Source organism: Choloepus didactylus, chromosome 5 (assembly GCF_015220235.1).
Source record: "Choloepus didactylus isolate mChoDid1 chromosome 5, mChoDid1.pri, whole genome shotgun sequence".
Lineage (NCBI taxonomy): Eukaryota > Metazoa > Chordata > Mammalia > Pilosa > Megalonychidae > Choloepus > Choloepus didactylus.
Genome location: NC_051311.1, coordinates 111,812,621 through 111,938,777, shown reverse-complemented (window position 1 = coordinate 111,938,777; position 126,157 = coordinate 111,812,621). Strand labels below are relative to the sequence as shown.

Below are 126,157 nucleotides of genomic sequence, written 5' to 3'. Positions count from 1 at the left end.
TGTCAGCCATGTCTACAATCTCATATGATGTTCGGGATCTTCCAAACTTATTGGTTGTTGGCACAATTCAGTTCCTTGTGGTTGTAGGACTGAAGTCCCTATTTTTGTGCAGGCTATAGATTGCTCTCAGCTCCTAGAGGGTGCTCTCAGGTCCTAGTCATGTAGCCCCCTACAGAGGCAGTCCACAACTTGGCTGTTGGCTTCTTCAAGGACAGCAGGAGAATCTCTCTCACTTTGAATCTCTCCCTTCAATAGGCCCATCTGAGTAGGTCAGGCCCACCCACAATAATTTTCCTTTTAATTAACTCATAGTCAACTGATTGGTAACCCAATCTCACCATATTAACTAGTCCTGTCCACACTCACAGGGAGAGGATTATACAGGGTATATACACCAGGGGCAGGAGTATTAGGGGCCATCTTAGAATTCTGTGCAATTCTAATTCTGTAACAATTCCGATATCCCCCAAAGTGAACACTGCTATTCCTCCCCACTGTAGGGGTAAAGCACTTCCTTGAGTATGGCTCACCAGTCCACTGCTCTCCACAGCCACTGGGTCTGTTGGAAAGGCCTTTCTTTAACATCACCCTCTTTGCCCACTTCTGAAGAGGAAATTGGAAAATCTGCCCATTGAGACAATATTCTTAGACTGCTTTCTGACCATAGAAATTGAGAAGCCCAAAGGTCTTTTTGCATTTTGAACAGTTTCCGACCTTTAGTCCATACAGTGGCACATTTGCCAATATAATTCTCTCACAAATTCTGTCAGTTTTTTATGAATACTATTTCTTTCAACCCCATTTGTTATTTCCAAGACAGGCTTCTCTCTCTAGACTTAATCACTGACACTTTACCTTCCCAATCAAGCCGACAAGTTCTACTAGACACTAACTTAGTTCTTTCAGATGTCTTTACAAAGGACTTCATGACCACACTCTTCGTTTGATCTTTACACTGAGGCCATTTCTAACTTTGAGAATCTTTTACTGGCTTGAGAGATTGGGCTACTTTTTAATATAACACTTTGACCCCTTTCCATTCCCCTAAATTCTGCTTGCAAACTTGAAAGTCTTTTTCTGACTTATGTCTTTTTTATAGTTCCTTGTTATACGCAGCCAATAAAATCTAGCCAGTACACTCAATATTTTGCCTGGAAATCTTGTTATTCAAATCCAGGAGTTTATTAAATACATTTCCATTATCCAAGTTATCACAGGTATTTTTCAACTGTATAACACAGTTGAAAGTCATTTTCCTAGCCTCCTATAGCACTCTCCTCACCATTTTTCCAGCCTCTACTAATTTTTCATCACTTTTCTAACCTTCATCATCTAATCTCAAAACTAATGCTACATACTTAGGTTTTTGTTATGGCAGCACAACCTTCCAAGTACCATTTTAAAATATGTTATCCATTGCCACAATAGTGTTGTATAAAAAAAAATCACAAAACCTGACTTAAAAAAATAAGTATTTATTTAACATTCTGTGGGCCAGTGGTTTAGACTGGACTCAGCTGGGAAGTTCTTCAAATGTAGGTTACCTCCTTACTATGATGTACCTAGTCAGCCAAGGGGAAGCAATAGAGATATCCTGACTAAGTCAGGAATATTTTATTTGAAGCATCACAACAAGACAAAATAAAGATAACAAGGAACATCACAGTAAGATACTATAAAGGAATTAGAGGTATGAAATAATAAAGGGGGAGGTTAAACTCTCAATATTTGAAGATGCTATGATTGTATATCTGAAAACACAAGAGAATCAACTGGAAAACTTTTACAAACATTTAAAAAAATTTTCCATAACATAGGAGGTGTTGCTTTAATATAGAGACACATCTGTATACAAACAATAACTAGTTAGAAGATATAATGATAGAAAAGACCTCATTTAAAATAGCAATCAAAAAGAAAAAAACGTCTACAAACAAACTTATCTGGGAAAGTGGAAATCTTATATGAATAGAAATTTTACCACTTTTTTGTCACTAACGAATGACATGAAAGACAACTTGTACAAATGGAAAGACATGCTATGTTTTTGGACTTATTAACCAGAGGAAATCACTTATCCTGAATTAATTTATAAGGTTAATGTGACTCCAACATAGGCACTAATAGGTATTTTAGAAGTAGACAAGTTTATTCTACAGTTCATTTGGAAAAACAAACAAGAATAGCTAGAAAACCTCTGATTAATAAAATAAAAGAGTAATGGGGGTGGGTACCTTTACCAAATACAAAAAAAATATTATTTTAAACATATTACAATATAATATAATGTATTACAAGCCTCTATAAATGACAACTGTAGGGTTGTTGTATGAATAGCTGTAGTAATACAAAAATAAAGAGTACAGAAATGGTCCCATATACATCTGTGATTCTAGTGGTAGAAAAGATGGGAGTATTAATTAATAGTATTGGGCTAGTTAATAGTCATCTGAAAAAAATTAAATTGGATTCCTACTTCATAAAGTTCTAGGAAAAACACAAGTGATTTATTTTATTACTTTGCAGTGGGGAAATCCTCTTGAACTATCATTCAAAATCCAGAAGCCATAAAGGAAAAGAGTAACAAAATCAGCTATATTCTACTTTGTAGATGCACAGCTTCTACAAAGTAAAAACACCATAAGCAAAGCAAAAGATAGACTGAGAAAAAAGTATTTACATCTTATATCATAGACAAAAAGTCTAACCTAAATATATAAAGACTTCTTAGGACTTGGTAAGAAAAGGACCAACAACAGATAAATGAGCAAACAATAAAAAGAGACTGTTCACAAAACTGGAAATATTCATGACTTTTGAATATACAATAAGATGCAAATTGATAACACTCTGTGTTGGGAGGCCTATGGGACACAAGTGCTCATACTTTGCTGGCTGGGAGCACAAACTGCCTCTGTCCCTAAGGAAGGAAATCTGGCTGCAGATATCAAAATTGAAAATGCATATACCCTATGACCCAGTACCACATCATGGAACTTATCTTACACAAATACATACTTTGGTGCAAAATGATAAATAAATATGGCTATTCATAGCAGTATTATTTGTAATAGTAAACAGGTAGAAATAGCACTCTCAATAGGGCAATAGTGAATCTGTGAAGGGACATCCAGACCATGCAACACTAGGTAATGGTAACAAAGAATGCGGAAGCTAAAGAGTGATGGGGAAAGATCGCTATGGAATATTGCTAAGTGAAAAGAAAAAAAAGTGCAGAAACCTGGGTAGTATGGTATATTTTGTTAAAGTGTGGAGAATTAGAGATATTTATTCATATTTCTTCTATCACATAAAGACATTTCATGAGAATATATTAAAAAGCTAGTAAAAGTGGTTACCTGCACTGGAGGAGGAGTGGTCATGAGAACTAGGCAGATGAAGGACTGTGGAGGAAAGGTAAAAATTTTCTTTATGTGCCCTTAATATATTTTTTTAAGTTTCTGAACCATTTACATATATTCCTTATTCAAAAATAAGAATATAAAAAAAAGAAAGAATGAAAGAACTTGTCTGAACGGGCCATGGGCTGGCACCAGTATACAGTCCTATTTCTGTTATCTCTACATAGTGCCCTCGGTATTTTAAAGATGACCAGAATGCTGAAAGAGAGGCTTACCAAGCCTCTGGTGTCTTCTTTCTGATCTCCCCTTATAACTCCATTGGTATTTTCAAGGCTACTACCTTGCCAAAAATGCAGTGTACACATGCTTCATGAGGGAAGTGATGGGCTCCTCGCAAGTTTAAGTTTTGTTCCGATAATATGCCTGTTCCTTTTAGGTGGCCCTGTACAGATGAAATTAGAACTCTGAGAAAAGAATTAAAGATAATCACTGGTGTGGGAGAAGCAGAGCATGAAAGTTTCAAATCGAGAGAAAAGAAATAAAAACTGGACCATTCCAACATGTTAGAAGAGAGCAAAATAAATCACAACATTAAAAGTAATAAACAAAATATATAAAATAGGATGGAAGTAGAAAGTTAAAAACTGCAGCTAGATTAAATGTAAAAGTATAAAACCCCTCTGGAAAACATCGGGAGTACAGTTGTTCTGTGTAGTTGACTGAAAGTGCAAATTTAGGCATTAACTGACCAGCGATCTAGAGTTAGGAGAAACATTTTCCCTGCAGATTGAAATGCATAACTGGAGTAGCCGTCACCCTGCCGCATGATGAGCTGAGGGAGGAGTTAAGATCTGGCCAAGATGCTCCTTAGGAAAAACAACTTGAATTTGCTCTTAATCACAGACAGATGGGCCACTGAAGGCCCAAATTTCTGCTCCATGTAGCACAGACTCAATAATTTTCTTCCGTGAAATGTTTAAAGAAGGTGTAACCAAAAGCTGACTGCAGCATATTAAAAGAAAAGAAAAAAGAAAGAAAAAAAAAACTCAATAAAACTTCCATAGAATGACTTGCTTTGAGCAACATTGTTTCCTGAGGTACCCTCCAAATTAAACTATTTATGTAATATAAACCAAAGTAATGAAATGAAGTGATGTATTATATGGAATCATAAACTATTAAACCAGCCATAAGTTGGAGAAAACTTTGTGTTTATTTTTAAATATAATTGTAAGAGTTGTATATATAAGGATATTAAAAGTACGTCTATTAGTTTTTAAAATATTTTTTATTTTGCCTTTTAGTTTTGTTTATGGCATTTCTTCTGACCAAGAGAAGTATTTCTTTTTTTTATAAGCAAATATTAAAACCAGATACATTTTATTTTCTTCTTTCGCTTATATGCATAAGGCATTCTTTCTATATCAGAGATCAGATAAAAATTAAAATTTATTTTCTTTCCCTCCTTTTCTTGCTTGTTTGAAAGTCTGTGTTCACTATATTATGAATTTTCACATATATAAGCACTATTTCCAGCGTTTTCTTTTGGTCCATTGATGTAGCACCCCCAGATTTAATAAGTTTCTGGGTCTCATAATTATTATTATCAATTAAAAATGCTCCCCTCATTATTTTTTGTGGTGGCCATGGAGGTGTGCTGCTCAGACCTCCCTTGGAGAGAAGTCACTATGACGAAGGAAGGAGCAGGTGGCCTCCAGCTGTTGCACCTCTGGAGCTGCCTCAGTGCTCAAATCAAGCCATGACTGGGCATGGCTGGGATACCAGAGCCAGTCTATTCCTGCTCAAAACTTGATGCCTCTGATAGGTAATCTTTGTTCAGAGGTTCCCCACCATCCTAGCCAAGACTTTTCTTGGCGTTGCACTGTAGTCTGAGGCTCTTCTCACCCCTTGCCTTCCTTACCTTTCTCTTATCACAAACATCAAACCTGCATCAATGGTGTAAAGGCTTTCTTGGACTACCCAGGCTCCTTTTCCTCTGTATCCTTGACAACCATTTTCCCTCGTAAATCTCTTGCACATCTAATTCTGTCTTGGTGTCTGCTTCTAGGGGACCTAAAGTGACACAGTTCATACCCAGCATGGTCCAAGAACAGAGATGGTTAAGATGGAGTTAAGGGACAGGTTCGCTCACCAATAAGCTGGCAACAAGTGGAATGTAGGTCATGGAGTCCATGGCACAAGTTGGAGGCCTTATTGTTGAAGTTTACATTGGTGGTGACATGGGAAAGTGTACTGGTGAAGGGAATACCCTTGCAAGTGATGATCAAGGCTTTTGAAGGGTTTGGTTAGGACAATGTTTACAGGGGCAGTGGAACTGGTGGATTATTCTCAGTTGTATTAATGCCCTGCAGATGGATGATGAGAAACTGAGGGCAGTTAACAAACATAGGCTCAATTTGCTAGCTAGGAGGGCCTTTCAGTAGCTTGCAAAGAAAGCCTTATAACTTACAATGGAAGCAAAGACACAGCTGAGGAGAGATGTCAGGATTGCATAGAGTAACAGAACTCCAGAGATGTTTAAAGGCTCAGCCAAGGCAGGTATGCTACACTAAGGTCAAGATCCCTAGGTGAAACCTGGGATCCTGAAACATGGATTGAGATATCTAATTGCATGCTCCCAAGGATTATGGCTTTGCTTACTCCTCTGAACACTCAGAGCCTGCAGAGGTGGTTCACTTCTCTCTATAGAGAGATAGGCTTCCCCCATGTAAGAACACGGCAGAACTCTCTCCCTTGCAAAGCAACACGTGCCCCCTCAGAAGTTGCCCTCATATCCCCTGGCTGTCAGGCTGATAACTAAGGTTAAAACTTAGTATAATCCAGCTGAGGATGTGCTGGGAGTGATAAGGGAGAAGAGGTTATACCTGGATCCTAGCATGTTGGCAGGATCCAGGGGAATATGTCTGGGATTAGATTTTGAGGGTTTTTGATAAAGGGGGCTGGAATGTAAGACTGGGTAAGCCAGATTGTATTGACTTGGTGATGCTTTCTTGAGACACAGGATTTAATATTCTGGAAAGTTCACTGCTTGGGTGGCTTTTAGAAACCTGGAGAAAGCAATGGCCCACACTGAGCAAAGTACAAATGCCTGGCAGATGGTAGGAAAAGAGATATAAGGCTCAAGGTGGTAAGGTAAGCATGTTGGAAAGGAAACATTATTGAGGCCAGAAGATCCATCAGAGGATTATGTTTGATGAGTGGGACCAGAGGACAAACAATTCTTTACTGGAGCTATCAGGAATGTCCTGGTGAGAGGGGTGCCACATCACTAAGAAGTTCAGTGGCAGATCTGCTTTATGGGCCAGGGAAGATAACAGGAGAGGAAGCCTCTGAGCCACACTTGTTAATCATGATGGGGTTTATGGGGCTCTAAAATAGAGGCCAGGAGGCAGCACATGACTTTCATCTTACTATAACCTTCAAATCCAGAGTCGTAACCAAGGGGTCTTAACCTGCAAGGAGTTGCAGAAATAGTAAATGGGATACAGTGAACTTAAGAGGAAAACAGATGAGCAGGAAACTACTGGGCTACTTAACATCAACAATCAGAAGGTGGCAGGAATGGAGGAGCAGGAGGTTGAGAGCAATAGCCCAATAAAATACCACAATCCCTTGCTTGGGTCCCAGACATGAGACAATTTTTAGATCTGGAACCTATTGACTGGAGGGTTGGGTGAGTCCCCAAGAGGGAGGACCCTCAATATTATGGCAAATATTTATCATAAAGATTTCTTCAGTCCTTCCCCATAGAAATTTATGGACATTTACTCAGGTGACTGTATGCTGGGAAAAGGGGAATACCCATATTTCAAAGATTATTGGATGCAGGGCCTAAGTTGATATAGATACCCAGAGGCCTAAAGCATCATCATGCTCTTCCCCCTTTTAGAGTGCGGCCACACGGGAGCTTATTTTTAAGTGGGGTCTTGGACAAAATCCATCTTACAGTGGACTCGCTGGGTCCACAGATGTACCCAGTGATCATTTCCCTGGTTTGTGAGTGTACATCTGAATTCACATACTTGGAATTTGGAGTCATCCCAATTGGGTCCGTTGCCTGTGAGATAAGAGCTATCATATGGGATAAGGCCAAGTGGAAGCCTTTGAAATTGGCTCCTTCCACTGACTAAGACAGTAAATCACAAACAATTTCTCACCCAGGTGTGATGGCAGATTTAGGGCAACCATTAAAGAGTCAAAGGATTCAGGGATGATGATCCCTATCCTATCTCTGTTTAATTTACCAGTCTGGCCCTGCAGAATCCAGATGAAGTGCAGGGAGTAACTGTAGATTACCAACAGCTCAACCAAGGAGCAGTCTGGATAACTTCTCTTGTGCCAGGTATGATTTCTTTGCTAGGGCAGATAGTAAGGCCTCAGGTACTTGTCCACCAAGATCTAGCAAATGTGTTCTTCTTATTTCAACTGGAAAAGGGGATCAGAAACAGTTCACATTCACATGGAACAGAGAACAGCATTCCTTTGATTCAGGTAACTCTTTAAGTAGCCCTCTGTCATTAGATAAAACAAAGAGATCTGGACTACCTGGACATCCCTCAGAATGTCACACTGATCCATTACATGAGGACATCATGCTGATAAAGCAAAATAAAGACGAGGTGGTTACCATGCTGGAGTTCTTGATAAGACACATGGGTGTGGGAGATAAACCAGCTAAACTTAAGTAAAGCATTTAGGGGTTCTGTGGTCAGGACTGTGCCCAGACATGCCCACCTAAACAAAAGGCACATTGCTGCACCTAGGATCCCTTACTTCAAGAAAAGAAGCCCCAGGTGCCTAGTAGGCTTCTTTGGGTTCTGGAGCAGACACATTCTATACCTGCTCTGCTCTGGCCATACACCAAGTGACAAAGAAGGCTACAAAGTAGGAATAGGCTTTCCATGGGGCAAGTAGTCCCCCACTTGGGCCTTATGATCTGACAGAAGGTCCATCAAGTGATTAATGGATGCAGTGGAATATAATTCAGCCCTAAAAAGGAAGTACTGTTACAAGTTACAACATGGGTGAACCTTGAAAACATTATGCTAAGTGAAAGAAACCAGACACAAAAGGCTGCATATCATATGATTCCACTTACATGAAATGTCCAGAATAGGTACGTTTGTAGAGAAATAAAGTAGATTAGTAATTGCCATGGGATGGGGATAGGGTGGGGAGGCTGAATTGGGACTAACTGCTAAGAGGTATGAAATTATCTTAGGGGGAATGGAAATGTTCTGGGAATAGATTGTGGTGACGGATGTACAACACAGTGAATATACCAAAAAACACTTAAGTGTATAATTTAAAATGGTGAATTTATGTTAGGTAAAAAAGTCTCAGTTTTAAAAATAAGTTAAAAAAATACAAAAGAGCAACTATGATGGCTACTTTAAATTTGTTCGACATAGAAGTCCTTGCTAAGGAAGTGAAAACTGAGCAAATTATAGGAAGTTTGGGGGTGGGACTGAGAAAATCAGTTCAAGCAGGGAAAGAAGAGCAGAGACAAGAGCTCAAAGAAATAGAAAAAGATCAGTGCATCTGGCACATAAGAAGAAAGAGGGAGTGTGCTGGTTTGGATATATTATGTCCCCCCCAAAGCCAGGTTCTTTATTGCAATCTTGTGGGGACAGATTTGATTAGTCTTTTGATTAGAATGGAACCTTCTGACTGAGTGTTTCCATGGAGATATGTCTCACCCAACTGTGGGTGATACTTTTGATTAGGTTATTTCCATGGAGGTGTGGCCCCATCCATTCAAGGTTGGTCTCGATTAGTTCACTGGATTATTTAAGAGAGAAGCTAAGAGCCAACACAGACCCAGATGCTTGCTGACACTTAGAGATAGTTGAAGATGTGGACAGAAGGATGTTTGGAAATACTAAGCTAAGCAATGAAGCTCGGTGTTTGCCCCAGAGAAGCTAAGAGAGACCCAGGGACATTTTGGAGAACACCATTTTGAAATGCAACCTGGGAGTAAAGGGTCTGCAGACACCAGCCACGTGCCTTCCCAGCTGACAGAGGTGTTCTGGACACCATCGGCCTTTCTTCAGTGAAGGTATCCTCTTATTGATGCCTTAGTTTGGACACTTCTACAGTCCTAGAACTTTATAACCTAAGAAATCCCTTTTATAGAGCCAATCTGTTTCTGGTATTTTGCATAACATCAGCTCTAGCAAACCTGAACAGGGGGTGTCGTAAGAGAGGGTTAGGAGTGGAGGCAAAGGCCAGAGGATATAGGACCTTTAAGCCATGGTAAAGAGCTTGATTTTATTTTAAGCATGATGAGAAATTATTGGAGGATTTTAAGCTGAGAAACAACATGATCTGATTTACGTTTTTAAAAGGTTAATTCTGGCTGGTGAATAGAGCATAAGTAGGGGGCTAAAAAAGGAACAAGGAGATTAGTTCGAATATTCCAGCCATCCATTTGAGAGATGATATGGCTTGGGCTATGGTGGTGGCTATGATGATACTTGGATGGATTTGGAATACATTTTGAAGCTGTGATTGATGGACTGTGAATATGGGAACTGAGGGAAAGAGTAATCAAAATGAACAAACTGTTGGTAATTGAGGACTGGAGGAGAGGAATGTTTGGGATGTGTAGTGAATCAAGAGTCCTGTTATGGATATGTCAGGGTTGAAATAAGTCTTCCAAATGAAGATGTCATTTGGGCAGTAGAATAAGTCTTCCAAATGAAGATGTCATTTGGGCAGTAGAATAAATGAATCTGAAGTTAAGAGAACAAGTTGGGGGTACAGATATAAATTTTGGAGTCCTTGTTAAATATATAGTATTGAAAGTAAAAGGAATGGAGGAATTGCATTGGTAATATAGAAAAGAGAACACAGCCCAAGAATGAGACCTGGGGTAAAGCATTATTTAGGCATAATGTAGAGGGGGAAGAAACATCAAAAGATACAACCAGGAAAATGTGGTGTCACAGGAATCGAGAGAATGTTTCATGAAATGAGTATCAGAGCAGCTGAGAGGTCAAGATGAGAACAGAAAAGTGAACACTGGATCTGGTAGTAGGACTGGCACTGTTTATCCTTCCAGGGCACATTTCCATAGACTGGTAGGAACAGTAGCTCAATTCAAGTGGTTAAGAAGTGAATAAAAGATGGGAATGTGGAGACAGCAAATACGGGCACCTTTTCAGAAAAGTCTTGCTGTTAGGAGAGCAGATAAATGGGGGCAGTAGATGAAGGGATACCTAGTTTCAGGGAAGTAATTTTTTAAAAGAAAACACTGAAAAACTAGAGGATGTTTTATGATAGTAGTAATAATTTAGGAGAAAGAGAAAATGATGATGCAGGAGAAAGAATAATTGTTGAACCAAAGTTTTTGAGAAGAAGTTCTTAAGGGGAATGAGATCCAGGGTCAAGTGGAAGTGTTGGACCTCAAAGAGGTCCAACTGACTGTTATATGTGGAAAGGCAGACAGTATGGATTCAATTGTTAGTAGATTTGTAGACTAGGCTTTTATTGATTCTATTTTGATAATGTGGTATGAGGCAAAGTCATCAGACTTCATGAAAGGGAAAGAACTTTCTTAAGCTACCACTGGCTCTGCCACCTTAAACAGCCATTTAAAAAGAAGGATGTAAATATGTATTCTTATATATACAGATGTACTGTTATGGAGGAATATTGACAATATATTGTGGAAAAAAGATGTTGCCAAACAGTATGTAATATATGATTCCATGTAGTAACTGTTTGCATGTGTGTATGTGTGTGTGTAAAATAAGGCCTAGAATAATGTTAGGATACATATTGAACTATTAAAAATGGTTATCCCTGGAGAATGAGAATACAGTTTGGAAGGATAATGGAAGTAATACTGTCACTTCTTACATTATGTACTGTTCTATTTTTAATGACTCTTTTACAGGGAATTTGTATTATTTCTCTTATTAAAATATACAAGAATGCATTAAACTACAGAACAGAAAAAATAATGATCATGAAAACATATCAAAATCTGTGGATAGCAGACAAAGCTGTATTTGGAATCAAATTCATAGTTTTAAGTGGCTCCATTATTCAATAGAAAAAAAGTTAAAAATTCTTTAAGCCTGCAATTACAAAAATTAGAGAAAGGAAAAAACATAAAGAAAGGATAAAGAAAGGAACTAAAATAATATCCAAAGTTAATAAGCTGATAAACAGATATGACTTAATTGAAAGATAAAACCATTTAAGTGGTGTTTATTCTTGGAAAAAAAATATAAGCACAACTAAATTTTAAACGATTGCAATCAAGAAAAACAGCAGAAACATGGAAGATTAGAACTACACAACGGGCAAAAAGTACATATATAAAGTTTATATTTTTAAAGAGAATACCATGTATAATTCTATGCTAATAAATTTATAAAATGTCAATGAAAATGGATGCTCTCCCTATAAAGTACCAAATGGACCAAAGAAATAAAGAACCCAAATAAACACTTTCCAAGATTTGATAGACAAATTAATGTAACTGAGTAGAAAGCTGTAAAACTGCCCCTATAACATGGAAGAACTTTCCGTATGCTAAGAAAAAGCATATGAAACCAGTAAGAAATGACAGATTATTCAGCAAATAGTAATAAAATTACTTAATTATTCATAAAAATTAAATATAGATCAGTACCTCATCTTAAACAAAAAATTAATTTGGTCTAGTAAAGGATTATATATTGAAGCCACAACAAAACAATAAGAAAATATACATAGATGTTCATATAATTTTGATGTAAAGAAGGTCTTTCTAAGTATAACACTGCAGGCTTCCTATAATATAACCAAGTAATAGAAAAAACTGAAGGATTTTTATAAGATAAAAAATTAAAATGTAAAAATTATAGTTAGTCAAAATAGAAGATGAGTGACAACTGGGAAAAGTATTTGCAAACTTGCCCAAAGTATTATCATTCTTATTACACAAAGAACATTTATAGATTACTAAGAAAAAAGACAAGCTTTAAATTACACACAAATAAAGGAAATGAGCAGAAATTTCATCAAGTAAAACTTGAAAACTATAAATAACTAATTTGGGTTTGGCTCTCCCACTGGCCCAACTATTAAACAATGATCTTCCCTCAAAGAATCTCTTAGTGATGTATGAGAGTTTCTGAGAGCTTAGAGAGGAGGCCTTTTTTGACCTTGGCAAGGAAAAAGGCCTCTTCAACATTGCCTTCTTCAGGGAGAGGCGGTAGGGAGAACAGTCTAACCTATCTCGTGTGGCCGCTCAACACCGCCTCCCAGTTCCAAGTTTCTCCTTACGACTCTCTTCTCTGCCGTGAGTCCCTGCTCACTTTGCCTTAGACCATGGATTGGGAGTTCATGGATTAGAGCCCCTCTAAAGGTGAGACTGCTGTTTCTCCGAAGGCCTCTGTGTAGAGAGTAGGAGGTGAGCATGGAGCAGACTGAACCGTCCTCCCGAACGCTATCACACCAAGTTGTTACAGAGTTTCATATATATATATATATAAATTTTTTTTTTTTTTCCAAAAGGCAAGAAAGACTAAAACCACAAGAAGTGGAGGAATTTTCTCAAATACTCCAGCCTTCTCTAGATATGGGAAAAGGGGAGAACTGAGATTACATTCCAATGGGGAGAGAGCATCTGACTGATGGTATAAAATGAAGTCACTCCCCAGATCAGATGCTCTCAGAGCAGTACCATGATAATGTGGCAGCAAGAAGCAAGTAGCCAGAGAAGAGGTCACTGCTCTGTCCTGAGGCCACGGCCTGACATCTGGTTCTTAGAGCAGCATGCTGAAAAATGAAAACAACACTGACAGGGAAGGAACCAGTATTAATACCTCTGGAATCTTTGGCAATCTAAAAAAAATAAATAAATAAAAAAGGAAAGAGCATTGGCTGAGAGGGAAGGAACCATGTGAAGGGAACAGGAGATGGAGAACTTTTTTTTTATTAAAGAAGTTATAGGTTTACAGGAAAAAAAATCATGCATAATGTACCTAAAATACAGAGTAGGAGATGGAGAGCTTTGGGTCTTGATTTTGTGAAGAGCATCAGGGAGAATTGTGAACATTCTCAACCATTTTATGAACTATTCAGGGATCACAATGGTGACTGAATGGACTTGGAAGACTGTATTCCTAATATGGGCACTAGGGAGAGTGTAGTACTGTTTGCATATTATGACCTTATTGCTCATCCTTTCTGGTGTGGTCTGAAGAAATGCTTATGACAACTACACTGCTTTGTTTGAAAAAAGGATGTAAGGCAGCTTACAGTGCCATGCAAAATATAGCAAGCTAGCACCATCTAAAGCAAATGAGAAGGAAAAAGGGACCAAGAATCAAGTCCATATAAATAATGAATACCAAAGTACCCTGGCCTCTGGGATGGAGCACAAATTTAACATAGCTTTTTATCCACAAATGTGAAAAGTCTACTCACAGTGTCCATAGATAGTAGCAAATGAACTGTTCAGGAGAAGCACAAACATTTCAACACAAAGGCCAGAATGAAATAACTCTTGACAATCCACATAAAGAGACCATTGTCTAATGGAATCAACAACATTCTTACATCTGACATGATGAATTTCATAGAACTGTTTCGTAGGGGGGTCTGCAATGCTAACCAAAAAGAAATTCTAGGGATAAATCAGGAAATTATTGTCCAGGTGGTCTTTATTAGGTGTCTGACTTAATTTGAGGGAACAATTTAAAAGATCTGAGGAACTGATGAAAAGCAAATGCTTCATGCTCCTTTATAAATACTGTTTGCCACAGCCAAACCCAGAGCTGATAGAGATTAACTGGCTGTCAGTTCAATACTGGATAATTTATACCTAGAGTTTTAACAGTTCTAGGGTTTTAGGGAAAAGGTGAGAATTTTGGACTTAAAAGGCCACTGAGCTGATGTAGGACTGACACCTTTTGGGGAAAACTGAAGAGCCAAAAAAATCAGTAGTTTCTGAGGGAATATTCTTGAACTTGGCCATGATTCTCTTTAGGAAAAAAAAAAAAAAGAGTGAATCTGCACTCTCACACTGATGGACCATTTAGGTTTGAAATTTCTGCTTAATAAAACCTAGTCTTAATTAATTTTATTCTGGAAAATGTTTAAGGAAGGCATAACTAAACACCCATAGTGGCCATTTAAAAAAACCTCCCTCCCCCAAAAGAAAGGATCCATAGAAAGTCTATCTTTGAGTGCTGTGGTTTTCTGATGTTCTTCCAATTTAAATTATTTATGGAATGTACATCAACGTATCTGAATGAAGTGACCTTCTATATAGAATTAACAGAAACCAGTTGAAATTTGGAAAATGCCTTTGTTTTCTAAGCTATCAGAGCTTTTTCTATACTGGGGATATTAAATTTTTGTCAAATATTCAGGTTCTAAAGTTTTCCAGCTTGTATTTTTTCTATTTATGTCTTCTAACATATTAAAGTTTTAAATTTTTATGTAATAGAATGTGGCAATTCTGGTTTTACCTTTTGCTTTTATGTCTTTAAACCCATTAATCATTTTGAATTTCTATTAGTATATAGAGTAAGAAAGGGAATTTAGTGTCTCCACCCATATAATTAAGCAATTGTCCCAGAACTATTTAAAATATATTTCTACCTTTTCCGGTAATGTAACTGAGAAGTTATGATTTAACAAATGATTATGATCACTGAATCATTATATAGACATTTCTTTTTTACTTTCTAGTATATTAGAATACCCAGAAGGAAATACCTGCAATTATTGACCTGCAATTCAGCTGTCTTGATACTTGATAATGATTATATAACTATAGCCTTTATCTTGTGATTGTAAAACCCTTGTGATTGACCCCCATTTATACCACCTTATCCTGTTTTTCAACTTTAGAATCTTATGATTCCCAAATACAGCCCCTCATGCTGATTAATGAAGAGCCTTGAGTCAGCCCAGCACTAACTCACCCCAATTCCAAAACTATTTTGCTAGATGGAGCTGGATCTAACCAAAATTGGTCCACCTGACATGAGCAGTAGCTTAAATTTTAACCTATAAGTGATCTATACCTCATTATAACACTAAAAATCACACCCATCAACGTATTAAGGCCACCATTTTCTTATATATGTTCTGTGACTAAGCCTGCAATTAATCTGTGCATGCTCAATAATTACATCACCTCTAATTACATCATCTAGAGCCATTGTGCACATTATCATAAAACCTGCCCATCTTTTGATACTAAAAACTATCAGAATTACTGCAGTTCAGGAAGATGGGTTTTGGGGCTGAGAGGCCATCTGGATCTCCTACTTCATGTGCAGCAATAAACTCTCCCTTTTAAAACGCATTGCCATAGATTGGCTGTTATGCACATTGGGCGGAGAACCACTGCTTTTGATGTGTAATGGGAAATCAAACTGTTTCCTTACACTAATATATTAACATCTTATTCTTATCTGTGTCTGTGCATCCTATTCTGTCCATTAATTTCTATATATTCTTACATCCATTCCACACTAATATAACTGTAATTTAATGATGTTTCTAAATATCCAATTGCACAAATCCTACACATCTCCTTTCTCTATTTAAAAATTTTTTGGATATTCTTACTGTGTATTACCTTTTTATAGTAGCCATTTAAAATTGTGTAACCTCTGAGAAAGTTCTCCAATTCCATGTCACTTTGTGATGTGTGTTTTGAAAGTGCTGGACCCCTCAGACTTAAACTAAATGTTTATGCATCATGTTTTCACTCCCAGGGACAGTGTCTTGAAGTGGGGATAAAACAGAAGGAGGCAAGTAAAGATAATGGTGGGTCCTTAGTTCCAATTTGTGTTTTCTTTCTTTTTTGGCTCTCTCTGTATATACATAACAGTGGCTATTTCCTCCTGAAAAGCAAAGAGAAGCACACCTTGTCACTCCAAACATTATCTTCCAAATGGATCTAGTCTAGTCTCATGAGGACAGTCTATTTCTTCTATCAGTAGGGGTTTGAACCTATGAATTGTCAAACAAAACAAAACCTAAACTACATACTGGCCTGTGTATGAAAAGCTAGATCAAAAAATTTTATACCTACTGGTACTAGATAGAAAATAGAATGAGGAGGGTTAAGAATTAAAAAAAAAAAAAAAAAAAAAAAATAAGAACCTGCCAGAAATAGAAATGAACTTACTAACTACATTTTAGTGGTGACATAAGCCTTTGATATAAGCATGAATGATACTGTAGATATTTTAAATTTTAAAGTGAAAAAATAAATGTAAAACACATTATGATATTTTCTTTCTTGATTTGTTTTATTTCGAATTTGGAACAAGAATCTTGATAACATTTTGTATTAAGATGTAAAATGTCAGATTTTCCATTGTGAAGCTCAGTACAATTTTACCTTTGAATCTGTTAAAGACAAATGATATTTGATTTTATTCAGTCACAAAGTCCCCCGAATTCTTCATAAATGTTACTTTTGCACATGGATAAAATACCTGCATAATAGTTTTTTTTTTTATTTTAAGTCAACTAGCCCTAATGTATATGAAGAATTCAGTTATTCCAATATTGTCACATCTAAGTTTTGTTACCATACCAAATGACAGCTAAATAACTTCCACTTGTGTCTTATTTACACTATCACTATTTATATGGAAATGTAAAACAAATAGTGCTATTAATTTTTCATTAAATTTTTAAAACCCAGCCACTTTTCTGGAATACAGTTTTCTACCCCACAATTTTGGGAATGTAGTTTAGGCCACCCACCAATTACCCTTCAGAAACCAATTTTAGCATAAGAAAATGAGCCCAAATACATCTTGCAAGATAAGTTCCCCCAAATTACAATTATCCCAGGAATGAACAAATTAAGTCATACATTTATGTAATCACTTTGGAATGTCTTTACAGAGAAATATTCAAAGATGGGTTTGACTGCCAACCAAAATAGGCCTCTGGAGAGTGAAGAAAAGCAGGCAGGTTTTGGAGGATAGTTTAAATGTAAAGGAATCAATTAGCTTTTGCAGTTTGCCCTGAGGGTAGCCACATCTGTAATGTGGGGCAGCAAAAAACTTACAGAAAGCTCAAAATCTTTCTGATCAGAAGAACCAGGGGAAGAAGCCTGGGGCAGTGAGGGAACAATTCCAGGAAGGAGACAGAGGTGAGGAAGCCGAAATTCTGAGTATAAACTCTCTCAAAGTATCTGGCTGATTCCTGAACTATGCATGTACAGGGCAGACTAAACAGCTGAAATGATATTTGAGCTGCCATCCAATGCAGACAACACAGAGTTTACAGCTTGACTCTAACCAAGTCAATTGCCTGTTAAAATAAAAACATCAGCATTATTGAAGAATATAACAGAATCCAGTATCTACATGCTATAGCTTTCACAATGTCCAGGATTCAGTCCAAATTACTCAACATACAATGAACCAGGAATATATGATCCTTTCTTATGGGAAAAGAAAATAAACAAAGCCCGACAATGAGATGATCCAAATGTTGGAATTATCAGACAAGGACTTTAAATAAACTATTTTGGCCATGTTCATAGGAAAATATGCTCATAAAGAATAAAAAAGATAGGAAATCTCAGTAAAAAATAGAAACAAGAGAGAGAGAAATGGAAATTTTAGAATTGAAAAAAAAAAATCCTGAAAAAATTCACTGGGTGGGCTTAATAGCAGAATGGAATTGAAAAGGAGAGAGTCAGTAAACTTCAAAAGGATCAATATAAATTATTCAATATGAAGAAGAGAGATTTAAAAAAAAGTAGAAAAAGAAACAGAGTCTCAGGGACCTGTGAGACATTATCAAAATATCTAAGATGGGGTAATTGGGGTTTCAGAAGGAGAGGACAGAATGGAGAATAAAAATATTTGAACAAATAATGGCTAAAAATATCCCAAATTTGGTGAAAGATACAAATATAAGAAACTTAGATAACCTCAAAGAGGAAAAATATAATGTGTCGATATACATCATACTCAAGCTACTGTAAACCAAATGTACAGAGAAACTCATGAAAGCATTTAGAGAAAAATGACACATTACACACACGAAGAACAATTTGAGTGTTTCTGACTTCTCTTTAGGGACTATGGAGGTCACAATTCATTGGAACAACAACTTTAGGTAGTGAGGGGGAAAAATCATCAAACCAGAGCATTGTATCCAGTGAAAATATCAAATGATGACGAAGTAGACATTTTCAGATTATGGAAACCAGGAGAAATCATTTGCCACCACACTGTAAGAAATGCTAAAACAAGTTCAAACTGAAGGGAAATGATACCAGAGGGAAATTCAGATCTTCAAGAACTAGTAAAGAGCATCAAAAATAGTTTATGAGCTTAGACTCATAAAGAGAGAGAGAGAAAGGGAGGGAGAGAGTGAATGAGCAGGTGAGTGAGTGCAAGAGCAAGCAACCAAGCTAGGTCCTTGAGGATGAAAATTTTTTGCTAATTTATTATTACATATTTTATTGTTGTTGTAAAATATTGGCTGGGAGGCATGAAATTCATCCTTAAATAATAGACTGGGAGGAGACTGCATGATGGTAAAAGAACCAGATGCCTAGACATTTAACTAGCTAATGTGAAAAGGTGATTCAGAGGGACTTACCTAGAGCTTGGCTGTGAGTCTGAGAAATGTTCCACATACTTGTTCCTCCTGAGGTTAAAAGTTTTGGGGGATGGGGATCGTTACAAATCCCAAATAAGCTTATGGGTTCCAGAACAGAAAAAAATCTTATGGCCAGGCATCCTAGAATATAGCCCAAGACATTACAGCTCTCATGAAGCCTTATGTCCATGAGCCACAGTGTGAGCAGTAAGTAGTTGTAGCTTAGTAAGATGGGTAGACCTGAGTGTAGCCTCAGAGAGCCTTACAAACCAATGTAGTTTTCAAAAACATCCAAAAATTTTGTTTCCAGTTTCACCCCAAGAGGGGCTTAGACGTGAGTTGAGACAAGGAGGATGCTGAGTATAAGGACCTCACAATCTGAGGCCATATTGGGCCCACATCAGCAGATGGCAGCCTACTCAGCAGGCTTGAAAAATAGGGAGAACATAGAGTAAACACTTCTATGTCAAAGACAGTTCATTATTAGGTCTTCTGGGAATTCTGATTAACCCAAGGGAGAAGGGAGAAGGAAAAGGGAATGGAAGCAAATCTTGAAACATAATTCACATCTGAAAAGAATGTTACCTTGAATTGTCTGGTGAAAATGGAGGCTCCAGAGCTAAGTTAATTTCAGTTACAAACAAGAAAATTATAGCCTGACCACCCGACTAAGACATCCAAACCCACTTTGTTTCCTTTCCATCATTTTGTTTCTTCTCCTTTAAAATGTGAACTAGTTGGGCTGAAAATAAGAGAAATGAACCATTTCTGAACCAAAGGTATGTTAAAATTCTCTTAGTTATCTAAAAACCTGATAGAAACAGCAAAATCTCATGACATTGTTAGACAAGGCCCCACACTCTTCCCTAGTTTCTGATGGGCTGAGGGTGTGAGGGGAGTTTTATTTTTCTATTTCTGATAAATATCTTATACTATGATTGCTGGGCTTGGGACACTGATTCTCTCCGTATTTATGGTGATTTTCCATTACTTACATTAATAAATGAAAGTCTGGATTGATTAGTATCATTAGTGGTATAGGCTCCCTCAGCAATTGCGTATTGAATTTCTGCCCCTTCTCTGACAGACCTTCCTTCAGCATGACTAAAGACTTCTGTTGGTGGCCTTCTAATAGCAGTTAGGACATGTTATAAGTGGGAGCAAACTTCTCTTCCGGGTAATAGGCCAAGAGTTTGCCATCAAGTAGGTGTACCCTCTAAATTAAGTGATAACTGGAGCTCTCTCCAGACAGTGGAACTTAAGGTCATTTGGGACCCCATCTCCACCAACTTGCCCACTGCTTTGGCCTCATTGATAGTATCTAAGAAGTGTCTGTGTCCCATTAGAAGTAGAGATATTAAAGAAAGAAATACTAAGGAAACCAGACAGAAGAGGTAGTCTATTCTTTCAGTTATGTCTCTTTCCCAGTGAAACGTGAATTCTCCTTTCCTGTTGTTCCTATATTTCTTTTTTTTATAAGAAATTTTATTTTGAGATACATTCAAACTTACAGGAACTGTTGCAAAAACAGTACAAACCCCATACATAGAACTCCAGCATACCCCAACCACCCTCCCCCGCTACCCCGATCCACCACCTTTAACATCCTGTCACACCACCATTTCTTTCTTTCTTTCCCTTCCTTCCTCCCTCCCTCTCTCCCTATCATCCATCATCCTTCGCTCTGTCTTCTGAACATATGAGAGCAAGCTGCACACATCCTTGAAAAAACAATATAATTCACATATACATTTCCCATGAACAAGAACATTCTTTTATGCAATCCCATTAAATGCAGCTAAGAAGTTCAAGAAATTCAACATTGATACAAAGCTTACATTCTATATTTCCTTTTTTTTTTTTTCCTTATGTCCCATCTGTGTCCCTTTGAGCCTCCTCTCCTCCATCCTTAGATCCCATCCAGGATCATCCTTGGCATTTAATTGTCATCTATTTAGACTGTCTTTTTTTTTTTTTTCAATTGTGGAAACATATATACAGCCTAAATCTTCCCATTCCACCCCCTCCCTAGCATTCCATTAGTGGGATCAATCACATTTAGAATGTTGCAATGCTATCACCTTCCCACCATCCAGTTCTAGAAGTTTCCCTTCACCCCAAACAGAAACCCTACACTCATTTCTTAACTCCCCATTGCCCCTTCCCCCACTTCATCTCTATGGTCATATTCTCTGATACTTTCTTTGTGTTTACTGTGGGGCTTAAATTTAACATCTTAAATCTATAACAATCTTGTTTTTCTTTGATACCAACTTAACTTCAATATGACACATAAACTATGTTCCTATACTCCCTCATTCCCCCACTTTTATGTAGTTCTTGTCAAAAATTACATATTTTACATTGAGTCCAAAACCACTGATTCATCATTACAGTTTATGTATTTTAGATCCTGTAGGAAGTAAATAGTGGAGTTACAAATCAAAAATACAGTAGTATTGGTATTTATATTTACCATGTGATCTTTAGTGGTACCCTTTATTTCTTCATGTAGTTTCAGTCAATTGTTTAGTGTCCCTTCCTTTCAGCCTGCAGAACTAACTCCCTTTAGCATTTCTTATAGGACTGATCTACTGGTGGTGAAGTCCCTCAGTTTTTTTCTCTGTTGGTAGGGCTCCCTTTAGCATCTGAAGTAGGGCAGGTCTTTTCTTAGCAAAATCTCTCAGCATTTGTCTGTGAAAAACTTAAGCTCTCCCTCAAATTTGAAGGAGAGCTTTGCTGGATAAAGTATTCTTGGTTGGAAATTTTTCTCTCTCAGAGTTTTAAATATGTCATGCCACCGCCTTCTCACCTCCATGGTGGCTGTTGAGTAGTCACTAGTTAGTCTTACGTTGTTTTCTTTGTATGTAGTGAATTGCTTTTCTCTTGCTGCTTTCAGAACTTGCTCCTTCTCTTCAGTATTTGAGAGTCTGATCAGAATATGTCTTGGAGTGGATTTATTTGGATTTATTCTATCTGGAGTTTGCTGGGCATTTATGCTTTGTGTATTTATATTGTGTAGAAGGTTTGGGAAGTTTTCTCCAACAATTTCTTTGAATACTCTTTCTAGACCTTTACCCTTCTCTTCTTCTTCTGGGACACCAGTGAGTCTTAAATTTGGATGTTTTATTTTATCTATCATACCCCTGAAATCCATTTCAATTTTTTCGATTTTTTCCCCCATTCTTTTGTTTGTTCTTTCATTTTCTGTTCTGTGGTCCTCGAGGAGGCTGAGTTGTTGTTCAGCTTCCTCTAATCTTGTATGATGAGTATCCAAAGTCTTTTTAATTTGGCCAACAGTTCCTTTTATTTCCGTAAGATCTTCTGTTTTTTAATTTACTCCTGCAATTTCTTCTTTATGCTCTTCTAGGGTCTTCTTTATGTCCTTTATATCCTGTGCCAAGCTCTTCTTCATGTCCTTTATATCCTGAGCCATGCTCTTGTTGCCTGTCTGTAATTCTTTGATTAATTGTGCCAAATACTGTGTGTCTTCTGAGCTTTTGATCTGGGTGTTTTGGTTTGGGTTCTCCATATCGTCTGATTTTATCATATGCTTTAAGATTTTCTGGTGTTTTTGGCCTCTTGGCATTTGCTTTACTTGATCCCTAATTTGACAGAACTGCAGCTTGGTGGCATACACTTTCGCTAACTAACCAGCAGATGGCGTCCGCGAGTCACCTATTCCCCTCAAGTCAGTTCTCCCCCACTTTGTCTTTGTGGTGTGTGTGGGTCTGATTCTTTTGGGGTCCAATTGATGCACCAAGTTTGGGTGTGTTGCTGGTGCTGTCTGCCCTGAATGTGGGGCATGTGTCTGGGTGGTTAGGCAGGCAGGGCAGCTTTAATAATCAGGCCTCCCAGGTGTTCCCAGAGATTTAAGGCTGTTGCTGCAGCCTAAGCCTTCATTTCAGTCTTTCCACTGATTGTCTCTGACACTGACCCACAAGTTCTTGGTATTTGCGTAGGGTCCCTGGGATTTCCAAGTGGTTCCCCCTTCCCAGCTGTGCTCTGCTGAGGGAGGGCCATGCCACGTCACTAGTGTGCGCCTGCCCGCCAGGGAAGCCCTGGGTCGCTGGGCTGTGCAGGGGCGCTCCCAGCCCACGTCAAAGATGGTTGAATGGGACGCGTTAACTTCCCCCTTTTTGCATAGCTCCACCCTCCCAGCCCCGGGACAATCAGCCGTGGGTGTATTTAAGGCCACTGTCCACAGCCGATATTGTGGCTTGTGTGCAGTGCTGTAGGAAAGATTCCCCGTCACACTGGGTTTCTTGGTGCAGCTCTGGGCTGTGGGTCTGGCCCTGGGCAGGAGCATCCCCCGCCCGCTGTGGAGATGGCTGCAAGGAATGCAGTTTTTTTTCTCCTTTTGGCTCCCCTCTGCTCCTCTGGTCTTGAGACAATCAGCAGCGGGTGTGGGAAGAGGTATCCTCCATGCCAGACACCGAGGTGTTAGCCCAGCCCGCTCCCGCCATGCTTCACTGCGCGGCTCTCCCCATTGTATCTGCAGCTGCTTCCGGGCTTTTTCTTTTTAAAGAACTAGTCCGTCTCCAAACGCCAGCCCACCGTTTCCCCACACCGCAGCGCAGCCACGGGACTTTCAGCCGACTCACTCACTCGTTTCAGAATGCAGGCTCCTGGTTTCACCAAATGCAAGTTCCCTGTGGATTTAGCAGACCTTGTCCAGCTGGCATTGCTGGCAGTGGTGTTCTTGATCACTTCCTGGTTTTTATCTAGTATTTTTCACAGAGATGTTTTTTTGCCCTGTCTCACCTAGCTGCCATCTTAGGTTCTCCTCTGTTCCTATATTTCTTATTACTGGAAATTGACCCTAAGTTTTGAGAGCAAACACCCAAGATTAAGAGGTCCAGGCAAGCTAGAGCTTGGCAGCTATCAATGTCAGTATTACCCCATATGGCAACTGTTGAAAGAGCTGAAAAGGAGTTCAGACTTCAATTAGAGATATGAATGAAGTGGATCTGGTTAGGACTAAGGCAAATCAGGCCAAAGGGTAAGGGACAATACTGACTGGGTTTTAAAACTACAACTTTGTGTGGATGTTTATTTGGTGCAGGATCTATGTTTTCTGTAGCACACTAGATAATTTAACTTGTATGATCAGTCTGTTTGAACACTACAGGTGCATGGAACATGGGAAGTGGAATTTGGTGTTTGTACAGGCTGGGGAAATCCTGATACCTCCCAGAGCGATATGGGCAGAGAGTAAAAGTGTATCTGCGGGGCCCCCCGAGCAACTGGGGAGAAATGTGGAAATTAGTTAGACTTCCCCACCCGGGTTATTGTTGATTTTCTTGCAAAAAGTGAGGACTGCCAATTTGGTGGGTCAAGCCCTCGATCTGAGAGCTTTCCCTTGTGAGGCTTGTTGCTGCAAAGGAGAGGCTAAGCCCACTTATAATTGTGCCCAAAAGTCTTCCCCAGAGAGCCTCTTTGTTGCTCAGCTGTGGGCCCCTCTCTCTCTAAGCCCACTCGGCAGGTGAACTCACAACCCTCCCCACCTACGTGGGACATAACTCCCAGGGGTGTGAATCCCCCTGGCAATGTGGGAAATGACTCCTGGGGATGAGCCTGGACCCAGCACTCTGGGATTGAGAAACTCTTCTTGACCAAAAGGGGGAAGAGAGATGAAACAAAATAGGGTTTCAGTGGCTGAGAGATTTCAAATGGAGTAGAGAGGTCATCTGGAGGGTATTCTTATGCACTATATAGACACCACTTTTTAGTTTTTAGTGTGTTGGAATGGCTAGAGGGAAATACCTGAAGCTGTTGAACTGCAACCCAGTGACCTTGATTCTTACGATTGTGTAAGTATGCAGCTTGCACGGTGTGACTGGGTCATTGTGAAAACCTTATGGCTCACACTCCCTTTATTCAGTGTATGGACAGGTAAGTGGAAAAATTGGGACAAAAATTAGATGAAGAATAGGGTGGGATGGAGGGGATGGAAACTTTTGGGTGTTCTTTTTTGCTTTTGTTTTTATTTTGGAGTAAGGAAAAGGTTCAAAAATTGATTCTGGTGATGAATGCACAATTGCATGATGGTGCTGTGAATAACTGATTGCACACTGTGGATAGGGTGTGTGAATATATCTCAATAAAACTATATTTAAAAAAAGTAAATGAATGATGGGGGGAGGAGAGAATGAGATATTTTGGATGTTCTTTTTTATTTTAAGTTTTATTTTTTTTTTTGGAGTAAAGAAAATGTTCAGATTGATTGTGGTGATGAATGCACAACTATATGATGATACTGTGAACTGACTGTACACTTTAGATGATTGTATGTCATGTGAATATATCTCAATAACATTGCATTAAAAAAAAAAAGAGGTACAGGCAATAGTTCATTAATATTCCCATCTGGATGTGGGTGGGATTTCATTGCACCCTCTGCTACCAAAATACTAGAACCAATTCTACATACCTCAATTCTCCTACTGAAGTTTATCCCCAGCAACCCTACCTTAGCCACCTTTCTTTTTTAGTAAGGAGTTTTTAATGGGAAAAAATAAAACAGATATAACAGAGATAGTTCAAATAATGAAAGTTTATTGTGAGGGTATAAAGCAATAAGACAGATGGGATCCTAAGAAAATCTAGAATGAGGAATCATAGTATGCGCACACTTCATAAAGACTAGAACCAGAAGGATGTTCTGTTTCAGAGCTCCAGGGATCTCAGCAAAGGGAGTTCATCTTGAAACTAGTAATCATCCATTTCATGACTTACACTCAGCTACCCTCCATAGGTCTACTTCTCTTTCACCTGACAACTAGCTATTTATATTGCTCTTTCCCAATTTCAATTCTTGTTAGTGGGAATTTGATGACCAGCATGCCTGCTTGAGTAGAGCTTTGCAGATAAGGCTCACTCTTTTTTTTTTTTTCAGGTTCTCACCCCTGGTTCAAAAAGCTTCAGCCACAAAATGTATCATAGGGTAGCAAACATGACCTCTTAGCATCTTTTGCAGAGATGGTGGGAGGGGCAATTACACTACTGTGGAGATGTATTTTGACTAACCTGGTCTCTGCATCTATTTTGTACAAAGCACCTTACTACATCCATAAGAGAATATAAGACAAAATAACGGAACCAGATATTAATAATAGAGTTTAAAAGAAATTAAAGTTCACAGAAAAGGTGGAACTTAAATTCTACTTTAAAAAATAAGTTACTTTATGTAGACGAAAAAAGTGAGAACAAAGAAGCAAAGGGAAAGAATAACATGGTGTTTGGGGAACAGTAAGTTAGCCTGGTTGGAATTCATACAAAGAGGTAGGTGATAAAGTGGAGTGCCCTGACCGTTAGCTAGGAATTTCCGACTTTATTATTTTGGCAATGGAGAGTCAATGAAAGTTTGTGAATAAAAGAATCATCTGTGATAGCTTTAATAAAAAAGTCTTAGTAGTTTTGTGAGAAAAAATTTCTTTTTAACAATTTCTGTTATTAGAAAATTCTCTTCAATGTTTTCTAAATAAGGATCACTAGGTAACACTTGAAGTAAAAGCTAATACAACTAGCTGAATTAAAATATATATTTTGATGAATATAATTACTTTTAAGCAGGCAGATTTGCCTACACATGATAGAAACACTTCTACAAAACAGCTTTCCTTCTAAAATGTTGATCTAGTCCATTGTTATGCTCTGGGATGGTATTTTTTAAAGTGTGTTATAAATAAGAATTGAGATGTAAGTAAATTATTTTTCATTTATTAGGTATTTTATAGCTAATAATATTCCAAATCTACCTTTGGAAAACAGTTTCATATTAGTTCTTTATGGATATAACGTATAAGAAAAGCTTATATTTCTAAGTCAAATCATACAAGGAACTAGAGGGGATTTCATTAAAAGGAAAATCAGATATGGGTTTAAAGGTGCCTTTCAACTATGAGTATCTTAAGGAGTTTTCTCTAAACGTCAAAACTACCCTAAATATAAGCAAGCAATATTTAGAATTAATATTGCTAACATGAATATACTGCCTGACTTACTTTTTCTTTCAATAGGGAAGTTATAAGGTTGAATCAGATGAAACTATAGGTCAAAACTTTTTTGTAAGTCAAAAGTAGTAACATATTAGTGATTTAATGTTGTTCAACATAAAAGTTCCAACTTGGTTCTCTCAAGATTTGCTAGGGAAAAGGGTATTCTCCAAGAAATTGCAGACATTCTTTGATACATTGGTTTTTACTGAATACCTATATGATGTTGCTCTGTGTATATATACATATGTTTTTGTGTGTGTTTAGCCTTCATATGGTTAACAATCTAGTAAAAAATTTACATATATAAAACAAGAATATGCTTATTATCAAAGTTAATTTTACCAAGTTTAAGAGCCTCCTATGCTAATATTTGAAATAATAAAACTTCCATGGAGAAAAAAATCATCCATCGTTAAACTGGAACTTACCTTACAATGGAATGGTAAGGTGTAAATGTTATGTACCAGTATCTAAAGCAAATAATAGGATCTAACTCATAGGTACAGTGAATAGTTTTAGGAGAAGACTGAATTTTTGATGCTTCTTTTCACTATTCATAAAAATTGGAAGGTTTGACAAAAGAAACAGGGAAAGATTGGGGTAGAACTCAGTCAAGTAAGTGCCTTTTGGGGACAGATGATGGATTTCTGAATGTGATTTATATTACAGAAAATCTGAGTTAAGAGAACCTCTGTGGTTTTATCTCAATTTTAGCACGCCTAAATATTCTCTTAAATGTCTTATTTAGAAGATGGTAATTCACTACTGCAACTGGTAAGCATCTGAGTCAATGCATAAAAATGATATTAAGACATTTATCATAGAGAGGTGCTATCACTGTTGCAGGTTCCACCATAATAAACTCTTATCCATAAAGACTCAATAAGAAAATCAAATATAATATCAAACATATTATATTGTTTTAAAATTATTAAATTATTACTAATTTAACTACTGTATATAAATATATAAAAAATACAACAGTACTGCATATTAAATAAGAGCATGTGATGAAGAAACAGGGCTTGCCAGTTAAGTTTTAGGCTTGTATTCATAGGAGAGAACATTTATGCATACTTATGTATCACAAGTGGAATGTATAAGTGCTTCAGAGAAACAGAGATACCAGTCATCTTTCTTTTTCAATTGTTTCATCTGGAAGAATCTTTTTTGGGTGATAAAACTTACAAGCTAAATTAAAATGCACTCTACGCATTGGCAAGCCACATCAGCAAGAATAATGTGATCACAGTACTTGGAAGTTTTTGATTTATAACTATACTAACTCTCCACTTAGAAGGCTGCAGTCTAGGAGGAGGCAGAGCAATGAATCATTACAATTGTCTATCTGGGAAATGTCAAAAGATTAAGCAAGGGCAGAAAAAGAAAGAAAAGGAAAGAACACACATTTCTGTCAGAGAAAGATTCTTCAATTAATGGGAAGATACCACTACCACATAAGTCCAGTTCTACAGAAGTAATAATTAAATTCTTAAAATCTTCAAGTAAAACTACTAATAAACCACAATGCTTAAACTTTCTGGGTGAAAGGCAGATTATCTTCAAAGGCTCTGATAACTAGAACATTTCTTATTCAACTATCAATTAGTGACTTGCCATTGTACGTTAAGTTTGAAAAAGCAATTTTTGGTTTGGGAAATGAATTAGAAATCTGAACCAATCATTAACAAATTCAACTTAAAAAAAAAAAAAAAGAAACATATATAGTTTAATTGAAATTTCTGCCAATACAAAAATAAGCATCCACAGAACATTTATTTACTGTTTAAATTACTCCATATTTTCATATGTGAACAAAAATATATTTTACCCCACATATAGTTAAAGCAAACAAGTGCAATCTTTCAAACATTAAAAAACAACCAAATCTGTACAACAAATAAATAAATTTATACCCTAACAGTTAACTTGTAACCAAACCAAACCAAAACAAAAGCAAGCACATTGCCCAAAGTCACCACTTTACTTAAAATTATATGTATGGACAGACTCAATCGCAACAACTTGAATCTTGCACTGCACAAGTTTAGATTGATAGATATTTAAAAAAAAAATAGAAGGAGGATCATAAGAAATACCAAAACGGCTATAAAGAGCTTTCCAAACATTGGAAATAATATACAAAAATTAATTAGTGGGTGGCAGGGGCATGTGGGGACATATTAAATGAATCCACAGGGTAATCAGTATTACACTGGTATAGTTGAAGGAAAGGAAACAGGCGAATGTTTGGATTGGAAAGAAAATTTGGTCTTTTTATAAAAAGCAAGAACAACATCAACAAGACAAAACCCTGTCAGGGAGCCTAGAACAGTTCTGTGAGAGAAAATGAACAAACCACAGTTAAAAGGCAAAATCATGCCACGAAGCATTTAACATCAGAACATGAATACATATAAATTAAAGGCATTCTGTTTATCATTCTACATCATTGTACATAAGAAAACAATACTGCAGTCATTCTTGAGTAAATTTCAATGAAGTAGGAAGTTCCATGATGAGCACTGGTGCAGACAGTCTTATTACCACAAATTTAGTAAATATCAAAACACTCAATGGCGTCACTAAGCTAATTTATTTAATGGAAAGTTAATTTCCCTGCCTTCATATGTTAAATTAAAACCATTTATAAATGGAAATAGAGATCCGGTAGAAAAGACTTTGCACATGCAACCCTAAACAATGCACTCTGGTTCATCATTTTTTTTTTAGTATTTCACATCAAATATATACATTTCCAATATATACAACCATACATGTTCAACAGACATTACTGAATTGTCCTCTTACCACACAAGTTTATATTTATAAACATATTTAAATCCTCAGATAGAGGCTTTTCTCCTCTAGGTAGACACAGAGTAAGCCTGAAGAGTTTAGGTTTTTTTATGATTTTCCGAAGCTAACGTTCTGATTTTTCTTGAAGGGATGATAAGATAAGGAGTCCACAAAAAAATACAGCTATGCATGCCAACCTTTTCAACAGGGATGAATTATCTTTAGGAATAATAATCTGTGCAAGGTCATTAGTAATCTGAGAAATTTCATGTGCCACACAAACAAAAATAAAAGTGCTGACAATAATGTTGAGCATAGGGTTTCCAGGTACAAGTACCAAGATACCCCTCGTGTCTGCTGCCAGCCATATGTGATATTGGCAAATAAATAGCTAGAAGGAAAAATAGTTAAAGTTAGGTGCATATAGAGAATTCGTGGACATATCACAATTTTTCCTAATTTCAACATTTGATAGCATTAAGATATTAGGAGACTTTCCTAACACCATTTGATTCCATTTCACTACTTTGAAAACACTTCTTTGCATGTCACAGAAGACAGGTGATAGAGTGATACCTGGACTTCAGTATTCAGATCTCAATTAAAGAATTAATATATGTGTGTGTGTGCACACACACCCATGTGCTTGTGTGTCCCTGTACTACAATATATATAATTGTGCATATACATCAGGTATATATATGTGTGCATACAATATATATGTGTATATATAATATTGTCATATAAGGTAATAAAATACATTGTATTATATAACAATGTGTTATATATGAATTATAATATGCCAGATATATATAGGGTATGAATATATAAATCTATTTTTTTGACACTCCTACTGTGATTAGAAATGTGGATTTATCATTGCATTGCTTCAAAATATCAGAGAGCAGGAAAATACTTAAGCTACTTTAACAAATATGTGGACTATGAACTTTCTATATTCTTAATAGAAACACTAAATAGTAACTTCATTCAATTAAAGTTGACAAAACTTCTTGTGGCCCAAATATAAAGGGGATGGCCAATGAATATTCTTTCTTGCTGTTTCAGGTCTTGATAAGTCATTCATGGTTAAGAATTTTAAATTCCCTACAATCTTTCTTATAAATGAGACTAGAGAAAATAATAGAACATTTATTTAAGAACTCAAGGAGAAATTTATTTCCCTATTTTAAAATTTAGTCTTATATCTTAAAATGTTATAATTACAATATGAATTCTACTGCTTTAAAACATTCTATTTCAAATAACAAAGCTCAGACTACTCAGAATGTATTTCAAAATCTACTATTTAAACCGATTTTGTAGCTAATATTATATTATATATCTCATGCCAAAATGTAATGAGTTTAAACATTTTCCCACAATTTCCAATCATAGTAAGCGTGAATTTTATTATAGTAAGCATCAATAAACTGAATTCCAGTAATATAATATCTAATTAGGGAGATAACACATCAAAATCTCTTCAGCTTGATTTCATTTATATCTAGTTTAATTTTTTTCTCTCCTGACCTGAGCAGCTTGGTTGTGCTTGAAAGCTCAAGACAAAACAGAGAATATTTTGAAAGTCATCTGTATCCTGTCATCTAAAGTTTTAAAAACATTTTACAGTACTTTATTGATGTTAAAAGTTCTGAGTTTTTTCCTAATAATTCTGTAAATAACACAGCTTTGGCTTACAAAAATATTTGTATGTCAGATTTACATACACACATGCATACATATAAACACACACATACGTGTACATGCATACATGCACATAACACTTGGCTGTGTGAACTAGAGTAAAATATGAATGTACCAACCTCCAACGAAATTTTTCCAAACCAAGCAAAAAATGAACTGTAAACTGAACGGGCATATCCAGGGATGTTTCTTATTAGGATGAAGGCTAAAATCTAAAGAAAAACCACAAAGGCAAATATTAATAATCTCTTTAATGAAAAGTATTTTGCAGGGTGCTTTCCTTCAAGCAGCAATCTTATTCTTTATATTCTTGAATTTGATATATACATAATGATTTTTTAAAATAGATAAACTATTGCTAAGTTATTTTTGTTCTAGAGTCCACCCTAAACTGGATTTCTTAACATGTGATCTGCATACTGCATATTGATGCAGATTTTAGGTAGTAAATGGCTGAACATTTTTATTTTATATATATTGGGAAGAAATATAATATAGTAAACCCACCTTGAGGCTCTTTGTGTAGAAAGAGCTGGTATCTTATTTATGTGGTAACACTTCATAAAATCCCAATACAATTTTGCTCCTTCCGTAAATATCTATATGGTTGACAGCCACCCCATCTCTACCCTCTTCAAAATCCTCTCACATTGACAGCCACCATATTTTCCCCTCCAGATCCTTTCTCCCCTCAAAAAATATCCAGCTTCTGGGTTCCTGGCCTTTACCCCTTTCCCCTGAACCAGGTGTAACAAAGTTGCTTTTTCTAAACCTCCAGTTCAAAGTGTCATATCCAACACCCAATTTATCAAGCAAAGAACTCTTCTTAGAATCCACCCTCCTTACAAAAGAAGCAAGAAACTGTAAAGTAAAAAAAAAAAAAAAATTTTCACTTTCATACATCTTTTTAAAAGTTTTTCTCATAAAATGATTGAAAAATTATCTACACTTCAAAGAAACCTCCACATTCAGTGTTGATCGCTCTGGGAATTTTGTCAAAGGATCTGGGAAGAGGTCTCTGGGATGCATGAAAGATGAGGAAAAAAGAGGCGTTATGTGGCTATCATTGGGAAAAAGAAAAGGAACCAAGGAAAACTGTTTAGGTATAATTAAGTTGAGGACAACTATACAGTGATCTTCACAGGCAATGGCATCAAAAAGGCTCAACTTTGAATCTGGCCTTGGCCTGTGTAAGGCCTCGGAATTGCAGTAAGGCACTTAACTCCTTTGGGACTGTTTCCTCATCTATTAAAACAGAGGGTGAGGTTTACTTTGAAAGGTTGAAGCGACCATTAACAGAAAATTTACATGAAGTGCTTATTATAGCATACGTTGTGAGTCATTTAAAGAAACATACCAGGTAATTAATAGTATTAGTGGTATAAAAATACGGTAAAAATCACAGTGGTGATATCTAAATGAAGCCCTTAAATATAAAACCATTTAATGAGTTATTTTAATTAAAGTATTGCATAAATTATAAAATTGTGGGAAAAAATGAACATATAAATTACTCTCTATATACAAATCATTATGCTGAGCATCAAAAAACCTGGAAATAGTCCTAAGCAAATCATTTTCCTTCTTTCTGACTTTAATTTATCATTTCTCAATGTGTATTTTATTTCTTTAGCATATTCCAGTCTTATATTTTGTCATACACTTAGTAAATAATGTGATCAGGGGAGTAGAAAGTTGAAGAAATAATAACTATGGAGAAGACTACTGTGGTCTGAGAATTCATTCTTATTAGCTTGATATAGAAATAATATTTAAATTTTGTTCAGCATTTATAATTTGCTGGATACTGTGCTAAGCACTTCACATACATTATTTATGGTTAATCACCTTTACACTGATCCATAGCTAAGCCCCTCTAGAAATGACTATCCAGGCTAACGGGCAAAAACCAAAAGGTCAGGATTTAAGGACTAATGCATAAGCCTTCTGCTGGGTTGAGCTGGGAAAACACTTTTCAACAGAACACTAGAAATCCTGTACATATTTAAAATCTTAAAAGAGCCCCTTCAGATTGGTATGCCAAGGAGATATAGATAAAATATATATAAAACTGGTGTTTGAGAATAAGAGTGACCCATTATAAGGATATAACCTATAACATTTGGGGTAACCTGGATGCCCTCTGACTTTACAATGGGAGATAAGTACCCTGGAAAATAAGTAGCAGACAATAATATTAGTGCTTATTTCAATTTGTGCTTCCAGCCCGTTCTTTTACTCTGCAATGGAGAAGCTGAGGCCCTCGCAAAAAAAAGTAACTTACGGAAAAAAGAGTATGTAGAGGGTGGTGACCGTGAGGGCAGATGATATGTCTCAGGAGCATATATTATTCTATGTGTAGTCACCCTGTCCCTTAACTCCTTTGTATTGGGGCACTGTGAGTGGTCATGTCTCCCTGCCATCCATTGAGTTCTAGTTTTACGGTTTTAGCTCTTATGTTTAGGTCCTTGATCCAGTTAGACTTAATTTTTTGTACATGGTATGAGGTAGGGATCCAAATTCATTATTTTGCATGTGGACATCCAGTTTTTCCAGCACCATTTGTTGAAGAGGACAGTCTTTCCCCAATTAATGTACTTGGCACCTGTGCCAGTTTGAATGTATTATGTCCCCCCAAACACCACTATCTTTGATGTAATCTTGTGTGGGCAGATGTTATCAGTGTTGATTAGATTATAATTCTTTGAGTGTTTCTGTGGGAATGTGCCCCACCCAACTGTAGGTGATAACTCTGATGAGGTATTTCCATGGAGGCATGGCCCCACCCATTCAGGGTGGGCCTTGATCAGTGGAGCCATATAAATGGGCTGACAAACAGAGGGAACTCAGTGCAGCTGTGAGGGACATTTTGAAGAGGAGCTACAGCCAAGAGGGACACTTTGAACAAAGCACAGGGGCTGCAGATGAGAGACAGTTTGAAAACAGCTGTTGAAAGCAGACTCTTACTTGGGACACATATCCCAAGTACAACTAAGAGTGACATTTTTGAGGAATTGCAGCCTAGAGAAGAATGTCCTGGGAGAAAGTCATTTTGAAACCAGAACTTTGGAGCAGACGCCAACCACGTGCCTTCCCAGCTAACAGAGGTTTTCTGGACACCACTGGCCATCCTCCAGTGAAGGTACCCGATTGCTGGTATTTTACCTTGGACACTTTATGGCCTTAAGACTGTAACTGTGTAACCAAATAAACCCCCTTTTATAAAAGCCAATCCATCTCTGGTGTTTTGCATTCCGGCAGCATTAGCAAACTAGAACAGCACCCTTGTTGAAAATCAGTTGGCAATAGACATATGGATTTATTTCTAAACTCTTAATTCTATTCCATTAGTCTATATGTCTATCTTTATGTGAGTACCCACTGTTTTGATTACTGTGGCCTAGTAAGTTTTGAAATCAGGAAGTGTGAAATCTCCAATTTTGTGCTTCTTTTTCAATAATGAGTTGGTTTCTCTGGGCTCCTTGCAATTCCATATGAATTTAAGGATTGGCTTTTCCATTTCTGCAAAAAATGCTGCTAAGATTTGGATAGGGATTGTGTCAAATCTGCAGATTGCTTAGGATAGTATTGACATCTTAATAATAAGTCTACCCATGAATATGAGATGCCTTGCAATTTGCCTCCTTTAAATTCTTTTCGCAGTGTTTTGCAGTTTTCAGTGTACAAGTACTTCACCATGGGGTTAAATTTATTCCTCGATATTTTATTCTTTTAGATGCTATTTGAGTGGAATTACTTTTTCAATTTTCATGTTGGATTGTTCTTTGCCAGTGTATAAAAACAACTGATTTTTGTATGTTAATCTTGTAGCCTGCTATTTTGCTGAATTCATTTATCAGTTGTAGTGGTTTTCTTGCGGATTCTTTCAGATTTTCTATATAAAGGATCATATCATCTATGAATAAAGATAGTTTTACTTTTTCTCTTCCAATACAGATACCTTTTATTTCTTTTTTTTTTTTTTTCCCCTAATTGCTCTGGCTAGAACTTCTAATACAATGCTGAATAGCAGTGTTGAAAGTGGGCATACTTGTTTTCTTTTCTTCCTGACCTCAGGAAAAAGACTTGTGGTCTTTCACCATTACGTATAATGTTAGTAGTGGGTTTTTCATATATGCCCTACAGCATGTTGAAGAAATTACCATCTATTCCTAGTTTTCTGAGTGCTTTTATCATGAAATGGTGTTACATGTTGCCAAATGCCTTTTCTGCAATATTTGAGATGATCATATTGTTTTTTCTGTCATTCCATTAATGAGGGTATTATTTTGATTGATTTTCTTATGGTGAACCACCCTTGCATTCCTGGGAAAAATCCCACTTAGTGTATAATCCTTTTATTTATTTATTTATTTATTTATTATTTTGAAATAAATTAGTGTATAATCCTTTTAACATGCTATTGGATTTAATTTGCTAGTATACAGCTGAGGACTTCACTTTTAAAACTTCTATTCATCCTTCTGTTCTCAGCTTAGTTTTCTCAGAGGAATCTTTCCTGACTCCTGATCGCCCTCCGTCCAACTCCAACTAGTCACCTTATTATATTCACTTACAACACCATGTACTTCTGTTTATAATTATACAATTACTGTCTGTAACAGAAAAATGTAAGCTCCATCAGGAGCTAACTACAAATGTAAACTAAGTTTAATTTGCTCACCACTGCATCCCCCAGCAAAATATCTAGCATATAGTAGGCATCAAATATTTGTTAAATGAACAAAAATGTGTTAAATGAATGAATGACTGTATAATGATCTGTCTCTCTATTAGTCTGTAAATTCCTTGAGGGCAGGAGCTGTACCTGTTTACTACTGAATCTCTTACAGCTAATATGTTGCCTAATACATAATAGATAATTAATGCTATGATTAAATAAATAAATTAAGAAATTTGAATGAGTGATTGAAGAGAAAACAAAAGGAGAAAGGGAATTAATTTTTTTCTGAAGGCCTTTTAAGTGATAACTACTGAGCTACACTATTTCCATACAGTTAATACAATGATCCTTTGAAAAAGATTTTAACACCCCTATTACAATAAAGGAAGGTAGGGCTTGGAAAGATTAAGTAACTTACCCACATTTTCTGGAGTTCAATTTTAAATTTCTCTGCCTCAAAGACAGTTTTTATCAAGAACTAAGAAACAAAATTTCTCTATATAATTACCTGTACCACTGAAACAGATGGATGGAGTTCATTGCACTCTGCTTTGTTTTTACAACTGCTAGCCCAGATGGAATAGGTCTAAAACAAAAACACAAAAATTATTACACAAAAACAGTTAAGCATATAATAGGCTTAATTCTCAGAATTTTCTTACAATTTTATTTATAACATAATTCATTATGATACTTAATAAGCTTCAGAAAAAACTGCCCACAGGTCTGGCTGTCCCTTGTTCTGATGTACTCAACTATCCAAACATAAGAAAGAAAGAAGCACAGATCTAATGCTTTTCTGAGAATAGTGAAAAAAATTTATTACCGTTGTTCTTCATATTTACCTTATATATATTCTCTTTAGAATTTATATCCAATTAGAAAAATAAGGAGAAGAATTTAAAAATTAAAGATTTTATTTATTAAAGATAACTGATTATAAATTCCTAATTCTTAAAATTAATTTCTATCTTTAAGAGTTTGGAAAACAGATTACACTCAAAATTGATTTCTCTCTATCATTTAAGGGTTTGGAAAATAGAAGATTACATTTTGAAACTTACCAAGAAAGAAACTACTGAAATAAACAATAGAAAATTTGAAACTCTGTTTGAAAAAAGAGGTTCACCCTTTCCTTCAGAAAGTACTTGGTGTTTTTGTAAAGCCAGATAAATGAAAGCAAACAACATTCCATGAAAGACTACCTAAAAAATAAGGAGAAAAAAATTGTTTTAAACAACTATTTTTCAATGAACAGCAAAAACATTTGCTTAATAAGGGATAGCTGCACAAAAGTAAGTAGGTGAAAAGCTTAAAGGTTCAACGTATCTATGAGGGACATAAACTTCAAGAGTAAAACTTCAAGCAATGAAATAAAGACAATGATTTTTAGAAATCATCAGCAATAGACAAGCAAACATCTTATGCAACAACACAAGATAAGCTGGGTTCATTTTGAGCAGTCTCAGCAGCAAGTGAAGAAATAAAGACATTTTAAAAATAATGATCAGACTCTATCTTGAAGACACAAGACACAATTTGAATGTACTCAACAAAGATAAAACACATTTTATATTGGTTCTTTCAGTCGAACAAAGTGAACAATAGCACCATCAAGATCATAGTTAGAAAAGGAGTATATGCACATAAGAGTGAAAAAAAAAACAAAACAGTGGACCAGAAAGCACCTAAGCTTTCTTTTTTAAACAAAGACTTAGCATGAATTCTATCATAGTAGACTTCTCTAATGAGAAAGTTGAGAATTTAAAATTATTGATGTCAACATTTTAGCAAACCTTTCTTATCAAATACAGTTTTGACATGCAATGTAGTACTTTAGAAAAGGCATAGGTATTAGAAACCAGGAATGACACAGAGTAGACACTCAGAAAACACCTACTGAATGAAAAGAGGAAAGACTGCAAGATGAAAGGGGAAGGAGAAAGGGTGAAGAAGACTAATGTTTACTCAGTGACTGTTATTTTCCCACTGCTGTGCTAAAAGTTCTGCCAACTGAATCTTAACCATCCTTCAGGATTAAGTTCATGGAGTCATCCATGACAGTGCTCTCTTAATTGCACACTTGAATGAAAAAATCCACACTGCACAGTTTAGTACCCAATTATAATTAGTTGTCTTGGGTTTTGAACTAGATTGTAAGGTTCAGAAGTCTGGTGGCATCTCTCTCTAATATACGCTTCATAACAGCAACATCTAGGGCACATATGGGGGCTCAATAAATATTGTTTTGAATGGCAGAAGTATATATACTGGGGATCACCTATAATTCAGAATTATGGCTCCAACAAAGACCACTTTATAGAGAACATTTTTACAATATTTTCCTGCCGATATACACACGCACACATGGATACCATTTCCCTGCTGTAACCACAAAAGTTGAGGGGCATGGAGCAGTACTGCTTTGACTTACTAAATAAACATGTTTCCTTATTCTAAAACTAAATACAAATAGATGAAATTGCTTCAAATCTTTTTTTAAAAGTATAATTAGAAATGGCAAGAGATCACAAGGTAAATACATACGTAACGGTCTAACCTCCATCTGAACCACCATTCATATACATTCCCTTTCAGTTCAAAACACTTGGACAATGGCCAAAGAGAAAAGATCTTCTCAAATGCACCCTGAGAAAAGGAATCCAGAAAATAAATTAAGACGGTACAAGTCAATACTTGCTTTGCAATTCTATTACAAATTGTGGTTTTCTAAAGTTAGGATTATATAAGGGTCATTCACAATTTGTAAATTCTATTTATAGCATTTGAAAATATCGCTTCATTTGAAAATATAACTTCATTTTATCAATGGCCAATAAAAATGACTTAAAACCTTTTTGTTCACTTTTACTTCACATGAAAGGCTACAGAGATAGCCTAAAACAACAAAACTCTGGCAACTGGAAAATTATTCCATTTAAGACTTTTTTTGTTTTATTTTATTTTTAATTTTTTCCCATATAAGGCATTTAATAAGGCTGGTACATAAAACAGCTAATAGTTACCGACCAAAACACAAAAATAAAAAAAAGGCTTCAACCAGCATGGTATCAATATTCTAAAGAATGATATAAGGTTAAAATATAGTGTTTTTTTTTGTGCTAAATGCCCTTAATAGTCTATAATTACCTGTTTGAATTAAAAGAAACCTCTGAATTAGTCAACTTATTCAATCAACCATATCCAAATGCCATTACTAGCCTTTGAAACAAAGTTTAAAATTTTACTCTGGTCAAGTTAGTGAATGGTACCATTTTATTAATCTGACAGTCTGGAAAATCTGGGAATGAAGGGGCAGAAGTCTTGGGTGCATTCCTGCACATTAATGAAGTCTTTCAAGGAAGAGAACAAAAACCTCAATTTCCAAGCTAAAGAATGACGACAAACTCTATTAAGGAAAGCTCCATTATTAGACCTAATGCCACAGCATAAAAACTGTAACATCATGATTTAAAAGATTAAAACCAAAGCAAAAATATGAAAATAGTATATTTTGGGTACTGCTGAACCTTAGGTCAGAACTTATTATTTTAATAAAATGCAATATTTTCCATTTAAGCACAGAATTAAAAATGCACATAGCATATATTAAAAATAGGTTTATCAAAAATTGTGTCCCAGAAAATTAAGGATAAATCTTACCACAGTTGTAACATCAAGTACTTACAGAGCATATCATATATATGAAGATTTAATATACAAATACATGATATAATAGATTTATATCTCAGATATATCTGGGCATATATATATATAACATACATTATTTTTTATTGAAATTTTTATTTTCAATTAAAAATTTTATTTCTTACGTGATCAATGAACAAGTATTTACTGAACACCTATTTTGTGAAAGCTATTGAGCTATATATTTTTTTTCCTTGTATATATTTTTTTCTACTGAATGTCTAGTCAGTCTTCCCTTCTTTTGCTCAGATGCACCCATAGAGTGATGGGAATTTTAATGAATAACTGTCAAGTAGTTGTTGCTGTTACCTGGCTATTTCTTTATATTTATATATTTGCCTATTGTTTCCTTATTAATTTCTTTATCTCCTATAAAAATCTTGTATGTCAGACAGAAATACAAATGCTTTAAATATTCCTAAGTTTAAAGGCCCACAAAACAAACAAACAAACAAAACAGCTTTATAGGATCACATGTAAACAGAAAATGCTGATAGGGCATTTACACCTGAACAGCCAGGTGTTAAACAAAGAGTGTTGTAAGCTGGAATAAATTGAAGAACATGCCACAACCATAGGCATTCAAACTAAAATATTTTGTTATAAATACCATACTGCCCAAATAATATGTCTGCCTGATGGATTTGACCAGCAAGTAGCACTTCGCACCCTGTTAAAATAATTAAGAAAATCTCAACCGTCAGAATAAGGGGATAGGAAAATTGCCAAAAATTTTATTAAACGTATTACATATATATAAATCCCTTTGCTGCTAAGTTGGTTTTAGTAGTTGCCCAACTTTTACTCTATGCAGTTACAAAAAATTCAAGTAGTACTCTGATGGCAGTGAATAATGTACAAACCAAGCTGCAAATTCTGTCAAGAGAATTTTGATCTCCACTTAGGGTAGTGTCTTATAAGAGGCATTCAATAAACGTGTGATTGATCAAAGTCATGTAAAATGGATCCTGAACAATTGCCAGAGGAAGAGTTTTAAATTGTTCTTAAAACAAAAACAGTGGTAACAAAAGAAGAAAAGTCTCAAATGAGCTACAGTGAGTAGTCAACTACAGAGTGACACTTTTATTACAGTCATTAAAAAAAATGAAGCTAAAAAAAAGCTATGACTCTTCTCACATACTTGAACTTTAAAATAAAATATAACAAAATGTAAACTGAAAAGACTGTACAAACCTGAGAATATGCCAAAAAGCATATACATGAAAGCAGGAAGGCTAGTTTCATCAGTAAGCCAAAATGCCAGAAACAATTTCCTGAGAGAAAATATTTAATTCATTAAAACATGTAAATTTACATCAGAAAACATATTAAATACTCTCTATTTAATGCATTAATACCCTACAAATGTCTTAAAATAATTTAAGGCTGCTTACAAGAATATACAAAATAAATCTAGGTAGCATAATTTGTAAGTAAGGCAAAAAGAAAAAAGGATCTAGGATACCTGGCACCCTATATACCTGCTGTTCATCCACTATACATATATTTGAAAATACTTTCTGGATTCAATTACCCTTATTCATTATTAAAAGTTACAACAAAATTTGGAAGAATATGTTAAATGTAATTCTAGCAAACATGTTAGAATATAACTTAGGTGATATTGCTTAAACATCAGAACTTAAACTCCCTGATGGACTAGGATTTAACCAGAAGAATTATTTTAATATATGCATATTTTAAATTATGGGTACAAAGTTTATAGATACAGAGTGTTCACTTGATTAAAATGCTGGGTTTGTGCAAAGAAATTAAACTATAAAGACTGTCCAAAGACAGCAGTGGATTTTGTTAGAGGTTGAAACTCAATTCTTTCCTGAAAAATTATTCGATATGATAATGAAAGTCAATGAAAAAAAATATTTTGATATATAATATTTGGTTGAAAAAGTTAATCTAAATACATTTTAAAAAATCAAAACTTCTTTATTTTTCCACAAAAGGGAAGATCTCATTTTTATAATATGATTTTGAGGGGCAAAAAGCATTAAGATAAAGTACTTTGGCCTGAGTTTGAACACTGTCAGTAATTGGTTATGTGATATTTAAAAATGACAACCTTTTGGGAATTTGGGTTTCCTTGTATGTAAAACAGGTTTATAGTTGCTTAAAGGGTTGTCTAGAAGATAAATCATATTAGTGCTTCTAAACTTTGATATAAAAAGACTTCTCACTAATGAATGTTTACTTACTCACTATATATAAGAAATCAAATTAAAGCAGAGCTGCCAAGATGAAGCTCGGTGAAGGGGTATGGAGCCCCACTTGGCTTTCCCTTCTTTATCAAGGCTACCTCTCTTTTAGCTACCTCTGATCTGGCTCTGTACAACACAGCTTGAAAACTGTTGCATTAGTTAACAGGTAAGATAGTTTTGGAAAACTAAAATTTTGAAAAAGGGAAAACGCATATAATATAAAAGCAAACTATTATCCTGCACTAAGTGTTATATTACTTGCACTACTTAGCTGTAATATTTTAGAAACATTTTAAGAACAAAATTTCAAAATGTCAAAACTACACATAAACTGTCTACATCTCTCACTACAATAACAATAATAGCTTTAGCAACTAAAAAGAAATATAGTACACTGACAGAATATATTTATTAACATTAGTAAGAGAGTATATTTACCGTTTGCTTTTTTTTGGATTATTTGTGGCCATAGTGCTAAAGTAACATATATGACCATGAACCATACAGTGACCAAGGGGACAAAGTAATAGAATTGGTAAGGCCGATCCATTACTATACATAACACCACTACCAGGAAATTGAGACGAAATAGGACCTATTAAAAAAGGGGAAAAAATGGTTTTCATTACAGGTATATAAAAGTAGAAAAGTCAGATTTTTTTCTGACAGAGTATAAATGTTTAAGACCAAGATAACTGCTGTATTATATTAATCCCCCAAATTAAATTTATTTTACAATCACTGTAAAGAGTTGAATATAAAAGATTTATGCATCATTATATTAACTAAATTCCAGCAAAGTACCAGCCTGAGCTATCCTCTGGCTATATTTGCTGCCTTGGGAAGGAATCATAAACCTTCTTCCTAAGGCTACAGTTTATAAACGGAGATTAGATTACCTCAACAAAAAAAGTGTCCATTTCATCTCTTGTTTGATGTCAATTTACTCCATTTGGGACTAAACTGAGAGTTATTATAGATATAAAATACTATTATGCAAATTAAAAAGTATCTTTGAGACCTTTTAACAGTCATTTCAGACATCAGTGTAATGTCATTCAAAAAACACAGACTTTAAGGAAATTTATATTAAAGCAGCACCACTTACTATGTGACCTGGGGCAAATTATTAACCTCTCTGAGCCTCAGTTTACTCATCTATAAACAGGAAGATAACAATTCAGGTTTGTAATGAAGAGTAAATGAAATCAAGTTTAGAAACTACCTGGCATAAGGCAGAAACTTAATAAATATTAATCCTCTCCCCAGAGAGAGAGAAAACAGAGTATATTATAATAATTTCAGATAATTGGACATTTCTACAAAACTAAAGTGAATGAGCACTGTTGTTCCTTGTGTACCAGTGTTCTTATTACATACTCATCTAAATTATATTCCCCTTCCTGCAGTAATAAATTATCGCAAATTATTAAACATAGTACACAGAAATAATTAAAGTACTATCTCATAAATTTAAATTGCTTATGATCTTATAATGACCATATTTATATTTTCTGAACAGTTAGGCACAAAAGCATGTTGAATTCAAAGAAAAAGAAAATAACTGAATGCACGCCTACCTGACATACTCTATGGATTCCAAAGTCTCCTTTGATCCAAAAGTATGAGAAATGCCCATATCCTGTTTGAAATAGATATGCAGCAACCAAAACTCGAATGTGCATGTAAACAGGCAAAAACTGTTGAACAAAAGTAAACAGGTAAAATATATGTTGGCATTGACTTACACTTTGAATTATTATGACAACTTTATTTAACAAAGATAATTGCTCCTTATTATTTGGCATTATCTTAAGTCAAGTTTTTTTTCTTAAAAGTTAGGCATTAGAGAAAGGGTTAAATATTGCAGATTTTGGAGTTAGATAGACCTGAATTCCAGTTCTGGTTTTGTCACTTACAAGCTATGTGACTTTCAGTTTGAGTTTTCTAATTTGCAAAATGAGACTTAAGAGGTTCTCATGAGGAATGAATGAGATAATGGGAAGGACTTGCAAAGAATCAGAATTCAATATACAATAGCTATAATTATTAATCACCATATATCCTGAATATAAGGTCAAACTAAATATCATATTTTCCCAATGAGAAGAAGAAAAACAAAACCAACAAACAAACAAAAATCCCCCATTTTTGGCCTCTTTAAATATATAGACTTTAGAGCTGTAAATAAGAGTCATGTGACTACTTACAACACTTATTTTCTTTAGCAAAATATACATATTTAACAAACAATTTACAAATATTATTTTCCCCCAATTTTATTTTATACTTCTACATCAGTGTCTTTATTACCACCAAGCTCCTTAGTCAACTATCATGGTTTTCTAGAGCATCACATCTTAACTCATAAGTTGAATGAAATACAACACGTTTCGAACCTGTATGTTACAGAAATGATAGGAATCATTCAAAATGTCATCTCATGTACAGGTGCTAAATTGCATAACCTTGGAACACTTCCCTTTTATCTGTCCCCCACTCATTGGTCCTTTAGGTATATATTCATGATAATGATGTGGTACACTGCTTTTAAAAGTGATCCTTTAAAAGGCTTATTCAGTGTCATTCAATCCTTCCAAGTGTAAGTTCATTCCTTTAGGGATAATAACTAAATTTACATGAAATTTCTTTGGATTGTATGTTAAAGACTCATCTGATCATGTCTGTAAGTAGTCAACATTAACACTACTTAAGGCCATTATGGTTAATGTCTTTCACATAATATTTTGTAGGACAAAATAAAGTAATTAAGTGAACACCTTAAGTAAAAGATTTTATAAGAGCTTGAATGCACAGAATCTTTTTTTTTTCCCCTGAAGGATAATTATTTTTTGGAAGAGGAAATAGGAACTTTTAATGGGTCATAAATTCTTCTAAACAGCCTCCACTCTAACCAAACTGAGAGACTCTCTGTCTCCTAAACAGGGTCTTCTTGTGCTTCCCTGACCACTCTCCTTTGTTCACCTGTTTCTTCTACCCTAAAATGTCCTTCCCCTAACCACATATTGCTTATTCAAATCCTATACTCCTTCAGAGCCCTGTTCAAATTTTCTAATCTTAACTATCAGATGAAAGTCATCTCTCCTTTCTCTGAGTTTCTATAGCACCAACAATCTATTTATGAAACAAAGTTATTATTTATTGCCGTTCATCACTGGTTCTTTATAAATGTTTTAACTCTTTGTTACATCAGAAATTTTCAATGAAAGGATAACAATAAGACTCACAGAGATGAAGGAGGGGAATGTAGTATTGAAATAACAACAGGATTTATCTAATCCAAACCTGTGTCCTTACCTCATTCTTGAATACCCTCTAAAATATTCCCATCATGTATTTGCTGAACACCTTTTAAGAGCAGAAAACATAAACTCCAAGGCAATCTACAATCTACCTATTTTCAGATGGTCAATTAAGTGCCATAAAGTTCCTTTTAATGAAACGTTGAAATCTAACTACAGGTAAAAGCTACCTAGCCTTCTAGAGCAGTGCTGTCCAATAGAAATAAAATGTGGAGCCATGTATGTATTTTTTCATGTGGCTACTTGAAAATTTAAAAAGTTAAAAGAAATACATGAAAGTAATTTTAATATATTTTATTTAACTCAATATATCCAAATTATATCATTTCAACATGTAATGTGATATTTTACATTCTTTTTTCACACTAAGTTTATGAAATCACGTTATGTGTATTACACTTACAGCATACCTAAATTCTGACTAACTATATTTCAGGTGCTTAATGGCCTCATAGGTCCAGGGGCTACCATGTTGGACAGCCCAGCTCTAGAGCCACATGCATGAGGTTAATCACTCTTATTTCTGATAGCCTTAAAGTATTTGAAAATGATGTCAAGCCTAGGCTAAACATTCCCAATTACTTTAACCACTCTTCATAAAATATTTTTTTCAAATCCCTTTGAGATTGGGGCCAAGACTGCAAACTTGGAAGTTGGTTATTAAATTTAAACAGTAAATACACAATTCATTTAAATTGAATTAAATACTATCACAACAATTTCCCAAGTTCCTGTCAATGTTGATTTATTACAAAGTTCAAGAAATATTTCCCCCAATTTTTATTTTAAGATATTCTAAACCAACAGAAAAGTTGCAAGAATAGTACAAGGAACACCTATATACCATGTGAACCATTTAAAGTAAGTTGCAGACCACATGACATTACCCCTAAATATTTCAGCAAGTATCTCCTAAGAATAAAAAAATATTTTCTTACATAACCACATTACTTTTATCATACCAAAGAAATTTAATATGAATACAACAGTATCTACTACATAATCCATATTCATGTTTCCTCTACTGTTTCTTTAAATGTTTTTGATCAAGAATCACACACTACATTAGTTGTCCTGAGTCTTTTGTCTCCTTTAGTCCAAACTGTTCTTCTCTTTGTGTTGCATGACTCAAGTATTACAACAAAATATTAGTATTAAAATTATATTTGAAATTCCAGCTTCATTAGATTTAATGCCTAGGCTGACTTCTGGTCCTGTTCTTTCTCTAGTCTCGCCAATTTTCCCCAAGACTTTTCAGTTCCCTATATGAAAGTTATTTACAAATTCTCAAAGGAAAAAAAAAGCATGATGAAGTACAAAATTACCTACTGTTTAAACCTAACTTGCTGCTCTCTCCATGTTAAATTTACAGCATTTTATCCATAATTGATATCAATTATGTTTTTAAAAGAATGTTAATACTAACAATTGTGATCTGCTAGACCATCTGGATTATTCTAAGAATTCTCTGGGATTTTTGACACTGTTTCTATTTTAGTAAAAAATCATGGCAAAAGTAAATTTTGACATATTTTACTCAAAATAAAAGACATTGAGATTAGGCAATTAAAATAATGGCATCATTTAGAGTTTTTAATAATGGTAACCCCTCAAGTACTCAAGAGTCTAGTCCCATAGTATGTTATAACTCATGCTGATAATACTTTGCTACTGGAGATACATTTAATTTTTGACTTCAAAATCCTATATATAAAAGAGCTTGGTTATGCTAATTCATCATAACAAATGATCTGTTAATGAAAAGTACGTCCTTCTAGAACACAGATTCTGTTTTCAGTAATTTAAGATATATTGAGATGCATTCTAAAAAAATATAATATTTCTTCTAACATTATATCTAAAAAGATATAATGTTTTTTATAGAATGTTAGTTTGTCAAATGATCACAAAAGAATGCCAAATTGCCTTCATTCTTTTATAGTCTGAATCCCTCTGGAATCACTGAACTGAGGAACTTAATCTGACCTTAAATCAGCCTTTTTTTAAAAAAAAAATTTCAGTAGTATCACCATTCAATATGTCAGCAATTATGTCTCTAAGTGAATTCTCTTAAATTTTTTTTTCCCTAAATTAATCTAGTTTTCATTCATATGTCAGAGATATTTGGAGGATTCAGTATTCATCTCTACTGATTCTTAGAGAATCTGTTGGATTTATCCCACAAATTTTAAGTTTTCATCTCTCCTTGCCTCAGATCTCTTTTACTGTCCTGGCTCTTCCATAACTACTAAATTCACTGCTTAGCTGCAGTGTCACAGGAATTTCACTGCTGCCACACATACACATATCATAGCCATATGATTTCAATAAAAATTACACTTCATTACTCTGCCTTGTGCCCTTCAAACAATCCATAAAATCACCAATGTTGTTTGAAAATAATAAAGAACAACACTGTTTTCAAATTGTTAGAGATATCTATAAAAACCCAGTCATAGTATTATTTATCTTCTTAATTACTGCTATGGAAATTTCAAAATATTCCTTTTCGGGCAACATTTCTGTATTATCTCATTTTATCATGAGTCAATACTGTTTACAGACATGTGCTTTATACAGGCAAATAAAGCAATAAAAACCACTGTTCGGTAGTTCTCAGATTATGAATGAATTTTTAAAATCTTTTAAACATATTTTACAGAAGTCAGTTTGCACCTTAACTATAAAACTTCTGCTAAAAATGACTGTTAGATACCTAGGCTCACCCTCAAAAGCATGTTTTAACCCTTATGTAGCTGGAATGTTACAGCTCAGAATGAATACATTTTCTCTACCCCTGCCATGTCCAAGGTAGCCACAGACCATTAGAATCCTAAATACTTTAAGATACTAAGAGAAAAGGAAAACACATTTTTTGCCTAGGTACAGCAGACACTGGATGATCAACAACAAGGGACCCCCCGGCATAGAGCAGGTTAATACTTAGGAAGTATGACACACCCTACCTGGTCAATAATGGCAGACAGCTATGCCTGAGAGATACATTCTTTGTTTGAACACAGGGGCAAGACATTTCTAAGACTTATACACTTTAAAAGTATATAAACAGTTGGTCAAACTTCCTAAAATACAGTGAGAGGTAGAGTCTAAAATATAATAATATAATTTTATTGCTTTTTATAGTAAATTGCCTATTTTAAATCATTTGCAATTCAGTATGATCTATAAAGTTTCTTGATAACTTTAATTGTTCAACAGGCTGACATCAAATACCATCCTTTAATATCAGCTATTTCTATTACATTAAAATTAAGGTCAAGTCAATACAAATCAATTACTGTCTTATCTTACCTTACTTTTTTTTTAAGTTTATTTTGCTTTAAAAATAATAAATAAAAATTTATTTTTATTTATTAAAATACATTTTTTAATATATTAAAAATTAAACTATACATTCTCAGAGAGTCAAGTAGCAGGAAAAGAACAGGCAGGCAGGAAGGTTGGGTGGGAAATAAGAAGGGTCTCTAAATGGTAGAGAATAAAAAATGCAAAAAGTCCAGCACTCTTAAAGAAACATTAAAGTGTCATTATTTCCTTTACTTTCTGAACTTAAATTCAAAATACTTACTGTACTTGCTCCAGAGATGTGATAAATCAAAATCACAAGTTGCATCCAGCCTTTCCATTCATCTGTTTGTTCTCTATTTAATACTTTAGTCTGTGTAAAAGAAGCAAAATCTGTTTTAAGAATTTATCATGAAGTAATTATTTGGACAGCATATATTAAGTATGTTAAAATTTTTCTTACAGGATATACAGCTAATTCTTCAATCAAAAATACCTTGGGGAACAGTTAAAATTGATATTTTATTTTTGATAAAAGATATGACAGCTATTTGATGCAATATTCAAATGCCATATGAATTTGAAAGAAATATATTAAAATTACATTTAAACTATAACAAATGTGAGTATTCGTAAATCTAAGAGGCACTCTATAATTTCCTTTAATAAAATCTTAGAATCTAAGAGTTAAAAAGCATGTTACAGTTCCCTTAAACTTTGTCATAAAAAGCTTTACTATTATAGTTTATTTTCCCTAATACATACTCACTGGAGATGAAGAACTGATTAATCATCCTCATATGAGAGCTATTTCTTAGAGCAGAATTTATTAATTCAAATAAATCATGCCTTTAAAGGAGATACACAAATATTCTGAGCAATGCCAACAATTCTAAAATAGGAAATTTAGACTATTGCAAGTAGTGGCTACATCATTATGTAAGTTCTAATTTGCATGTATGTATGTATATGTCTGTATAAATAAATAAAGTATGTACACAAAGAAATTTGTTAATATAATTATATTTTTTTACTTTAAAAAAGATAATAGTATCTCATGCCTGAGGAAAATTATAAAATCAGGAGCACCTCCATTTTCTCCATTTCCAAGCCATTAATATAATGGCCACATCATGAAATCTTTTCACAGGTCATTATTTTCCAACTTTTCGACAATCTTGACTCTTTGAACTTCTTACAAACTGTTCCAAAACAGCAATAGTCCCACTATATACATGTTTGTGTATTCTGGCATGATAAATGATATTATTTCTTTAATCTAGAGTTTCTATGATATAGGAATAATACGAGGTAAAAGGAAAATGACTCTTACCTCTTTAGTATTTTCATTGTAAAATATTCCCAAAACCAAGATGTAGGTAATTGGAACAAAGAAAGACGAGTGTGTATAAAATTTGTTTTCCTTCATAAACAGATTTGCACGGTCACACAAGTAGAAATAAACCATAATCAGGCCAAGTTTGCAGAAAGACTGTAAAAGTATTTCTAATGGAGACACAGAGGTATTGATAATATTTTTCTTTTCCTCTCCACTTTCCAAATCAGGACATGGCTTATTCTTCCGATGAGCATTACGATGAATTACATAAAAAATCAAATATCCGATCATAGATAAAGTGAAAAAACAAGCAGCGAGCTTCTGTATGAGAGTGAGAGGAGGCCGAGGTTGACAACAGGAACCATCTATAGGCTTCAAAATCTTATTGCAATACACGTTCATAAGAATCATTGCACTCTGTGAACAAATCAAGTTATCTGGTTATTATCTTGTCAGCAATGTATTTCATATTAGATTTTCTCCTATGAATACTGCCAAGTTTTCAGCACTGAAACCAAAATGCTTTTATACTCTGTGCTACCATTTCCCAAACCCTCATGAAAATAATAGTACTCTTTCAATCTATAACAGGGTTTTTCAAACTTTTTTGAGTATAACCCACAATAAGAAATTCATTTTACAATGTGAACCAGGACACACATAATACTTATCCTGACCACTTGTAATGTATTCTGACATTTTTTCTACTCGATTCTACCCTTCTTCTTCTTCTTTTTTTTTAATGCTGACTTCATGGCTGCTAATGAGTCATGACCTTTGGTTTAAAAAAGCCTGGCAGATGTTAAGAACCAAAGAACTTTAATTAACAGACTTTCAAAACAGAAGATATCAGGATACTTAGGACAGACTCCAAGTCTTTAGAGGTTAAAAAAAAAAAAAAGAATGTAGAACAATTGCCAGCAAAAAAATAATTCTCAACTAAAATATTTTTAATACACCTTTCATTTGGTTTACAGGTTACATAAGATTCTACAGTTTCAAGATCTCTAATGTTAAATAAAATGTCGAATCACATGATTGGGATATAATAAAAATACTCTAGGCAAGCTAACTCTCAAGATTCTGTCTCGTGAAAGTTCAAATGCTAGTTTCATAAAAACTTTTATAGTTTAGGCATATGTGGAACTCGAAATGATTACATTATTTAAGCCTAAGCATTAAAAGTAATCAAGTGTTCAGAAAATCTCACCCTTTTAGCCCTGAAACTCCAAGAGGCTCTGTGCCTGGCATTCCTGCAGATAATAGTCTAGAAACTCCATACCAAGGTTCTTAACCAGCTTCCAGGGAGTCCACGAAGCCCCTCAAAGCATAGGTAGAACCATGTGTATATATAAACACATACATTTTTCTGCAGGAAAGGAACGGAACCATTGCGTTGTATCAGATACTCAAAGGGGTTATGTGACCCTCAAAAAAGGTTAAGAACCACTGATTCATAAATAATAACTCTAAATAATATCTGTTCTACTATCTGTAAAAATGTATAATTATGCAATTCTTTCATAATGAACCCAAATCCCTTTTGATCAACCTGGATTTGCTGAGTACTACATACCTTGAATAATGCTTAGGGTATAAGCTATATGTAAATAATAAAAAATATTCTCTCTACATAAAATGTGCTCTTCACTGAAGCTTAATCTTAAAAGATTTAAGGTAAGGAGTATATATAGCAGTTTTCAAACATTAGTGTGCTGAGAACTTAAACACTTCTTATGAGACAATGTATGTTAAGAGTGACTAGCTCTTAATTTGAGAAACCAGATTTTCTATTTTATCACACAACTCATATAAACATTTATTCTATTATCTTATTATTCTTTTTCTCTCTCAAGAATACAGTGAAATATATATTTTGGTATGCACAAAGTATCTCCTCCTTCCCATACCTTCTTTCTCTGAGTTATGAAAATTCTAAGTTATATTCAACTAGGTGATGGAAAGCAAAATTATTTCTAGATCAATCTTTAGATAGAATAATCAGAGGTAATTAAGATTGTGATAAAATAAGTTATTCACAACTATGTTATAGTGGTTTATGGCTGTAATCAACTAGATATTATATTCTCCATCTATTGACACATATAAGAAATCTTACAGTTTCTCTGCTTGATTCAGGAAGATGTAAGCCATCCAAAGATTCCATGATGGTTTCTTGAGCAATTAATTTGGAAACACTGAACATCTTAACATTTGATTTAGAATTTTTGGTGCTACTATTCAAAATACTGACTGCAGCTTCATTGTAGGCATCTATCTTCTCATTAGTAATCATTTTCCTATTTTCACTTAATAGATCTTCATAAACGGGATCTGCGCATAAAACACATTTTTAAAATGCATTTTAATAATCCCTATTAGTAGAAATTGTGATCATGAAAGTTCACTTGAATCCCATTTCATATTTTGTTCTTAAAGTCCAGATGATTCCAGGCATTTAATGATTTATTTTTAAATAAAATCGCCCAATGTTTGCAACAGATTTCTTATCTTATAGTCGATTTTAAAGTCAATCACTATCTCCCTCAAATTTAGAGAACTTTTATCCTTTTTCTCTCTTATGCTTATATCTTTGATGAAGCATTTGTATGTTCTAGCACATCATAAGAGTTTAAAATTTTTGAATGCTGGGTTATACTGGGTAATAGGAAATTAAAATTGGATTATGAAAGACTGCCTAATTAATAGAAGCCAATCTTTATTTTTTTCTCCTGTTACTGCTTTATCCTGTAAACTCTGTTCACGCAATTAGGAGGTAATATTATTGAGGATTAAGATCTGTCTATTCTTTTGTCCCCTACTATAAATAATTTATATTTTTCTGATTTTAGTAAGAGAGACTTTAACAATGAATCTGTAAATAAAATAGGAATTGTGGAACAGATTAGCACCACCCTTTGTTATGCCTCTCAATTTGACATTCAACTTGCAAGTTTTATAAGAGTTTCTGACAACTTAAATTGCTAAAATATTCAAGGCATTTCATATTGTGCTGGCATTAAATAATGGACAGTCAATAAATTCTTAAAATGAGTTGATTTAATGTCTACTTTCTCTTAAAGAATTTCATTCCCAAGAATAAATCAGATGCTGTGAATTTAAATACAATCTGTCAATTCCAAAGTATATTTACTTCCAATGATTCTAACACTACGAAACAGACTTGCTAATAATTTTTTCTCTATTTTTTTCCAATCACAATAAAAATACTTTGTAAGAAATAAAAATCAGAGGTAAACATCTCATTTGCCTTTAGAACATACCTCTTTGTTATATTTTAAGCCATTCTTCCTGCTGGGGCTTCTTGGAGGATTTATTTATTTGTTTGTTTGTTTATTTTTACTTATTTTTATTAGTCTATGTGCTTCTTAAATTCATAAAAAGAAAAGCAACTAACTAAAGCTTAAGCCAATCTTGCAAAACTTATTTCAAAATGTATTCTCATAAAGAAGTAATTTTGCTTCTTGAAACAGGAGATAATAAAAACCCAAGCCTCAAAATATATACAAAATGACATTTTGTCATTACTTATTCCTTACCTTGTAAGACCCAATACACATCACTAGTCTTTGCCAATTTTTCTAAAAGTGGTGCTATTGAAGTTATGTTCATTTTATATTGGGAAAGTGCTTCATTGCTACCATTGTGAATCTTGATGGACCACTAAGAACAGGTAAAAATTAAGCATTAATTCAGTATTTATCAGAGAAAAATTAAAGCACATAAATGATTCCATTGTAACAAGGTTAATTATTTTAAGATGATTTCCATTTTTATTCAATAGTAAAACAAAATTTGATTAAATACTCTTCATGAAATATATGAAGGCAGTTAGAAAAAGCTGTTATAAAAATTAGACTCTCAAATATATAACATTCAAGAAGAATACAACTTTAGGTGCAAATATTTTAGATATAAAATATATAAAATTTTAGTTATAAAATATAGAAAACAAATTTAGATTAGAATTTTAGATGTAAAATCGTAGGTATAAAGCTGATATTTAGCACCAAATGTCCTAAATTATTGCAGTTATTTTTATTAAAATTCAACAATCTGATTAACTCTAAAAGACAGAGGAATTAAAATATAAGTGCAAACAAGAATTCTATTTTAAACACAGTAAGTTATCTTTTTCTTAGCATATCCTTAGGTATGAAATAAACGTCCTTATATACAAATACAGGTAATAACTTACCGTGGCAGCTCCTGCTACAACTACATGGGGCTTTGCAACAGAATCCTAAAGAAAGAAAAATCTTTCATAGTGTTATCTGCAATTAAAGGAATTAATTCAAGTAATACCATTTAATTTTTTCATTAAAATTTAAGTTCTTTCTCCTTCTAAATGTATTTTATATCTCTAGAGTTTCTTATTGGATTCTTATTATAACAAGTTAGACATCCAATGCCTAAAACCTGACATGGTTATACAGGACGGCATGAGGAGAACATTTGAAGATATGACATTATTGTTGTATGCCAAAAATGGGAGATGCAATTCCTTTTAACTTGTCATGGCTTGTATGGTTAATTCTTTGGTGGTCTTAAAAGTAAAACAACAGGAGAGACGGGGCAAGATGGTGGATTGGTGAGGTGTGTGTTTTAGTTACTCCTCCAGGGAAGTAGGTAGAAAGCCAGGAACTGCGTGGACTGGACACCACAGAGCAATCTGACTTTGGGCATACTTCATACAACACTCATGAAAACATGGAACTGCTGAGATCAGCGAAATCTGTAAGTTTTTGCAGCCAGGGGACCCGCGCCCCTCCCTGCCAGGCTCAGTCCCATGGGAGGAGGGGCTGTCAGAGCCGGGAAGGAGAAGGGAGAACTGCAGTGGCAGCTCTTATTGGAAACTCATTCTACTGATCCAAACTCCAATCATAGATAGACTGAGACCAGACACCAGAGAATCTGAGAGCAGCCAGCCCAGCAGAGAGGAGACAGGCATAGCAAAAAAGTAAAACAACAAACAAACACCCTGAAAACCCTGAAATCTAACATGACCTAATATTATTTTGATGAATAAATTACCAGTCAATTAAAAAGTATTCATGGAAGCCTACAGGGTACACAGTGCAAATGTTAAATAACATAAGATCAGTGCCTAGAGAAAGTTGATCTCCTAAGATCACTTTGGAGAAAGCCAAATCCAATAAGTACTTAACAAAATAAACGGATCATTATTATAGACCACAATGTGGAGGGAGAAAAAGGGAGAAATCCCTAGAAATCCATACCCAGACCAGACTGTACTACTGATTCTACCAATTATATAGTACTTTGTAATTCACTAAGCACTTTCTCTTAAATTATCTCACTTCAATATAGATTCTTGTCACCCCTTGAGATAGGTAGGAAGATTCTGTACATGTCTTATAAAACAGGGAAAGAGACTCAGAAAGGTGTATAGGATATTGCTGAGGCCTGACAGGGGATAAAGCTAGAACTTAAGTCTTCTGACTCCTGAATTTAGTGCACTTTCCACCACATCAAAGACCTGGTATTACAATCAGGTCTTGCAAAAGTAAGCAAGAAACTTAACTAGAAAAAAAAATCTGACCCATACATAAAAATAAAAATGATAGTTACTATCTGATTATAAACAAAAATAAATGTTCACTATAGGAAACTATGAAATCAGAGAAAAATAATAACAACATAAACCCACATTCCCTTCTGACATATGCTCCTGTTTCCAGACCAGTATGCTTCATTTTACACTTAAGAGAATTTTTTAGTGAAATGTATTTTTACTTTTTCCTCATCCCTAGATGGCTCCTTTCTTATTCTTCACAGTGGTTATCCTGACCCTTATTTTTCCTATGCAGATCCCTCTTGTCCTCCTCTTACTTTCAGAAGAAAGCCTAACTACTCTCAAACTTCACATAGAAAACAGAATTCATCTGGCATACGTGTCTTACTTCCTTCCTCCTTTCTTACTTCATCTACTCATCCAGCCTATCTTCCTCTGACAGACAGTAAAGAAGGTAAGTCTCTATTCCTCTCAATGGTTAACCTTACTCTGTGACTAGATTTCCTCCTTTTTACTCCCCTGAATTATCTTCTCAACTCTCACAGTATCAATCATATCCTCTTCTTCCACTTTTCCACTCTTTCTTCCCTCTACCTTCAAACCGTTAAATCCTCTCAGCTTAAAAAAAAATCTACCTTCGACCCTGTCTTGCTCTCAAATTAACAGAGAGAACAGATTTATCTTAACAGATTTCTTGAAAGAGCAGTCTGCACTCACTATGCCAATTCCTTTACCTTTCATTTGTCTCAGTTTACCAAGTTTTGAAATTGGCCTTCACCATTCCATCAAAATCTGCCCTCAGAGTCTGTTAATGAACTCCAGATTGTCAAGTCCTGTATCTTCCTTCTAACTATCTAGTTCCTCAAGGGACAATACTATCAACCTTTTAAAATTCATAAGCTACTATCTATTTACCTCATCTTTTGTCAACTCCCTCCAAAATGAAGCACATAAAAGGAATAATCAAAACCAAACACAAATAAAGAAGTACATTGTATTCCAACCATACTAAAATCATAGGCATTCCCTGAACAGGCTATACTCTATTTTTAGCATCTTTGCTAGTTCCTTTACAAGGAAAGACCCTCCCCCCACATCACTCCAGGCCCTCACCTTTGAGCTCACTTTATCTAAAAATGAGATTGAAAATTTTAAAATTACCATTAGTGCTTATCCTCTTTAATCCCACTTTTAAGTGTTAAACCCCGATTTAAACACTTGTGACATTGCTTGCTTAATTACCTCAGAAACTAGCCTAGCAGCTGTCTGAGGGGAGGAGCTCTGTCTTGTTAACCAGAGTATCTATTATGTCTAGCCCAGTGCTTAGAATATGGTAGGTGATTTGTAAATATCTGTTGAATAACAAACTACTTAAGAGTCCTCTAAATTCAACTTGGTTTTTATACCTGTAGATTTCCATAAGGCTATTCCAGTTAATGAGCATATCTTTCTGTCCCACAGTTCTTCTGGAAACACTATCTCTTCTGCAAAGCTTTCTTGGACCATCACCTATACTTTCAGCACCCCCTATCTTAAGGGCCAGTAACTGAGCTTTTCTGTCCATGGTGCTTTCACAGTTCATGTTCAATTCTATGTTAGCCTTTATCTTACCATATCATTATTCTTCAATAAGTCACTATCTACTAGATTGCAAATTCTTCAAGGGCTGAGACTATAATTTCCAGCCACGTTCCTAATCCAGCACAAAGCTACCATGTAGTACATAAGTTATAAAAATGTGAATCTTTGTATGCTCAGGAGCTAGAAATTTACTATGGAAATTACCAAAAATACATATCTGCATACAGATATACATACATACATACTTTTAGAATGAATGAAACAATCAACTAATCAATGGGTAACAGTTAACTACTTAAATATTTAGGTAGAATCTTCCCTTTCTCCCAACAAACATAAGGGGGTTCACAAGAGAATCTAAGTCTCCAAAAACTAGTTTTAGTAAAGTATGAGAGTGGAAAATTTGGATCTGCAATATATCTCTATGTTAGTAACTAAAGGTTTTCTCTGATCTTGTAGGACTTAAAGATTACACTCCATTGATGTTTGTTTAAGCATGAATTTCTACTACTTTCATGGACATACTTTCAGGTCAAGCACAATTATGAAAGATGTTTCAATGATTTTAAATATACAAATAAAATTATTCTACACTACTGAACATTTTAAAACTGATCTAAAAACAAAACACAATATATGCAGACCCTGATTTACCAGAAAGCTGAATTCTAGAAGTTGTCTGCATGTTCTTTCTTTTGGAGGTTTGAACACATTTTCTCAAAGAAACCGTTAGAAATGGTGACTAGGTTCTCACTGGATCCTACAAAAGCCTATTTAGTAATATGACATAGTTGCGGAACTAAACTTCACTGTGAACAAAAGCAAAGAAAAATACCACTGCAGCACAAGTAATTAGCAAAACAAGGTCAACAAAACTGGATATTTTTTATCCATCCAAAATGCAAATGCCTCTGGGAAAGAATACAGGTTTAATTAAAGGACTGACAAGGAGGTATAGGGAGACTACTGTGGAGATTCTGAAGTGAACTGGGAGAACTTAGGTGTTTTCTGAGGTTAACAGTATGCTTGCCCCTTATCTCTAATTAACCTCCAAACATCAGGAGCCAGAATGTATTAGTGTTGTCTTTTGGGTCACAAATATAAAGCTAAAAGGGAAAAAAACAGGCTATTAAAAAAAAGGGGGTGGGGAGGGGGTGTCCTAAACTACGGGACATTAAGTTGGAAGGATAAAGCGGAAAAAATGTTTAAGTGGATGTATATGTGTTCTAGAAAGGTTACCTGGGTTTAAATTAGCTGAGCTACAGCAGTAACAGAACATAAGTCTGGAAAGTCTGGTATAAGCATAATCTGCTTTAGGGTTAGAATGGCAATAGCATTCTATTCTATTCTGGATTAAAAGATTCTCTTCTCAGTAAAGTGATAGAATCAGTCCAGTAACTGGATGGTGGGTATAATGTATAGGAGACTGGGACAGGTGAGCAAGGGGAAGAAAAATAATGGGTGCTTGTAGGCTTTTTAAATTTGGTTGCTCAAAACCAGAAAGATCTATATTTTCAAATACAGACCTCAGTCCATACTTTGATACACTGTTTCATAGAACCATTAACTTCTGGATGCCACAGAAAATCCTAAAAGAGAAATGCAGGAAGAAAAGTCTAAGAAACTGTTAGATTCACCATTCAAAATAAACATTAACAGCTCTTTTATAAAGTGCTTAAAATAGCCCCTTGTTTCAGACACTTTTATATCCTACCTCATTTTGGCAAGAGTCTCACCGTAGTTCTCCCTGCATCCACTTTTGTCTTCCTCTAATCTACTCTCCATGTTTTAGTAGAATAATCTTTAAAAAATTTAATTCTGATCTTCCCATACCCCTGCTTAAATATCCAGGGGCTTCCAATTGCTCTCAGATAAAATCCAAAGTCAATAAAATTGCTAAGAAGGTACAGGATCTGGTTTCTGCCTCTCCCTCCTGCCACTTGGCCCCTGGTTCTCTATCTACCCTTTTGGTTCTCATTCAGCAATTGGAATGCTCTAAGAGCTCCGCTTTCTCTAGGCCTTTGCACATACTTTTCCTTCTGCCTGTAATGCTCTTTAACTCTTTCACTGGGCCTGGCTATCTCAGTAGGCCTCCTACTTATCCTTGAAGCCTCAGCTAAAACATCACTTCCTCAAGGAGGAATACTACATTCAATCTCTTGATCTGTACTTTCCTCATGCCCCACTTTTCCCCTTTTGTCACTTTTATTCCACTTGCATGTGGAGAACTGTAATGCCATGCAAACTCCATTACGTCAAGGATATTTTGCCTTGATCCCAACTGTATTTGCAGTATCTAAGAAAACTTATAGTGATTGGGATTTCAAAAAATTCACATATATTCTTTTATGGTCATTAATCCTCAACACATACTGGTTTCAAATTAACACACAAGATTATTTTTTCCAGATAAAAATTTGAGACACTAAATTTTCTATTTATCACACAAAGCAACTCAATTAAACATTCCATTATCTTATTATTTTTATCCATTCTCAAGCATGTACTGAAATATATTTAGTATATACAAAACATTAGCTGATCTGCAAATAAATTAACCCAATGAATATAGTTTTAACATTATAACATTTAACTATTACATGAACTTACCACTTTAACTGATGCAGTCTTGTCTTCAAAAGGAATGTTTTCATGCTGCCAGAAAAAAGAGTCAACAGAGAAATCATTAACGTGTAGACTGATTTTATATAAATAATTCTCCCTTTAGCTGCTCTTGTTGATTTATTTTTATGTGTTAAATCTCAATTATCTGTATTCAACCGTAAGGGAAAAAGACCTCCATTAAATACCAAAAAACAAACAAACAAAAAAACTGACACTAAATTGTTTATTTATTTATACATGTAAAATATAGTTCAAAGATAAAACCTCAACTACAAAAAGCAGATACATGAACTTGTGTATATGAATCATCTTTTTGCCAAGCTAGTCACAATTCCAATTTAGTCCTAGCATCACTATCTACGGGCAGAGACAGATTGGATTGCTCCTCTACATTTCCTGAATCCCTTCCAATTAGACAGGGCCACATGACTAGTTCTGGCCAATGCAATGTGGCCAAATGTGATGTGGTTGAATTTCCCAGGACAATTCTCTAGTCTGTGTCTTAACCTGTGCAGAGACTGAGGAGGCTGCATGTTCCAAATGGTACAACTACAAGATGGTAACATTTCCAACAGCAGGAATCCTTCAATGACTGGGTGAAGCAAAGCCTCTTGCCAGCGCACCTAGGGCATGCAGTGCTAAGTGAGAAACTTCATTCTGTTAAGTCATTAAGATTGTGTAGTGGTTTGTTGCTGCAGCACCATCTGGTCCATTTTCACCAATATACTAATTAGGCCCTGAGTGAACATATATGGACATATTTGACTTTAGGTTATAATAGGTTTCACGTTGATGATAAACAGTCCAATTGCAGAAAAAAATAAAATTTGAAGACTACAACTTCTCATAACCAAGCATTCCAGGTAAAGGAAAGAAACTCTTCCAGAGCTAGAAATCCTGGGAGGCTGAGAGGATAGGGGTAGGGATGGTCAGTAAGAAGCTAACTCTGTTCTTTAAACTAAGATTGAAATGTTTTTGTTAATTTAATCAGATGGCATTTACTTTACAATCTCTATGAAATAGTTTGCTTTTGTCAACAGGTAAACCTTTTAGATCCTTGTTGGTTCTCCTAAAGCATTGTTTCCCAAAATGAATCCTGGTAACATTAATTCAATGGAACTTTGAGGTATGTTGTATGAAAAGTTTCCTTGGTCAAATAAGTCTAAGAAACACTGGGTTCAACAAAGTTGCAAAGGTGTTCTCCACCTTCCACTCACCTCCCACAACTATTTTTAAAATTCTTCCTCAAAGAAATAATGTGTCACGGGCTTTCTCTTTCCTCCTCTTGCATAGCTCAGTTAACACAATCCCTTTCTTCTTTCTCTTTATTATTTTAATGTAACATATTTACAAAAAAGAATAAATCATGTATATGTAAGTCATAAAGCACAGTAAAATTCAGTAAACACTCATGAACCCATGACACAAACCAGAGCATAACCAACACAATGAACCACCTATGCGCTCCTCTCCCTATCTTAACTCCCTGCTTCCTCCAAAGGAAAATCATTATCCTGAATGCTGTGTTTACACATTGCCTGTTTTTTTTTTTTTTAAGGTGTTTTTATCACATATGCATGCAACCTTAAAACTGTTTAATGTTGTTGGTCTTCTCTCCAACTTTAAATCTGAAAAAATTTCAAACCTATGGCAAAGTTGACAGAATTATAATAAACACCCAAACAACTTTTATGAATTGTTAACATTTTCCACACCAGCTTCACTTCTCTCCCTACACACATATACACAGGTTTTCTCTTTTGCTGAACTATATGAAAATAAACTGGAAGCATCATATTTCACCCCTAAATACTTAAGCATTTACCTCCTAAGAATAAGGACAATCTCCTCCATAACCACAATACCATAATCCCACCCAAGAAATTTAACATTGATAAAATATGATTTAATCTAACATTTAATTTAATCCGTATTCAAATTTCCCCCCAATTCCCAATGTATACCTCTTATATTTACCTCTTATATATACCTCTTATATTACCTCTTATATATACCTCTTATATATACCTCTTATATTTTAACATAGAATACAATTAACATCAGGTATTGCTTTATATTGTCATGACCATTTAATCTAGAACATTCCCTGGCCTTTTAAAACTTTTATTATATCAACATTTTTGTGGAGTCTAGGTCTGTTACTTTCTTGTACATCTCTCTTAATACATGTGTCAGAGTTTCTTTGGTAGTAGCCTTAGAAGTCCATAAGCTATACAAACGCTCACCCTCATATGATAATACAAATCATTTTCTTAAGTGTTTGTAACAATTCACACTTTACCAACAGTTTGTAAGACATCTATTAATACATAGTTACTCTAAATACACTTTTTGTCAGACTTTATATTTTTTGCCATTGTCAGATTTTTTAATTTCTGTAATCATAGTAGCTGCAAAATGGTATCTCATTATTGTCTTAATTCTCACTATTGTCTTAAAAACTATTGTTTTAATGAATTAAGATAAGGTTAAACATCTTTTCAGATTTTCATTGGGATTCCTGTTTTCTCTTCTGTGAAATACCCACTCATGTCTTTCCTTTTTTTTTCTATTGTTCTGTCTTTTTTATTAATTTGCAGCTCCTTATATCTCCTGGATATGGTTGCAAAACTATCTTCTCCAAGTTTGCATCCTACCCTTTTTCTTTAAGCTATCTTTTGAGGAGCAGATACTCTTAATCTTAAGGTGTGTGAATTTATCTTTTATTTTTGTGGTTAGCACTTTTTGTTTCTTTTGTAAGAAATGCTTCCCCACCTTGAGGTAATGATATATTCACCTGTATTTTTTTCCTAAAGGTTTCTAACTTTTAACTTTCACATTTAAGTCTAAATTCATCTAAGATTGATTTTACTTGATGGTGTGAGGTAGGAATCCAATTTTATTTTTTCCTCAATATACATAATCGATTGCCTGAGCACCCATTAACTGAACAAACTTCCTTTCCTCAGGATCTTCAATGGAATGTCTGTTACTTATTAAGTCTCTGTTTATCCAAGTATCTGTTTCAGAGCTCCATATTCCAATCCACTGATTTGCCTAGCTACACACCTACCAGGAAAGAAGTTCTACACAGACACTGTTTATCTGAATTTAAAAACATATTTTCTTAGTTAACCATGGCTTCTTATATTTCAGATCATATTTTTCTGAAAAATTTTCCTCCTTCCTGAAGTTTACATTTTAGAAACTCCTTTAGTACAATAGTACTACATAGTGTAGTACCTAGTAGTAAATATAGTATGGTATCTGGTAGTAAACCCTTACTGTGTTGATCTGAAAAAGTTCTAATGTTTTAATAACAACATTTTTCCACTAGGTTCACAATGCAAGGTTGAAACCTACTTTCTTTCAGCACTATGAAGCTATTACTCAACTGTCCTCTGGCTTCCAGTATTACATTGAGAAATACGCTGGACCAATGCTTAGTTTACCACATATGAGACATTGCAGCTATTGACATCTGCCTTCAGGGCAACCCAATTCCCTCATACTTGCCTACTGTCACTGCTCCCATCTCTGGTTTTGCCTCACAGTATGTTTTTGAGGGAATGTCTTCTATTTCCCCCAAGTCTAAACATATATCAACAAGTAATTTTAAAAATCTAGGATCTAGTTGGTTTCAGATAGAAGGGGCCCCCAGTGTACCCAGCCTGAACTGTAGCTGGAAGCAACATGAAACAGATTTCTTAACTGCAAGATATCTCAGGTATTTAACTGTCTCTTTAAGACTATGACACTCCATTCTTACTTGTTTCTTTTTTCAATTCATATAAATTAAAAATTATCTTGTTTGATAATTTGGGGATAAACTGGACACGCCTAGAAAATAAAAATTGGAAACTTACAACTAGGGCTTAGAAACAATGTATCATATTGTGCCTACCTCTAGCTATGGTCTATAAACCATTATAGATTTTCTTAACTAACTGTTGCTAAATCCATCACTATGATTTTCAGAGAGTTACAAAATTCTAAGCCCAGAAATATTAAAACTGTTTTTGAAATAAAATCTCCCTATTTTTAAAAATGTATTAAAGTTTTTACTTTAAATTCGGATAATTTAGTGTTGTTAAATAGTCCCAACTCTTCTGTATAAACTTACAATTGTATTTTATGTGTTTAATTACAAATACGAAATATATTTACAGATAAAAGTAAAATGAAAAGTTGACTTTATTATTTTCCATTATTCAGCTTTAAAATCATTATTAGCCTTTCCTAGTGGACAAAATCTCTAATAGCCTAAGGACTCCTCTCACAAGGAATAGTTCCTAAGGATTTAAATACCCCAGTATGATTATCACTATGTGACTTGCTCATTTAGCTATAAAGCCTCTAATTTTTCAACTCTTTACCACAGGGTGGGTTGATATGTACAGACTATTGTAAGTTAATTAGCTACTCCCCCTACAATTCTGAACTTTCCTATACTCCACTTTTCTCCTATTGCCATTCTTCACTCCCAATCATATACAATTGAAGTCAAGGACTAGAACTCTGGATTACTTAGAAATGTATAAACAGAAGGATATGATGAGATAATTCACAAAAGAATCAATAATTAATCGACTAACATAAAGAAAAAATGTCTGTTAGATTTCAAAGACACATTTTTAAAATGAGAAATTTTTTTACCAAAATAGCAGTTTTGTTGCATTGTTGTTTTACTTATATAGCAAGACTGCCCAGTGCTAGCAAGGTTACAGTAAAATGAGCCCTGCTGTATGTTGCTAGAGTACAAATTGAAGCCATTTGGCAATACAATCAATATTTTAAAAAACGTCTATATTCTTTAATTTGGCCAGTAATGGCATGAGATTCCATCCAAAGGAAATATTAAAGAGGCAAAGTTTTTACACAAAGATTTAACTGAAAATCTCTTCTTTTTCTTTAGTAGAAAAAAAAATTAGAAAAAAAACAAAAAGTTAAGAAAAGGAAAGATTGCATAAAATTACATTGTATCTACTCAATAATATGTTGTCATTAAGAAAATAGTAACATGGTAAATTATGATAAGTGGTAGGGGGAAAAAAGGAAGATACAAAACTGTGCTAAAAGATTACAAGTATATTTCAAAAAGAGACTGAAAAGAAATATGCCAAAATATTAACAGGAGGTAAGAGATGATATTTTCTCTGTCTTCTTTCTAAGGAATTTTTTTTAGTTTTCCTATGATAAGAATGTATTACTTATGAAAACCAAAAGTTTAACTTAATAAAAGGTTTGCAAGTACCTTGCCCATCACTTTTTTTTCTTAACGTTCCTCTTTAGAACAAACTGTCCGTTTCTATTTTTGAAGACACATTATAACTCCTATAGCCAGTTATTACCAACATATTTGAAAGATTGCTTCTCATCTTCTGTTCTTCTGGAGGGCTAAAGATATCCATCACTTTTTAAAAAAGATGTTTAATGAGAACTATTCTACAGACAGAGGCTGGTACTTTATACAAAGTTATCAGTGTGAGGATAAAAATTGGGGAACTGCTGTGATTATCAAGAAAATTCATACCTACTCCCAAGAAAATGTTCACTGAAATATTCAAATAGTTTCAGCATTTCTTTTACCCTAGATATACAGATAATGATTTTCATTTTGTATTTATGTTGAGCTGAAATAGATACAGCCAATTTTTCAGTCAGTGGGTATGTGCAAATAAATTTTATCTTTCAAAAAAAAAGTGTTCCTTTCCCTACCTAACTTTCCTAAAACCCAAGGAAAACTTTTGTAGTCCTTACTGTTAATCTGGAGAGGCACATTTGTCCTATAATCATTCAGTTGGTTAACTTCTAAGCACAGCACTCCAAAGAAGGGAACAGACGAATCTTACCTTATTTCCTTCCTCTTTGATTTGGGGATTAATTATTTTTAGAAAAGAATAAAATAATTGACGAATTCTGGAATCTCCAATAAATGCAATATATTTATTTACAAGGCAATTCTTTGCTTCACTGAAACCAACAAAGAAACTTCAATTAAATTAAGTAAAATTAGCATACTGGCATTTCAAAGCATAGAGTTATGAAGAAAGTTTTACATTATTGTTATATATATAGTTATGTCACTTTAGAAATAGGTAACCAGGTTTGTTCAACCTAATGGTCCCCATACGATATCCATTATCTCATTTAATCCTCATGTAATAATCATTAAATCCTCATTTAATAATTCATGAGGTAGGTATTCATTTTCTTGGCTCAAGAACCCTGGTTACCTCCTACCTGAGATAAAGTAGCTTGGCAAGAGCACTTGCTATAAAGCTTTTGGCAGGATCCTTCATTTGAATTAGCCCTACCCCTACCCGCAGTCTCTAACCTCCATCTAGAGAAGAAATGTACTTGCCTTGCTTTACCAACCCCATAGCAACCCCACTAGTTATTAAGACCCATCCTAGAAAAGAGAAAATGCAAACCACCAACAAAATGGAGAAACCTTACCCGATTTTATATTTATGCATCATACAACTGTGAGGTTGCCAAACTTTCTCTCCAAGAAATCTTCCACTTGAGAGAAGGTATTCACATGAATCATTGCCTAGAATAGTTAAATTAAACACAACAGTATTTTAAACGATTGTTAAATTTTTATATGTTGGCTATCTTGACCCCATTTAAGCTCCTTGAGATCAGAGAGTAGAGTTTTCTATGTTTCACTCTAATTTCCAGGCACATATTATCCATCCATGAGAAGCACAGTAAATATCAATACATTAATACTCAAGAGACACTAATGGTATATATTTTCACTTATAAGAGACTCCTAACTCCTAAATGCCTCATTCAATGCTTTGTACTTCTTTCTGCTCAAGTTTTCTTTCCAGGGCATCACCTCTACCACAAACTAATCTTTACATCTGCTTATCACTCTTACTTCTAGTTTGGAAAGAAAAGTTGAAAGAATAAAAGCAAAAACATTTTTGGAAATGACTCCCTATTCAACTATTATAATACTTAGTATATTAGCATAGCTAGAGACCTAGTGATTATTAAAATATTTTATAAATCCACTCCCTGATTTTCACAACATCCCCATGAGGAAGTATGTCATCTCTTCTGTTTATGTGCAAACAGAAAAATACTTACTTTATGACCTTCTTAAAAGGTTTACTAAAATTTCATCCTTTTACAATCTTACAAAGATAACATTTAAATCTATGTCAGTCACAAGGTGGTTGAAGACATGATCAGTATCAGCAATAAATGCAGATTTCACGTGTACTAATATTCAGCTTTACTACCTCTTGATATCTCTTGCCTTCCTTTTGGATGATCTACTTGTCCCAGTTTTGTGGAGACTGTCATGATTTTAAAACAGTATGCGACACATCTGAGAAACCCCTTAGTTCTATGTAAACTGGGACAAGTGGTCTCTCTACTTCTTTTGGCCATTTTACTACACATTAACCAAATGTACATGACCAATGGGGTTCAAAAGGGGTTGGAAACATTAACAAAAAATCTCATTGTCAAATGTATGAGGAAAAAAATAAGATGTTTAGATTAACTGTGGGTTATAATAAAATATCTGTATTATTTAATTTAACCTCTAGTTCTCTGTTAAACAGCCAGTCAATAACAAGCTATATTTGTTTTACAATTAGCTATGGTCAGGATAAGGAGTCAGGTAAGAAGACCACTACAGAACAAAAATGGTACTGAACCATTCAGGGTGGGGAAAAGAAAGACCCAGAGATATTAAAAGTAGAAGAATACATCTCTTTTCTCTATCCAGTTATTCATCTATCTGGCCAAATACAGACAAAAGGTGAAACAAATGCAAGACAGATATGCATAAATACTGAAAGTGTTGTTGATTCAGTATCATAAACTCCAAAATAGAACAGGAAAATAAAAATGCTGCATCATCTTGGTAGAAAACTGGATAAGCAAAGTAGGATATCAAATATTACTAATTTTTGTAACTAATATGTGACCCGAATAGGCTTTCTTAATATTAAAATTTTTTAATAACCTCTCTAAACTAGGTCTTAATTCTTTCCAATTATTAAAAACTATTTCTAATTCTAAAACACAAAATTAATCTACATAAATAACCAAGAAGGAGTAAAGAATGGACTGTAGGAACACAACATTATTTTCCTAAAATCGACACTTCTACTGCATTGTTTTGTAATGGCCACATAGTAAAATCCTTTTAAAAATCTAGTAAACTTTAAAAGTTGGGAAGAAAATTCCATATTTATAGCATGTCTACCTCTTTAAACACATCTATTAAACCAAGTTAAAAAGTTATAAAAGATTTCAAATAACTACATATTAATTCTGTGGGGTTTTCTTCCTTTTCTTTTCTTTTTTCTCACTTCTTTTTCTTAGGGGGATAGGAACACAACAGATTTGATGTTGTCACTACCCACAAGGTACTTAAAACACAATATTTAAGAAACTACTGGTCTTCTTAAGGAAGAAATTCTTAATTTGATAATGATTGGCAGGGTGATGATGACCTTTCTTAATTTATTTCAGAATGCAAAGTTTTTGACCAGATCTGAATTTAATGGTTTTTATGTAGTATCAGGCTGGATCCATTCAGAAGACAGAAAACAAATCAGTTATTTTAACAGAGAATTTAATATAAAGAATTGTTAGTAAAGCAAAAAGACAACTGAAAAGGAATAAGAGACTGGCTTTTTTGTATTTATCAACAAAATAATAAAAAGAGCAGTCATGAAAAGTAGTATTGTAATCCAAGTCAAAATTAATTCACCTGATTTGGAAAAGAAAGCCCCCCAAAATTCCAAATTCTAAAACAAGTTAGTTTTTCCTGGGAAGGCAACAGTTTTGGGGTCAAATTGCTACATGTAAATCTAGATGCAAAAATACATTAAAGTGCCACATACTTTTTATGTATACTATTTGTAATTAGCAGCTAGCACATATTTTCCTTTCCAAATTTTAACCCCCCCCCAAAAAAAACCTCACAGCTATTATATTCAATTGCCTCCATTATTTGATAGCCATTTTAATATAAGCAGTGTGAGATAAAAGTTGGCAAGTGTTCAGATAAGTCAAGCTAGAAACTCAACAAAGAAAAGCAACTTAAGGGTTAGACTTATTTACTTCAACTATCTCCAAAGCTAAGATCGTCTAGATGAATAGTGCCCTTTCTCTTCATTCCATTAGCTTAAGTTTAAGCATTCTGTTTTGTCCAACTACAGCCTCAGGTTTTTATGCATGACTTTTCTATAACAGAAAGATACTTAAAGCAAACAAAATATGCAAAACAAAAAACAAAAACAAGCTAAAAACCAAAATGTAGGAAATAAAAAAGATGTATCTGGATATCCTACATACATTTTTCTTTAAAAAGAATACATCTGGTACACTGAACTGTGCTGAAAATCATTATTTAAATTTTTCTTCAAGAGAGTTAAAAGTAGCTCATATAAGCCGTATCATACAGATCAGGATCTTTCTGTAATCAAAGAAAGGAAAGGCTGAGAGACCCAAAGCTGTAATTTCCTTGCTTTAATTTCTGGAGCTTCCAGCTCACTTTCCTCCAAAACAACCAGTAACATGTAACATTTGCAATTAATATGCTTAGTGATTAAAAGGAATTAGGCTTCAACAAAATAAAGGCATCTGAAGCAAGTTAACCTTATCAAAATAAAAAATTAAAATGTATCCAGACTGGGACTATCCTTAAGGCTATAGATACTGACCTCTTGTCCCAGAAAGGATGTTTCTAATCTGGAATCACAGTATTAACGGACATTTTGTAATTCAGTAATGCTAAAGATTGATAAAATTTAGAAAAAAATAAAGTTAAAAGAGTAATTATTTTTAAAAAATATCATTCTACAATATTATGTGAAAATCATATTAAAATGCAAAAAAAATCTACTTTCTAAAATTGAGATTAAGCATGCAATTAGAACATGAAATTCATTTAAAACCATAAAGATCCAAACGCAAGGAGGAAAATGGAAGGAAATAGGGACTTTGAAAATCGATTCAACAGTTATTTACGGAGTTCCTACTCTATGTAAGTCTTGGGAATTTAAAGATGAATAAAATACTCTTGGAAGCTCATGGTTTATTTTTGGGGGGGTGGGGGGCAGATATAAATTATTAAAATACAACATTCTAAGCATGTGCAAATTGCTGGAGAAACACTGAATTACTAATTTCTACTCCTGCAGTGTGACATGTGAACCAGGCCTTGAAGAAAAAACCTGTAGTTTCTTTCAAGGGGAGAGAGATCATTGCAGGCAGGGAAAAACAGCAATCTGTGAGATGTGTAAAAGAGCAAAGCATGGTTAGAGAAGAAGAGTGAGTACCGTGAGCCTGGAGTTTAGGAAGACTAAGGGGGGAAAAATGGTAATAAAAAGTAGGCTAGGAGATCTAGTTAAGACTAGGGCAAATCGGGCCAAAGGGTAAAAGTTGAAACTGAGTGTGTGTTAAAACTTCAACTTCCATGTGAGACCAAGGAAGGAAATGTTTATTTGGTGTAGGATCTATATTTTCCAAACAATATAACATCTACAGTTTGTTTAAACACCACAATTACATGGAACTTTGAATAGGAAGTGAGATACGGCAGGTCTGTATAGCTTAAGAGTGAAATAGCAAAACATCCCAAAGTAATTTGGGCAGAGAATAAAAACATATATTCAGGGCCCCCCTGAGGAGCTGGGGGAGGATGCAGAAGTGTTGGACTTCCTCACCTGGATTGTTAGTGATGTTCTCACAAACACTGGAGACTGACAGCTTGGCATAACTCTGTCTTGGAGCTTGCCCCTATGGGGCTTGTTGCTGCAAGGGAGAGGCTGAGCCTGCTTATAATTGTGCCCGGGAGTCTCCCCCTGAGTGCCTCTTTGTTGCTCAGATGTGGCCCTCTCTCTCTAGCTAAGCCACCTTGGCAGGTGATTTCGCTGCCCTTCCCCCTATGTTGGTCCTGGCTCCCAGCGGTGAAATCTCCCTGGCAATGCAGGATGTGGCTCCCAGGGATGAGTCTGGACCCAGCATCATGGGATTGGGAACATCTTCTTGACCAAAAGGGGGATGTAAAATGAAACGAAATAAAGCTTCAGTGGCTGAAAGATTTCAGATGGAGTCGAGGAGTCACTCTGGTGGATATTCTTGCACACTATGTAGATAACACTTTTTGGGTTTTAGTGTGTTGGAATGGCTAGAGGCAAGTGCCTGGGACTGCCAGGCTCCAGCCCAGTGGCCCTGGCTCTTGGAGACGACTGCATAGCAGTGCGGACTGCAGGGGATGACAGTGTGGTGGTGGAAGCCTTGTGGATCGCTCTCCCTTTGTCCAGTATGTGGATGGATGAGGGGATGAATGGGGACAAAAACTAAATAAGGGGTGGGGTGGGATGGGGCAGATGATTTGGGTGTTCTTTTTTATTTTTGTTTTTGTTCTTGTTCTGATTCTTTCTGGTATAGGGAAGATGTTCAAGGGTAGATTGGGGTGATGAATGCATAGCTATGTGATGGTGCTGTGGACAGCTGATTGTGCACCATGGATGATTGTGTGGTGTGTGAATATATCTCAATAGAACTGAATTTGAAAGAGAAAAAAAGAAGTAGGCTAGGGTCAGATCTTGAAGTTTTATACATTCAACTGAGAAAATCATCTCTTTGCTAGAAAAAAAAAATAAGAAAACTCTTCACTGGCACTAAGAGATTGAATTAATGTTCCTAAATTATTTAAACTGAAAATGTTTTCTCACTCAGTCTTCTAAACATCCCCACCGTCTAAGAACCTTTGAGAAAGTCTGACTATAACATAATGGTATGAGACAGACTAACTGGGTCCTAAATCCTAGCTGTTACTTATTAGTTGTGTACCTAAATGTAAATAATACTGTAATTCACTCAATCTAATACCAGTGATTATAAAACACATCATTATTTTATGTAAGAGTAAGAAAAAAATTTACCAATTAACTTTGATATACAGTCAAAGTTTTAAAGACTCCTCTTGATTACACAGATATTAAAAATGGGAGAGAGAAGAAATATGAGAGCAAGTAGTATTTGCCAAGTTTTACTTTTTGTAGCATGTAACTTTGTTTACTTTCTGTAGTTTGTAAAGCAGAAGAGACACTGAATTTGTGTAATTCAAACCATGTTCAGTCTACCCTGCCTCAGCCACATACATACCCACAAATTCATGATTTTAATATAGAGCCTAAACCCCTACATCTAACATAAGGTCTTTCATTATTCCAAAGATTTGATATTGTGATTCAAGTGTAGAGTTATCTTTGTGTGCAGGGCATTACACCTGACTCAGTTTGATACTGCCAGAACATGAAGATGGCTAAAAGTTTCCTGGTAAGATCATTATTTTTTCCAAACAGTCTCTGGCTCAAGTTCTTGACATTTAATGTCAGGCAAGTACACACACCAGGTGTACTGCTTCACACTCGAGGCACTAAAGCACCTATGGAAGCTGATGACTCATTTCTGGAGGAGGCTTTATAAACAACCCCAGATTGCTACATTGACTCATAAGGTCCCATCTGACATTCTATCCTTATCCTCCCTGTTGATGACAGATCTTGATAAGATGAAATATGTAATCTAAATATAAAAATTAGTATCCCAAGCTTATTAAAAGATAAAAGCATGATCAAAAAAATGGGGGAAGGGGTATCTTTACCTTTAGGACAATAGACCTACTGTTACAAAATTTCTCTACCATCATCACGTTACATACCAAATTGAGTTATATCATGTCACTTTATACCAAATAGCATAAAATGATTAATAATAATCAAAATATATTTTTCCTCAAAGTTACAACTAATTATTTTGCACATTTCCAGTTATGAAAGAAAGTCTTTGATTTCTGTTACAGCAACTACAGATGAACCAAAGCCCTGCCAGGTCACATGGCTGTGACATGTAGGGAGATGGAGGAAAGAGGCCAAAGGGCATAAAGAATCTATCCTTTAAAATCAATTTAGTGTATTCATATAAAGAGCTGTTCCTCTTGTATGGTACTCAAGTTTAGGAGTTTAATCCTTAAAAGTTGGAGAAAAAAATCTCCTACACTTTGAAAGATTTCCCGAGATAAGAACACAGTTTAGATTCCAGTACCAATTTACCAGATGTTTTGCCAAAGTAGGTGTGAAGTTAAATGGACACAGTGTTAAATGTGCCCATGTCCATGACACATTACATCTTGACGATAAATCTCATGATCACCAAGAACTGTCCAGATGATGGCTTTGATACTACTATTAAGGGCCAAAAATAAAAGGTCCTATCATTAATTTCTCTCAGTTTATGAACCTCTCTCCTAGTGGTATTTTTACACAGTAAACTAAAACAAACAAATAAATATAACAAGGACAAGTAACTATCCCTTGATTAATCTGTGCTGAAACAAGGTCATATTTCCTTTTCCACTTTACACCACTTTCAAATCTGCAGCAAAGGCGTACTTGCAAACTGCTTCCAACGTGCCTTCACCCTCCACCTCAACTCCTGTCAAACCATAAGTTCTTTTCAAAAATCTGCCCCAGTGCCTTTACTTCGTAAAAAGTGTGCAACCAGAATCTTTTAAACGTTTCAGAATCACAAAGGCTTGGTGGCCACGCGTATCTTTTGCCAAGTGTTGGTCCGGTGGCAAAGGAAAACGGGCGGCCCTTGCCGCTGTCCAACAGCTCAACCCTCATGCTACAGGTCAGAGGCCGCGAAAATAAAGGATAACCAGCCGGATCCCCAGCACGCGGAATCTGCGACCCCACTCCAGGCAGCAGTTCCCCTAGCAGGGAGGCCTTCGCCTTCGCGGAGGCACGGGGTGGCCCTCGGGGGCCGCCTGTCCGGTTTCCTGCACCCGAGCCCCGGGCCTGGCCCGCCTCCCCTAGCCCAGCTCGCGCAGGAGCCAGGACCCCGGACCCCGGACCCCGGACCCCGGACCCCGGCAGCCCCTCGCGCTGGACCCGGGGTTGAAGCCCCTGGCCCCAGACCGGGCGGCTCAGGGGGTCCAGGGTTACAGGCCCTTATCCTGCGGTGGCCAGCAAAGGGGTCCGACCCGACGTCGGAACACCTGAGGGCACGTGGGGGCTCCGCCTCTCCTGCAGGCGGGTCGCCGCGTGAGCGTGGGCGTGAGTCGGGCGAGGGGGGCGGCCTCCCGGCGCCGCGTCGCCACCTCCCCCCGGCCGGCCCGGGCAGGGGGAGGGGCCCCGCTCACCTCGGTAGCGGCGGGAGACGAAGTGGCAGGCGGCGAGCAGCAGCACGGCCACCAGCGCCAGCACCTTGGCGCTCCTCACGCTGAAGTAGTGGTTGATCTCCCGCTTGCCCAGGTTGTAGGCCAGAGCCGCCATCTTGGTTCCTCCATGACAACAGTGCGCGGCGGCGCGGGGAAGGGGCGCCGCACAGGGGCAGCACTGGGGCTGCCACCGCCAACCCCCGCCGCCGCCCCTGGCGTCTCCCGCCGGGGAGCCAGACCCCGCCGCAGTCGCGGCTCCTCGGGCCTCCGCCTGCCCCTCTTCGGCCGCAGCCGCCTCCGTGGCCTCCCCCCAGCCCCGCCGCCGCTGCTGTTCCGCGGTGCCAGTTCCCCAGGCGCCCAGGACGCCTGTCTCCTCCCCTTCCTCCTCCTCCCCCTTAGCCTCCTGCCTTAAGAGCGGCTGCGCTTGGGAGGGAGGTCCGGATGCCCAGGACTCCGGGGTCACGGGTCCCAGGCGGCCTTCCAGGGTCACCGGGCTATAGGCGGCGGACGGCGGCGGCGGCGGCGGCGGGAGAGACATGAGGATGGGGGGCGCGGGGTCCGGAGCCTGTCCCTGACGCGGTCCCCGGGGCCGTCTCCTGGTTTAGTGGCAGTCCGAACCCAGCCTAGGTTGGGACAATAGAACTACAGTTCCGGGATAAAAGTACACATCGTCCCACTCTCTCCTTCCCCAACACACCCTTTCCTGGGCTTCCTACTCCCTGAACCCGCCCAATGGGATGCGAAGGTCACCCCAACGCCCCTGGGGAGTTATTGTCAGACTGTCCACACAGCCTGTCTAGTCAGTCTGGTTGCCTCAGGTGCTGGCCTGGTATTGAGATCGCTGGTATTTCTAGCAGCCAACCCAGGGGTAAAACCAGTCTTAACACCTAAATCACTGCCTTGGCCCATTTCTCTTTAAACTTTTTTTTTTTTTTAATAGCCAGTTTGCCCAGTTCCAGTGGGTGGGTGGAGGTACACCGAAATATAGAATGTAAGGTACGGAATGAGCCTAGCTTAGTGTAGGTGTTGGCGAGGAAAGAACTCACTCTTCATTTGTGTTTATGCAAGGGTTGGCTAGGTGGGTGCGTCAAAAGAAAAAAAAGTGTGCTTATGCCAATAATCCCTGCTCCTAAAGTTGGTTAATGTTTTGTGATTATCAACAAAGCCACGGCTCCTTTGCCTTTGTAAAGGGCTTGTTTCCTCAACCTTGCCTTCTCTCCTTTTATTGGTCTCTCCTGTGCTGCTTTTCAAATAGGAATGGTTATTTACACTCTTTGCTGTTCTACTTGCCTTGTTTAAGAATGAGTCATTAGTTTGTTGGGGTGTTGTCAAGTATTCTTTACAGTTTTCCCACTTAGCCATTCCTGAACTTGTGCTTATAGGCCCCTCCTAAAATTATAGAATGTTAGGTATGAAGGGACAGTAGAGATCTTGTCTAGTCATCACCATTCTTTTCATCCCAGGACTCTTTTTTATTATGTTTTTATCCAAGGACCCCATATCTTGAAAGATTTTGTCACTTAAATGAAATTACATATATCACTGTCATGGATATAATGCTAATAAGCAATAAAGTTAAATAAATGTACAGATACTTAGGCACTGTATCCTGCAAATGATTGCTTAATTTTGGTTGTCACTCTTCTGATCCAAGGTTGATCACATGCTGGAAGAATTAAATCAGATATTGTAAACACCAGGTAAATAACTCTGCTAACAGTGTATAGTCCACCAATCACATCCTAGAAATTGCTGTGATGTCATCAATAGCAAATTAGAATTTCTGATTGGGCTTTTGCCCGCAGGTTTGACCTGCCCAAAATAAAGGAACTTGGCATTTTATTTAAATTGCAGTTTCCAGAAAGCTCCCTAAAATATTGAATATTGCTTGTGGGTCTTTTTCTTCCCTCTCCCTAGTTTAAAGCTAACCTCTATCTCTGCTCTGAATCTCTTCCTATCTCCTTTTCTTGGGATGTTGATGCCTCCATAAGTTATCCTTATGGCAGCCATTCTCTCTCCAATGTCTTTTTCAAACTCTTCTGCTCTTCTAGCTACTTCCCTTCCACCAATAAGTTTCTCTTTTTCAAGAAAAACATGCGTGGACCCTGGGTGCTTACCTCTCCATCTCTGTTATCTCCTCTTCCAAGCATCTATAAAGAGTAATGTTGATTTGTGGTCTCCACTTGTTCAACAACCATTCTCTCTTCAGCATATTTTCTTGTACTTCACCAAGGCTGTGTGGAATGACCTCTTGTTAAATCAAAGGATGCCTTATATTCCTTATCTTCCTGGACAATGTTGTAGTATCTGACACTGTTGACCATTCTTCCTTACTTGGTATCCATTGTGAGGTTTTCCTCCTTTCTCACTAGACATCCTCTTGGTCGCTCCTTTAACTAATGGTATTAAACAGGGGCCTGTTGTCCACCAATTATGGCTATTCTTAAAGTGATCTTGACTTTTCTCATGGGATTAATGACTGTCTATATATAATTCTTTGATTATATCAGCCCATATTTATCTCCTCATCCCCATAGGTTAGACCCATCTGCCTACTGGACCTCTCTACTAGGATATCCCTTAGATACCTAATACTCATTTCTTTAAAAAACTTGTCACCTTCCCTTCCTTTCTTCATCCTTTTGATCTGTATGCCCTGTCTTCTCACCATCAACGCAGTATCCAAGCAAATATTTAGTTATCCTTGCTTCCCACCTATTTATCTCTCAACTATGTGGCTTCTTCTCCATCCCCTTGCCATTGCCTTGGTTAAGGCATGATTCCTTGCCCAGATTTCTTGTCCTGTGTACTTATCGGCCTCAGGTCTGGCTCAGAAACACAATTCTACTGCCATTCTACCATACCACTTACCAGATGGAACATTCTTAAACTCAAATTTCATGATGCCATTCCTTACTAAAAACTGGTTAGTGGCTCCATGTTTATTTGCCTTCCACTAAGTCATCCAGAATGTTTACTAGTGCTCGGCAAGTCACCTCACCCCTTAATATTCTGCTAACAAGAGAAACATCTCATAGGAACTCTTTCAACAGTGTATTACTTTTTCTTTTAAATTTTATTTTGAAATACTTTTAAAGTTACAGGACTATTAACGAAAGTAATAGAAACCTCATGGAGAAAACTCAAACATACCTCAAGCCCCTAGATATCCAGATGCACCAACTTCAACATTTTGCCACAATTACCTTATCGTTCTATCTATTCATCTATCTATTATCAATCCATTTTCTGAACACTTGAGTGTAGATTGTATATTTAATACTCCTTGAACACTTAGAATACTGCCATGTACATTTCCTAAGAACAAGGATATTCACTTATGTAATCACCTTAATTGCAGTTATCAAGTTCAAGAAATTTAACATTGTATTAGGCTTACAATAAATTCCAGTTTTTTCTCATATACCAGTTATGTCCCTTGAGCCTTTTCTCCTCCCTTTCTAGATCCCATCCAGGATAATGCATTGCATTTAATTGTCATTGTCTTGTTAGTTGCTCTTTTTTTTTAACTGCTTTTTTTTTTTTAATTGTGGCGACTTGTATACAACACAGGCGTTCCCATTTCAACCATACGCAGACATACCATTCAATTAATCACATTCACGATATGGCAGTACCCTCATCGCTTTCCATTACTGAAACTTTCCCATCTCCCCAAACAGAAACCTTTTATCCATTATGCATTAACTCCCAATTTTCTCTCCCCCTACTCCAGGTAACCTGTACCCTAATTTCTGACTCTATAAACTTGCATATTATCCAATATTTTCTTGGTTTTTCTATGTAGCTTAAATGTAACATCTAAAATCTATAATAATCTCGTTTGCTTTGATACCAAGATAAATAAAATGGTATAAACAAACTGAAAATATAATAAAACTGACATTTATTGTTACCCATGTTGTTAACCTCACCTGATCTTTATTTCTTTATGCAGCTTTGATCGATTGTCTATTGTTTCCTTTCAACCCGCAGAACTCTCTTTAGCGTCTCTGGTAAGGCCAGTCTAGTGGTGACAAACTCCTTCAGCTTTTGTTTATCTGGGAATGTCTTAATCTCTCCCTCATTTTTGAGAGACAGTTTTATGGGATATAGATTTCTTGGTTAGCAATTTTTTACTTTCAGCACTCTAAATATGTGATCCCAATTCCTGCTTGCCTCCATGGTTTCTAATGAGAAATTGATACTTAATCTTATTGATGCTCCCTTTTATGTGATGTGTTGTTCCTTTCTTGTGGCTTTCAGAATTCTCTCTTTATCTTTGGCATTTAACATTTTGATTATAATGTGCCATGGCATGGGTATATTTGGGTTTATCCTGTTTGGAGTTCATTGAGTGTTTTAGATGTGTATGTTCATGTCTTTATTAAATTTGGGAATTTTTCAGCCATTATTTTTTTAGTTTTCTCTTTGCTCCTTTCTCTCTTTCTTCTCCTTCTGTTACTTTCACAATGCCTATATTGATATGCTTGATGGTGTCCCACAGTTTCCTTGGGCGATATTCACTTTTCTTCATTCTTTTTTTCTTTCTGCTCCTCAGACTGAATGATTTCAATTGTCTTATCTTCACATCCATTTATTATTTCATCTGCCAGCACCAACCTGCTGTTGATCCCCTCTAGGGAATTTTAAAATTCTGTGGTCTTCAGCTCTCTTTGGTTCCTTTTCATGATTTTCAGCTCTCTGTTGATACTCTTAGATTTTTCATCTATCATTTTCCTGATTTCCTTTAGTTCTTTGTCCATGTTTTCCTTTAGCCCTTTGTACATATTTAAGATTGTTTTTAAAAAGTCTTTGTGTGGTATGTTCCAGGTCTGGTCCTCCTTGCTGATGGTTTCGAATGCTTTAATCTCCTTTGCCTGGGCCATCACTTCCTGTTTCTTTCTGTTTTGTAGCATTTTATTAAAACCTGGACATTTTGATAGTTTAATGTGTTATCGTTGGAATTTAAACTCTGAGGGATCTGTTCCTTAAGCTTGTATCCAGCTAGTGTTATGACAGAGCACTCCTTGAATGCCAGGACCTAATTAAAAAAAGTTGGGGGTGGGGGGAGAAAATACCTTTCCTGGTCTTTGCAGATTGACCTGGGTGATTGCTCTCTTTTGGGACTTAATCACAAAATGAGTTAGAGAATAGCTGTGGCCCAAAGTACAGCAGCCTCCCTGATCCTTCTTGAGCATGCATCTTGTCTTGGCATGAACGTGTGGCCTAGGAATTCCCCAATTTGCATGTTTACAAATCTCCCTTCTTATCTAGGAAACAGTTTCCTCCTGGTTGGCAAACTGTTCTGTATGTCCTACAGACAGCAGTCCCTTTCTCCAGGCGGCACGACTTGACTGCTCTTCCACAGCATTTGGTGGGAGAGCTCTGGGAACTGCCTTCTACACACAAGGTAAGTTTGGGAATTTCAAGTCTCGCAGGTCATCACCAGGCGGATTGGGCCAGACACACACTGCACCAAGTATGTACACAAGGGTTACTCTGCTCAGTCTGGAACTGGGACCAGGGATCGTGGGAGCATAGGTTCTCTCTGCACTAACTGGAGATGGGTGGGGAAGGGGCCAGCCAGCGAGCCATGAGATCCTACCACTTTTTTAAAAAAATATTGTTATTCTTTTTCAATTGGAGAAGTTGTAAGTTTACAAAAATGTCATGTAAAAAATACAGCATTCCCAGATACACCCCAATTGCTGACACTTTGCATTAGTGTGGTACCTTTGTTATAACTGATGAAAAAATATTAAAATAGTGCTATTAACCATAGTCCATACTTTATAAAGGTATATTTTCCCCATGTACCACCCTATTATTAGTACCTTGTAATAGTGTTTGTATATTTGTTATAATTCACGAAAGAACATTCTTATATTTGTACTATTAACTACATTCCATTGTCCACAACAGGGTTCACTGTATTATACAGCCCATGTTTTATCTTCTAACTTTCCTTCCACTAACACATATGACCCCAAGTTCCCCTTTTGATCACATTCACAAACATTACTCAGCACTGTCAGTTACACTCACAATAATGTGCTACTGTCACTGCTATACATTTGCAAATATTTACAATGAACCTGAATAGAAATTCTGCACAAATTAATCATCAGCTCCCTGTTCTCTAACCCCATTCTATTCCCTGGTCACTAATATTCTAGATTCTAACTCTATGAGTTTTCTTCTAATTAGTACAGATCAGTGAGATAAAAAATATTTGTCCTTTTGTGCCTGGCTTATTTCACCCAACTTAAAGTCCTTAAGGTTCATCCATGTTGTAACATGCCTCACGACTTCATTCCTTCTTACTGCTAATAATATTCTATCATATGTATAAACCACATTTTGTCTATCCATTCATCAGTTGATGGACACTTGGGTTGCTTCCATCTTTTTGATTTTGTGAATAATGCTGCTATGAACATCAGTGTGCAAATGTCTGTTCAAGTCCCTGCTTTCAGTTCTTTTGGGTATATACCTAGTGGTGGGATTGTTGGGTCATATGATAGTTCTATGCTTAGCTTCTTGAGGAACTACCAAACTATCTTCCACAGCAACTGCACCATTTTACTTTCCCACCAGCAGTGAATGAGTGTTCCTACTTCTTCACATCCTCCCCAACACTTGTAGTTTCTGTTTGTTTAACAGCAGGCCATTCTAGTAGGTGTGAAATGATATCTCTTTGTGGTATTGATTTGCATTTCCCTAATAGCTAGTGAGGTTGAGCATCTTTTCATGTGTCTTTTAGCCATTTGTATTTCCTCATAGGAGAAAGTCTATTCATGTCTTTTGTCCATTTTTAAATTGGATTGTCTTTTTATTGGTGAGTTGTAGGATTCTTTATATATTCTGGATATTAAACCCTTATCAGATATGTGGTTTCTAAATATTTTCTCCCATTGAATATGTTGCCTTTTTACTTTCTTGACAAAATCCTTTGAAGCACAGAAGTTTTCATTTTGAGGCGGTCCCATTTATCTATTTCTTCTTCCATTGTTTGTGCTTTGGATGTGAAGTCTAAGAAATCATTGCCTATCACAAAATCTTGAAGATGCTTCCCTACATTTTCTTATGAAAGGTTTATGGTCCTGGAACTTACATTTAGGTCTTTACTACATTTTGAGTTATTTTTTGTATAAGGTGTGAAATAGGAATACTCTTTCATTCTTTTGCACATTGATACCCAGTTCTTCCAGCACCATTTGTTGAAGAGACTATTCTTTCCCGGTTGAGTAGACCTGGCAACCTTGTCAAATATCAATGGGCCAGAGATGCGAGGGTCTATTTCTGAATTCTCAATTAGATTCTGTTGGTCAATACATTTATTTTTGTGAAAGCACCATGCTGTTTTGATCACTGTAGCTTTGTAATATGCTTTAAAGTCAGGTAGTATTAGTCCTCCAATTTTATTCTTATTTTCAGGAGGTTTTTTGGCTATTCAGGGCCCCTTGCCCTTCCAAATAAATTTGATAATTGGATTTTCCATTTCTGCAAAGTAGGCTGTTGGAATTTTTTAAATTGGGATTGCATTGAATCTGTGAATTTCGGGTAGAGTTGACATCTTAATGATATTTAGTCTTCTAATCCATGGACATGGAATGTCCTTCCATTTATTTAGGTGTTTTTTGATTTCTTTTAGCAATGTTTTGTAGATTTCTGTGTATAAGTCCTTTACATCGTTGGTTAAATTTATTCCTAGATATTTGATTCTTTTAGTTGCTATTGTAAATGGACTTTTTTCTTGATGTCCTTCTCAGATTGCTCATTAATAGTGTACAGAAGCCCTACTAATTTTTGCTGGTTGATCTTGTATCCCACCACTTTGCTGAATTTGTTTATTAGCTCTCATAGCTTTGTTGTAGGTTTTTTGGGATTTTCTAAATATAGGATCATGTCATCTGCAAATAGTGAAAGTTTTGCTTCTTCTTTTCCAATTTGGTTGCTTTTAATTACTTTTTCTTGTCTAACTGCTTTAACTAGAACTTCTGGTACAATGTTGAATAACAGTAGTGGAAGTGGGCATCCTTGTCTTGTTCCTGATTTTGCAGGGAAAGTTTTTGGTCTTTCACTATTGAGTACAGTGTTAGCTCTGGGTTTTTCATGTATGTCTGTTATCATATTGAAGAAGTCTCCTTCTTTTTCTATCTTTTGATGTGTCTTTATCAAGAAAGGATGCTAGATATTGTCAAATGCCTTTTCTGTGTCACTTGTGCTGATCATGTGGTTTTCCCCCTTAGATATATATGACATTAATAAGATATATGACCTTAATTGATTACCTTGTGTTGAACCACACTTCATTATGATGTATAATTCTTTTAATCATTCTGTTGGATTCTATTTGCAAGTATTTTATTGAGGATTTTATGCGTCAATATTCATTAGAGAAATTGATATGTAATTTTATTTTCCTGTAGTATTTAATCTGGCTTTGGTATTAGGATGATGTTGGCTTCATAGAATGAGTTAGGTAGTGTTCCCTCTTCTACAATTTTTTGGAAGAGCTTAAGCAGGATTGTTATTAATTCTTCTTGGAATGACTGGTGGAATTTACCTGTGAAGCCACCTGGTCCTGGACTTCTCTTTGTTGGGAGTTTTGATGACTGATTCAATCTCTTAACTTGTAATTGGTCTGTTGAGGTCTTCTGTTTCTTTGAGAGTCAGTGTAGGTTGTTTGTGTGTTTCTAGGAATTTGTCCATTTCATTTAAGTTGTCTAAATTGTTGGCATACAGATTTTCATCGTATCATTTTATGATCTTTTTTTTTTTCCTGTGGGTTAGTGGTAGTGTCCCCCCTTTCATTTCTGATTTTATTTATTTGCATCTTCCCTTATTTATCTTTGTCAATCTAGCATAGGATTTGCCAATTTTATTTATCTTCTCAAAGAATGAACTCTTGGTTTTGTTAATTTTCTCTATTTTTTTTATTTTCAATTTCATTTATTTTTTTTCTCTAATCTTTATTTCATTCCTTCTGCTTGCTTTGGGGTTAGGTTGCTGTTCTTTTTCTAATTCTTTCAGGTGTGCAACTAGGTCTTTGATTTTAGCTCTTTTTTTATTGTGGGCATTTAGGGCTATAATTTCCCTTTCAGCAGTGCCTTTACCACACCCCGCAAGTTTTGATATGTTGTGTTCTTGTTTTTATTCATCTCAAGATATTTACTGATTTCTCTTGCAATTTCTTCTTTGACCCACTGATTGTTTAAGAGTGTGTTTAACTTCTTTATAATTTTCCCATTCTCTACCTGTTATTGATTTCCAGTTTCATTCCATTATGGTCAGAGAAAGAGCATTGTATAATTTCAATTGTTTTAAATTTATTGAGACTTGTTTTGTGACCCAATATATGGTCTATTCTGTAGAATGATCCATGAGCACCTTAGAAGAATATATATCCTGCTGTTTTGGGGGTACATTGTTCTGTATTTGTCTGTTAGGTCTAGTTCATTTATCATATTTATTCAAGTTCTCTGTTTCCTTTTTGATCTCTTGTGTAGATGTTTTATCTATTGATTACAGTAGTGTATTGAAGTCTCCAACTATTATTGTAGAGGTGTCTATTTCTTCCTTCAGTTTTGCCAGTGTTTGCCTCATGTATTTTGAGGCACCATGGTTAGGGGCATAAATATTTATGGTTGTTATTTCTTCTTGGTGGTTTGCCACTTTTATTAATATATAGCATCCTTCTTTGTCTCATAATGTTTTTGCAATTAAGGTCTACTTTGTCCAATATTAGTATAGCTACTGCAGTTCTTTTTTGGTTACTGTTTGCATGGAATATCTTTTCCAACATTTGCTTCTTATCTTATGCTGCCACCCTCAATATATCTACCGCAGAACCTCTCTTTTTCCTTAACTATCAAACTTCTTGAAGGAACAGTCTACGGTTTCTGATGGTTATTGTTCCACCTCCCACCACCACCACTTTGACTACTTATTAGTTGTTTAAATTCTTGAAAACTGACTTTTGCTCCAGTTGCTTTACTGAAAGAACTCTTTCAAGTGTCAACCATATTCTAAGTTACCAAATCTAGTGCCTTTATCTTAACATCATCCTTCTTAACTGTGCAGCATTGTTACAATATTTACTCTCTTAAAATCTCTTTTGACTTCATAACTGTATATCCTTCTGGATCTCCTTTTATCTTTCTTATGCATCTCCAAGATGAGTACTTTGGCTTTCTCAAACCCCATATATGAACTTGATTTTCAAGGTCCTCTTGTTTGCCTGCTTCTCTTCTTGTGAAACCTAAATAATGTGTTGGCTTTAACTGTCACTCTTGATCTCTGGATTGTTCACATACCTCAGGGATAGCTTCACATGGGTGTCCTATGGTGCCTCAAACTCAGTGTGTTTAAACATTGACCTTTGGATTCTTTGATCAAAGTGAGTGTTCCAAAAACAAAACACAACAAAAACCAATTTGTATTTACTCAATTTTCAAAAACAGATACAAAAGAATAAACAAATTCTAAAGTATCACTCAATTTTTTATGTTTTTTAGCTCCTTTTATAACCTGAAAATTTTTACCTTGAAAAAATTTGCACAGAAATCTTATCAATAATCATTTGGAAGTTGTATAAAGTAAAAAATTCATACATGAAATAATAGTCTTCAATATAAGAAACACATCCTGAATTCACACTATATTCACGTCACCTTGTCTTTAGATTGGAAGCGCTTAGGATTCAGCCTTAGGCCTCTGGTCCTTTCTGTTAAATTCTCTTATCCCAAGTGTATTTTTTGTCTCCCCACTTTTTACTTTTCCCCTATCTTATTTCCTTCTGCTGCCGATTGTGATGTGGCCCAAATATGAGTTCTTCTGGAAAAGCTCTTCATTCCCTACCAAAATGGTGCCATTTGCCTCAATGGCTTGGACAAAGGAGGAAGCGGAGGAGATAAAGAAAAGTGGAGACAGATTTTAGGATGAAAATGAATAGAACTTGCTGATGGATGGCCTGCACAAGATGAGAGGGGGAGGGAGAATCAGGGTGCCCTGTGTTTCTGGCTTGAGCAACTGGAGGCAGCAGGGATTTGTTTCTCACATGGGGAAGACTGGGGTAGGAACATGTTTAAGAAAGGTTGTCACTGTGTTTCCATAGCTTCTTGTTTAAATTGAAGCATGTTTAAAAGTAATTTAAAATCCACAAAATACAAAACATACTAAATTTTGATGTGTGCAATTCTTCCTCACCCTACCACCTTCAATAATAACCTTTTGCCTGGGGCAGAGTTATAAAAAATGCATCTCCCATTCCATCCCCAAGTTGCATACTATCATTCAAGTGAAATCAACATTTTCCATCCACTAGTAAAAAAATAAAAGCAAAGGGGGGGGGGGTGTAGTGTAACAATTATTTTGCCCTAGATCTTCCTCAAAGGCTAAGACAAATTTTTCTTTCTGTAGGATAGTTGTTTTAAATTAGCTGGAAATTCACAGTTTACTGCTTCTTCTGAAGGTACTATGTCCCTTAGGGAAGGCAGATATGAATATCTCCCACTGTTCCTAAGGTAAGGGATGTTAACCATTGATCAGATCAGAGTGGGGCAATTTGAAGGGAAAACTCTAAATGACCTGCTTGGTTTCATAGCCTCGTGACCAAAATGGTACTGACATTTTCATTAAACAGGTTAAAGAAAACAATAGAAGTTAATTAATTTAGTGGTGTTTCAGCTGAAATGGTTGAAACTGCTGGAGGCCTCAGGTGAGTCTAATGCTGTTACCAGCTTCTTGGCCTTGGACTTTACACTGTATCACCTTTGAATGTCTGTAAACAAATTAGAATTGTGTGTGTGTGTGTTTAGAGCTGTGTAGCTCACAGGGATGTGTGAAAATGTATTAGGTAATGTCTGTAAAGCACTTTAAATGATTTATTCTTTAACCAGTTTTTTCCTAAGGGATACTTTGTCTCACATGCTTCTAATTGCCATCTAGCTAGATGATAAAGAGCAATCTTCAACTAAACACTTAGTAAGGTGCAGATGACTCATAGATCTTTTTACTCCATGCACATAGAACATATACTTACATTTCCCATCATGGAATTCTGCCTTTCCAACTAGCATATTTTCTTGTGTGACATTTAGATATCATTTTCAATTTGCGGAAGTGGTAGGTATAACTTTGTGGTCCTTAGAAAAGTTTTTACTACAGGATAAAATAATGTAGTAAAAAGAGCATAGGTTTTAAAAGAAGAACAGTCAGGGCTTGACACCTGGCTCCACCATTTACTAGCTAAATTATCTATAGCAAACCATTTTGCCTATTGAATGTCAGCTTTCTTACTTGTGAAATGAAGATAATAATACCTATCACTCAAGGTTATTTTTATGACTAAATGAGTAATGTATAGTTTTTGACATTTAGACAATGTCCAATAAAATATTTTTTCTTTTCTTCTTCAGACTTCATTGTCACTGGTAAATTCACCAGCAGTTGTTCTTAAATCTGCTCTCCACCAGTCTGTAGTTAATGTATAGTAAGTTAACATATATTTCATAGAGACCAGGTATTTAATAGGAAATAGTCAAACACAGATACATTCTCTTGGATAATTAAATAATCCTTGGTTGACCCTGTTAAACAGTACCCCATATGACATTGAAATGTCATGCCACCAACTTTTTTGCCATATTTCCAAGTTTTAGATAATTTTGCTTAACAGTCCACTTTTTTGGTCACAGATAATCTCTAGGGATTATTCTTGATCCAACAAAAATGCTGATTTCATTATGTTTTGGCCTGATTGGTCACACAGTTCTGCAAGAGGTATTAATTAACCATATATGCCTCCTTATCATTCAGTACTGAGCAACTACAGAAGCAAGAAAACTAAATTCTGCTGGGTAATTTCATTAAGGAATATAAGATTCAATTATTTAAAAGCCTCTATTACTTTTTTTTCTATCCCCAGGCTAGGAAACAAATCCTAAGAAACTCTAGCCATCAGATCTCACCTTCATTCCTTACAGATTCTGGGGAATTGCTTTCTTCTTGAGGTCCCCAAATATGCTGAGGCTCCTGGTGAGCCAGTAAGTTATATTGCTTATCATCTCTGAGCAGTAGATACCAGGCCAGTTTTCTTGGGTGGTATTTGTAGGCATTGGTTTCACACATAAAATACAACCTTTGTTCCATTTATGATTAAATGGGGTTCTTCTCAAATATGACTCTCAAGTATGACCTTGGATAAAAAAGAAGACAGATTCTCACTGTACCTATGCAAGTGACTTCATTGCCAGGAAAGGTATGGAGGCTAGGTAAGAGTTTATTTGGTTCTAACTCTGAGGGGGGCAGTGAGAGTTGGAAACCATTTTGAAAATGTTTCATTTCATGTTGAGAGAGTTAGAGAACTGGATATAAATTACCAAGTAAAAGATAGGACTTCTTCATGTACTCATCAGAAAATAGACAAAAATTAATGCTAACAATATTCCAAACCAAGTAACTACAATTAAGTTTCTTTCACGGTTCATTGTGTTCTATGTCATTATCTTTTGTTCTGTTGAATTTTGGGTCATCAGACTGTTTTCATGAAATCATCTGCTTCTGTACTAAAGAATCCTAGAAATCCCAACCAGGTTCCCAGATATATCTGACACTTGTCCAAGCAATATCATCTTTATGCTCCAAAGCAGTCAGTCATGAGCCTATTCATTGAAATATTAGCAATTAAAAGTACCTGGTATAGTCCTGTCCATAAAATTCTGAGATTGTTCTTCTTTGCTGAAATTCTAACCAATGATCCTTTGGGCAAACATCAGATGGTAACAGAAACCATCTGTCATAAGACTTAATGATTATGGTTAATTTATTATGGCAACCAACAATATCAAAATTGAAGAGACTGAAACTCGGGACACAACTCATAAGAATTTATAAGAATTCAATCAGTGTTTTTCTTGGGAGTAAGGACATACTATGGACAGTGAGAGTACTGACAAATCTCCAGGGCCTTCCATTAATTTTGTAACATGTACAGTCTTGGAAACCTGAATATGAGTAATATTTCATCTGTAAAATTTATTCTTTGATTTGACCATCATTCTGAAAAGTTCTCACAATCGTGTTAATCTAATTAAGAAATATGGAACATATTAAAAACAGACAGAAAACAATTATTTTGAGCATCCTTTTATAAGTCAAAAGAACAAATCTTTATGAAATTCCAGGGTTCTTCTGGGAAATTTCAAAACTAGTTTTAGGTAGAAAGAACATCCTGAACACTTTTTTTTTTCTCTGAATCTAGGTTTGGAACTTGGGAAAGCAAAATCAAAACAGCCATTAAAGTACATTAGGTCACGTTTTATGACAGATCAGTTGTGCCTGAGAAGCATTAAAGTGGCAATACAATATTTCAAATAAACATAGAAGGAGGTAGCACAATTGAAAGGAATCTTAGCTCTTTCAGTAAAAGGAACTATGTTTGTTGTTGCTTAATAATCAAGGGCTTGACAAAGTTCTTGCAAAACAGAAAACTATTTTAATGGGATCCATGTAGGCAAATAACACAGAATATAAAAGAACAGCCTTTTACTGCCCCTTGTTAAGAGAAGACCAAACAGTTTAAGATAAACTGTCATTTAACATATAAAAAACAAAATTCTTGTTTTTCTTTAATATAATATTTAGCAGTAAAGTATTCATGAACTTCCTCCCTGTTTTTAAAATTGTCTTAAAAATAAACTCATCAAAATGGTATGACCTCTGTCAAAATTTTAATACATTCATCACTTATTTTGAGACTCATTTTTTTTAGTTGAGGCAAATAAAAATTTTTGGAAACCTTTAATAACTTTCTGTATCTATCCAAGATTTGTCTTACACAATCCTTTTTCACATTCTATATGAACCAGATTTTTTTTTTACTTAAGGCAAAACTGCCCTCCTTTCCTTGAAAACAGAAACACATCCATTACCTTGTGTTCATAGTAGTACTTTTTTGCTACTATTGCTCTAATGTAATCTATTTTTATCATATTTTTATTGTAGACTATAATACATGCATAGAAGTGATAGCTTTCCAAGTGAAATTCAACAAGTAGTTAGAGAACAAATTTCAAAGAATATTATAGGTTCCACAGTTTCAATCATTTCCCCATTGTGAAATACAACACACATTCAAAAAAGGTAATATCTAATGTAGTCTTTTTTAATTTTTATGTATTTATTTATTTTTTATTTTATTTTATTTTGAAATAAATTCAAAGTTTTAGGAACAGTTGCGAAAACAATACAAACCCCATACACAGAGCTCCAGCATACCCTGACCACCCCTCCCCTGATACCCCAATCCACCAACTTTAACATGCTGTCACACCGGTATTTCTTTCCCTCACTCCCTCCCTATCTATCATCCATCATCTATTGCTCTGTCTTCTGAACGTATGAGAGCTAGCTGCACCCATCCTTGAACAAACACTATAATTCACATATGCAATTCCCATGAACAAGAACATTCTTTTATGCAATCCCATTAAATGCAGCTAAGAAGTACTAGAGATTCAACAATGATACAAAACATACATTCTGTATTTCCTTTTTTTTTCCCCCCCTATGTCTCAACTGTGTCCCTTTGAGCCTCCTGTCCTCCATCCTCAGATCCCATCCAGGGTCATCCTTGGCATTCAATTGTCATCTATTTATACTGTCCTTTTTTTTTTTCTCAATTGTGGAAACATATATATAGCCTAAATCTTCCCATTCTACCGTCTCCCTAGCCTTCCATTAGTGGGATTAGTCACATTTAGAATGTTGTAATGCTATCTCTTTCCCACCATCCATTACTAGAAATTTCCCTTCACCTCAGACAGCAACCCTACACTCATTTCTTAACTCCCCATTGCCCCTTCCCCCATTTCTCTTAACCCATACTCTAGTTTTCATCTCTATGGTCATATTCTCTGATAATTTCTTTGTGTTTGCTGTGGGGCTTAAAATTAAACTCTTAAATCCATAACAGTCTTGTTTTTCTTTGATACCAACTTAACTTCAATAGGACACATAAACTATGCTCCTATACTCCTCCATTCCCCCACCTTGACATAGTTCTTGTCAAAACTTACATATTTTACATTGACTTCAAAACCACTAATTTGTCATTAGAGTTTATGTATTTTATATCATGTAGGAAGTAAATAGTGGAGTTACAATTCAAAAATTATTGACTTCTATTTGTATTCCATTGTGGTCAGAGACTGTGCTTTGAGTATATCCAATTAATTTTTTTAGTTTATTGAGGCTTGTTTTATGTCCCAGCATATAGTCCATTCTGGAGAAAGATCCATGATCACTACAGAAAAATGAGTGTCCTGGTGATTTGGGATGTAAGGTTCTATATATGTCTGTTAAAATTCTCTATATCTCTTTCTCCTTTCTTTGTTTCTTTGTTGGTAGGGCTCTCTTTAGTATCTGAAGTAGGGCAGGTCTTTTATTAGCAAAATCTCACAGCATTTGTTTGTCTGTGAAAAATTTAAGCTCTCCCTCAAATTTGAAGGAGAGTTTTGCTGGATAAAGTATTCTTGGTTGGAAATTTTTCTCTCTCAGAATTTTAAATATGTCATGCCACTGCCTTCTTGCCTCCATGATGGCTGCTGAGTAGTCACAACTTAGTCTAATGTTGTTTCCTTTGTATGTAGTGAATTGCTTTTCTCTTGCTGCTTTCAGAACTTGCTCCTTCTCTTCAGTATTTGAGAGTCTGATCAGAATATGTCTCGGAGTGGGTTTATTTGGATTTATTCTATTTGGAGTTCTCTGGGCATTTACGCTTTGTGTATTTATATTGTGTAGAAGGTTTGGGAAGTTTTCCCCAACAATTTCTTTGAATACTCTTTCTAGACCTTTACCCTTCTCTTCCCCTTCTGGGACACCAATGAGTCTTAAGTTTGGACGTTATATTTTATCTATCGTATCCCTGAGATCCATTTCGATTGTTTTGATTTTTTTCTCCATTCTTTCTTTTGTTCTTTCATTTTCTGTTCTGTGGACTTCTAGAACACTGAGTCGTTGTTCAACTTCCTCTAATCTTGTATTTATGAGTATCCAGAGTCTTTTTAATTTGGCCAACAGTTTCTTTTATTTCCATAAGATCTTCTATTTTTTTATTTAGTCTTGTAATGTCTTCTTTATGCTCTTCTAGGGTCTTCTTTATGTCCCTTATATCCTGTTCCATGGTCTTCTTCATGTCCTCTAAATCCTTTGCCATGTTTTTGTTCCTCAATTGTAGTTCTTTGATTAATTGTGCCAAGTACTGTGTCTCTTCTGATATTCTGATTTGGGTCTTTGGGATTGCGTTCTCCATATCATCTGGTTTTATCATATGCATTAAGATTTTCTGTTGTTTTTGGCCTCTTGGCATTTGCTTTGCTTGATAAGGTTCTTTCAAGTTGTAAAAAAAAAATACCAATCTAATTTTTCAGAAATACAAGTTGGTGGCGTATACTTTCTCTAACTAACCAGCAGATGGCGTCTGCGAGTCACCTATACCCTGCAAGTCAGTTCTCAACTTTGTTCTTGTGGTGTGTGGGGAAGTGATTCTTGTGGGGTTCAGTTGGTGAACTCAATTTGGGTGTGTTGCTGGAGCTGTCCGCCCTGAATGTGGGGCATGTGTCCCGGTGGCTAGGGAGATAGGGCAGCTTTAATAGTCAGACCTCCTAGGTGTTCCCGGAGATTCAAGGCTGTTGCAAGAGTCTAAGCCTTCATTTCAGTTCTACCCCCGATCCTCTCTGACGCTGACCCATAAACCACTGGCATTGATGTAGCACCCCTGGGTTTTCCGAGCGGGCCCCCCTTCTCAGCTTTGATCTTCCAGGACCTCTGCTGAGGGAAGGCTATGCTACATCACAAATGCGCGCCGCCCCTCAAGGGAAGCCCCAGGCTGCTGGGCCATGCAGGGGCGCTCTCAGCCTGATTCAAAGATGGCTGAACTGGGCGTCTCCACCCCTCCCCTCTCCTCGCACAGTTCCTCCTTCCCAGCTCAAGGACAGCTGGTGCTGCTCTGGGCTGTGGGCACGGCCCCAGGCAGGAGTGTCTCCAGCCCGCTGGGGAGTGGCTGCAAGCAGCAGAGTTTCTTTCTCCTTCCGGCTCTCCCCTTCGCTCCCCTGGCCTTGAGGGAATCTGCAGTGGGCTATCCTCCATGCCAGACACCGAGAGGCGGGCTTAGACTGCTTCTGCTGTGCTTCCACTGCGCGGTTTTTACCGTCGCAGATACAGCCGCTCCTGGGTTTTTCCCTTTTTTTTTTTTTTTTTTTTAAAAAAAAAGAACCAGTCCATCTCCAAATGACAACCCCCGGCTTCCCCACACTGCAGCATGGCTGCAGGTCTTTCAGCTGGCTTACTCACTCGTTTCAGAATGCAGACTCCCGTTTTCACCAAGTGTATAGCCCCTGTGGTTCTAGCAGACCTTGTCCAGCTGGTGCATCACTGAAAGCGGTATTCTGGGTCACCTTCTGGTTTTTATCTAGTATTTTTCATGGAGGTGTTATTTTGCCCTGTCTCACCTAGCCGCCATCTTAGGTTCTCCCTCTGTAATGTAGTCTTAATCACCCATATGAATTATAACCTTCAGCCAAATTAGCTAACTTCTATTTTGAAAGAGAAAACTGGAAGGTAGGTCGTTGAGAAGTGTTATCATACACAGAGCTTAGTAAATTGGCAATAACTCATGAATAAAGTCACAGACATCCATTTCACACCTTTAAAATTAGCAAAATGAACACAGTCATTCACATGGCCTACATATATAGCCACTATAAGAAATGAAAGCATATATATAAATATGTTGTGTGACCAAATTTCAGTATTCTATTTTCCTCAGAAAAATCTGTGTCCGAGAATATCCATTAAATAACTTGATATAAGAATAGACCAAAGTCTTAGAACTAAATAAGGATCTTGGTTCAGTTAAGTTGACATATTGTGACTTAGAAAATAATTTATAAAAATTATAATTTAAGAATTTAGACCAATTGCATCTACATTGCTTAATGATTGGGATGGAGCACTGAGACCCTCTGTATCAATTTGACTGAACTGTCTGTTCCAGGAAATTCTTGCCCAGGAATAAAAAGTGATTAATCAATGAATAACTTTACTATTTGCGTCAGGAATTTTCTGAAAAGCAGTTTAGATACATAGTGTGGTCACCTAGCCAAAGAGATCTCCTATCAAGATAACATATTGCTCACCTGGTCAAATAGCTAGCTTATCAAGGAATGTTTATTCTCAAGATTCATGTTAAAAACTTGGCCTTGCTATATGCTCCATTTCTCAATGATTATGTCATGAACTACCAAGTCTCAGTCAGTTCCCTGTCTTAACAAACCTGCCTTAAACTACTTGAACCCAGCTCCTCAAGCCCTATGAATATCCTCCCCTAACTTCCCCCTTTTGAAACACTACTAGGATCTCTCAAGGTGGTGGTCTTCCTTAATGCAGTAGGCCCAATAAACTTAGCTTTAATCAGTACATTTTTTGGTGGTCTTTTGGGGAGTTGACAGTTGAAGAATTTAATGTAACAGAACACATAATTTTCACAATCTTTACAATCCTAAACATTATTTATGTGAGATGTTAGCTTACCTAACCAACAAACCAGTATCCAAAGTTTAGGGAAGAGAATTTAACTTGTCTTTTCATGAGAAAACAAATCCAAATCAAATATATGTGTGTAAGTGCATTTTATTTATTTATAAATAAATATAAATTTATATTTATATAATTAATATATATTCTAATGTATTTATATAAAATATATGCAAAACATTTATATGTATACAACTATGCTTCTGATCTAGAGATATCTGTAAGAATATTTTAAACCTAGTATTAGGACTTCATTTCCTTATTTCCTGAGAAATTTGAAATTAGAGTTATTGTAAGTGTTTAGTTTTCTATATAAACCAATTAGAATGGAGCTTTAAGTTTGAGAGACTTTACAATTTATTTATATACTCCAGAGGTAGGAAAATTTTCAAATTCATACAGTGAGGGGGGAGTGGTGCGTAACCGCTTGGCTTCCAGCAGCTCCAGGACTGTCTTGGACGTGACTGAGAGAATACACATGTATCCTATTTTTAAAATCCTATCTGCCAGAGGCGGGGCAAGATGGAAGACTGGTGAGCTGTATGTTTTAGTTACTCCTCCAGGAAAGTAGGTAGAACGCCAGGAACTGCGTGGACTGGACACCACAGAGCAATCTGTCTTTGGGCATACTTCATACAACACTCATGAAAATGTCGAACTGCTGAGATCAGCAAAATCTAAGCCCAATACAGAAAGCTTCAAAGACTTTCAATTTGGGCACGTCAAGTCAAGAGCAGAACTAAGAGAGCTCTGAGACAAAAGGCAATAATTCAGTGGCTGAGAAAATTCACTAAACACCACAACTTCCCAAGAAAACGGGGGTGTCCGCTCACAGCCACCATCCTGGTGGACAGGAAACACTCCTGCCCATCGCCAGCCCCATAGCCCAGAGCTGCCCCAGACAACCCAGTGTGACGGAAGGGCTTCAAATAACAGGCACACACCACAAAACTGGGCGTGGACATTAGCCTTCCCTGCAACCTCAGCGGATTGTCCCAGAGTTGGGAAGGTGGAGCAGTGTGAATTAACAAAGCCCCATTCAGCCATCATTTGAGCAGACTGGGAGCCTCCCTACACAGCCCAGCAGCCCAGAACTGCCCTGAGGGGACGGCACTCACCTGTGACATAGCACAGTCATCCCTCAACAGAGGACCCGGGGTGCACAGCCTGGAAGAGGGGCCCACTTGCAAGTCTCAGGAGCCATACGCCAATACCAAGGACTTGTGGGTCAGTGGCAGAGACAAACTGTGGCAGGACTGAACTGAAGGATTAGACTATTGCACCAGCTTTAAAACTCTAGGATCACCAGGGAGATTTGATTGTTAGGGCCACCCCCCCTCCCCGACTGCCCAGAAACACGCCCCACATACAGGGCAGGCAACACCAACTACACACGCAAGCTTGGTACACCAATTGGGCCCCACAAGACTCACTCCCCCACTCACCAAAAAGGCTAAGCAGGGGAGAACTGGCTTGTGGAGAACAGGTGGCTCGTGGACGCCACCTGCTGGTTAGTTAGAGAAAGTGTACTCCACGAAGCTGTAGATCTGATAAATTAGAGATAAGGACTTCAATTGGTCTACAAACCCTAAAAGAACCCTATCAAGTTCAGCAAATGCCACGAGGCCAAAAACAACAGAAAATTATAAAGCATATGAAAAAACCAGACGATATGGATAACCCAAGCCCAAGCACCCAAATCAAAAGACCAGAAGAGACACAGCACCTAGAGCAGCTACTCAAAGAACTAAAGATGAACAATGAGACCATAGTACGGGATATGAAGGAAATCAAGAAGACTCTAGAAGAGCATGAAGAAGACATTGCAAGACTAAATAAAAAAATGGATGATCTTATGGAAATTAAAGAAACTGTTGACCAAATTAAAAAGATTCTGGACATTCATAGTACAAGACTAGAGGAAGTTGAACAACGAATCAGTGACCTGGAAGATGACAGAATGGAAAATGAAAGCATAAAAGAAAGAATGGGGAAAAAAATTGAAAAAATTGAAATGGACCTCAGGGATATGATAGATAATATGAAACGTCCAAATATAAGACTCATTGGTGTCCCAGAAGGGGAAGAAAAGGGTAAAGGTCTAGGAAGAGTATTCAAAGAAATTGTTGGGGAAAACTTCCCAAATCTTCTAAACAACATAAATACACAAATCATAAATGCTCAGCGAACTCCAAATAGAATAAATCCAAATAAACCCACTCCAAGACATATACTGATCACACTGTCAAACACAGAAGAGAAGGAGCAAGTTCTGAAAGCAGCAAGAGAAAAGCAATTCACCACATACAAAGGAAACAGCATAAGACTAAGTAGTGACTACTCAGCAGCCACCATGGAGGCGAGAAGGCAGTGGCATGATATATTTAAAATTCTGAGTGAGAAAAATTTCCAGCCAAGAATACTTTATCCAGCAAAGCTCTCCTTCAAATTTGAGGGAGAGCTTAAATTTTTCACAGACAAACAAATGCTGAGAGAATTTGCTAACAAGAGACCTGCCCTACTGGAGATACTAAAGGGAGCCCTACAGACAGAGAAACAAAGACAGGACAGAGAGACTTGGAGAAAGGTTCAGTACTAAAGAGATTCGGCATGGGTACAATAAAGGATATTAATAGACAGAGGGGAAAAATATGGCAAACATAAACCAAAGGATAAGATGGCTGATTCAAGAAATGCCTTCACGGTTATAACGTTGAATGTAAATGGATTAAACTCCCCAATTAAAAGATATAGATTCGCAGAATGGATCAAAAAAAATGAACCATCAATATGTTGCATACAAGAGACTCATCTTAGACATAGGGACACAAAGAAACTGAAAGTGAAAGGATGGAAAAAAATATTTCATGCAAGCTACAGCCAAAAGAAAGCAGGTGTAGCAATATTAATCTCAGATAAAATAGACTTCAAATGCAGGGATGTTTTGAGAGACAAAGAAGGCCACTACATACTAATAAAAGGGGCAATTCAGCAAGAAGAAATAACAATCGTAAATGTCTATGCACCCAATCAAGGTGCCACAAAATACATGAGAGAAACACTGGCAAAACTAAAGGAAGCAATTGATGTTTCCACAATAATTGTGGGAGACTTCAACACATCACTCTCTCCTATAGATAGATCAACCAGACAGAAGACCAATAAGGAAATTGAAAACCTAAACAATCTGATAAATGAATTAGATTTAACAGACATATACAGGACATTACATCCCAAATCACCAGGATACACATACTTTTCTAGTGCTCACGGAACTTTCTCCAGAATAGATCATATGCTGGGACATAAAACAAGCCTCAATAAATTTAAAAAGATTGAAATTATTCAAAGCACATTCTCTGACCACAATGGAATACAATTAGAAGTCAATAACCATCAGAGACTTAGAAAATTCACAAATACCTGGAGGTTAAACAACACACTCCTAAACAATCAGTGGGTTAAAGAAGAAATAGCAAGAGAAATTGCTAAATATATAGAGACGAATGAAAATGAGAACACAACATACCAAAACCTATGGGATGCAGCAAAAACAGTGCTAAGGGGGAAATTTATAGCACTAAACGCATATATTAAAAAGGAAGAAAGAGCCAAAATCAAAGAACTAATGGATCAACTGAAGAAGCTAGAAAATGAACAGCAAACCAATCCTAAACCAAGTACAAGAAAAGAAATCACAAGGATTAAAGCAGAAATAAATGACATAGAGAACAAAAAAACAATAGAGAGGATAAATATCACCAAAAGTTGGTTCTTTGAGAAGATCAACAAGATTGACAAGCCCCTAGCTAGACTGACAAAATCAAAAAGAGAGAAGACCCATATAAACAAAATAATGAATGAAAAAGGTGACATAACTGCAGATCCTGAAGAAATTAAAAAAATTATAAGAGGATATTATGAACAACTTTATGGCAATAAACTGGACAATGTAGAAGAAATGGACAATTTCCTGGAAACATATGAACAACCTAGACTGACCAGAGAAGAAATAGAAGACCTCAACCAACCCATCACAAGCAAAGAGATCCAATCAGTCATCAAAAATCTTCCCACAAATAAATGCCCAGGGCCAGATGGCTTCACAGGGGAATTCTACCAAACTTTCCAGAAAGAACTGACACCAATCTTACTCAAACTCTTTCAAAACATTGAAGAAAATGGAACACTACCTAACTCATTCTATGAAGCTAACATCAATCTAATACCAAAACCAGGCAAAGATGCTACAAAAAAGGAAAACTACCGGCCAATCTCCCTAATGAATATAGATGCAAAAATCCTCAACAAAATACTTGCAATTCGAATCCAAAGACACATTAAAAAAATCATACACCATGACCAAGTGGGGTTCATTCCAGGCATGCAAGGATGGTTCAACATAAGAAAAACAATCAATGTATTACAACACATTAAAAACTCGAAAGGGAAAAATCAATTGATCATCTCAATAGATGCTGAACAAGCATTTGACAAAATCCAACATCCGTTTTTGATAAAAACACTTCAAAAGGTAGGAATTGAAGGAAACTTCCTCAACATGATAAAGAGCATATATGAAAAACCCACAGCCAGCATAGTACTCAACGGTGAGAGACTGAAAGCCTTCCCTCTAAGATCAGGAACAAGACAAGGATGCCCGCTGTCACCACTTGTTATTCAACATTGTGCTGGAAGTGCTAGCCAGGGCAATCCGGCAAGACAAAGAAATAAAAGGCATCCAAATTGGAAAAGAAGAAGTAAAACTGTCATTGTTTGCAGACGATATGATCTTATATCTAGAAAACCCTGAGAAATCGACGATACAGCTACTAGAGCTAATAAACAAATTTAGCAAAGTAGCGGGATACAATATTAATGCACATAAGTCAGTAATGTTTCTATATGCTAGAAATGAACAAACTAAAGAGACACTCAAGAAAAAGATACCATTTTCAATAGCAACGAAAAAAATCAAGTACCTAGGAATAAACTTAACCAAAGATGTAAAAGACCTATACAAAGAAAACTACATAACTCTACTAAAAGAAATAGAAGGGGACCTTAAAAGATGGAAAAATATTCCATGTTCATGGATAGGAAGGCTAAATGTCATTAAGATGTCAATTCTACCCAAACTCATCTACAGATTCAATGCAATCCCAATCAAAATTCCAATAACCTACTTTGCAGACTTGGAAAAGCTAGTTATCAAATTTATTTGGAAAGGGAAGATGCCTCGAATTGCTAAAGACACTCTAAAAAAGAAAAACGAAGTGGGAGGACTTACACTCCCTGACTTTGAAGCTTATTATAAAGCCACAGTTGCCAAAACAGCATGGTACTGGCACAAAGATAGACATATAGATCAATGGAATCGAATTGAGAATTCAGAGATAGACCCTCAGATCTATGGCCGACTGATCTTTGATAAGGCCCCCAAAGTCACTGAACTGAGCCATAATGGTCTTTTCAACAAATGGGGCTGGGAGAGTTGGATATCCATATCCAAAAGAATGAAAGAGGACCCCTACCTCACCCCCTACACAAAAATTAACTCAAAATGGACCAAAGATCTCAATATAAAAGAAAGTACCATAAAACTCCTAGAAGATAATGTAGGAAAACATCTTCAAGACCTTGTATTAGGCGGCCACTTCCTAGACTTTACACCAAAAGCACAAGCAACAAAAGAGAAAATAGATAAATGGGAACTCCTCAAGCTTAGAAGTTTCTGCACCTCAAAGGAATTTCTCAAAAAGGTAAAGAGGCAGCCAACTCAATGGGAAAAAATTTTTGGAAACCATGTATCTGACAAAAGACTGATATCTTGCATATACAAAGAAATCCTACAACTCAATGACAATAGTACAGACAGCCCAATTATAAAATGGGCAAAAGATATGAAAAGACAGTTCTCTGAAGAGGAAATACAAATGGCCAAGAAACACATGAAAAAATGTTCAGCTTCACTAGCTATTAGAGAGATGCAAATTAAAACCACAATGAGATACCATCTAACACCGGTTAGAATGGCTGCCATTAAACAAACAGGAAACTACAAATGCTGGAGGGGATGTGGAGAAATTGGAACTCTTATTCACTGTTGGTGGGACTGTATAATGGTTCAGCCACTCTGGAAGTCAGTCTGGCAGTTCCTTAGAAAACTAGATATAGAGCTACCATTCGATCCGGCGATTGCACTTCTCGGTATATACCCGGAAGATCGGAAAGCAGTGACACGAACAGATATCTGCACGCCAATGTTCATAGCAGCATTATTCACAATTGCCAAGAGATGGAAACAACCCAAATGTCCTTCAACAGATGAGTGGATAAATAAAATGTGGTATATACACACGATGGAATACTACGTGTCAGTAAGAAGGAACGATCTCGTGAAACATATGACAACATGGATGAACCTTGAAGACATAATGCTGAGTGAAATAAGCCAGGCACAAAAAGAGAAATATTATATGCTACCACTAATGTGAACTTTCAAAAATGTAAAACAAATGGTTTATAATGTAGAATGTAGGGGAACTAGCAGTAGAGAGTAATTAAGGAAGGGGGAACAATAATCCAAGAAGAACAGATAAGCTTTTTAACGTTCTGGGGATGCCCAGAAATGACTATGGTCTGTTAATTTCTGATGGATATAGTAGGAACAAGTTAACAGAAAGGTTGCTATATTATGTAACTTTCTTGGGCTAAAGTAGGAACATGTTGGAAGTTAAGCAGTTATCTTCGGTTAGTTGTCTTTTTCTTACTCCCTTGTTATGGTCTCTTTGAAATGTTCTTTTATTGTATGTTTGTTTTCTTTTTAACTTTTTTTTCATACAGTTGATTTAAAAAAGAAGGGAAAGATGAAAAAAAAAAAAGAAAAACAAGGAAAAAAAAATGATGTAGTGCCCCCTTGAGGAGCCTGTGGAGAATGCAGGGGTATTCGCCTACCCCATCTCCATGGTTGCTAACATGACCACAGACATAGGGGACTGGTGGTTTGATGGGTTGAGCCCTCTACCATAAGTTTTACCCTTGGGAAGACGGTTGCTGCAAAGGAGAGGCTAGGCCTCCCTATATTTGTGCCTAAGAGTCTCCTCCTGAATGCCTCTTTGTTGCTCAGATGTGGCCCTCTCTCTCTGGCTAAGCCAACTTGAAAGGTGAAATCACTGCCCTCTCCCCTACGTGGGATCAGACACCCAGGGGAGTGAATCTCCCTGGCAACGTGGAAAATGACTCCCGGGGAGGAATGTAGACCCGGCATCGTGGGACGGAGAACATCTTCTTGACCAAAAGGGAGATGTGAAAGGAAATGAAATAAGCTTCAGTGGCAGAGAGATTCCAAAACGAGCCGAGAGGTCACTCTGGTGGGCACTCTTACGCACACTTTAGACAACCCTTTTTAGGTTCTAAAGAATTGGGGTAGCTGGTGGTGGATACCTGAAACTATCAAACTACAACCCAGAACCCATGAATCTCGAAGACAGATGTATAAAAATGTAGCTTATGAGGGGTGACAATGGGATTGGGAAAGCCATAAGGACCACACTCCACTTTGTCTAGTTTATGGATGGATGAGTAGAAAAATAGGGGAAGGAAACAAACAGACAAAGGTACCCAGTGTTCTTTTTTACTTCAATTGCTCTTTTTCACTCTAATTATTATTCTTGTTATTTTTGTGTGTGTGCTAATGAAGGTGTCAGGGATTGATTTAGGTGATGAATGTACAACTATGTAATGGTACTGTAAACAATCGAAAGTACGATTTGTTTTGTATGACTGCGTGGTATGTGAATATATCTCAATAAAATGATTAAAAAAAAAATTCATACAGTGAGAGTTAAAGGTTTTCCTCAATGACTGAAATACAGATTTACTGAGAGTCTGCAGCTTCAGTTCTACAACCTTAATCGTAGGTCAAAAGTAAACACAGAACCATAAAAACTCACTCATACAGATCTCAAAGGGATATCCTACTTTCAGTGAGAATGAAATATTCTCTTGATTGATTTGAGCTCACAAATAATCAAACAAAGAAGATGGCTAACAAACTGGATTCTCTATCATCTGTCACCCAGCAGACAACAGACCACCATAAAATCATGATAGAGATCACTAAACATTTAGACCATAAAAACAGATTCCAAAATATTCCTGCCACCAATGAGGAAAAACTCATTAGCTGTGCACAACCAGACTTATACATATAGAGGGCACTTAATCATGACTATGAAATTAAGACTGGACCACTGATCCAATATATCCACTGGTCCCTGGGCTTAGCTGTGGAATTAGACCCAAACAGATGAATGAATGAGTAAGTCTTGGCCAAGAACCAGGAAAAAGAAACACAAACTCCCTTGGAGAAAATGATTTAGGCTGTTTTTAATATCAAAAAATGAGGAGTAAGATGGCCAAAGGAGCCATGTTGTTTATGACCTTCAATGTTAAGAAGTGACAGCATGGCATTTTTGAATATGTTAAAATATAAAAATTTTAAAACTTGCATGCAGATACAAAAATGAACATATGTTAAAGATTTTATTTAACTCATTGATAAGGAAACTGATGAGTTGTTACAACTCAGTTTAAGGGAGAATTTTTTTGAAGACACAATTATATATTGGGAATATTGGAATTAATGTGTAGATGGAGGTAAAGCTGGCCTCATGGAATTGGGTGTGGAGGGAGGACAATCGAGTGACTCTCCACCAGACTGAGTTTACATGTTTATAGAAAATAATTATTTTGCATTGCTGTCTGTTAGCTACAACTCACAGAGTGGTAAAATAATGAAGGATTAGAATCAGATATCTGGAAGAGTATGATCTAAACAATGCATAATTTTTTTATTGAAGCACAAATTTTTTTCCCTACAATGAGCATTGATTTGATAATGGGAAAGTGGTGCGACTCATTTGAGAACGACTTAGGAGGTAGAAACTATACAACGTAGTGGCTGGATGGTAAGTGAGTGGGAAAGAGGATTCAAAGATTATTTGCTGCAAGTATGGCATTTGCCAAAGTATTTAGTGGATTTCTTCACGTGAGCCATGATAATAACCTATATGGTATTTTAGGACAGTAAAGGAAAGAAGGAGAAAATATTTTAAGAGGGGATCATTTTGGGAACTCAAGGTCTGTGGCATTGAAAAGGGATTTTGGGGTGACGAGGTGGCCTTTGCCATCCCCTCCATTGTCATTAGCCCCTCCCTCTTAAGCTTACCTGAAAAAAATCATTCAATTAAGTGAAAATAGTGTAACTGCTATGCCTAGCAGCTCCAGGGAAAGTTCTTTGGCTTTCCCTTTCAGAATTGACTCAGAATATATCACCTTTGTTGATGCACTTGATCAGGAATCATTTTGTGGACCCACAGACAGAATTCAAAAGAGAATGTAGGAAGGTCCTGTGGTGAACTGAGGGAGACATTGCTCAGTACCTTTCTTTTTCTCCAGTGTGACATTGATAAGAAGATATTCTGAGTTAAAAAAAAAATTAAAGATCATTGTGTTTATTTTCTAGCTACTCCCACAAGAACTACAGTTCAAAGAGGAAAATAGTCTTAATTAATTACTGTGTCCCCAGCACCTGGTATAAGCTTTGATACATGAGGTGCTGCATAAGATTTGTTGCTTGATGGTATGAATGAAAGAATGATGGCTTGAGTGTTTCACCTGTATCCAGTGCTCAAAACAAGAAAAGAGGATTCCACCTATGGTGGGCAATGTCCGTGATTAACTGTACAGATATTAGGAATCTCTTCCATGAACCAGAACAAATTATGGCAGTACAACTAGAAGTTAATAATGGGCATATAGGGAAAAAATATATACCTATTGCAAACTATATACTACAATTAGTAGTATTTCAATGTTCTTTCATAAACAGTAACAACTGTGCTATACCAATACTATGAGTCAACAATAGAGGGGGGTTGGTTAGGCATATGGGAGGATTCGAGTTTCCTTTTCTTTTTTTTTTTTTTCCTTCTTTCGTTTTATTTCTTGTCTGGAGTAATGAAAAGGTTCTAAAAACTGAACAAAAATTAAGTGTGGTGATGGATGCATAGCTGTATGAGGGTACTGGGGGCAACTGATTGTACACTTTGGATCTTTGGATAATTGTATGGTATGTAAACAATCTCAATAAAAATTAAAAAAAAAAAAAAAAAGAGAGAATTCCAGGTCTACAATAGTGACCAGACTAACTCTTCTATAACAAATTAGGGACCAAACTGGAACTAAAATCAAGTTTGTTCTTTCTTCCACTTACCCTCCCTTATCTAGCATCTCTCTCTCTCTCTCTCTCTCTCTCTCTCTCTCTCTCTCTCTCTCTCTCTCTCTCTCTCTCTCTCTCTCTCTCACACACACACACACACACACACACACACACACACACTCCTCAGGTCTTTGGAATGTATTATAAAGAAATTTCAGGGTATATCTCCCCTGAAACACACATAAGCAAAATAATATATAATACAGCATGCTAAGTAGAAGAGACCTTTTTTGTTACTCCAAAATTGATGGCTTTAATCCATATCTGAGGTTAAAAAAAAAGGAAGAAGTGTCTAGGTAGACTACTGCAAAGAATTGGAAATAGACATCCCTTAAGGCTTACTAAAAAGTGGTTGCTTAAGTTTCTCCCACTCCCAAACTTCCCTTTTTTCAACCCCCCACTCAGTCTGTGTTAGAGGGAACTAGAGAGGGGTTGGGATGAAAGAAGAGAATCGGCTGCTTAAAGTGAGTGTGCTTGGTGTTTTCTTCTCTAGTTGGCAGAGTTTGGGGAAATGTTCCTTAAAAGTAAAGGAGTGTTTGATATACCCAAAAGCCAAATGAGGGGAGCTGCAAGAGAGCAACCCTTAGGGTTTGGGGATATCTGCAAGTGAGACTGCATCTTATTTTTATTGGATCATGCCCCTATTTATGTACTTGCTGATCTGCCTCTGTGCCATTTTGACATGAGGGAAAAGATCTGAGACAAATGGCAGGGCAGAGAGAGGAACTGGCCAATGCTTGTACCTTTGCGTGTTGAGGCTGTGGGAGTTTCCAGCTCAAATAAACACTTCAAACCATGGATAGATTTGGTCTGACCTTCTGGTACTTCACTTGGTGAGTAGATCCCAACACCAAGAGCTTTGGGGTATACCACAAGGGCAACTGCTGTGGGAGGGTTGGGGAAAGGGAGCCAGAGTGGGATCATCTATGTCAGGGATCCCTCAGAGTCTTCTGAAGAACCAGCAGTTGAAGGACAAGGGGGACAAACTGTAATAGAAGAGTTTGTCTGGTCACTACTGTTGGCCTGGAATCCAGTAATGAAAAGATCCCTTTTTCTCAGCAGCCTATGTTATATATTATTATGCTTGTGTGTGTTTATTTTTAGCTCCTCCCACCAGAGCAAGGAAAACATCAAAGACCAGGTGGTCTTACCCAGACAAGGAAGCATCAATAGCCAAGAGAGAATCACAAACAGGCAGCCAATTACATAAGGTTTCAGCTGTCTTATATTTTTTCCTTTTTGACCCTGATTCCAGGAACCCTAATATCGAAAGGGATGAGGAGGAGGTGTGAAAAGAGTATACTAGGATGAAACAGACAAAGAAAGAGACTAGACTGGATTTTTAATAACTGAAAGTGATACAGAAGCTATGACAGCAGCCTGAGTTGTTTTGAAGAAAAATTGAACAGTGCAAGATTGAAGACAGTGACTGGAAAAAAATAAAGCTGTTTTCATGTTTCTTCCCCCATAGAGTTCAAACTATAAATGAATGGATTACAAATAAGTGGTATAATTCTGTTTCATGTTAATGCTGTGAAGCAACTAAAATAATGAGATGGAGAGTAACTATGAAGATGCAAGTGGGTGGGGGCTGCTTAGCTATAGTGGTCCAGGAGAGCCTACCTATTTGAGTTGAGAACTTTCATGATAAGAAAAAGCCATTCATTCCAAACTCTGGGGCAAAAGTAAGGTAAGACGGAGAAGAGACCAGTGTGGCCATAGTACAATTAGTGAGGGAAGCTGTGGTAGAAGATACTTCTGGCAAAGTAGGCAGGAGCCAGGTAACAGGAGGCCTTGGAGGCCATCATGAGACAGTTTGATCTTTGCTTTCCTCAAAATTTTTTCAAGCATTTTCTTGATTCTATCCTCCTCACAGAAGACTCTAGAAATGTTAATCTAATTTTATTTAATGGATCACACATATCATATAATTCTAAATAATTTTGTTCACAGGGGTAAGAGCTAGTAAGACATTATATATTTATTCTCCTGTGATCTCATGGCTACTATATCTAGATAGTTATAAAAAAATCATTTGTGCTCTTCCACCTTTCATCTCAGTCAGATCTTCATATCCAAGGATTAAATCCTTGTCCATCACGTGTGTGCACATTCTTAAGTAGTTATAATTGACGTCTAGGTTCTGAATGATTTATCTGTTTGCTACAAGATTGAAATGATGGGTTTAAGTTTTGTTATAAACAGTTCATATTAATCAAGCCAAGAGAAAAAAAGAATACATACTAATTTGCTAGTATATAGAAAATGTGTAGAAAATAATGAAAGCCTGGCAGCTAGAAGCTCCTCTCTTTTATACTTACGGTTTAAACCCTGAAATAGGAAACCTTCCTCTTGGATTTAGCTTTAAATTCCAGAGATAGAAATCTCTGCCAGAAGCAGCAAGTATCCTCTCTCATTAGAGGGCAGTTGTTCCATAACTATGTTAAAGAATGCACACACTGCATGAGACGTGTGCTTGGCCCTCTTGCAGCAATGTTCCTGGCTTCTTCTCTAATATGAATTACAGACTCCTCAGCACAATCCTTAAACTTCTACCGGCAACACTTATGCAAATAGTTCCTCTGAATCCAACGTGATACCTTTTAGTTAATCCTGGAACATTAAGTACTGCAGCTGTCTCATGGAAGAAACTGAGAAAAACATTTCTGTTCAGTATGGAAATAACCCTATAAAGCTCATGATAAATGAAGGCTTATGAATACTATATCAGTTATTGCAGTCATCATTATAGCAGTATATTTCCTTGAGTTCTTATGGGAAATTACTTTCTTTGCCACATTCTTGGGAATTATTTCCTGTGTTCCATTAGCTCTGCGGGATGACATCCGAAAGTGATGGATGCAGTTCTATTGTTTTGTTAGAGTGCTCTTATAACTGCTCTTAGCATGCTTTGTTTGAATGTATATTATAATCTCTTTGAATATTATCTGAGAATACGATTCAAAGTTTAGTCTTAATGTTCCCAAGAAAAATCACTTAATGAACAAGAAGGAAGCTTGTTCTGGTGGGAAAAGCAATAAATAGCTGGATGGGTAATCTTTGTTCTAGTTCTGATGTTACTGCTATCTGTGACCTGTAGCAAGTTACTTCAGCCACGGTACTGTTTCTTCATCTATAACTTATTTTTAAGATCCCCTCGGTTTACATTTTCTATTATTGTATTAGTCTTGGTTGCAAGCAACAGAAGTCTACTGATTAAATGAAACAAAAACCAAGGTCATTTCTAGAGCTTTGAGGGGCTCTCATGATCATTTAGAGGGTAGGTAAGGTGCCAGACTTGGGAGTGGGGAGGATTTCAGGGAACTCTGAAGAGCGGAGAAGCAGGAAGCAGAGCCACCATAGCATGACTGGAACATTTGGCCAGGGTTCTGCTGCGATGTTGACACTGTGCGTAACTGCCAACCATTCCTTCTGTTATTGCCTCACTTCCTCAAGTTCAAAGTGTGGAAAGAGAGTGTTCAGTGAGCTGAAGTTAGATCATGTGCACCCCCTCTGGCTGTACTTAGAGATGGGAGCCTGAGAACGTCATACACAGGAGAGGAAATCATTCCCTAAGAGGAGGTCGGAAGCAGAATGGCTGTTGGGAAGCAGAATGGCTAATGAAAAATGTCCACTATGTACTGAGTCACAGAGACTAGTGACAGAATTTCAGTGTACACTGGAATTATTGAGAGACTTTAAACAAGTGGCTACTCTTGAAATGGTATTGAAAGATTTGGATAGATAGAAGTCAAGATGAGGTCAATGAAAGGAGATGAAAAATTTGCTACACCAAAGAAAGAAGCAAACAAAAATGACTCTAAGCCACCTGAATTCAATCTGTGGGACTTTCAATATTGTTCTGAATCAGTTACATTGCGTCTTTTGGTTCTCAGAGGGACTTTATGGTCACTCATGGGGAAGAGCACAGTGTAACTATTGACACAGTCTATTCTCGAAACCTAGCAAAATTATATATCCTCCTCAAAGATCATTCTCAGTCCTTGCCCAAAGGCATTCTGAAAATGCATAGTCACATTCCCCAGGAGACTGAGGAATTTATGGTTCCTCAGTCTTCGCCAGCCATTCAGAAGATACATCATTCCCTACGTGATAAAAACAATAAGCACAAAAAATATATGTATAAAAGAACCAATGCAAGATGTATGAAATCGCATACTTTTGTTATGGATAGCATTTATTATTGATGTAACATAATTTTTCTTCCCCTTTACACTGAGGTTTTATTGATGAAGTGGAATCAGGTGGCTTATAGGGTGATATTGCTTACAGTTTCTAGCCACAGAAGTGTACTGTCTTTCCACAGCACTGTATGTCCATGTGTGGCTGCCGTAATCCTTGATTAATTGATTTCAAAAGCTGTTAGTGACCAATAGGGCTACACCCAAGACTTCTATGGCTGAGCTGCTTGAATTAGTTCTCCTGCCCCACCCCACCCCCAGCATATAGCAGTGAGAAGCTCATTGATCTTGTTTCATTTTTCACAGAAAATAAAAACAAACCTTTTTTTATGGTAGCAACATGAAAACAAATGAAGACCCCATCCGTCTCTTTTTCTCAACGGAATTTCAAATAAACACATAAAACTTGCTTCAAAAGTAACATTTTCATGAATATAAACTGGGGGATTCCTTTGAACTGAGCATGCATATTACAGGCTCAATAAATACAAGTTGATTTAATTCAAAATCCATCTGGAAACAGATAGAGAAGTGCTTCTTCATGTTGGCTGTCATGAAATTACATTATTATTGTTTGTGGAAGTCTGGTAAGGTAGAGCTCTCACTTTTCCCCCAGAAACAACAAGAAAGCAAACAACTCTCTAGATAACAAGGGTAAACATGAATAAAATATATTTAGAATATCCTACCTTGATGATGGGTTTGCAGATCTGTCTGCTTTCAGATGTTCAAGTCAGAGAAAAATTGCACAGAAAAAAAATCTTGTATTTCCTAATCAAAACTGAAGAAAGTAAATACATATATTAAACTGGAAAAAGTATGTAAGTCTGGAATATTTTTAAAAAGTGTTATGTTTTAGCTTGTGTTCCTTGGGTGGAGAGGGGACGGCAATGGTTATTGACTTCCCCAATCTTTAATTTCATTTTCCTTGTTAGAAGTGACAATTTATGTAAGTGGAGCTGAGAAAACAACAAAAGTGCTTTTTTTTTTTCCTGAATTGGGTGTAAAGAGTATGTTCTGTTTATGATAAATTTCCTTGCATAAGGCTGACTAGCATGCCAACAATTAACAGGCTGCTATGGTTAACGCTGATGCACAAAAGCAATAGAAATGTGAAAATAGGCCCAGTCTGTGAGATGTGTCGTCAGGGCCAGGCCAGCAGCTGGCTCTCATGACACCTCATCGAGTGCTGTGAGGGGGCTTTACTTGGGTGAGTTTATCATTGTAAATGGCCTGGCCCTAAGCTTGTCTAGGTTTGGAACCCTGAAGTTTTTGTGAACTCACAAGAACAGATTTTCTCGGTGACAGATTCACATAAATCACGCTTACAAGATTGATGTCTAAAATTCAGGGCCAATTTATTAATTTCTAATGGGAAAAACAGTGGTCACACTAACTGAATCCTATAGCCAGATTATCACCTGAACCTTGCTTGATGAACATGAGATCAGAACAAAGGGAACTGGTTAAATAAACACCGTTTAACGGTTAATACATCACAGGACACATGCAACTTTACTGGCCTAAGAGCTCTTCTTCTCTCTTTTTAATCTCTTTTTATTATTATTTTTGTGTTAAGCCTAACTATTTAAGGTCCATCTTCCCTCATTTCTAGGTCTTAGGGGAAATGTAATCCTTCATGTACTGACATCAGAAGAATTTTATTTTCAATTTTTGCTTTAAACAGATATCATTTACAAAATAAGGTACAAATTAAGATTACAAGTACAGTCTTTAGAACTGTGTTTGGAGGCAGCACATATAAGTCACAAGTAGTCTCATAAGGCTGAGAGTTTAACAAAGTTGGATAATATTGAGTTTATGGAAGAGAGTTGACTGTTACCCACTGCTATAGAAAGCTAGAAAGGAATGGTGTGGAGGCACAGGACAGCTTTAGACAGCCATCATTTTGCTCTTTTTATCAAGTGTCAGTCAGGAGAGAGACCAAATCTGACAGGCAGAAAAATTCTGGTCACTAAAGAAGTGTTCTGTGGTAAGGTACTTCATCATGCCTTTCTTTGAATTGTATGAAATATCCATAAACACCGTCCACATAATTCTCATCAGATTCCAGCCCCCCTTAATAGCAGCAAGGGGTACTCTGAATTGTGCAAAGTATGGTGGCACTACTATGTCAAATTAAATTCTATTGTGGGTTATATTTGTTTGGCCTCTGGACTGTTGGAAAAATCATCTTTAATATACAGTTTCAAATTTCTAACCTCACATTCATTTTGATTTTCCCTGTCCTTCTCAGTGAAGTGTGTGATGTGAAGCCTAATGAAGAAAGTAAAGGAAAGGATTTGAGGATTTTTCAGTGTCCATTTTCATATCCCCCACCCATGGCTCCAGAGTCCCTTGTGGAGCAGCATCTACTGAGGAGGCCTATCATCTAGGTGTTCCAAGCCATCAGTTACACTTGGGTACACAGGAATCATTCTGAGCAGTGACCTAAACTAGACCTAAGCCCAGCTTGCAGGATTCATTTGTATCACACATAAAAACAATATCTGTTCTCTCCATTTAATAAAACACATTTTAAAAGGGTTTTATCCTTTTGTTCTAACTTTGTTGGTTCCCAGTGCAAAGTATCTTTGTGGATGGGATTTCCTGAAGATGTTCAAGGAAAAACAGAAAAATGATGGAGGTATCACTGTTTGAGGGGGAACAGGGATATTCCTGGTTGGAGGAGAATTCCTGACTCATGTAAGGAAGAGGGGAATAAGCTTATATTTCTGAGAAGAGAGACAAGAAGAAGACAACCTGTTTTGGAGGCAAAGTTTCCCAAATGCAGTAGAAAGAGCATATTCTTTGAAGTCCAAAGACCTGTGTTAAATCCCAGCTTACCAAGTACTAGTGGAGTAATGGTGGACAAGTTATTCAGTTTTTCTGCTCTAATCTCATCAGTAAGTGGAGGGAAGAAGACATCTGAGTCACATATTTGTTATAATGGCAAATGAGATCACATGAGCAAAATACCTGTCAAGGTACCCAGACCACTGTGTTGCTTCCCTGCTGGTTTTCTTTTTCTGAACCCATGATGTTTAATTGTAACCAGGTGAAAAAAGAGTGTTTCTGGGTTTCTGAGATAATAACCTTTCCTTCCTAGTTGATTGAAAGTTTCTCTTTCTCTAATGTGATTGCCCTGGTAAAACCCAGGGAAGAGCTCTTTCACGCCTTGTCTGCAGACATCCCTGCCGGCAATCTCTTCCCCTGATTCACTTAGTGTACTTACCCTTGCTGTGATCACCCATAAGGGAGGGAGATTGGTTCAATTCGGCAATGAGGAAAATATTTCACTGTCCCACAGAGGCAGTAATGGCCCTTCTGCCCTTGGGGAGAGAGATAATAGGGGTTACTGAGTTATTTGAAAGGTTTATCTAATATAGTTTTGTCTTTTTCCACTTTTGCACATTGAATCTTTTTTTGTTTTGTTTTGTTTTTTCACTTCTTGCTGGTGTCCAATGCTGGAGTCGAGAAGGTTTAGTTATTGTTGTATTTTCATCTTTTTTTAGATCTTTCAAATGAGTTTGGTGAACTTACATTTGTCTTTGCTTTAGTTAATTAAGTAACTTCTTGATCTTTTGCATGCTTTGATTCTTAGACTCCTTTACCTTTGCTATGTGCTCTGAATATCATAAATACAATATTATATTGAACTGACACTTTCATCAAGGAGAATCAAATCTAATCTCACTAAACTTGTTTTTCAAAAGTAAGAGCCAAAGCTATGATTACTTGGGGGCTCAGAGCATGATATGAGAATAGGAAAAAAAGAGTATAAAATAAGGCAGAGTGTTTTCCAAGAGGAATATAGACATATAATTAAAATGATTTTCAACCTACAGGCACAGCCTAGATTTGACTATATCCCAATGGTAAGGTTCACAATGAATACCTTGTTTCTTTTGACTAACAAAGTATCTGATTAAGACTAGTGTATTTTCAACAGTAATGTCCTAGACTGCAAAACCAAACACATGAACAGAAGATATTGGAACAGAGTATGATTAATATACACCTATAAAGAAATTAATTTGGAAAACATTGATCATTTGTTCTTCAAAGAAAAGGTAATGATTGCTACAGTTACTACAGAGGCCTCAAAGAAGTCATTGTATGTTTGTAATTGAGTTTAAGATATAGAAAATTCTGGTAGCACTTTTCAACTTGTGTTTCATATATTGAGTGAATCAGAGGTGAGAAATGTTCTAAATCAATAACCAACATTCTAATGTGATTTTATATAATTTCTCAAGATGAGATTCAGGACATCCAATGCAAAGTGATTTATAGGCAAGCGTAGATAACGTATCACCCTTTTCTCTCAAGAGGAAGGAAGAACACATGGGAATGAGAAAAGGCTACTCATTTGGGAATCTTCTGTTTTTCACATGTTATTTTCCATTCTGTGTGCCTCCTCCACCATTTTCTCACCCCTTGCTATTTCTCTCACTGCCAGCACAGCAGAGAAAAAAAGTGGCTGAAGGTATATATTGGTGGATATTGTACATATCGGTGCTTTGATTAAGATTTTCTATTTCTGTTCACAGTGCCAGAGTGCATATGGAGCAGGGAAGTTTTCCTACAGTCTTAGTGGGCTATTTGGTCAGAAGCTGACTGATATCCAGCTGTATTTAGAAATTGTTTTTAGGATGACCTTTAAATGTGTTGCTTGACAGATAATTAGGATTTAGATTTTAGGGAGTCATCCTGGCAAGGTGGTTAAGGAATAAGCTCTGGGTACAAAATTCTGATTCTACATTTTTTTAGTTATGTAACTTTGGGTGACTTTCTTAACATTTTTGTGCTTCAGTTTCCTGGTTTGTAAATGGGGATAATAAAAATGCCTACTGGATACGTTTGTTATAAGGATCGGATACATTGGTAGGTAAAAAATTTAGAACATGCATGGCTCATGATAAATGCAATTTAAGTGTTTGTTAATACGGGTCCACAATCCCTTATTTGCAATTCTAAAACTGAAAAGTTGGAAAAACAAAAATGAAACGTATTTCAGCAAACTCATTTAGTGACAAGACGTGACCTGATCTGCAGCAATTTATAGCCTTTTTCACACTTATTGTGAATACTCATATGTATCATTGAAGAATTATTGATTCTTTTATATTAAAAGCTGCTGTCAGACCCCCTAGGATTATTATGTAAGATATCAGCAGTGTTTTAAAATCTAAGTCACTCTGAATTCCAAAAGATATCAGACCCCAAGGGTTTTGAATAGAAATTGGTTGACCTGGGTTGCTATTATTTTATCTGGGTAGCAGAGCCAATTTTGCGTTTTATTTGGTGGACACAAAACAATTGGTTTGAAAATGTGGAGGCTTGCCTAACACAGTGCTGTGCTATAACCTGTGATCTACCAAGGTTGGGGAAGGGATGTTCAGGTTAGTCAGATATTCTGATCAGTATAGAGCTAATATATATGTGATTGCAACTTTTGAAAGAGTTTGCATTAACTATCATCAACCCCAAAACTTTACTAAGTATAGCCTCTAGTGATTGAGTACTTTCTATGTGCCAAGTACTGTGTCAAGCAATTTACCTGAATTTTCATTTAATATTCTCAATAGCTCTATAAAGTGAATTTTATCATTATCCTGTTTTACACATAAATAAATTGAGACAGCACATAGCTAGTTAGTGAGACTGAAGTCCAAGTCTGTGTATTTTAAAACTCATGCACTGAAATCTAAATTGTTAATTTTTGATGCCTCAGAATTGTGACCCCTCACATTATTGTGTTCCAAAGATATCATTAAAAACACTAGTAATAATAGCATTTATTATGATTTTACTATATGTCAAACATTGTGCTAAGAGTAGAATCATAACTCAGCTATGAGCAAGTGCTAGTTAAAAGGAGTTGATTCAAGGTGCCTCAACAATTCTTGTTTCATTATAATTATTCAGTTTCATTCAATTCATTACTCTGTGGTGAATGGTTTATATGAGAGATGAATAAGACACAGATCTTACTTTTTAGGAGATTATAATCCCAGGTGAAGTGATTGTTCTGAGGAATATAATATATCCTTAACTTTTCACTTTCAATTTAGAGTTAAGATGTACAACTTTGCAACCATATAGGTCTATTATTCCTCAGTCCATCCTTTTTGTCATTATTGTCATATATGTTACATGTTGATATCTTATAAACCCCACAAGACAATTTTGTAATTTTTGACCTAAATACTTCGATGCATTTTTAAAGAGATTAAGTGGAAAACAGTATTTTATATTTACCCATATACTTATATTTTCAGAGTTCTTCATTCCTTCCTGAAGATCTGAGTTCTCATCTGGTGTCATTTCTCTTCAGCATGACGAATTTTATTTAACATTTCAGCAGTTTTGCTGGTAATCAATTCCTCTGGTTTTCTTTTATTGAAAGTATCATGATTTCACTTTAATTCTTGAAGGAACTATTTGCTACATTAAGAATTCTGGGTTGACACTTTTTTTTCCTTTTGGCACTTTAAAGAAATTGTTCCATGGAATTCTGGCCTCCATAAGCTATTTGTGTTTAAAATGACTAGATTAATCTTGTTTTTTATTTGCTTTTTCCTCCTCTCTTCATTTGAATTAATCAGGTGTATTTTATTATTCTTCCCATCTCTATTAGCTTGGTAGCTATGCATTTAAAAATTATTCTTTAATGATTAATTTAGAGATTCCAACATGCATCCTTGAGCTTGTTACTATTTATATCAAATTGGAATCTATCTTGACTTAGTACTTTTTTTTCTTGTTTATTTTTTTAATGTATTTTTAAATTAATTTTATCAATTTTTAAAAAACAGACAATAAAAAAACATTTCAAACAAACCAAAACAAAGGAATAAGAAAAAAACAAATAACCTAAAATAGCTACATTACTTCCAAGATGTTCCTATTCTACCCCAAGAAAATATACAGACTATAACCCAGCAAAGCAATAAGAAAAACAGATAACCTAAGATAACTACATTTCTGTGAACTTGTTCCTACCATATCCACCAGAAATTAACAAACCTTAGTCATTCCTGAGCATTCTCAGAATGCTAAATTTACCCAGGATCACTTACCTGTTCTTATTATGTTATTGTTCCCCCTTCACTATTTGCTGTCTATTGCTAGGTCCCCTACATTCTACATTGTAAACCATTTATTTTACATTTTTCAGTGCTCACATTAGTGGTAACATATAATGTTTCTCTTTTTGTGCCTGGCTTATTTTACCCAGCATTATGTCTTTCACGTTCATCCATGTTGTCATGTTTTACGATGTCGTTCTTTCTTACTGCCGTGTAGTATTCTGTTGTGTGTATATATCTCATTTTGTTTATCTGCTCATCTGTTGAAGGACATTTGGGTTGTTTCCATCTCTGGGCAATTGTGAATATTGGTGCTATGAACATTAGTGTGCAAATATGTGTTTGTATATTCTGAGAACTGCAATTGCTGGATCGAAGGGTAACTCTATATCTAGTTTTCTAAGGAGCCGCCAGACTGTCTTCCAGAGTGGCTGAAACATTATACAGTCCCATCAACAATGAATAAGAGTTCCAGTTTCTCCATATCCTCTCCAGCATTTGTAGTTACCTGTTTGTTTAATCGCAGCCATTCTAATTGGTGTGAGATGGTATCTCATTGTGGTCTTAATTTGCATCTCTCTAATAGCTAGTAAAGCTGAACATTTTTTCATGTGTTTTTTGGCCATTTGTATTTCCTCTTCAGAGAACTGTCTTTTCATATCTTTTGCCCATTTTATAATTGGGCTGTCTGTGCTATTGTCGTTGAGTTGTAGGATTTCTTTATATATGCAAGATACCAGTCTTTTGTCAGTACATGGTTTCCAAATGTTTTTTCCCATTGAGTTGGCTGCCTCTTCACCTTTTTGACAAATTCCTTTGAGGTACAGAAACTTCTAAGCTTGAGGAGTTCCCATTTATCTATTTTTTCTTTTGTTGCTTGTGCCTTGGGTGTAAGGTCTAGGAAGTGACCGCCTAATACAAGATCTTGAAGATGTTTCCCTACATTATCTTCTAGGAGTTTTATGGTGCTGACTCTTATGTTGAGGTCTTTAACCCATTTTTGAGTTAATTTTTGTCTAGGGTGTGAGGTAGGGGTCCTCTTTCATTCTTTTGGATATGGATATCCAACTCTCCCAGCCCCAGTTTTTGAAAAGACTGTTATGTCCCAGTTCAGTGGCTTTGGGGCCCTTATCAAAGATCAGTTGACCATAGATCTGGGGGTCGATCTCCGAATTCTCAATTCAATTCCATTGATCAATATGTCTCTTTTTCTGCCAGTACCATGCTGTTTTGACAACTGTGGCTTTATAATAAGCTTCAAAGTCGGGAAGTGTAAGTCCTCCCACTTCATTTTCCTTTTTTAGAATGTTTTTAGCAATTTGAGGCATCTTCCCTTTCCAAATAAATTTGATAACTAGTTTTTCCAGGTCTGTGAAGTAGGTTGTTGGAATTTCGATAGGGATTGCCTTGAATCTGTAGATGAGTTTGGGTAGAACTGTTATCTTAATGACATTTAGCCATCCTATCCATAAACAAGAAATGTTTTTCCACCTTTTTAGGTCTCTTTATATTTCTTTTAGTAAAGTTATGTAGTTTTCTTTGTATAGGTCTTTTATATCTTTGGTTAAGTTTATTCCTAGGTACTTGATTTTTTTTAGTTGCTATTGAAAATGGAATCTTTTTCTTGAGTGTCTCTTCACCTAGGTGATTTCTAGTGTATAGAACATTACTGACTTATGTGCATTAATCTTGTATCCCGCTACTTTGCTAAATTTGTTTATTAGCTCTAGTAGCTGTGTTGTCGATTTCTCAGGGTTTTCCAGATATAAGATCATATTATCTGCAAATAATGACAGTTTTACTTCTTCCTTTTCAATTGGCATGCCTTTTATTTCTTTGTCTTGCTGGATTGCCCTGGCTAGCACTTCTAGCACAATGGTGAATAACAGTGGTGATAGCGGGCATCCTTGTCTTGTTCCTGATCTTAGAGGGAAGGCTTTCAGTCTCTCACCATTGAGTACTATGCTGGCTGTGGGTTTTTCATATATGCTCTTTATCATATTGAGGAAGTTTCCTTCAATTCCTACCTTTTGAAGTGTTTTTATCAAGAAAGGATGTTGGATTTTGTCGAATGCTTTTTCAGCATCTATTGTGATGATCATTTGATTTTTCTTTTTTGATTTGTTCATATGTTGTAATACATTGATTTTCTTATGTTGAACCATTCTTGCATGCCTGGGATGAACCCCTCTTGGTCATGGTATATGATTTTTTAATGTGTCTTTAGATTCGATTTGCAAGTATTTTATTGAGAATTTTTACATCTATATTCATTATGGAGATTGGCTTGAGTTTTCCTTTCTTGTAGCATCTTTACCTGGTTTTGGTATTAGAGTGATGTTAGCTTCATAAAATGTATTAGGTAGTGTTCCATTTTCTTCAATGTTTTGAATGAGTTTAGGTAAGATTGGCATCAGTTCTTTTTGGAAAGTTTGGTAGAATTCCCCTGTGAAGCCATCTGGCCGTGGGCATTTATTTGTGGGAAGCTTTTTGATGACTGATTGGATCTCTTTGCTTGTGATTGGTTGGTTGAGGTCTATTTCTTCTCTGCTCAGGCTGGGTTATTCATGTGTTTCCAGGAAATTGTCCATTTCCTCTGCATTATCTAGTTTGTTGGCATAAAGTTGTTCATAGTATCCTCTTATAATTTTTTGAATTTCTTCAGGATCCACAGTAATGTCGCATCTCTCATTCAATATTTTGTTTATTTGGGTCTTCTCTCTTTTTAATTTTGTCAGTCTAGCCAGGGGCTTGTCAATCTTCTTGATCTTCTCAAAGAACCAACTTTTGGTGTTATTTATTCTCTCTATGGTTTTTTTTTTCTATGTCATTTATTTCTCTTTAATCCTTGTTATTTCTTTTCTTCTACTTGGTTTAGGATTAGTTTGCTGTTCATTTTCTAGTTTCTTCAGTTGCTCCATTAGTTCTTTGATTTTAGCTCTTTCTTCCTTTTAAATGTATGTATTCAGAGCTATAAATTTCCCCTCAGTACCGCTTTTGCTACATCCTATAAGTTTTGATATGTTGTGTTCTCATTTTCGTTTGTCACTATGTATTTAGCAATTTCTCTTGCTATTTTTTCTTTAACCCACTGATTGTTTAGGAGTGTGTTGTTTAACCTTCAGGTATTTGTGAATTTTCTAAGTCTCTGATGGTTGACTTCTAATTGTGTTTCATTGTGTTCAGAGAATGTGCTTTGAATAATTTCAGTCTTTTTAAATTTATCGAGGCTTGTTTTATGGCCCAGCATATGATCTGTTCTGGAGAAAGTTCCATGTGCACTAGAGAAGAATGTGTACCCTGGTGATTTGGGATGTAATGTTCTATATATATCTGTTAATTCAAATTCATTTATGATTGTTTAGGTTTTCAGTTTCCTTATTGGTCTTCTGTCTAGTTGATCTATCTATAGGAGAGAGTGTTGTATTGAAGGCTCCCACAATTATTGTGGAAACATCTATTGCTTTCTTTAGTTTTGCCAGTGTTTGTCTCATGTATTTTGGGGCACCTTGAGTGGGTGCATAAACATTTATGATTGTTATTTCTTCATGTTGAATTGTCCCTTTTATTAGTATGTAGTGGCCTTCTTTGTCTCTCATAACATCCTTGCATTTAAAGTTTATTTTATCTGAGATTAGTATTGCTACACCTGCTTTATTTTGGCTGTAGCTTGCATGAAATATTTTTTCCATCCTTTCACTTTCAATTTCTTTGTGTCCCTGTGTCTAAGATGAGTCTCTTATATGCAACATATTGATGGTTCATATTTTTTTTAATCCATTCTGCCAGTCTACCCATCTTTTAATTGGGGAGTTTAATCCATTTATGTTCAGTGTCATTACTGTGAAGGCATTCCTTGAATCAGCCATCCTATCATTTGGTTTATGTTTGTCAAATGTATTTTTCCCTCTCTCTCTTAATGTCCTTTAACATACCCTTACTAAATCTCCTTAGTTCTGAACCTTTCTCTCTCCTTTGTTTATGTGTTGGTAGAGCTCCCTTTAGTATCTCAAGTGGGGCAGGTCTCTTGTTAGCAAATTCTCTCAGCATTTGTTTGTCTGTGAAAAATTTAAGTTCTCCCTGAAATTTGAAGGAGAGCTTTGCTGGATAAAGAATTCTCGGTTGGCAATTTTTCTCTTGCAGAATTTTAAATATGCCATGCCACTGCCTTCTCGCCTCCATGGTGGCCGCTGAGTAGTCACTGCTTAGTCTTATGCTGTTTCCCTTGTAAATGGTGAATTGTTTCTCTCTTGCTGCTTTCAGAACTTGCTTCTTCTCTTCAGCTTTTGACAATCTGATCAGAATATGTCTCTGAGTGGGTTTATTTGGATTTATTCTGTTTGGAGTTCATTGGGCATCTATAATTTGTGTTTTTATGTTGTTTAGAAGGTTTGGGAAGTTTTACCCAACAATTTCTTTGAATACTCTTCCTAGACCTTTATCCTTTTCTTCCCCTTCTGGAACACCAATGAGTCTTACAGTTGTGTGCTTTACGTTGTCCATCATATACCTGAGATCCATTTCAATTTTTTCAATTTTTTCCCCCAATCTTTCTTTTGTTCTTTCACTTTCCATTCTGTCCTCTTTGAGCTCACTGATTCTCTGCTCAGCATCCTCTAATCTAGTACTGTGAGTATCCAGAATCTTTTTAATTTGATCTACAGTTTCTTTTATTTTCATAAGATCATCTTTTTTTAAATTTACTCTTGTGAATTCTTTTTTATGCTCTTCTAGGTTCTTCTTCATGTCCTTTGTACCGTGTCATGATCTTGTTGTTTGTCTTTAGTTCCTTGTAATTGCTCTAAGTACTGTGTCTCCTCTGATCTTTTTATTTGGGTGTTTGGGCTTGGGTTACCTATATCTTCTGCTCTCTTCATATGCTTTAAAATTTTATGTTGTTTTTTGGCCTCTTGGCATTTGCTTATGTTGTTAGGGTTCTTTTAGGGTATGCAGAATTATTTGAACAATTATCTCCAATTTGTCAAATCTATAGCTTGGTGGAGTGCACTTTCTCTGACTAACCAGCAGGTGGTGTCCATGAGCTACCTATTCCCCTTAAGCCAGTTCTCCCCAACTTTGTCTTTGTGGTGGATGGGGTCTGAATCTTGTGGGGGGGCAATTGGTGCACCCAATTTCCATATCTGGTGCTGCCAGCCCTGAATGTGGGGAGTTGTGTCTGAGCAGTTAAGAAGGGAGGGCAGCTTTAATAATCAAATCTCCCCGGTGTTCCTGGAGACTTAAAGCTGTTGTAGGAGTCCAAACTTTTGGTTCAGTCTCCCCACAGTCTGTCTCTGCCAGGGAACCACAAGTCCCTGGTATTGGTGTATGGTCCCTGGGACTTCTTTGCGGGTCCCTCTTTCAAGTCTTGCCCTCCTGGGGCTTCTGCTGAGGGAAGGCTGTGGTATGTCACAGGTGAGCGCAGTCTCCAAGGGAAGCTCTGGGCCGCTGCATTGCTCAGGGGTGTTCCCAGCCTGCTGAAAAGATGGCCGTATGTGGCATGGTGATTTCCCCCTTTTCGTGGACCTCCACCTTCCCACCTTCTGGACATTTAGCTGTGGGTGTGTGAAAGGCTATCATCCACCCCAGATACTGAAATGTGCGTGCAGGTTGTGGGAAGCGGTTCCTGCTGTGCTGGGCTGTATAAGGTGTAGCTGTGGGCCAGGGCGCCCTGCAGGGGCATTCCCAGCCCACTAAAAAGATGGCTGTTTGGGGCATGGTGATTTCTCCCTTTTCGTGGACCTCCACCTTCCTAGCTCTGTGACAATTAGCCACGGGTGTGTGAAAGGCTATTGCCCACGCCAGATACTGGGGCATGTTCTCGGGTTGTGGGAAGCCCTTCCTGCCAAGCTGTACTGTGCGGTTCTTGCTGCCAGATCTGCAGCTGCTTTGGGGTTTTTAAACTAATCAGTCTCCAAACACCATCCCCCGGTTTCTCCTGACCATGGTGTGGCTGCCAGTTCTCCAGCAGGCTCACTTACTTGTTTCAGAACGCAGACTCTTGGTTTCACCAAGTGCATGGTCCCTCTGGATTTAGCAGACCTTGTCCAGCCGGTGCATCGCTTGAACTGGTATTCTGGAGCACTTTCTGTCTTTTTTCTAGTGTTTTTCATGGAGACTTTTTTTGCCCTGTCTCTCCTAATCTACCATCTTAAAAACCTCTAACTTAGTACTTTTATTGCTTTCTTGGATGGACAATGCAAGAATCTTTCAAACATTTTAACTCCACTAACTCTTACCTTTTGTGCTGCTGTTGTGATATGTTTTAGTTTTCATATATTTTAAACCACATGAGGTATTATTATTTTTTTAATCAACTAATGTTTATTTAGATTTGCTTACAGTCTGAAACTTTGGTGCTTTTCCTTTGTTTATGTATCACAGTATTTCCATCTGGAATCATTTTCCTTCTAATTGAGAACTCTTACTAGTATTTCTTTTAGTTTATGTCTACAATGAATTCTCTCAGTTTTGTCTTTTGTGTGTATGTGTGAATTTTTAATTTAATTAATTTTGTAACAGCTTTATTGAGATATAATTCATATCCCATAAAATTCTTCCTTTTTAAAGTATGTGATTCAGTGGTTTTTAGTATATTGTCTTGTGCAGCCATCACTGCTATCTAATTTTAGCGTATTTTCAGGATCCCCAAAAGAAACCCTGATCCCATTATCAGTCAGTTCCCATTCTCTCCTCCCCCTCCCTAGTCCCTAGCAACCAGTTACCTACTTTCTGACTTTATAAATTTAAGTGTTATGAACATTTCATCTAAATGGAAAATTAGGAAATGTGGATTTTTGCATGACTTCTTTAATTTCATATGATATTTTCATGTTGTACAAGTACATCATTCCTTTTTATGGGCATATTATATTCCAATGCATGAACGTACCCCATTTTGTTTATCCATTCATCAGTTGATGTATATTTAGGTTGTTTCTACCTTTTGGCAACTATGAATGATGCTGCTATGAATATTATGAACAAGTTTTTGTGTTTTCAGTTCTTTTGGGTATAAATAAGAGTAGAATTACTGGGTCATATGTTTAACTTTTTTAGGAACTGCTGAAGTTTGTTTTTTTTTTTTCCAGAGTGGCTGCATAATATTACAATCTCATCAGGAATGTTTGAGGGTTCCAATCTCTGCACATCCTTGTCAACACTTGTTATTGTCTGTCTTATTATTTTAACCATCCGGGTGGATATGAGTTGGTATCTCACTGTGGTTTTTATTTGCCTTTCCCCAGTAACCAATGATGCTGAATATTTTTTAAGGTACTTATTGGTTATTTGTGCATTTTCTTTAGAAATGTCTATTCAAATCCTTGCCCACTTTTAAATTGGATTGTCTTTTTATTGTAAGTTATTTATATATTCTGGATACAAATTCATTATCAGATATATGATTTGCAAATATTTTCTCTTATTCTTTGAGTTATCTTTTCACTTTCTTGATGGTGTCCTTTTGTTTTTTGTTTTTTGTTTTTTGTTTTTTTTTGTTTTCCTACATTATCTTCTAGGAGTTTTATGGTACTTTCTTTTATATTGAGATCTTTGGTCCATTTTGAGTTAATTTTTGTGTAGGGGGTGAGGTAGGGGTCCTCTTTCATTCTTTTGGATATGGATATCCAACTCTCCCAGCCCCATTTGTTGAAAAGACCATTATGACTCAGTTCAGTGACTTTGGGGGCCTTATCAAAGATCAGTCGGCCATAGATCTGAGGGTCTATCTCCGAAATCTCAATTCGATTCCATTGATCTATATGTCTATCTTTGTGCCAGTACCATGCTGTTTTGGCAACTGTGGCTTTATAATAAGCTTCGAAGTCAGGGAGTGTAAGTCCTCCCACTTTGTTTTTCTTTTTTAGAGTGTCTTAGGCAATTCGAGGCATCTTCCCTTTCCAAATAAATTTGATAACTAGCTTTTCCGAGTCTGCAAAGTAGGTTGTTGGAATTTTGATTGGGATTGCATTGAATCTGTAGATGAGTTTGGGTAGAATTGACATCTTAATGACATTTAGCCTTCCTATCCATGAACATGGAATATTTTTCCATCTTTTAAGGTCCCCTTCTATTTCGTTTAGTAGAGTTATGTAGTTTTCTTTGTATAGGTCTTTTACATCTTTGGTTAAGTTTATTCCTAGGTACTTGATTTTTTTAGTTGCTATTGAAAATGGTATCTTTTTCTTGAGTGTCTCTTCAGTTTGTTCATTTCTAGCATATAAAAACATTACTGAATTATGTGCATTAACCTTGTATCCCGCTACTTTGCTAAATTTGTTTATTAGCTCTAGTAGCTGTATCGTCGATTTCTCAGGGTTTTCTAGATATAAGATCATATCATCTGCAAACAATGACAGTTTTACTTCTTCTTTTCCAATTTGGATGCCTTTTATTTCTTTGTCTTGCCGGATTGCCCTGGCTAGCACTTCCAGCACAATGTTGAATAACAGTGGTGACAGCGGGCATCCTTGTCTTGTTCCTGATCTTAGAGGGAAGGCTTTCAGTCTCTCACCATTGAGTACTATGCTGGCTGTGGGTTTTTCATATATGCTCTTTATCATGTTGAGGAAGTTTCCTTCAATTCCTACCTTTTGAAGTGTTTTTATCAAAAAGGGATGTTGGATTTTGTCAAATGCTTTTTCAGCATCTATTGAGATGATCAATTGATTTTTCGCTTTTGACTTGTTAATGTGTTGTAATACATTGATTGATTTTCTTATGTTGAACCATCCTTGCATGCCTGGAATAAACCCCACTTGGTCATGGTGTATGATTTTTTTAATGTGTCTTTGGATTCGATTTGCAAGTATTTTGTTGAGGATTTTTACATCTATATTCATTAGGGAGATTGGCCGGTAGTTTTCCTTTTTTGTAACATCTTTACCTGGTTTTGGTATTAGATTGATGTTAGCTTCATAAAATGAGTTAGGTAGTGTTCCATTTTCTTCAATGTTTTGAAAGAGTTTGAGTAAGATTGGTGTCAGTTCTTTCTGGAAAGTTTGGTAGAATTCCCCTGTGAAGCCATCTGGCCCTGGGCATTTATTTATGGGAAGATTTTTGATGACTGATTGGATCTCTTTGCTTGTGATGGGTTGGTTGAGGTCTTCTGTTTCTTCTCTGGTCAGTCTAGGTTGTTCATATGTTTCCAGGAAATTGTCCATTTCCTTTACATTATCCAGTTTGTTGCCATACAGTTGTTCATAGTATCCTCTTGTAATTTTTTTAATTTCTTCAGGATCTGCAGTTATGTCACCTTTTTCATTCATTATTTTGTTTCTATGGGTCTTCTCTCTTTTTGATTTTGTCAGTCTAGCGAGGGGCCTGTCAATCTTGTTGATCTTCTCAAAGAACTAACTTTTGGTGACATTTATCCTCTCTATTGTTTTTTTGTTCTCTATGTCATTTATTTCTGCTTTAATCCTTGTTATTTCTTTTCTTGTACTTGGTTTAGGATTGGTTTGCTGTTCATTTTCTAGCTTCTTCAGTTGATCCATTAGTTCTTTGATTTTGGCTCTTTCTTCCTTTTTAATATATGCGTTTAGTGCTATAAATTTCCCCCTTAGCACTGCTTTTGCTGCATCCCATAGGTTTTGGTATGTTGTGTTCTCATTTTCATTGGTCTCTATATATTTAGCAATTTCTCTTGCTATTTCTTCTTGAACCCACTGATTGTTTAGGAGTGTGTTGTTTAACCTCCAGGTATTTGTGAATTTTCTAAGTCTCTGATGGTTATTGACTTCTAATTGTATTCCATTGTGGTCAGAGAATGTGCTTTGAATAATTTCAATCTTTTTAAATTTATTGAGGCTTGCTTTATGTCCCAGCATATGATCTATTCTGGAGAAAGTTCCATGAGCACTAGAAAAGTATGTGTATCCTGGTGATTTGGGATGTAATGTCCTGTATATGTCTGTTAAATCTAATTCATTTATCAGATTGTTTAGGTTTTCAATTTCCTTATTGGTCTTCTGTCTGGTTGATCTATCTATAGGAGAGAGTGATGTGTTGAAGTCTCCCACAATTATTGTGGAAACATCAATTGCTTCCTTTAGTTTTGCCAGTGTTTCTCTCATGTATTTTGTGGCACCTTGATTGGGTGCATAGACATTTACGATTGTTATTTCTTCTTGCTGAATTGCCCCTTTTATTAGTACGTAGTGGCTTCTTTGTCTCTCAAAACATCCCTGCATTTGAAGTCTGTTTTATCTGAGATTAATATTGCTACACCTGCTTTCTTTTGGCTGTAGCTTGCATGAAATATTTTTTTCCATCCTTTCACTTTCAGTTTCTTTGTGCCCCTGTGTCTAAGATGGGTCTCTTGTATGCAACATATTGATGGTTCATTTTTTTTGATCCATTCTGCGAATCTATATCTTTTAATTGGGGAGTTTAATCCATTTACATTCAACGTTATAACCGTGAAGGCATTTCTTGAATTGGCCATCTTATCCTTTGGTTTATGTTTGTCATATTTTTCCCCTCTGTCTATTAATATCCTTTATTGTACCCATACTGAATCTCTTTAGTACTGAACCTTTCTCCAAGTCTCTCTGTCCTGTCTTTGTTTCTCTGTCTGTAGGGCTCCCTTTAGTATCTCCAGTAGGGCAGGACTCTTGTTAGCAAATTCTCTCAGCATTTGTTTGTCTGTGAAAAATTTAAGCTCTCCCTCGAATTTGAAGGAGAGCTTTGCTGGATAAAGTATTCTTGGCTGGAAATTTTTCTCACTCAGAATTTTAAATATATCTTGCCACTGCCTTCTTGCCTCCATGGTGGCTGCTGTGTAGTCACTACTTAGTCTTATGCTGTTTCCTTTGTATGTGGTGAATTGCTTTTCTCTTGCTGCTTTCAGAACTTGCTCCTTCTCTTCTGTGTTTGATAGTGTGATCAGTATATGTCTCGGAGTGGGTTTATTTGGATTTATTCTATTTGGAGTTCACTGA

The 126,157-nt window shown here is 36.2% G+C and overlaps 1 protein-coding gene across 1 annotated transcript; it reads right to left on the bottom strand.

The window, feature by feature from the left end:
• Positions 1–25,513: 25,513 nt before the first annotated feature.
• Positions 25,514–74,655, bottom strand: CASD1 (CAS1 domain containing 1). The gene is made up of 18 exons (XM_037836692.1): positions 74,017–74,655; positions 66,282–66,378; positions 65,675–65,795; positions 59,808–59,852; positions 58,724–58,786; positions 54,279–54,323; positions 53,620–53,743; positions 52,179–52,393; positions 50,054–50,476; positions 49,004–49,093; positions 43,672–43,791; positions 42,530–42,686; positions 41,070–41,149; positions 38,715–38,816; positions 37,232–37,372; positions 36,676–36,753; positions 31,603–31,695; positions 25,514–30,167 (listed from the first exon to the last, which is right to left on the bottom strand). The coding sequence occupies exons 1-18, from the start codon at positions 74,570–74,572 to the stop codon at positions 29,901–29,903; spliced, it is 2,817 nt and encodes a 938-aa protein (XP_037692620.1). The 5' UTR covers positions 74,573–74,655; the 3' UTR covers positions 25,514–29,900.
• Positions 74,656–126,157: the final 51,502 nt, after the last annotated feature.

Excerpts from the sequence above, each read along its gene's own strand:
- CASD1 (XM_037836692.1), bottom strand. The coding sequence starts at position 74,572 with ATGTCTCTCCCGCCGCCGCCGCCGCCGCCGTCCGCCGCCTATAGCCCG. Across the intron at positions 53,744-54,278 it reads TTGTAGCAGGAGCTGCCACG|TGGTCCATCAAGATTCACAA; the intron begins GTAAGTTATTAC and ends ACCTGTTCTTAG. Across the intron at positions 37,373-38,714 it reads GATGGAGGTTAGACCGTTAC|GTAGTCTTTCATGGAATGTT; the intron begins GTATGTATTTAC and ends CTTATTTTTTAG.